The sequence below is a fragment of the Dromiciops gliroides genome, chromosome 2, assembly GCF_019393635.1.
Source record: "Dromiciops gliroides isolate mDroGli1 chromosome 2, mDroGli1.pri, whole genome shotgun sequence".
Taxonomy (NCBI): domain Eukaryota; kingdom Metazoa; phylum Chordata; class Mammalia; order Microbiotheria; family Microbiotheriidae; genus Dromiciops; species Dromiciops gliroides.
Window position 1 is genome coordinate 158,763,346 of NC_057862.1, and position 144,179 is coordinate 158,907,524.

Here is a 144,179-nt window from a genome sequence, read left to right on the forward strand (position 1 = left end):
GGAGTTGGGGGGAGGAACAATAAATGGTTATTTTGACCTGAATATTGTAAATTCTAACAGCTTTGAGAAATGGATGGTGGCTTGTGTAACCAGAAAGGCCCCCTCTCCTCTCCTTGGTATATCACTGAAGCTTCTAAATCTAAGTGAACTGATTGGAGAGATGGGAGAAAAAAATGCAACTATTCCCTTTCCACTCCATCCCTCACTTTTTCACTCCCTCTTTTTCATCCCATCTTGTACTCCTTAAAGTGTGTCATAGCAAATTTGCAAGTGTCCTACAGAAGGAAAAACTTTAAACAAAATGACTTTTCTTTGAATTTCAAAGATTTAGGGATAGATCTGTGAGGATATATCTGATCTCAGAGTCAATATTATTTTGCTGAAACACATTAACTCAGGGCCTGTGGAATTGGGTCATGTAGATGATTACAGAGTGATTACTTCATATATTAAAACTGAATTTGATAAACCAGTGGTTTAGACTGTGGAGTGTCCTTCACACATTAAGGACAGTCAGTCTTAAAATATATTCCATTAATTAGAACACTTAGAGGAAAATGCTCTAGCTACTGTGCCCCAAGACTAATTGCCTCTTTAAATTCTGTAGTTTAAAAAAACCCCAAACCAAAATGAAACAAAAACTTATAAAAGTTTTCTGCATTTACCTTTAAACACAAAAGGGAAAAAAAGAGCCCTTCAAGCCTAACTGGGATCAACTTTCAAAAAATATTTACCACATTTTCCTCTAACTTTAAGGTAAAGGCAGCATCCCTGATCAAAAAGCAGTGTTTTGGGGTTTTTTCAAGTAAAGATGAATATAAAGTTTGTTGCTAATTGAAAAAACTCCAAGATAGTTACAGAAACAGTATTGAGGTCCAACAGAAATGTTCACTATTAATTATGCTTCTGATTTATTTTGAGTAAAATGACACTATACTTTTTGTTCATGGTGAGTGGTTAAATGCTTAAACTTTTTACTCCTGCACTGGTATCTGAATTTCCTGCCTATAGCAGCAGGGTACCAAGCTCTTGTAGCTTTATATAAGGCAAGTAAGTGTAGATAATTTTCAGGATAATAGCAGAGATATCTGAGCCTGATTTTAAATTTGTAGTCCTGCAACTCTTCCCTTCTTTGTTTCTCAGTCTAATTTATGACGAGAAGGGGCACAGACTGCTTAGAAGTAAGAAGTTGAAAGAAAAGGTTCTTTTTAAGTCCAAATTCCTATCAATATCAATATTAACTAAATGATGCATTAATTTGAATCTCAATACCAGATTTAAACTAAAAAATTCTAATGTCCAACAATTTGGTACAGTGTTTTTTATCCTAGATCATTCAATCACCATAATATGTTCAGAAGTTTTGTTTTGATCAGATAGTCCCTAATTAAAAATTGAAAAAAATATTTTTATTAGTGCTACTTTATAGAAAGTCATCTGCTTTGGTCAACTGCTATCTAAACAAATATTACTATTATATTTCTCATTGTGGATAGAGCAGACTATATATTATCTATGTAGATATAGATATGTATTTTAAACACCTAATCCTCTTTATAATTTAAGTTTTTTCCACATGTCTAAGGATGCCAAACATTAAACTGGCATTAATAGTAGGAGTCACATTGGGATATCAAATTATAATTTTGTATAAGGGCTAAGGAAAATTACATTTTAGCTTAGAAATTCATTGAATGATGACTTATTTGGCTTAGTTAAAGGATTCAGCAAGAACTATCAGATTCCATTAAGTTGTTTTTTTTATCTGCAGTCACTTACAAAAAAACCCCAGGAATTTAACCACACTTTATTAAATAACATTGTACACCAATCATTAGACATACCAGTGAGAATGAGAACACTTGAAGAATATGGGGCAGACACATCCCCAAAGGATTCTAAGTGGAAAGAGATAGTTGTCTTTCCATTTATACAAAAATTCATATACACATACTTTCATCTTGATGACTTTATTTCACTGGACAGCAGGTTTACATAATTAAAAATTTGTTTTTAATCTACGAAAGAGATTTGAATAAAAAATAGGTTGCTAAAAGTTTTCCACCAGATACCCCTGTTTTGACAGGACCAATCTCTTACTGCACCCTTCACAGTATAAAAGCATTCTGAAAAATACTTTAGGGAGATGCCACATTTTAACAAGAGAAGATAGTACAACACATATGACTACACAGAAAAGCTGACCTGGAAACAAATCTTTTAGCAAGCAATTTTACTTCAAAATGACATGGTTGAATGGAAAATGGTTCTCAGAATGCATTTCAGTTAAAAGTGTACAATACATGTGACTACTATAAATAATACCTTGTGCTTATACTGTGCCATTTATTCATGGGTCCAAAAGACAAACAAGGATTGTTTCCATTTACAGATTAAAACTGAGGCACAGGAAGTTTATCTACTTGACCAAAGAAAGGTAGGAGGCTACCTTTTAGAACCAACACACCTCAGGACTCTAGATTTTCAGCTCTGTTAAAGACTAAGCTACTCCTTCTCTACTACAAAATTGTACAGATACCTTGTATGGTTTATTAAATTATATCAGATACTAGCAAGTTTTAACATCAGATCTTTAATTAAGCTACTATGTGGCTAACAGAGAACTCAGATATAAAGCATATAAGCCTTCCTTTTTGTGGGCTTTGAATCACCTGGCACATCAAACAGGAAAACATTAAAACAAAGCACTTGAAAGGCAGTACAAAATGTATTTTACTAAAAGTTATGACTGCTTAAGCATTGCTCTGGAAATTCTCCTATCACGAATTTTTTTCCTGCAGTTTTATGACATTTCTGTGTACTACCACTTTAATGAAATCCACTTGTCATTGTTTCCCCAGTCTATGTTCAACTTTCTGTACAGATTTTCTTAAACTTGCTTACACAATAAGGCCCTCTGTCCCTAGGTGAGTAGAGCCCTGATTCACAACTCAGAAACAAAATGCTTGGAAACAAAACAAACAATTCACGTAATCGTGTTATGGCTTTTAAGTCTGAAGTGACTAATGTTGATCAGCCAGCTAATCTAATATTAACAAATTTGAGCAAATTGGAACTAAAAGGGAAGAGTTCTGTCCATAAGACAGGACAAAAAGCGAAGGGCACAGAATATGCAACAGGGATAATGATACACTCCAAATTCTAGCCGTAAACTGAAGCTTCACTCTAACTATACTCATCTCTCACATAGAAATGCTCACTTCCCAAGCAGGGGGTGTAACTGACATAAATATTAGCCAGTGAATTATGATGTTTACTGCAGTTTGTACTTGAGCTTCTCTGGGTGTAGAGTAGCATGAGATGTATGCATGTACACACACATGTATGCACATATATACATAAACATGTAACGGATTCTTAAAGATAAAACTATAAAGTAAATTTAAATGCTTGCAACATACACATAAAACCTTGAAGCACTGCTGTCTGCATTGCATCACTCGGTGGGAGGAGCCAAGTGCAGGAAGTCTGCATGTAAGACAGTCCAGCTCCTGTGTCCATTCCCTGCCCTGCCTCTTTTGCCAGATGATAAAGATTTCCTGTATGCAGATTAGACTCTGTGAGTATCAGAAACTAAACGTGTTATTCTCTTAAGATGTAACCCACAGAGGATATTGAATTTCAGTCACTACAAGTTCAGGCTGTCAGGGAAATACTACAATATACAACTATCAAATGCAAAAGACACGCAAACCAGCAACTCAATGTCTGAATACTAATAATCTGTGGAGAAAAATACAAAATATTGAAAAGTAAGCTAGAGTTGCTCTGAAATTCTTGATAACCTCTTCATTGAAGGGAAATAAAAATATCTGAAAGGGTTTTTTTTTTAATGGCACAGGACATTATTTTTTCCCCTTTACTTTCTATAATAATCAAAAAGAACTTTTTTTAATCATTATTACCCTTAATACATCAAACTGAATTTCAGGAATGTAAGAAAGACCTGGAAATACTATATATAAAACTGTGGTATTAACAAATACATTAAAATTTTCAGTATTTTCTTATAATTATACATTGAGATTGCTCTGATATTAACAGTGCTGGTTTAAGTGAATAATTTTTCAGTGGGAATACAGGATGGCAGTATTATCTTTGGAAACAACTAGAAGATAATGATTAACTTTTACACATTTATTTTTTCAAAAGCAATAAATAAATTTAAGTACATGACTGTGGGACAATCTGCATTAGTTATGGATTGGATTTTCTTTAATTTCTTGTTTTTAATTTGTCACTCCAACTGGTATGATCTCTTTTGGGTAAAGAAAATAAATCACGGTGTTTGTTAGTCTATTATCAAGCATAAATTTGACAGCTTCAGTATTGGGATGGAAGTTAATTTGTTTGCTTCTACAAAGAATGATGTCATACATTTTATTAGGTCATCAATGTATGATTAATTGCCAACAATTATCAAGAGATCCAAAAAACAATGTATATCAAAGTTTTATGTCCAAAATGGGATCTTCAACTGTTCGTTAGTATAGCAAAGTTGAAGGTATGGTCAACTCTGTAATGTACAACAGATAAGCAATATAGAGGGATATAATGATTCAGCTTAACCCTGGACTTTGTCTAATTATTCCATCCATAAATAAAATTCTACTTTTTCTATAAGAAATTATATTACACTTGGTTTTTGATCATAGTAGTAGCTAAAGGAGTCATCATTAAAATTCTAGACTACTTTTAAGCAGTCTATCGTCATCCCAAACCAGAAAAGTTATTTTCCAGATGGATGCCTAGAACAATTTATGGTGTTCTTAAGTAAATGTACTTACCTAGGCTTAGATTGGGAATCACAACACTTTCTGGAGCAGCAACAATTTTTTCCAAAATGACTAAAATAAACTGCTACATAGAAAGCTTATCAAAAAGACTATTAAGATAATTATTTTCTTAATTGTATCTGGAAATACAGGAGAATTTATGGTTCCCTCATAATAAAGTTCAACAAATATTCTTTCTGAATCCTATAAAGATTATTAGATTTACATATTTATTTGGTTCCCATAAATTAGAAAATCTGATTGCTTCTACATAAGTTTCCCCAAATTCTAACCTATTGGCTGAAATAAGACAGTGATATTACAAATGAGTGCCTTTCCATCAGACTAAAAGAACATCTGGACCTCTTAAAATCCCATTCTGAAGTGTGCTTTTTGTTTATTCGTGATTTTAAAAAAATATTTATATTTAATTTACTTGCTTAAATGGGCAAGTGGACATAATCTTAGTGTTAAGGTTCAAGGTTTTTATGAAAAAAGGCAGATATTAGTTAATTCTGGATTCCTACATTTGCATTTTTACAACACTATTATTATACATTCTAGTTTCCTCCCACTAGTTGCTTATCACATGGTCACTAAGTAAGAATTGTGTGGTCCAATTTACCTATAATAACGAATGCTAAGCCAAACCAAAACAATAAACTTTCACATAACTATAAAATCATTTCTATCTATCCTGACAGAATAAGAGTATTAATATTATACCCACTTGTCTATTGTGGGAAAAAGGATTACAGATCTTTATTTTGACCACCCTCCCCCCCATTTTAATCAAATGAGGCTCCATTCTTAATCCTCAAAGAGATGGTAACTAAAATGAACATGTTCTTCAAGAAGAGGTAAAGGTATTTATGGGGTAATGGTGGTAAAGTCCTAATATATACATGTAGGTTTAAAAAAAATTCCAATATTTGAAGCAATGAGCACTTAAGTGAAAGGCCTAGCTTCTTACAGGCAACAATGTTTTTACATTGGTCATAAATAAATCCTTGAAATTAATTTTTAAAAATTATTCTGATATTTTGATTTCAGGAAGGAATCTAACAAAACCAATTATCTCCTTTCATTGTTAGAACAGAAGATGCTATAGCTTACTAACTGATGAGTAACAAAATGTCACTATGACACAAAACTTGCTGTGATTTGCATGTTCAACTACAAAGTGCGGTATTTTTCATGATGGATGATACAGACACTTCCAACTTGTAACAAGGAATTCCAGCTCATAACGAGTGCACTGTGCAACTCTGAGTCTGATTGTAACTAAGTAGCAACTTCTTCCTTTTAAAAGACGAACAAAATCCGCTGGGTAATCAGGCACAGACGGTATGGAACGGTTTTTCTTCCTTTCATCCCATGGTTTTGTTTCTCAGGGCAAGTACTTGGCTCCAACAGAATCCAACACCTGTTACAGAATGACACAACTATTTTTCTCCTTTTCCTTTTCTTTGTCTTTTTCCCGAGGTTCTTTGCGTTTCCGTTCATTACTCCCAGATTGTCTTCCACTTAATGGAGAGGCAGTTACTTGTGCTGGCTGGCCCTGCTTTAATTAAAAAACAAAAAGATTAAAAATAAAGCATGGAAGGATATATTAATTATGTTAAGTGATAATCTTGAAAAAAATCACAACAGTGAAAGAAGTCATTAAAGGAATCATAAGATATTGACAGATACTGTAGCAAAATTTGTATAATTACCTCTTCTTAGATAAAGCATGCCTCATTTTAAGTAAGTGAACAAAGTAAGAATTCCAAATTAAAGAACTAATAATAAGCATGAGACTAACTTGTTTTACACAATCCCAAACTATACATTTAAACAATTTTTTAGGCTGGAGTACTTCCAATGTTGGAAGGTGTTTATCTATCTATGTATACATGTGCACACATGCACACACACATATAAACATGCGTATAGATACATGTATGCATGTGTACAATGTATTTATATGTATGCATGTATATCTGGACATATGTGTATACATACACACACATACCCAAAAGCCATGCTAACCCAACTTTGCTTTATTGTAAATTCGTTTTTAAAAAGAGAAAAAGATACAAGAAAAGTTCTGGGAACTATAATTGCCTAGTAATCAAATCGCAAGGAAATCTAGAAATTTTTTTGATCTAGAAGGATGATAGGATGCTTGCAGGGGCAGAAATTTCTGAACTTGGAAAGTGTTACAAGGAAAAACGAACTACATGGGATTTGAGATGTATAGCAAGCAAGACTATTTATTTCAATGCCTAGCAAATGACACAACTTTTACCCTTCAATTTAAAAAGTTTTTAACTATATCTAGTAACTTTTTTTTGGGGGGGGGCAGGGCAATGGGGGTTAAGTGACTTGTCCAGGGTCACGCAGCTAGTAAGTGTCAAGTATCTGAGGCCACATTTGAACTCAGGTACTCCTGAATGCAGGGCCAGCACTTTAACCACTGTGCCACCTAGCTGCCCCCTCCAGTAACTTTTTCTAATAAAAATGTAGCTCTAATTTTATAATGGGAGCCACAGGACAAGAATGGTCCCTTTCTTGAGACTTTATTTAGAGTTAACTTTAGCTAGAACATATGTATTCTAGTTTAAATTTTGCCTTTTGGGTGTAAGTTATATCAGGATCCTCAAAGTAATATAATGAGATTATTATAATGTATAATATATTTAAATATAGTTATAATATATAATTAACATATTTTTAAAAAACAGTTATTTTGTGATAGCTTGCATTAATAAAATATATTTGAAATAATAAATAACAGAATTTAAATGAAGTTATCCAAATAATTATCTTTAATACTTAATTACCAGGATTGCTACTGAATTCAGGTGATGTGCCACAAAAACATTTCCTACACAAAAGTCCAAATTTAAGGAAATAATTATTGAACGTTAGTTCAATTCTTTTAGTATCACCTCAACCTTTTACAACAGTTATTTTATTGCCCCAGTAAAAGAATAAATAGGAGTCAGTTTTTTTTTCCACTTGCTAACATAAAACATTTCAAAAGGACACCCTCTAAATGAGGAGTTAACCCTTTTTGTGTCATGGATCTCTTTGGCAATATGATGAAACATATGGCCCCTATTCAGAATGTTTTTAAATGCTTAAAATAAAATGCACAGGATTATAAAGGAAACCAATTTCAGTGGAATGCAGTTATCAAAATGTAAAAACCAGAACAAAACAAAAGACAAATTCAGAGACCCCAGGCTAAGAACCCCTACTCTAAGTGCAAATAAAACACCCATTAGAATATTAAAGGCACTATAACTAGAAAAGAAGTGACATTTGTATGAAAGAAAAGGCTAATTAAGAGTAATAATCCAGTAGATTTTAACATTTAAATCTGTAGTTATAAAGAAAATATTGAAAAAAGTTTTACCAACTGAATTTTAAGAGGACTTCTAGATTTATAGTACAATTAGCTGACAAGATACACTTTCCAATGGAACTAGCCCCAAAGGCATAATTAACATCATTGCTTTTCTGAGAGATCATTTATGAAGCAGAATATAATCTGACAAATAATTTCAGGAAAGGAGGATTTTTTTTTCTTTTTTTTCAGGCAATGCAGGTTATGTGACTTGCCCAGGCTCACACAGCTAGCAAGTGTCAAGTGTCTGAGGCTGGATTTGAACTCAGGTCCTCCTGAATTCAGGGCCAGTACCTTATCCACTGTGCCACCTAGCTGCCCCCCTGAAAGGAGGATTTCTGATAATGATTTTAGTGTTCAGTATGGTATAGAATCAATAACCTGTGATGCTTAATTAGATGCTGACTAAATTGAAAACTAAAGCCTAAAACTTATTTTCTCAAGTGAGATATTTTCTCCCCCTCACTAAAAGTTCTAATCATACTTTTTAAAAAAACCCAGGAAACTTTTTTCTTTAATTATTTTTTTTTTACCTGGGCTTGTGTAGCAGCGGCTGCGGCTGCAGCTGTGGCTGTGGCTGCGGCTGCAGCTGCTGCTGCTTGCTCTTGTTCCTGATAATATTGAGAAGCCCGTCTATCTTCTTCCTCTTGGAGTTTCTTGGCTAGTTCCAGATCACTGATTCCTTCTGGGATTTGTTCCCAATTGATCTCTTGGCTCTGCTGTTCTTGTTGTAGAGACAAGGCCACATAATAGTCCTAATAGAAAAAATTATCATTTTTAGCTATGAAATTTTCCTGGGATTTAACTGTGTATTAATTGAAATATAGATCAGCCTATGAATAGGGTCATGTCCCCAAAATCTGATTCCTTGGAAAGAAAACCAGTTGGACATGAATAAATAACATGAATAACAGTTTTATATAAACTAAGTTTGGGGAATAAATTTTGTAATACGATAATATATTGTAAATGAAAAGTAAAATACAAAGCACTGGGCTAAGGTGCCAGAGAAGGTATTCGAAATTTAGATAAAACTTAGTCTATGACCTCCTTAAGTTTATAGTCTATTAGTAGGATATGATATATATATATATATATATATATATATATATATATATATATATATATAAAACTATAATACAGAAAAACAAGTTGTAAATGCAAAATAAAGCAGTCTGAAGCCTAATGGCAAGGTGTGAGTGGGAAATATTTCATGGAAGTGGTGGTACTAAGCTGGGATTTAAGAGATGAACAGCAATTCAATGAGAACAGGTAGAGGGAGAAAATTCTAGTCTCAAGGAATGGGTAAAATATAAAAACATAAAAGCAAACAATCTAAGGAATAGAGAACAGGCCAGTTTGGCTGATGCATAGATTAAATAAAGTATTCGGTGTGATATGTTAGAATAATAAGAGATAAAGACAGTAAAGAATAGGCACTGAAGTTATTTTCTTTTGTTTGTTTTGTTTTGTTTTTGGTGGGGCAATGAGCATTAAGTGACTTGCCCAGGGTCACACAGCTAGTAAGTGTCAAGTGTCTGAGACTGGATTTGAACTCAGGTACTCCTGAATCCAGGGCCAGTGCTTTATCTTCTGCTCCACCTAGCTGCCCCCTTCTTCTTCTTCTTTTTTTTTTAAAGCAGAAAAGTAATAAACAGAATTAATGCACATAGAATTTGGAAGATATTAGGGAAGATATGAGGAAATAAGTTCTTGGAGTCACCTGTAGAGAGGTCCTAAGTGAAATTTCAGGAATGAATGAGCTTGTCAAAGGAAAGAGCAAAGAGAGAAAAGAATAGCATCAAGGGTAGAACCTTGGGGAACGTGCACTTTCAGGGCTCAGGATGAGGAACCAATAAAGGAGAAAAGCAAGGAATGGTTAGTGAGGAAGCAGAACTAGAAGGGTGGTATCTTTGAACTCAAGGAAGTAAAGGGTGATCACCAGGGTCCAAAGTTGCAGGAAGATCAAGGAGGATGCATCTGAAACAAGTCTCTTTTAGCTTGGTAGGTTTGGCTCTCCTGAGAACTTAGAGAACTCTGTGTCCCATCCACAACATGCTGAGGTATTGGAGTGGGAGCTTCAATAGAAGTATGTATTAGTGAGGAGATGATATCCCAGATGTTGTATATATATCCAAAAGGTACTAAGTAGGCAAAAGAATATATTATGAAGCTCTTACAGTACAACATGTTTATAATGATGAAAATTGTAGTGGTAACATTTCTGTCTTGAATGACAGAAAATACAACTTCTTTTTTCTCTATATTTTTTCTCTGGTATATTTCTCAAAGCTATGTCCTTCCATCAAATACTACCTGAGCTCAACTGCAGTTACCCCACACCTAAAATACAATAGCTATTTAAGCCAAGCCAATCTTCCTGACTCCGAATTTCCTCTTCTAATTTAGCCTAAGGTGGGCAGGACCAGGAGAACACTTAACACAATAACAGCAACACTGCGCAATGATCAAATATGATATACTTAGCTCCTCTCAGCAATGCCATGATCTAAGACAATTCCAAAAGACTCATGATGGAAATGATCTCCACAGTCAGGAAAAGAACTATGAAGTCTGAATACAGATCATTTTCTTTTTCTTTTTTTTTAATAAACTTTTTTTTTTTTTTAGTGAGGCAATTGGGGTTAAGTGACTAGCCCAGAGTCACACAGCTAGTAAGTGTTAAGTGTCTGAGGCCGGATTTGAACTCAGGTACTCCTGAATCCAGGGCTGGTGCTCTATCCACTGCGCCACCTAGCTGCCCCAATACAGATCGTTTTCACTTATTTGTTTTTTCTTTCTTGTGGTTTTTCCCTTTTGTTCTGATTCTTCTTTCACAACATGACCAATGTAGAAATATTTAACATGATTATAATGTATATAACCTATATATGACATATGATATATAATCTGATATAACCTATATCAGATTGCTTGCTGTCTTAGGGAGGGAGGAAGAAAAATTTGGAACTCAAAATCTTACAAAAATGAATGTTGAAAGCTATATTTGCATGTAATTGGAAAAAATAAAATACTCTTAAGATGGATTCTGCCCCCCCCCAAAAAAAACCCAAACCAAAACTCACCAGTAATCTAGCAGAAGTAGCTGGCCGGTGCTTTATCCACTGAGTCACCTAACTGCCCCCGATTTTAAACTTCATTGAGTGGGCAGCTAGGTGGTGCAGTGGATAGAGCACCAGCCCTGGATTCAGGAGGACCTGAGTTCAAATCCATCCTCAGACACTTGACACTTACTAGCTGTGTGACCTTGGACAAGTCACTTAACTCTAATTGCCCCGCAAAAAAAAAAAGGAAAAAAGAGGAAGTTTAAAATCACACTTGCATAATGTAAATGAAATCGACAGTAAGAGATTCTCAAACTCATATTAATAGCTGAACTCAATTCAATTTTGGCTTCAGAAAAAAAATGCTGAAATACATTTTGCTTAATGAAGTAGAAAGGTAAGGTGTACTAACAATGTGGAATGTTGAATATGTGGTCAAAATTGGTCTTTTTGTTGTTGTTGTTGTTTTTTTCATTAACTGTTTTCTTTGTTAACAAGGAAGGATTCAATAGGGAAATGATGCTATTAAAAAAATGCTGAACAAAACATAAGAAATTGACATGGGACTTCCTGAGCTTATTTTAAGATAGTATTTGAAAGAATAAATTGATGTAGTTAATATTTGTCACAACTTAAGACTAATTAGGAAAGGTTAATTACCAAATTAATGTTGCTAAACTGTTGCTTAGCTTTCTTGTATGACATATTTGTACTGCTGACTCTCATGAACTTGCAGTCCAATAAGACTCTAAGAGTTCTTTTAGATGAACCATCAAACCATTCTTCCCTAATCTTGTTATTTGTGAAGTTGATTTTTTTTTTTTTTGGTGAGGCAATTAGGGTTAAGTGACTTGCCCAGGGTCACACAGCTAGTAAGTGTTAAGAGTCTGAGGCTGGATTTGTACTCAGGTACTCCTGACTCCAGGGCCGGTGCTTTATCCACTGCATCACCTAGCTGCCCCATGAAGTTGATTTTTAAAAACAAAAGTGTAAAACTACATTTATTCCTCTTAAATCACATTATCTTATTCATTTTGTTTCAATGTTCCAGCCTATCAAAATCATTTTGAATCCTGGCTCTTATCCCAGCTATATGTTATCTGCAAATTTGGTACACACATGATTTTTTGCCTTTATCTCTCTGTGGTAATGTACACTTTATCCAGCATCTATCTTGTCTGTACATAGCTGTTTGCAAGTTGTCTCATACATTGAACTGTGAGATCCTAGAGAACAGGGACTGTTTTTGCCATTCTCTACACTGCAGGTTATTAGTACAATGCCTGGCACAGAAAAGGTGTTTGATAAAAGCTTGCTGTCTTGACCTCTATTCATTTATAAAAATGATAAACAGTAAATAATCAGGCACGAATACCACTGCAAGGTTTAAATCCCAAAGACATCCCCCAAAAGGGAAAAAGACCTATTTGTACAAAAATGTTTATAGTAGTTCTTTTTGTAGAGGCTAAGAATTGGAAATCAAAGGAATGCCCAACAATTGGAGAATGGCTTAAGAAGCTGTGGTATATGATGGTAATGGAATATCATTGTGCTATAAGAAATGACAAGCAGGATGATTTCAGAAAAACCTAGAAAAACTTGCATGTACTCATGTACAGTGAAATGAGCAGAACCAAGAGAATGTTGTACATAGGGACAGTAATATTGTTTGATGAAGACTGTGAATGACTTAACTATTCTCAGCAATACAATGAATGGTCCAAGACAATTCTAAAGGGCTAATAATGAAGCATACTATCTACCTCCAAAGAAAGACATGACATTGATGAAACACAGACTGAAGCATGCTATTTTTCACTTTCTTTCATTGTTTTCTTTTATTCAAGTTTTCTTGTATAAAATGACCAATGTGGATTTTACATAATTGCGCATCTATAACCTATATCTGATTGCTTACTGCCTCGGGGAAGAGGAATAAAATTTGGAATGCAAAACTTTAAATAAAGGAATATTTACAAGAGAAAAAAAATAGTCAGGCGCACATCCCTGAGACATTCCACTGGAAATAGCCTTTTAAGCTGACATCAAAGAACTGATTATTACTCTGTAGTTCTAGCCATTTAATGTCAGTCAAGCAATAAACATTGATTAAGTGTCTATCATGAACCGGGCAATGTACTAAGTGTTGAGGATACAAAAAGAGGCAGTCAGTCCCAGCCATCAAGGAAGCTCACAATCTAATGGGGGAGACAACAAACAAATATATACAAATAAGCCACATACAGGATAAACAGGAAATAACTAAGAGAGAGAAGGTACTGTCTTTGAGAGAGGCAGGGAAAGACTTCCTATAGAAGATGAAATTTTATTTGGCACTTGAAGTCAGGGAAGGCAATAGTTGGAGTTGAAGCAGGAGAGCACTCCAGGCATGGGGGAATGAAAAGTGCCCAGTGCTAAGAGAGAGATGGAATGTCTCATTCAAGAACAGCATGAAAGCCAGTGTAACTGGATTGAAGAGTATGTGGCAAAGAGTAAGCTGTACATAGAAGGGGGCTAGATTATGAAGAGGAGTACTGAATGCCAAATAGAGGATTTTCTATTTGGTATGGAAGCCATAGAGAGTCAGTGGAATTCACTGAATGGGGAGTGGGGGCTGACCTGGCCAGACCTGTGCTTTAGAAAAATCACTTTGGTGGCTGAATGGAGGATGGACTGAAATGGGGAGAACTTGAGGTAGGCAGACCCACCAGAAGACTATTGCAATAGCCCAAGCATGAGATGATGAGGACCTACACCAGCGTGCTGGCCCTGCCAGAAGAGAAAAGGGACCTATTTGAGAGATGTTGCAAAGGTGAAATTGACAGCCCTTGGCAACAGCTTGCATGTACAGGGAGTGATAAGGGAGGGATAATGAGGAATTGAGGATGTCATCTAGGTTGCAAGGTTGAGGACATAGGAAAACGGCGTTACTCTTTATAGGAATAAGGAAGGCAGGAGAGGGGAAGGATTTGGGGGGAAAGATGATGAGTCCAGTTTTGGACATGTTGAATGTAAGATGTCTATTGGACATCCAGTTTGAGATATCTGAAAGGCATTTGGAGACGTGAGACTTGGAAAGTCAGCAGAGAAGGAATATCAGGATAGGTAGATTTGAGAATGATCAGCACTGAGATGGTAATTAGATTCATGGAAGCAGATGATATCACCAAAGGAAATAGTATAGAAGGAGGAAAAAAAGAGGACCCAGGACAGAATCCTGAGGTTCTAAGATAAAGAAATGATCTGGATGAAGATCCAGTAAAAGAGACTAAGAAGAAGTGGTTTGATAGGTAGTAGGAGAACCAGGGAAGGGTGGCATACTGAAAACCTATAGAAAAGAAAGTATCTAAGAAGAGAGAATGGTCAATAGTGTCAAAGGCCGCAAAGAGGTTGAAGAGATTGAGAATTGAGAAAAAGTCAAAAGATTTGGCAATTAAGAGATAACTGGGAGGGGGCGAGGGGGAGGTAGCTAGGTGGCACAGTGGATAAAGCACAGGCCCTGGATTCAGGAGGACCTGAGTTCAAATCTATCCTCAGACACTTGACACTTACTAGCTGTATGACCCTGGGCAAGTCACTCAACCCTCACTGCCCCGCAAAAATAAATAAATAAATAAATAAATAAATAAACAAACAAATAAATAAAAAGGACAAAAAAAGAGATAACTAGTAACTTTGGAAAGAGCAGTTTCTGTGGAATGATATTTGAAGCCAGATTGTAAGGGGTTAAGAAGAGAGAAAGTAGAAGCATCTGCTATAGATGACCTTTTCAAGGAATTTAGCTATAAAAGGTTAGAAAAAACAGATATATAACAATAGTAGCAGGGATGGAAGTTCTGAATCCACCTCACTATAATTAAATTGTAGCTAACATCCATCAGTAAGCATTAAGTATTTTTTCTGTGTCAGGTCCTGGGAATATAAAGACAAAAATGAAAAAGTTCTTGTCTTCAAAGACTCACATTCTATCAGGGGGGATAATATGTATACACCAAATAAATATGAGCTAATTTGTAAGAAAAAGGTGCTAGAAGCTACTGCTGGTGGGGTTATAAAAGGCCTTAGCAGACATGTGGATACTCAGAAGCTTAAGCAGAGATGTTAAAATAAATTTCTACTACTTCATGTTTCTTCCTCCCCTCAATCAAGTTTACTATTTCTAATTGCAATTCAGAAATAAGTTAGTAATCCAAGTGACAGGTAAGTAAATTAACTTCTCAGCACTATATTAATGAATTAAATCTTAGTTGAAAAGAAACACTTTAGAAACATGCTAATTTCTGAATGAAATGGGTATTTTTAAAAAGTTGACTTACCTGATCAATCTGGTCTTGTTGCCCTCTATATACAGTTTCTGGATCTGAGGGAGGCCTCAGACGGAATTCTGAGTCACAGAAATTTCCATCGCCATCTACATTATGTAGACTTTCCCAAACAACTTTTTCTTCGGTAAGAAAGCCCTGGTCAGTTACCAGCAAATATAGTTGACCCTTAATAAAAGCAAGGAAAGAATAAAAAGTTAAAGTGACAAACGTTATTTAGCATAGTATTTTGGAGGAATTTTGAGGTTTGGTTTGATGATTTGATGATTTGATATCTTCATAGCATTTAGTCAGAATGCCGGAAAAATCTGTTTGTATAATCTTCTGAATCCTGCTATACTAGTTTTAAACTAATACATTTCGGCATAAACAGAATTAGAAGCTCTTATTTGTTATATCCAATTAATATACATTTGGAGGAATATCACATCATCAATTACGAAAGTGCTGTAAAAGGGGCAGCTAGATGATGCAGTGGATAGAGCACTGGCCCTGGAGTCAGGAGTACCTGAGTTCAAATCTGGCCTCAGACACTTGACACTTACTAGCTGTGTGACCCTGGGCAAGTCACTTAACCCCAATTGCCTCACTAAAAAAAAACAAAAAACAAAAAAAACCCCGAAAGTGCTATAAAAAAATGCCAGGTAAAATGTGAGAAGCTGTCATAACAGAAACTGAAGAGCTAAGATAGTTATCAATAAAATTATACTCCTTTTTTAACTTTTTAGGAAGACTACCTCTGGTGATTCTCCTACCTTTCTAAACCCTCTCTCCTTAAGCTCCTGCCCCTTCATATTCCCTTAAATATGGATAATTCCCTAAGGTTTGATACCTTTATCTCCTTTCAACATATTCTCTCTAGGTTGATTTCATCTATTCCTACAACTTCAGTTATGATTTTTATGCAAATGCCTTACAAATTTCATGAATCCAGTGGAATTCCAGCATTCTGAGAACAGATAACACTTCACTTTTGTTTATCTCTGTATTTACCTAACAGTATCTGGCACAAAGGGTGTACTTAATAGAGACTGTTTTTCCCCATCTTTCTCTTTTTCCCCTCCAAATCTATATTTACACATGCTAAGAAACCATTCAGAGGAAAAAGGTGACTAGAATAAGGAAGGCCTCAAAATCACACTGTAGGAAGATCATTGGAAAGTTCTAGGGATCTTTAGTCTAAAGAAGAGAGGGCTTGGGGTAACATAACTGTAATTAGTATCTGAAAGGCTAACACCTGAAGGAGAGGTAAGAACTATTTTATTTAGTCTTAGAGGCAGACTTGTAGCAATAAGAACAATTGGTAGACAGGTGAATTTCAGTGTGATACAAGGAAACGTTTCTTAACAACTTATACAAAAACAGGGTGGGATGCCTCATAGGATATTTCGTCCTCCATTATTTTAAGGCTTCTATTTGGGTGGGTGGGGGAGCGGGGCAATGAGTGTTAAGTGACTTGCCCAGGGTCACACAGCTAATGTCAAGTGCCTGAGGTTGAATTTGAACTTATGTCCTCCTGAATCTAGGGCTGGTGCTTTATCCACTGTGTCATCTAGCTGCCCCTTGTCCTCCATTATTCTTTCTTTTTTTTTTTTTTTTTTCAGTGAGGCAATTGGGGTTAAGTGACTTGCCCCGGGTCACACAGCTAGTAAGTATTAAGTGTCTGAGGCCGGATTTGAACTCAGGTACTCCTGACTCCAGGGCCGGTGCTCTATCCACTGCGCCACCTAGCTGCCCCTCCTTGTCCTCCATTATTAAAAGACTTATGGCCACTTGCTTTTTATGTGAGGGGATTTTTATTCAGATACAGACTGAAGTAGATGGCGTTGGGGGATCTCTTCCAAATCTGAAATTTGATTCTCTATCTCCAATCTTTTCTAAAGCTCCAAAGGCATGTTTTCAAATGCCTATTTTCTGCTCTAAGTGAAATGTTCCAATGGAACCCCAAATTAAAGAATTCCAAAAGGGAATTCCTCAGGTTTCCTTAAAATCTGCATGTGCTTCTGATATGTATATTTTTGTTGATGGCACCATCATCTTCTCAGACACTCAGACTAAAAACTTCAGTCATCTTTGACTCTTCCCTCATCCTCTGTATCTGCTAAGTCTTATCAATTTTATAACTTCATAGTCCTATCACCGTGGAAAGCAATTTAGAATTATAACCCCCCAAATCACTAAACTTTGGACACCATTTGACTCAGCATTTCAACTCCAGAAGACTGATGATGCATGTTTCCCATCTTCTGGCAGAGAAGTGATGGACTAGAGGTACAGAATGAGACCTATGTTTTCACACACTGCCAATGTGTTAATCTGTTTGCTTGACTATTTTTTTTTACAAGTTAGGGTTTTTATATGGGGCGAGAATTGTAAGGGAGGAGAGTAGATAGGAACACAAGGAGGGCAGTGTTGATACTATCATGCTAATATATACTTTAAAAGCAAGTTGTACATAACAGAAAATTCATGGTTCTTTAAAAAACCCTCTTTTTCTATTCTTTATAGGTTGAAATGTTCAAGTTTGTTGTGCAGTGGTTTGTAGTCTGGGCTTGGAATCAGGAAGATTTGAGTTCAAATCCAGCCTCAGACATGTATTACCTGTGTGACCCTGGGCAAGTCATTTCCTACCACCTTCACTCCTTGGACTGGATTCCACCATGGCTTCTGGAAATCTCATTATCAGGAAACCAAGGATCCTTTGAGAATGCATCAACTTTGCTATTTAGACCTTATCAGTATCCTCTGTTCCTCTGACTAGAAGACAAAAAACTCCTGAAGCTCCTTTTCAAAGAGGGTTTTCAGCTGAGCTATCTCTTTGCTTCCTCAGCTTGCCATCCTTCGGACTGGACTCCATTTTGCCCCCATGCTGGGTACCTTTTACTGCCCCTCCTCCCCTTTCAGCTTCCTTTTATATGTTGTCTTCCCCCATTAAACTGGAATCTTCTGGAGGGCAGGGGCTATCTTTTCTTTTTCATATTTGTATCCCCAGAACTTAGCGCGATGCCTGGCACAAAGAGGTGCTTAATAAATGTCTATTGACTGACTAATCTGAATTCAAATTCTGATTCAGTCATATACTAGCTGTGTGACTCTGGGCAAGTCTTGTAAAATGGGGGTAATAATAGCACCTGTCACCCAGGGTTGTAGAGAATCAATGAACTAATATTTGTAAAGTATTTAGCACAGTCCCAGGGATATACAAGGTGCTTCCTTCAAGTTTATAATAACTATCTACATCCATATCTATATCTATTTTCTCTGTCTATCTATCTATCTACCAACCATATCCCTCTTAAGTCTAATTTTCTCTTCTTACCAACACAACTACTTCAAGTCCTCATCAGCTCTCTGGACTATAAAGGCCTAACTCTTTTCCCTGTCTCCGGTGTCACTGCCTCTTTTGACCAAGCTGTCCTTCATGTCAGTACATCTGTGTCAGAACTCCCCTTACCTACCTATCCATAGCTTAGTAGATACATCTTAGAGGGCTGCCTGAGGATGGAGAAGTTAAGTGACTTGTCCTCATAGTCGCTGCTACCAAGTGTCAAGTGCGAGATCTGAACCCAGGCTTTCCTGAATCCAAGTCCAGCACTCTACTGGTCATCCCTAATTAAGCTGCAGCAACAATCTTAATGAACAGATCTGGTCATGTCACTCACTTGTTCAAAAACTTCTGGCCCTATGTGCCAGACTATGTGACTATAGAAGGAAGAAATAGAAATCCCTTAGTGTGGTATTACAGTCCTCCACAATTTGTCTTCAATCTACCCCTCTCATTTTACACTGTTTCACATTCATTACTTGGAGTTCCAACCAAACTATACCAAATGTAATTTCCTCATCTTGTCCTGAATTAGCCCTGACTCTCTTGCTTTCATTCCCTCTGGAATTGAGCTTATATTTTCCACTTTAGCACCTAAGATCTCTGAGGTTTTATCTGTTTTATCTTTACATCCCGGCATGCCACCGAGAGTTGAGGAGCGAGTAAATAATGTTTTCTAACTTCATTACTTTCCCATTTCCCTTCTGCTATTTCAAATTTTAGCCATTTTGCAGCTATGTAGTACTTTCATGAATGGATACACTAGGACACAGAGAAGAGCAAACTTAAAGTTCAAAGGCAAAAGGGGGAAAAGTAGAAGCTCTTAGTTAAAAATCTGTAGAATAAAATACAAGAAACAAGTATTTCTGAGAACCTACGATATCTTCAGCATTATGTAAGAGATCCTGCCTTGGGGGAGCTTTTCTTATTCTTCCTATCATTCCCATAGAAAGATCAAGAATTAGCTATAATTAAGTTAAGCACTTACAACCTACATGAAAATCACAAGTCTGATATTTAGACTTTACAGGCTTATATGTTAACATTAGCTTTGGACAGGTTTAAATAAGAGGAATTAAGATAATTATCATTTCTTTTAAAAATCCAATTCACAGGGGCGCAGTGGGTAGAGCACCGGCCCTGGATTCAGGAGGACCCGAGTTCAAATCCAGCCTCAGCCACTTGACACTTACTTAGCTGTGTGACCCTGGGCAAGTCACTTAACCCCCACTGTCCCACCAAAAAAAAAATTGTCTAAAATTTATTAATGGGCAACAAGGCTTTTTATGCCACAATCTGAGTTAAGGATTAAAATATAAATACCCCAAATGAGATAATAAGCCAAAGACAAGTTTATAATAAGATATAAATGATTTAAATAGATCTTTTTCTTACAACATGCTCTGATAGGGAATGGTGATGGAAAGAAACTGAATCAAGGCACTGGAAAAATGAAAAGGGAAAGCAACATGTGGAAGAGTGAGAAAGGCACAAAAAGAGATGGGGAACTAACACACAATTTCAAATATTTCATAATTTTGCTTAGTATTGGCTTTAGGTAGCACTGTGCTGGGTATTGTCTTAAATACTAATAATATTTCAGGATATTAAACAAATATAAAACACAGCTCCCTTCTTAACCCAGTTTATAACCTATTTTGGCAAACAAAATAAATGAAACAGTTAATAGAAGATAATATCAGATTACATGGGGTGCAGTTAGGTGGCACAGTGGAGAAAACACTGGCCCTGGATTCAAGAGGACCTGAGTTTAAATCTGGCCTCAGACACTTGAAACTTACTAGTTGTGTGACCCTGGGCAAGTCACTTAACCCCAATTGCCTCAAAACAAACAAACAAAATGGGTAGAGGTTATGAGAAGGGAATTGCAGTAGAGGGCAACACAACGATTAAATGAAGGAAGGACTCAGAAAGGCATATTTGGTCTAGGGTTTTATATTGAGAGTGTGATTCAAAATGTGAGACTGCCATGGAAAATGCACCATGAGGATTTAATTTTAATGCTTCCAGGCACTCCTCTTTTTTCTCCTTAACTCTGAAGTATAGTTTCTGACCTCACCACTCAACTGACACTGCTCACATCTCCAACAACTGAGTAGACATTATAAACTGGATGTCTTATAGACACCTTAAACTCAATGTCCAAAATTGAACTCTTTTCTTTCCCCCTCAAACCTTTCCCTCTTCCTAACTTCCCAATTACTCAGGAGGGTACCATCTAATTCCCAGTCATCCAGGCTTGCAACCTCAGAGCTATCTTTTACTCACTACTTCTCACCTCCTCTTTCTACTCGGTTGCTAAGCTCTGGCATTTCTACCTGCATAACATCTCTCACATATTCTTTTTTTGGGGGGGAGCGGGCAATGAGGGTTAAGTGACTTGCCCAGGGCTACACAGCTAATAAGTGTCAAGTGTCTGAGGCCAAATTTGAACTCAGGTCCTTCTGAATGCAGGGCTGGTGCTTTATCCACTGTGCCACCTAGCTGCCTCCTCACATATTCTTTCTCTCCTCACTGTAACCACTTTGGTAGAGGCCCTTATCACTACATGTCTAGACTAAATCTTTTGTCAATCTAGTCCAGGCTCTACTCAGCTATCAAAATGATCTTCCTAAAATGCAGGACTGACCCTGTCACATCCCCTCCACCCCATTCAATCACCTCCACCGGCTGGCTCCCTCCTGCCTCCAGGATCAAATGTAAAACCCACTGGAGATTCTACCTCACAGCTCTGGGTATTTTCACTGGCTGCCTGGAACTTTCTCTATCCTCACCTCCACCTGTGAATTTTCCCTTTCTTCAACTCAGCTAACTTCCCAGTGCTAGTGTACTCCCTCCATTGATTATCTACAATTAATCCTGGTTTGTACATAGCTGCATGTTCTCTTCCTCATTAAACTGTAAGCTCTTGGAAAGCAGAGATGGCCTTTCCATTTTTTATCCCTGGTACTTAGCACAGTGCCAGGCATGCAGTAGATGTTTAACAAATACATGTTGGCTGATAACATTCAGTGTCTTCTGTTTACTCCTATCTCTAGTGTCAGTTTTTCATCTAAGGCTTTGTGCCAGAGCAGGTCCTGCAGTTCCTCTACTCTTATAGAGAATAATCAAGGCCTTGTGTTTGGTCCTGACCTCTATTACCTGGACGGCTTCCAACTTAGCAGGTGTGTCTGTACTGAATACTACTGCCAGGCCCCTGTAATCATCCTGGTTCAGAGGACTGGGATCTTTAGATTCTGCTGGAGCATTTTCAGTTGGACTGTTCTAGACATCACACCCTCGCATTTCTTTTTCTTTTCTTTTAGTTAGAATAAGGTGGTAGTTTATTTAGGAGCAAGGGAAGGGAAGGGTGGGGGGAGGGAAACCATGAAAGAAATCCTTGGACTTTTCATGGGGAGACAGGCACAAAGCACATGGCTCAGAGGTACCAAGTCTCCACCCTCCCATTTCTAACTGTCTTCACAGAGCAGAGCAGGAGAGGAAGGGTGGGGCGAGCTCTGGGCTTCCTTACTTCCTCTCCCCAACTCCCATACAGAATGCTATTAGAGGCTTTATATGCCTCTGGAGTGTCTTTGGTCATGTGCTGGCAAGTTTTTGCCATTACCTGCACTCAGATGATGTCAGAACTAATTTCCATATGCTTCAGCCTTCATGGGCTGGATGACAATGCCTACTCTAGTTTTTCTTTAGATTTGCTAAATATTCAGTCTGGTGCTAAATAAAGATCTTTATTGCTGTACATGTGGGAGAGCAATAGGTCTCTGGGATCATTCATATAGCTATACTAACCAGAAGAGCCAAAAGACCCTCAAACAGATCTAGTATGTTCCCCAGAGATATTGGCAGCAATTTGTTTGTAAATGGGTTCTTTTCTTAGTGGTGGATCTTAAAATGTGGATCTTTCCATCAAGGGCCTTGGGACAATAGGTTATAAGGAACTGAAAACACGGGAAGCACAAAGCCATGGGGCATGCAGAGCTACATATACTTTATTTAGTGAAAATATCTGAGACTATAGTAATCCATTAGTACCCTTAATGAAGATCAGAAAGCTTTTAGAGGGGCAGCTAGGTGGTGCAGTGGATAAAGCACTGGCCCTGGATTCAGGAGGACCTGAGTTCAAATCCGGCCTCAGACACTTGACACTTACTAGTTGTGTGACCCTGGGCAAGTCACTTAACCCCAATTACCTCACCAAAAAAAAGCTTTTAGAACTTGCCACCACTACTCAAACATAGCTCTGATGAAAGAAACTTCTAATTTTAAATATTCTTGTAGTCTTGGTTCAGTTTCATTGTGTTTAAACTAGATGGAGTCTTAGGTACAGGAATAAAATGAAGATCTTGGGTCTCAGAAATATTTTAAAATTATGTTTACATTTTTTTTTCATAATAGTATTTTATTATTTTCTGGTTACATGTAGAGATAGTTTTCAACATTTTGGGGGAGAGGGGCGGGGCAATGAGGGTTAAGTGACTTGCCCAGGGTCACACGGCTAGTGTCAAGTGTCTGAGGCCAGATTTGAACTCAGTTCCTCCTGAATCCAGGGCCAGTGCTTTATACACTGTGCCACCTAGCTGCCCACTCAACATTTGTTTTTATAAGATTTGTAGCTTCAAATTTTTTAAAAAGGAAATAGATCAGGAAATAAAGGCAACTGAAAAGTTAAAAAAAATTTTTTTTTTAAATCTTGTTGTCTTATAGAGTCACTGGCTTCCACTTGGTCCATTCTAATTTTCAGGGAGTTAGTTCTTTGGACCAAGGTTTTGTACCTTTTCTTCTAAGCTGTTAATTTTCTTTCCAATTTTTCCCCCATAGCTCTCATTTCTTTTCCAATTTTTTCCTACAATGCTCTTATTTCATTGACAAAAACATTTTAAAACTCTTGTTTCATGTCTTCCAGGAATTCTAGTTGAATTTGTATCTAAGCTTGGTTTTCTCTGAGGCTTTGCTTATAAATGTTTTGGACTTATTCTTGTCTTTTGAGTTTGAGCATCCCTGCCATCATAATACCTCTTTATGGTGGCTTTGGTTTCTTTTCTTCTAATTTTTCCAGTCTACTTCCTGACTTTAAACTTTATATTAAGGGAGACTCTGCATGCTTTTGGAGAGAAGGTCTGGGCTGGGCTATTTTCTTGGGGGTATTGAGTATTGTGTTAATTCAGGATCTCAGAAATAGGTAAAGTAGTCTGATTCAGGGTAAAGTTTGATTGATTGGTGGTTCCCCTGGTCTGAGCTCTGCAATTTCTTGACCTGGGTCTGGGTCTGGGCAAAAGTTGCTGAACTTGGGCTCCACCTGCCAGCTAGAAAGTTCTGCTGGTTCAGAATGACAAAATCATTTGTTTCCCTTTGGTCTGGGATTCTTGCCATGGTTATTTCTCTACAAGTTTAAGACTCGGTTAGAAGATGGAACTGAAGTCCTGCTCTGCTTCTGGATTCTGAGTCACACCACTGCTGTTTGCCTTTTTTTTGGTCGGGCAACTGGGGTTGTGACTTGCCCAGGGTCACACAGCTAGTAAGTGTTAAGTGTCTGAGGCCGGATTTGAACTCAGGTCCTCCTGACTCCAGGGCTGGTGCTCTATCCACTGTCCCCTGCTGTTTGCTTTTAAACTTGAACCTTTCTTGGTCCAAAGCAAAGGGTTCCTTGACCCAGCAATACCACTGCTAGGATTATATTCCAAAGACATCCAAAAAAAGAGGAAAAGGACCTATTTGTACAAAAATATTAGTAGCAGCTCTTTTTGTGGTAGCTAAGAATTGAAAATCAAAGGGATGCCCATCAGTTGGAGAATGGCTAAACAAGCTGTGGTATATGATGGTGATGGAATATTATTGTGCTATAAGAAATGACAAGCAGGATGATTTCAGAAAAACCTGGAAAGCCTTACATGAACTGATGCATGATGAAATGAACAGAACCAGGAGAACATTGTACATAGTAACAGCAATACTGTTTGATGGAGAACTATGAATGACAGTTATTCTCAGCAATACAATGATCCAAGACAATCCTAAAGCAAACTATCCATCTCTAGAGAAAGAACTGATATTGATTGAACACAGACTGAAGCTGTCCATTTTTCACTTTATTTCTTTCATTATTTTATTTGAGTCTTCTAACGGAAAAGACTAATATGGAAATGTTTTACATAATTGTACATGCATAATCTATATCTATCTGATTGCTTAACTCCTTAGGGAGGGGAGAGAGGGAGGGATAGAATTTGGAACTCAAAACTTTAAACTAAAATGTTTATTTAAAAAAAGTGCTGGGCTTTCCTAACCATTAACAACATTACATCAGGAAGCAGGTACCCTTTCCAGACAGCCTTGGATTTGTAACCTAGAACTGGGTAGTGGGTTCCAAAGCTGCCAGTTGGCAGCTGTTTCTGCACCCTGCAAGTAGTGTGCCAGTATGGGTCTGGGTTCTCCTTTTAACTTCTGGCAGGGGTGTGGCCAGATCTGTCCCTGGTGTTTGAAGCCTTCTCTGTCTATCTCCTTATACCAGCCTGGGCCAGACAAATTATTCACCAAGAATTTTTAGATTTCCTTATCAAGATTCAATCTGGTGCATGTTCTTTTCTAGATCTGTTTGGAGAAAGTTTTTGCAGGGCTCACTGCACTATTTCCTACTATTCTGCCATCTTGGCTTTGCCTCCTCCTATCTTTTTCAATCATGCCATGTTTCTACAATACACAGCAATCCACAGAAAGTAGAAACATTGGTTATTTAGTTCATTCCACTTGATGGTTTGGTATACAACCCTGTAGTATCAAGCCATAGAGCATCTTGTATAAAATAAGTGGTATATGTGCAATATGATAGCTTCATGAAGCTGCTGGTCAGGGTCTAAAGGATAAACCCAAGATATTAATATTAGAGGCCTAATGGCTCCTGGTAACAACATGTTGCTCTGTGTCCTCAGTCTCTTATTAGCACTGGAATTTCTGTTCCAGAGACCTTCTCTCTGGAGAGTGGCAAATAAATTCTAAATATGAATGCTATATAGCCTTGGCCTGTGATACTGTTCTCCACGCTATGATTCCATGAAGGTTAATAAAGGTGGGGGTAGCACAGGAAGCATTATAGCTGTCAGGGGTGTGAGCAAGCCTATCACTCCATAGACTTGAGACCAATGAAGGCAGCTACAACATAAGGTATTGATAGGTAACAGAGATTTGGGAGGATGGAGCCCAATAGCACATGGTTAGGCTTCAGTGCCATCTGTGTAAGCCTCCAAATACAACAAAACCAACCCATGCTCTTTGTCTGAGATCAATGCCTTGTCTACATTTTAGCACAAAATTTTTAGCTTAACTGTTGGATCTTTGACCTGTTTTTCTCTTGGACCTTATTTTGAATTTCTTTTTTTTATCCTGTTTCCCCCTCTAATTACTACTCCCTCCAGCCTCTTGCTCTCCTCAGCTCAATCTTTCTACCAGATTCTTGATGTTGTTATATTGTTCTGGGTCCTCAGCTTCAATGTATACTAGAATTCCTCTGTTTATCTTCTCTTTGGAGCAGGAGCAAGTTTAATCTACAACAAGGATGCTATTTAATCAGATCGAAGAGAGATCAGACAACAGAGACTAGGCGGTAAGTGCTAACTATAGTAAGGGGAAGAACAAACAACTCGGAAATAGGAAAACAAAGTAGAGGTTTAGAGAATGATGCATGAGTTATAAGGAACAAACCAAGAGTCTATGAATAACTCAAGGGTCTACGAACAAGGAAGTAAAAGCAGAATAAGCACACTGGCAGCAACTTAATTTCAGTGGCCAAGGTAGGCAAGACTCTAGACTCAAAAATTTGGGGTAAAGTAATGCACTAACATCAGCATGAGAATACTTGAATGAGTCTAATTTGGAAAGAAAGGTGGTCTGTTCTCTGGATTTTATAACATTCTTGCTGAAAATCAGAGGCTCTTTAAATCACATTATACATACCCGAAGAGGCATCTAGGCAGTGGATAGAGTAATAGACTTGCAGTTAGGAAGACTTCAACTCAAATCCTGCTTCATACTTAACTGTGGGACTGTAAACAAATCACTGAGCTTTCAGTTTCCTAATCTGTATAATGGGGATAACAGCATCTACCTCACATAGTAATTAGGATGATCAAATATAAAAACATATGTAAAGCACTTTGCAGGTCGTAAGGTACTATATAAATGCTATTATTGTTATTAATTTCAGCTAGTGAGAGTATAAGTAATATGACAGGTATATATGAAGTGAGTATGGCTTTAGAAGCTTTCATGTTCTTATACAAATCAACCATATACAAAGGAGTAGAAGATATGGTCCCTGCTTCTGAGGCATTTACAATCTATTTGGAAAGATGGAAGTATATAGTACATACATTAATATAATTATTACCATGTAGTAAATGATAAGTGGCAAATGAATAGAGAGGAAAATAAATGCCTAAGGAATTCACAGGAAGGAAGAAATCACTTCTAACTGGGGTTGGCAGGAAATGCTCCAAAAAGAAGTTGGAATTAAGCCATGCTTTGAAAGATGAGTATGACTTAAACAGGAAGGAAAAATGTGCGGAAGGCATTCCAGAGAGGGAGATGAGCCTAGGAAATAGGGAACAGTGTGTTAAAAGTACAGAACAGTAAAGTACAAAGATGTTGTGTAAGAAGTAGAGAAATTTGCACAAAATAGATAGTTCGTGCAATATAAGAATGGGAAATGTAACTAAAAATTGGTTGGAGTCAGAATGTTAAGAATCAGAAACGACTAGCCAAGGAATTTGAATTTTATTCTGTAGGCATTAAAGAACAAACAAATAAAAGTTTTTAAATGTGGAAAAAACAAGATAAAGGAAAAATCTGGGAAGATTAATCTAGCAGTAGTACAAAGCATGGATTGGAAAGGAAGCAAAATAAAGGTAAGGAGGTTGATTAATTATAATGATCAAGATGTTAAATTATAAATATTCAAACTAGACTGGTGGTAGAATAGAAAGGAATAGATATATCAAAGAGACATTGTAAAGGAAGAATTAATAGAACTTGGTAAAGACTATAAATTACTATAATGATTTCAAGTGATGTTAGTAATCATTTAGCAGCATACACTACCATAAACAAAGGAAAATATTGATCTGCCTTTCTCTTAGTACTATTTTAGTATTCAAATAGAAACAACCATCATTAGCTCTCTTTAGTTGTCTACTTCTTTAAGAAATAGTTAAATATTTCTTATTAATGCATTAAATCTATTTAACCATTAAGAATTTTAATTTTACTTTAAAAATCCCACTTATTTTAATAACCATTTAAGCTAGTTGCCCATACTACCTTAGAGTAATGTTTAAATTACCAACATAGTTATTCTGGCTAAGGGATTTCTGCTAAAAGCTAAAAATGCTAAGTTTATCATAAGGCATCTTTTAAATCAAGCAACTTTTATTGAGGAAAACAGAACAAAATAGCTATTTCTATATCATACCTTGTATTTGGTCATGGTGCTAAAATGATTGTTCCGAAAGAATACACAAAGTTCTCCTTCCTGAACTGCTGACGTAAGTTCACATAATCCATGATATGTCAGTTGAGTGGCTGTGTTATTTAGAAACTGCTCAGCTACAAAGCCTATGGAACCAATGCATAAGATTAGATAGAAGAATAATCTCAAGATTCATATAATAATCTTTTATTTTATTTACATTGTTCCAGGAACGGATCAAATGCAGTAATGGTTCTTCTTTAGACTGATTTGTGGATACAATGTTGGAGGGAGCTTTGCCTTCTCCTGCTGTGGGGACTCCCTATTTCTATATACACATTCCTATTCAAAAGAATATATGTGTGTGTACATATATGTATCTGTACACATATGTTTACATACATACACACATCTGTGTATAAACTGCCCAACAGAAACCTAAAAATCAACTGCTATCCAAAACAGGCAGGAAGGCTATAATCAGAAGTTCTTATTACAGATCACTGGTAGGCTTACCATAACTTTGGCATTTAACAAACTTTTGCAGGTTTTAAAATGTTCTATATGTCCCAAGAGACTATCGTTAGCAAAACTGATTAAGTAAAGTAGAAGCATAAAAATTCAAGCAGGAGCCTTGAGAATAATTACACTGCATGCCATTTCTTATTCTGTTCCCTCAGGGGATATGTTATGCATTGTAAAGGCTTGTCTTCTTGGGAAATAAGACATCAAATGATTTTCATTTCTGAAATATATAAAAAGGCAGCAAATAGCCTTACAAGATCTTATTTTAGCTAGTGAGTAATTTTTCAAAAATCCAAATAAAGGCAGTGATTTTTTGGTTTTAATTTAACAGTGGGAAATACTATACAATAGTGATTCTTCTGGGGTCTGTGAACATATTTTTTTAAAAACAGTTTGAGCTGTATTTTTAATATCACTGGTTTCCTTTGTAATCCTATGTATTTTATTTTATGCATTTAAAGACATTATTCTGAGAAGGGGTCTCTAGGCTTCACTAGACTACTAAAGGGCACCTGGACACAAAAAAGGTTAAGAAATAGAAGGAAGAGGAGAAAGGAATTGACCCCTGAAGTTTTTAACATGATAGGAACTGAGGATGTGCTGGGACAGATGGCACATCTGTGACTTGGGCTGAGGAGGTAGCATTATAGCAGAAAGAACAGAAAAGGTATGTCCTTAGGATGCTAAACGCCTGGGTATCTGAGGGAAGGGAAAAAGGATACAAAAAGTAGGTTAGGAAAAGAAGCTAGCCAGCAAAAGTGTTTTTCTCAATTTCTTTTTAAAGTAAAACTTATTTTTTCCATTATCAAGCATTTATTTTCACATAATCCTCTCCCCACACTGAAAACAAATAAAAAACAAATCCCATGTAACAAATAAACACATTCTCAATTTCTTTTCCTAAGTGAAAGGGCAGGTGGCTGTCAATAAAGTTTTGCATCTATTCAAGGGCTTCTATGAGTACTGGTGTGCTGATTGGGTAGATTACTGAGGGTGGAGGGAACAGAGATGGGGTGAGGAGAGACAGACAATTTAAGTAGGAAAGAATTAAAAGGAATTGAAAGTTTACAATCCAGAAATATACATATATGTATATTCATGTGTACATAAAATGTACATAAGAAGTCCTTTATTCCACCTGTAATGATTGGAATGACGCCACCTACTGGAGACTTGCTGTGGAGAGCTCCACCATGAGGAAAATGCCTCAGAGGCATTGTGGCTTTTCCTTGGCGTCAGGAAATGACGTTTGCTCATGGGTGCTGTCTATCAAGTCTACCAGCCAATCAACTGGAGGACCCTCCTATGGTCTGGGAGGAGACAGGAAGGAGGAAAGGGAGCCTGCGCAGAGAGTGCTGGCCCTTTTGGTTTCCGGACTTGATGGTGGTGGCGGCAGAGGACTTCACAGGAAATTTGAGGAAAGATAGGAATGCCAGGCTGTTAGAATTCTGTTCTCAATCTTTTTCTTTCTATTTTCCAATAAACCCTTAAAATCCTAAACTCGTTTTATCAGTGATTTTTAGTCAGTTTCCCCCAAACTGGGGGAACACATTAGAATCCACATTTAGAATCTTAAATTACACACACCAAAGATCAATTATTTTCTCTGAAAGATTAGGAAAAGTAGAAAAGGACTGCCTTGCTATTTAGCTGAAATTATGTAACTTAATTTTGTAGTGAATGGAATCAGCAGAATTTTATGATTTTCTTAGGCACTGGTCAGCAACATTTGACTAGGGGCAAATAAGGAGGAGGGTAGAGTTTTTCTAATGCATGATTGATTGGCATTAGGACAATTGGACAAGAGAAAGTAATACACATTTGTATATTTGCATGTACATACACATGCATAAAAAAACTTGGGGGATATCCAGGTGGTGCAGTGGATAAAGCACCGGCCCTGGATTCAGGAGAACCTGAGTTCAAATCAGGCCTGAGATACTTGACACTTACTAGCTGTGTGAACCTGGGCAAATCACTTAACCCCAATTGCCTCACCAAAAAACAAACAAAAAACACAAAACAAAACAAAAACAAGGGGGCAGCTAGGTGGTGCAGTGGATAGAGCACCAGACCTGGATTCAGGAGAACCTGGGTTCAAATCTGGCCTCAGACCCTTGACACTTATTAGCTGTGTGACCCTGGGCAAGTCACTTAACCCCAATTACCTCACAAAAAAAAACCCCCAAAACAAAAACAAAATAACAACAACAACAAAAAAACTAAAACAAACCCCAAAACAAAAAACTTGGGTCACACCTATGATTCCATGATATAGGGAATTGCCTCTTCTTCAATTCATATAGAAACTAATCTCAGATTTACAGCCTTATCACACTTCTTACACCATTGAGAGGTTAAATAACCTGCTCAAGGCCACAAAGCTTAGTAAGTATTGAAAGTAGAAAGTGAATTTGGGTCTTCCTGACTCCAAAGCCAGCTCTCTATTTGCTACCTTACAATGCCTCTCAAACCTACATCTTCTGTATTCCAAAGCTGCCTCATTCCACTAAGCCATGGTCCTTATTCTTCCCGCCTTCCCCTCAATTCTTTCCTAGGCCATCACCCCTGCACCAGCTATATTTTTGTCTCTGCCCTATCTCAATCTTTTGGTGAATTATTTATGATATATATATGTATATATATACATACACACACACACATACATATATATATATATATATATATATACACACACACACACACATATATATAATTATTTTTTTTTTCCGTTGGGCAATGAGGGTTAAGTGATTTGCTCAGGATCACAAAACTAGTAAGTGTCAAGTGTTTGAGACCAGATTTGAACTCAGGTCTCCTGACTCCAGGACTGGTGCTCTACTGCGCCACCTAGCTGCACCCTTATATATTACATCTTTTCCCTTATCTTTATTCTGTTGCTATTTTACCAAATCTCAACTCTGAATTATTATCATTGTCTGACTTCTTCACTCCCATTCACCTGCTATTGATGAGTGGGGGCGGGGGGGGAATCACAAAACTGCTTACTGGGTCCACTACATTATCTCAACTGTAGTAAGGCAATCCTTTTATATTTCTCTAATCAATCTGCTATCTCACCATAGGGGATAATACAACCTTTTTAGCCCTTTTCAAATCTTCCATTGTGCCACTTTCCCCGCTCAGAAAAGGACTGGACTTTATACTTTACTAAAAGAAAAATGAGATCACTCATTAAGAGATCCCTCTTCTCCACTCCTGTTCATTTTACATCAATTAAACATCTTCCCTCATTATCTTCTCTTTCATTCCTGTATCTGACAAAGATCCTACCTCTTCCACTGCATCCTCAACTTCTTTCACTCTTACTACTCCTGGCTTTGTCTCATTTCCTTCTGTTTTCTCTAGCTGACTGCCTCCATCACCATCTCATCTCTTTCTAATATTCAATCACTCCCTAAATATTAACTTCTTTTTTGCTTTTTATAAACACACTTATGTCTCCACTATCTTTAAAGAAACCCTAGCTTTATTTGACCATCTTTGCTAGCTGCTGTCTAATATTTATCCTCCTAGTATCCATTAAACTCCTTTTTAGAGAATGCTGTCTATACTAGGTTGCTTCAACTTCCTGTCTTCTCACATGCTTCTTTTTTATTTTTTTTATTTTTTAGTGGGGCAATGAGGGTTAAGTGACTTGCCCAGGGTCACACAGCTAGAAAGTGTCAAGGGTCTGAGGCCGGATTTGAACTCAGGTTCTCCTGCATTCAGGGCCTGTGCTTTATCCACTGTGCCATCCAGCTGCCCCCTCTCACATGCTTCTTAATTCTCTGCAATCTGGCTTCTAATCTCATCATTCAACTGAAATCATTCTCTCCAAAGTCACCAATGATCTCTTAACTGCCAAATCTAAGGGTCTTTTTTTATCTTCATTTTTGACCTCTCCATAACATGTGATACTACCAATCACCCTCTTCTCCTGGATACCTTCCTGTCTAGGTTTCATGACACTGCTCTATCTTCTTTCTCCTTCTGACAATTCCATCAACTAGGGACTGTGGTATATGACTGAATGAAATATTATTTTGCTATAAGAAATGAAAAGCAGGATGACTTCAGAAAAACCTGGGAAGTCTTGTATGAACTGATGGATAGTGAAGTGAGCAGAACCAGGAGAATGTTGTACACAGTGACAGCAATAGTGTCTGATGAAGAACTGTGAATGACTTAACTGTTCTCAGCAATACAATGATTTCAGACAATCCCAAAGGGCTAATGATGAAGCATACTATTCACCTCCAAAGAAAGAAATGATATTGATTGAATATAGACCAAAACATCCTTTTTTCACTTTCTTTCATTTTTTCTTTTATTCGAGTTTTCCTAGACAAAAAGCCTATAATATGGTAATGTCTTGCATAAGTTCACACATATAACCTATATCTGATTGCTTACCACCTCAGGGAAGGGGGGAGGGAAAGAAGAAGGGATAGAATTTGGAACTCAAAACATTAAATAAAAATGTTTACTAAAATTTTTAAAAAGCCTGTACACTAGATTTCAAGAAATCATAAACCCAAAAATAAACCAAAAATAAACAAAGAAACCATAAAACAAAATCTGCTTTATTAGAACCAGAGGATAATGTAAAGATAAAAAGAATTCAATGATCACCTCTCTTGGAAAAGTCCTAGGAATGTCATACCCAAAATCCAGTGCTTCCATATCAAAGAAAAAGTAATGCAAGCATCTGGAAAGAAACAGTTCTAGTACCAAGAAAACAGGATCACTCCCAAAGGGGAAAAAATGGGCAGGAGTGTGCTGGTAAATGTTTAACAACTGGCTCTCTGGGGGCACCTAGGTGGCGCAGTGGATAAAGCACTGGCCCTGGACTCAGGAAGGCCTGAGTTCAAATTCGGTCTTAGACACTTGATACTTGCTAGCTGTGTGACCCTGTGCAAGTCACTTAACCCTTGCTGCCCTGGAAAAAAAAAACAAAAACCCTGGCTCTTCAGGGAAAAAAAATTATGCATGGCAAGCTTTTTTTTTTTTTTTTTGTAGGCAATGGGGGTTAAGTGACTTGCCCAGGGTCACACAGCTAGTAAGTGTCAAGTGTCTGAGGCCGGATTTGAACTCAAGTACTCCTGAATCCAGGGCCGGCGCTTTAACCACTGCACCATCTAGCTGCCCCTGCATGGCAAGCTTTTAAATTTAATCTACATTATCATAACAGTCTTTATCATTTTCTTAATTATTTTTGCTAATAATACTAAGTTATTTAAATTTCTAAAATGGCAAATATCAATTGATATAGTCTACATAAACAAAAACTCTTTGAGGGAATCCTCTATAGATCTAGAAACTAATTAAACATGCTTTTTGGTCTGGACTTGTGACATCTGTGTAGGCAATACCTGATGGATGAGGTAATTCCTCCTACTAATGGAATTTAGCAACTGTTAGGCAACTTAGAATCTTAGAAAATTGCGTAGGGAAGTGAAAATTTAAGTGACTTGCTCAGGGTCCCAGAGGTTATATGTAAAACTTGAACCAGGTTTTCCTGACTCTTCCACAGAGCCTCTAAATTCAACCACATGCTACATGAAAACTGAATTTATAGGTATCCTCACCCTAGTTTTCTCCTTCTTCAGCTGCTAGTATCAAAATAGCAGTTCTGTCAAAATGCTGCCAGTTGCTCCTTTAGAGCCTACATTTAGAATAAGCTAGGTAGAAGCAGTAGGTGGTGGCAAAGCAAAGCTTGGCCTTTGGGTTATGTGGTTATTGGTGTGTCTGGCTCCCTCCTTGCCTCAGTTCATAAAAACGTTACTTGCAAGCTTCTCTGATATGGTCTCATTTTCTTTCTTTTTTTTTTTTTTTTTGGTAGGGCAATGAGGGTTAAGTAACTTGCCCAGGGTCACATAGCTAGTGAGTGTCAAGTGTCTGCAGCTGGATTTGAACTCAGGTCCTCCTGAATCCAAGGCCAGTGCTTTATCTACTGCGTCACCTAGCTGCCCCTGGTGTCATTTTCTTTTTTTTCTTTTTTTCTTTTGCAAGGCAATGGGGGTTAAATGACTTGCCCAGGGTCACACAGCTAGTAAGTGTCAAGTGTCTGAGGCTGGATTTGAACTCAGGTACTCCTGAATCCAGGGCTGGTGCTTTATCCACTGCGCCACCTAGCCACCCCCCTCCTGGTCTCATTTTCAAGAAAGGAACTGAGCCATTTTTCATTGGTGCATGAAAAAAATGCTCCAAATCACTAATAATGAGAAAAATGTAAATTAACTCTGCAATGTAATTTGAGGTTCTACCTCATACCAACCAGTTGGGAAAAAAAAAAGACAAATAATAGAGGGGCTGCAGGGAGTCAGCACTGTTGATGGAACTGTGGACTAGTCCAGCCATTCTGGGAAGCAATTTTGAACTACACCCCAAAAGTTACTAAACTATAAATACCCTCTGACCCAGTGATGCTGTTGTGAGACTAATACCCCAAAGAGATTAAAGAAAGAAGAAAAGGACCCATATGCATACAAATATTTCTAACAGCTTTTTGTGTGTGGGGGGCAAGAACTGAAAATGAAGAGAGCAACCATCAATTGGGGGAACTATTGAAAAATGGTATATGAGTATAATGGAATACTTCTGTGCTTTAAGAAATTATGAAGGGAATGGTATCAGAGAAATCTGTGAAGGCAAGTGAACTGAGAGAGTAAGGTTAAGTAGAACTAGGAGTACCGTTTATACATAATAATAACATTGTAAAGACAAACTCTGAAAGACATAAGAACTCTGAAAATTCAATGACAAATGCAGATAATCCATCATGAAACATAATGTCTACCTCTTGATAAAGAGGTGATGGACTCAGGGTATAGACTGAAACATATTAGAACTGGCCAATGTATGCATCAGATTTGCTTGAATATGCTTATTTATTATGAGAGTTTTCTTTTTCATTTTCCTTCTGGAAAAGGGGGAGAATAGGAGAGACAGAAACTAGATTTTTTTAATGGAAAAAAATTTTTTAAATGCTTCTTGGAGAAAGCTGTTCTGATATTGAGTCTGATAAGTTTTCACTGAAACTTGCTCACAAATATCACTTTCAATAACTTCCTTTAACATTATTCTTTCAGCCTCGCTATATCTAAAACTACTTTTCTTGGTTTGTCTCTATCGTTTTATAACAGAAGTCATTGTGAAGGAAGAATATGGTATTTGAACTTTCTCCTTACATTCAGGTTTCAGGAATATATCTGTGGTAATATTTTGTACTAACATAGTATATCACGAGAAATATTCTATTTGAGGAATAGGATCGTCTAATCAATAGATTTGCTGTGTTACTGAGAGAAAACCCATTTTTCTTCAGTCCTTGTTGAAGAATTTTTCTAAAATGTATACTATTCTGATTCTGTGAGTAGCGTATACTGAACATGAAATGCCTCAGGATCATCAATATGGAAATGAATGATCAGTTTATATTACTGGGTTAGTTACAGAATTCAAAGATCAGAGAAAATCTGTTCTGATAAACATAAATTTTTTGCTTTTTTGCATATTTATAGTAAGCTTTTAAAAATTAATTTGTTTCTCTCACAAAAATTAAATTCATCTTTTAAAATTTTATCTAGGGGGCAGCTAGGTGGCACAGTGGATAGAGCACTGGCCCTGGATTCAGGAGGACCTGAGTTCAAATCCAGCCTCAGACACTTGACACTTACTAGCTATGTGACCTTGGGCAAGTCACTTAACCCTCATTGCCCAACCAAAAAAAAAAAAACCACAACAAAAAAACCCCCAAAACAAATAAAATTTCATCTAACTGATGATTCTAGCTAGTCCAGGTTTTACTGTATTAAATATACTTCATTTCCTTGGGGGCAGGGGAGGTAGGGAAATACTTCTGATTCTCTAGACTTATTCTACTAGGCCATATAAAACTTTTGATATTTTGAAGATCACGCCACACACAAACTTCTCCCTTTAGAAGTGAGAAGAGTATGTCCCATGGCCTTTCCTTCTGTTTGGCTAGTTCTTCTGAGACCCTCCATTTTAAGGAGGCTGCTCAGTCAACCATGTCTTCATTCCTTTCCATTCTTGGCATTCTGCCCATAGATGAATACCTTCACCTCTCCTCAGTCCCCTTTTAAATTTCCTTTTATGTATTGTTCTAATGTATTCCCCAATTAGAATACAAGATCCTTGAGGTCAGAATCTTTCTGCCTGTATTTGTATTCCCAGCACTTAGTACAGTGCCTGCCACATATAACAAGCTTAAGAAATACTTTTTGAACTGACTCTGATCCTTGTATATGGTCCTCTTTCATGTTCATTGGAACAAAGAACCCAAACTGGAGAGGACATTAGAAGCTCTCTTATAGATGAGGATACTAAAGCCTTACCAGGGCAGTTTAGGGATTTGCCCAGCCTAGGAGCTGTTGTCTACAGATCTCTTCTTCCTTCCTCAAATGAAATTGGGACCTGGCTGTCAATTTTTTTCTCCTCCTCAACTCATGTCCTCATACTTAGCAACTTACATATTTAACTCCCTCAGATATCTTAACCACTCAGTTCTTCAACTTAACTCACTTTTCATCACCTACGCCATCATTTAACACTAGCCACATACCTTTGATCTTGCCATCATCCACAAACATACCACCTCCATGCTCAAGAAATCTGAAATCCCCTTATCTGACCATAATCTATTGGCTTTCTACCTCTCCTTCTGCCTCCCCAGACTAAACTCTACTCTTTGTCCATATAGTGACCAAGCCCTCAAGCCCTCAGTTCTCTCCCAGGCCATCTCCTTTGCACTTGCTACTTGTTCCATTTTCCCCTATTCTGACTCCTTGCTGAACCAGTTCAGCTCTGTACTGTCCTCTTTTCGAGTGCTTAGCCTTATCATATTGCTAATCAGTCAAACCTCAACCTTGGATCACTCCCACCACTCACTGCTTTTGCATCTACGTACATGTTGCTGAATGAAGGTAAAGAAAATCACACAACTGTTCTGACCGGGTCCACTACAATTTTATTTTACATAATTTCAACTGGGCCCTCATACTGCTAGGCGATCTTACTATACTTCTCTTACCAACTCACTACCCAACTCTGCACAACTGCTCTTCCCAACCTTTTCACCCCTTCTCCAAACTCCCTAACCCTCTCAGCTGACCTCCTTGCCTCATATTTCACAGGAAAAAATGAGTTCATTTGCTATGTGTCTCCTTCTCCTCTCTTCTTAATCTCATATCCCTCATATGCCTTCTACCATTTCCTCCTTCACCCCTGCCTCACATAAAGAGGTGGCCTTCCTTATTAGCAAAATTATCCTTTCTGATTCTTCCTACAGACTGCCCCCTCTGGCTCTTCTACTGCCTATATATGACAATGTCTCTCCCATTCTTGGAAAAAAAAAAAAAACATCAACCCAACAAAACTGACTTGATCCTTCCAACCCTGCTAATTAGTGTCTTAATTCTTTTCTGTTCTTTGTGGCTAAACTTGGAAAGTCTGTTTATAAAAGGGGCTTCGTCTTTCTTTCCTCTCACTCTCTTCTTAACCCCTTAAAATCTGGCTTCTGACCTTATTCCACCAAAAGTGCTCTAAGTTGCAAAATCCAATGGCCTTTTCACAATCTCCATTCTTTCTGACCTCGCTGTAAGTCTCTGACACTATTGATCACCCTCTCTTCCTTTATATTCTCTCACTAGATTTTTTTGGGGGGTGAGGCAATTGGGGCTAAGTGACTTGTCTAGGGTCACACAGCTAATAAGTGTTAAGTGTCTGAGGCCAGATTTGAACTCAGGCCCTCCTGACTCCAGGGCCAGTGCTCTATCCACTGAGCCACCTAGCTGCCCCTCTCATTAGATTTTTGGAACACCACTCTTGATTCTTCTTCCTGATCAGACCACTTCTTCTCAGTTGCCTTTGAGTGATCATCATCCAGATCACACACTCTAATCTTGGGTGTCCCACAGGGTTCTGTAATTTTCTCTCTTTATACTATTTCACTTGGTGATCTCATCAACTTTCATGGATTTAATTACCACCCTTTATGTTGATGATTCTCAAATCTACCTATCTTGCCCTAAACTCTCTGTTGATCTCCAACTGCCTTCCAGACATCTGGAACTGGATATCTAGTAGACATTTTACATTAAACAAGTTAGAAAATGAACTCATCTTTCCCCCTAAATCTTGCCCACCTCCTACCTTTTCTATTTCTGTAGAGGGTACATCATCCTCCTAGCTTCTCAAGATTGGGTGTCACCCTCGACTCTTCACTATCACCTTCTATATCCAATCTGTTACTAAGACCTATCAATTTCAACTTCAGGCCCTCATCACCTCACATCTTAATTATTACAATAGCCAGCCGGGGGAGTTCTGCCTGCCTTAAGTCTCTCCCCACTCTCCTCCATCCTCCATTCATGCATCAAAGTAATTTTTTAAAAAATAGGTCTATGTTACCCTCCCCCCCCCCAATAAATTTCAGTGGCTCTCTAGGACCACATGCAAAATCCTCTGCCATTCAAAGTCCTTCATAACCTAGTTCCTCTTAGCTTTTAACTGTTTTTATACCTTACTGTGAAACATGCATTCTTTGATCCAGTGCCACTGAAAGGCTTCCCACAGATGAGATTTTAGTTGGGATTTAAAGGAAGTCAGGGAAGACAGAAGGTGGAGATGATTAGGGAGAGTATTCCAGGGATGGGGGACAGTCAGAGAAAACACCCAGAGTGAGAGAGAGAGTGTACCCTGTTTGAGGAATTTTCTCAACTTTTCTCATATGATTTTGCTTTCCTTATTTTCTTTTAAAAATCAGACCAATTATTTGCTAGTAACTAATTTACTAGCAACTTACTAGTTTAAAAAACAAACCTGCTCCTAGTTTTATTTATCAATTCAATGTTTTTCTTGCATTCGATTTTGTTAATCTCTTCTTTTATTTCCAAAATTTTAACTTTAGTTTTTATTTGGAATTTTTTGACATTGTTTTTCTAGTTTAAAAAAAAGGTTAAATTAATTTATCTGTTCTTTCTCTATTTTGCTGATCAAAGGATTCTGAAATAAATTTTCTTCTAAGGACACTTTATCTCTTATGTTTTGCCATGTTGTCTCATTTGATGTTTCTTTGATGATATTTTCTAAGATTTGTTCTTTGACCCACCAATTATTTGGTCTCCAATTAATTTTTAGTCCATTTTCCAGAGTTCTTTTACTGAAAATAATCACTGGATTGTGGTTAGAAAAGTATGTGTTTAATATTTGTTTTTCTGTGTTTGTGAGGTTTTTCCCCCTCACTACATGTCCAATCTTTGTGAAATTGCCATGCATATAATTTTTAAAAATTTTTTATTTTATTATTATTATTTTGCGGGGCAAGGGGGTTAAGTGACTTGCCCAGGGTCACACAGCTAGTAAGTGTCAAGTGTCTGAGGTCAGATTTGAACTCAGGTACTCCTGAATCCAGGGCCAGTGCTTTATCCACTGCGCCACCTAGCCGCCCTCATGCATATAATTTTAAAAAATTTGTTTCTATTCTCATTCAGTAGTTGACAGAGACCTAACAATACTAACTTTTCTGAAATTCTATTTAGATTTTTAATTTCTTTTTTTAAATGTCCAGTATGAAAGTTACTTTGGGGGGGGCGGGGCAATGGAGGTTAAGTGACTTGCCCAGGGTCACACAGCTAGTAAGTGTCAATCAAGGGTCTCAGGCCGGATTTGAACTCAGATACTCCTGAATCCAGGGCCAGCGATTTATCCACTGCGCCACCTAGCCGCCCCCCCACTAAATTACCTTTTTTTTTTTTTTTTTAGTGAGGCAATTGGGGTTAAGTGACTTGCCGAGGGTCACACAGCTAGTAAGTGTTAAGTGTCTGAGGCCGGATTTGAACTCAGGTACTCCTGACTCCAGGGCCGGTGCTCTATCTACTGCACCACCTAGCTGCCCCCACTAAGTTACTTTTAAAATTTTACTATTTCTCCCTCCATTTTGCTTAACTTTTCCTTTAAATATGTATATTTTATGCTATTCAATGCATATATCTTAAATATTGATAATGATTTATCTAAGGTTCCTTAAAGCACTAAGTATTTTCTTTGCTTTTTTGATTCTGCCCTCTTTGCTTAAAAAAAAAAAAAGATGACTGTTTTGTACTAATGTTCTACAACTGAAATATACACTGTTCAATATGATTCCTCTTTTCCTCTTTCCCTGCCCCAATCACAGGTTTTTCCTCATTGCTTCTTTCCTTTTAATGTCCTTTTCATGCTTCACCCTCTGGGTGGTGGAGTTTGCTCTTTTATGAATGAATATTCCCTCTTCTATCCTTTTCCCTTCTCCCTGATCCCATCTATTGTTGTTTCATATATTTCTACACCAAGCTGTGTGGGTGTTTCAGTCTCTCTTTATCTGGTTCAAATGAAAATGAGGTTCATGGGATGTTTGTTCCGATCCTTCTAACATGTTTGACTATTTTTCATCTCGTGAACCCTTCTTTTATGAGAGTATGTTCCATCTCCTTCCTCCTACTCACTTCCCAGTGTATTCTGCTTTTCTTCTCATTTCCTTCTCCTAAGACCATCAAAACAGAATAAAACCACTTTTTGGCCTTCTCCTTATCTTCTCTGATATAACTTTCTCTATGATCCTTAAAGGGTTTTGTTTCTAATCCCCCTCTCATAATGTAAACAATTCATCATCATACAGTCACTTCCAACTGATCAAATGTGTACCTTTTTATATTTCTCTTGACTCTTGTGTTTGTATCTCAAAGTTTCTACTGAGTTCTGGCATTTTTATTGAGAATGCTTGAAAGTCTATTTCATTAAATATCCATTTTACCCCCTGAAGGATTATACTCAGTTTTGGGGTGTTCCCCCCGCCTGGGGGCAATGAGGGTTAAATGACTTGCCCAGGGTCACAGAGCTAGTGTCCAGTGTCTGAGGCCGAATTTGAACTCAGGTCCTCTTGAATCCAGGGTTGGTGCTTTATCCACAGGATTATACTCAGTTTTGCCAAAAAGGTTATTCAGGGTTGTAAACTTTTATTTCTTCCATGTTCTTCTTCAGAGTGGTAGCTGTCTTGTGTGATCCTGTGACTCCATGCTATCTGAATTATTTCTTTTTTACTACTTGTAGTATTTATACTTTGACCTGGAAGTCCTTGAATATGGTCATGATGTCCCTGGGAATTTTCATTTTGTTTTTTTTTTTTCCCAAGGGGTGCCCAGTAGATTCATTTTTTTCCTCTAGTTCTCTGGGCTTTTTTGGGAGGGTCATGGTTTTCTGTAATCCAATGATTTTTAGATTTCTTGTCTCATGGAGTCATTGCTTTCTGTTTGGTCTATTTTAATTTTCAGGATGTTCAATTCTGGGGTAAGGTTCTTATTACCTTCTAGTCTAAGCTATTACTTTTGTTTTCCTTTCCTAGCTCGCATTTCTTTTAAAATTACAGTGTAAAAAATTTTAATTTTTTTTTTGGGGGGGTGAGGCAATTGGGGTTAAGTGACTTGCCCAGGGTCACACAGCTAGTAAGTGTTAAGTGTCTGAGGCCGAATTTGAACTCAGGTCCTCCTGAATTCAGGGCTGGTGCTCTATCTACTGCGCCACCTAGCTGCCCCTCAGTGTAAAAAATTTTACATTGTATCAGTGCCGTTGACAGTTTGGGAGCTGCAGGGACTGGGAACCTGGCTGCCTGGGGCAGAAGTGTGAAGGGGAAATGCTGATGGCTCCCTTAGTACTTGCCACAATCTTGACATTGGGGGCAGCTCGATGGTTAGCCGCTCTCTCCTGCCTTACAAGTGGGAGCTGCCCTGGATTTATCCAGTAGAGGAAGGCCTCCATTTCCCATGAACAGTGGTGGAAATGGACACCGAGAATATGTTGCCACTGTACTAGTTCCAGTCTTCTTCACCATGGGACTTTTTGCAGTCTTTTCCTTCCATCTGCTTAAGAAGAAGGGCTATCAGTGGACAACAGAAGCGAAACAAGATACTGAGGAAAAGTTTGAAAAGAGAGATTTGAATGACAGTATATACAAGAAAGTGATACCGTTGAACAATTTGTCCATTACATCATGAAAAATGAAGCAAATGCTGATGTTTTAAAGGCCATGACAGATAGTATCTATGATCCTGAAAGTCCTTTGACTTCTAGTCCTTCAGGTAGTCCTCCAGTGAGCACTGGTCCTCTTGTCACCAGGAAGTACTCCAGGAAAGCTTGGATGTGGCTACAATCTACATACTGTTTGAGGGACGGCAGAAAGAGATGTATGCCAGTGTTGCAGACAAATGATGGCACATCACAAAACCAAGCAACAAATTTAAAGGAAGAAGTCAGCACCAAGAGAACTGACTGTTCTTTCTCTGGCAGGTTTAGAGTTACAAAAGTGGAACATAAAACCAATGTCAAAGAATGGAAAAGTCTGATGTCTGTGAGTGGCACAGAAAGTATCAACAGGAAGGTACCTGTTACCCCTTTGAAAAGGGAACAAAGTGGCACAGGATAGGATGTGAAGTTTTATTTGAAGAAGTTTTAAAGAGAATGAAAACTTAGGAGATGTGCAAAGCCAAATGCCCATGGAAATATTTTCTTATATCTTTTGTACCATTTTTACTATGAGTATTAAGACTCTAAAACGGAACACCATTGCTATGCTAGATGTCAGGGAACATGCATCAGCCCTATAATTGGTTTTATCTCTTATGCCTTATGAAAGCATATTAAATTTTTTAGAAAAGCAAGATTTAGTAGTATTTTAACTTAATAGTCTTTTCCTTTGCCCTTCTGTACATAATGCAGTTTTCTCATTTCAGTAACATGTATGTACAGTAAGAATATTAATGAATAGTTTGAGATTGTGCTTTTTCCCCCCCTCTGTGTGCCTTCTTTGCTAACCCCATCTTGTTTCTTCTCTTTATTTTTTTGTCTGAACGGAGAAGGGGTAGCAAGCATGATCAATTTCACTATCACAGAAGAAATAGGTAGTGATGGCAGCATGCCCCTCCTCCACCTTCACTATAATCACATTTCATCCCTAGACTACCAATGACTTCCTTTTAGGAAAGACTTAAAATTGTGACAACAATCCCATTTTAATGACTAAAAAATGACTTCAAGGCCCAAACAAGAAGTTTCACTGTAGGACAAGAGGTTTTAACTTCTTCCAGGCCTTTTTTTGGGTGTACTTGATGGCCTTTAGGTATTGATGAACATTCATATGATACTGTTTATAAAGCCTTCTGTAATGATTGGAATGATACCACCTACTGGAGACTTACTATAGGAAAGTTCTGCCATGAAGTGAAGGTCTTTGAGGGCAAGACCAGGAGTCTTTTCTTTGGCATCAGGAAGTGACGTTTGCTTGTGGGAGGAAGAAGGGGGGAGCCTGGTGCTCTGACTGGGTGCTTTTTCCTGAGGACTCTGGTGGAGAAGGGAGCTAGAAATGCACTCTCCCTTTAATAGATAGATGAATGTAGTTCTTTCTCTCTCTCTTTACCAAATTCTTATTCTCCTTAATAAATGTTTAAAAGTCTAACTCTTGCTAAAGCTTATAATTTATTGGCGACCACTCATTAGATATTTTAGACACTTTAGCTAGAATTTTAGCTTTAACACTTCCAAGTGTGTTCATGGCAGGCAAGAGCACAGTCTGGGAGAAGGAGTGATAAAAATAAGTTAGATAAAAACTGTTATTACTTTGGGTTTTGTTTTTTAGGCTCTTTCTAGATTTTCTGTCACTCTCTAAAATAATTTAAAAACAAACCTACCAACAGCTTCCCAAAAGAACATCCCTGTGTCAGTAGGTTTTTTAGTATTGCTATAAATATGATCTTTTTCTTTTCTAAATCTAGATATAAAGTTAACATTTTGCCAAACTTTCAGATGACTGGTAGATTTAATTTTGCCTTACCTCCCCCAACCCCTACCCTTCATATTTCAAGGTAGCATTGTGCTACCTTGATAGAGCTAGCTTTGGACTCAGGAAGACTTGGGTTAAGTCCCACTTCTTACTGATACAGGATGTGTGATCTGAAGCAAGCTACTTAATCTCTCAGGGCTCCCAACAACTCTCTTAAGACTATAAATGTCAGGAAAGGTGCAGATCTGCATTGATAGAAGGAATTTCCTCATTGGGAGTTCTCTATTTCAATGAAATCCTAGATCCAGTCCAACATTTGTCAATTTTCTAACATCTAGAAGTTAAGTATACATGTGAGCATATGTTGGCTATATAATCAAAAAGGATATAACTGTGAAAATAAACCTCCCTGAGGATCAGAAAATTATGATAGAGGGTTTTTTATATGTATGAGTATAAATATTTTTTTTTGGTGGGGCAATGAGGGTTAAGTGACTTGCCCAGGGTCACACAGCTAGTAAGTGTCAAGTGTCTGAGGCCAAATTTGAACCCAGGTCCTCCTGAATCCAGGGCCAGTGCTTTATCCACTGCGTCACCTAGCTGTCCCCTATAAACATTTTTATTATGCTAATATTTAAAAATCTTAGCTTTGTTAAGTTAAAAGGCATCAATAATTATTAATACTTTAAAAATTATATTATAATACAGGGAGAAATCGAAATATAAGGTATTTCAAAAGCTTTAATAATTTTTTTCAGGCCAGAACACTTTTTAGCAATATAGTGGAACAAGAAAATATACTGATACTGAGAATTATATTTAAGTGAAAAGCACATTTTTTAAGTATCTTTAAAATTTGAGCAGTTTTGATTTGGTTATCTTACAGTTAAGCCAAAAGGTATGCACCTCATGTATTAATCACATAAAAATTTTTGTTGGTTTCTAGTTCACAATTATAATTCTTAAGTGTTTCCACAGCAACAGATGTTTATAAGAGCTTATATTTCCCCTCCTCCTTTGGAATGGGAGGAATGTCTAACACAAGTTTATATGATATGACTATTATTTTCCTGTATAAAATCTATAAATGTAATTTTTCATGATTTTCATTAATTTATGTGTCAAATATATTTTTAACTGTATGGTTTGTACCTTAAGACTTTTGTACTACCAAAGCAGAGTTAAATATAAAAGGATAATTAAATAGTAAAAAAAAATATTATGTCTTGTTTCATTTTTTTTAGTTACCCTAATAGTCCTTGTTTTCTTTTCTCAGAGAAGTTTTCCTTCAATTAGCTGTGGAGGTATTCTTTTTCTTCTGGGTTTACCACCTGGGCTTCTCCCAGTCCATTGTATTTCTTTACATGCCTAGAATTTCTTCTTTTTACTTATATCTACAGTCTCAGTTTGTGTACTGGGGCTTTGCTCCTTTCTATACTCACAGAAGGTGGGGAAAGACTATGCTTGGTTTTGTATATGGTAGATAAGACTAGGCCCCATCTACTGCAGGAATTCCTGAGTTTTGGTTGAGTTTCCTGGTGGTTCAATTTAGGTTTGGTCTTGGCTCCTTCTCTTCTTGCACAGTTCTGAACTCATAAGTGGCCTTGTCCCTTGCTGTGAGTCTGATAGGGTGAGCTGTCTTGACTGCAGACTTTAAGAGCTTTGCTTTCCAGGTGCTGCTCTGGTCCTTTCTCCTGCTGTGGTTCCTGTTACGGCCCAGACATGTGCTGCCTAGGTTTAGGTCCTCGGCTTCCTTCAATGCACCCTGTGCTATAAGCTAGGCTCCTGCTCTATCTCCAAGTGTGGATGGAGGGAATTGCTGCCTAAGCACTGGTCTGGCTTTTTCTCACAGTTCGGTTTGGAGTGGCTAGCATGCTTTGCATTCTATCTCTCCTGCTTTGTCTCTGCTTAGAGAATCCAGGGTTCTGACGGCATTTTTGAAGGAATCCTGGACTAGATCAAGCTCTTTTTGGTTTGATCATTTCCCTGCCTACCCTATCATTGTTTCTTCTGGTACATTTGAAAAACCTTACTGGGGTATTTATAGAGAATCTGGGCTCTTCTAGATTCTAACATGCCACCATTTTCCAAAATTCCCTTTGTTTAGCTTTGAAAGCCTTTTAAAACCTGAACTCAATCTGTGTTTCTAGAACTACTGTACATTATACTTCTTCCCATACTATGCAATCCAACCAAACTGGTTTCTTTGTTCCTCACACAGGACACCATCTTCTGTCTCAGTATCTCAGCAAGAGGACAAATTCCCTCCTCGTTGCAACCTAAAAAAATCAGTCTTCCTTCAAGAAATAACTCAAGCAATATCTTCTATAGGAAGCATTTCATGATACCCTCAACTGCTAGTTTGTGTCCCTTTCAAATTACCCCATTTAAACTACTTTATATTTATTCTCTGCAGTTATATCTATGTTGTCTCCTTGATTAGAATGTAAACTTGTAAGTAGTGATTGCTTCATTCATTATATTTGTATCCTCAATGTTTAGCATCATACCTAGCATATATCAGGTAATTAATATCAACTGAGTAATAACTAATAGCTTACTACATATTGATTGATACAAGTTATACTGGTGTTCTGTCAACAAACATTAAGCACAGAAACAGCCCAAAATAATAAAAATAATTAAAAAGCAGTTTGAATAACCTCTGGAGAACCTTTACATACTGATGTTAGTTAATAAAAAAAAACTACATGAGAAAAGTGGTCTATAAACTTTATATAAAGCATCATATAAATCTTAACAATTAGTAAAATTTACTCCCTAAATTTCCATAAGTATCTGTAAGTATATTTATAAGAAGTCTTATTATTAAATATTTGTTGAAATAATTTAACAAATGCAAGGCAAATCGTGTTTTAAAAATAAGAGTAATAGCACTCACCCACCTTCACTAACCAGCTCGCTGTTGTCTGATTGCTTACAGGAAATGATCTTCTCCACCAACTGGTTGTAGCTGCAATTACCAACTGCTTTCACAATATCAGTAATCTGGAAGACAAATAATTAACTCATTTATCTTGTAGGAGATGAGAGGGAAAACCATTCTCTGTAATATTGTTACACTACATAAAAACTCGAGTTAATTTTGTATAAAGGGGCAGCTAGATGGCACAGTGGATAGAGCACCGGCCCTGGATTCAGGAGTACCCGAGTTCAAATCCGGCCTCAGACACTTAACACTTCCTAGCTGTGTGACCCTGGGCAAGTCACTTAACCCCAATTGCCCCCCCCCACAAAATTTTACTAGTGACAAGCAAAACACTAAAGTCAGTATCAAGTACCTTTTGCCATTTCCTTTCTAACTCACTATAAATGTATTCTTCATCAGTATTGATATAGAATGTCTAGGTTATACAAAATTTTCAAAAATAGAAAGAATGGCATACCTATATTTCAATTTGCTAATTAAGACCTAAATTTGCATTTAATTGAATGAAAGAAAAAGTAATATTTTGGGGAGCCTTATTCACAGGCTAGAATAAAATTTCAATTGAATTTTTATTTAATTTACCACAACAATGAAAGTTTTACATTCAAGAAAAGGCTTGTCTAAAGGTAATACTAATTTTTAGGCTAACCCTAATTTTTCTAACTAAAAGTAAAAAACTGAGCAAACATTTCATTTTAAATTCGTCAGTACATAATACTCTTTAAAGGTTTAATAGTTATTCTCCTTCATGTCACCCTATGTTTGAGCCAAACCAGACTATTAGGTGTTGCCCAGACGTGACATTCCCTATCTTATTTCCATGCCTTTGTACAAACTGTCCCTGAATACCTTGGACAGCATACCTCCTTACTTCTACTTCTTCAAATTCTTAGTTTTCTTTCTTTTCTTTTCTTTTTTGTAATAAACATCTTTATTTATAGTTTTGGATTCCAAATTTTATCTCTCTTTCCCTCCCTCCCCTATCCTCTCCCTGTGGCAGCAATCAGATATAGGTTATACATGTATGATTGTGTAAAACATTACCATATTTGTCATTTTAAACAAGAAAACTTGATTAAAAGAAAAAAAATGAGGGGCAGCTAGGTGGTGCAGTGGATAAAGCACTGGCCCTGGATTCAGGAGTACCTGGGTTCAAATCCGGCCTCAGACACTTGACACTTACTAGCTGTGTGACCCTGGGCAAGTCACTTAACCCCCATTGCCCCGCCAAAAAAAAAAAAGGTAAGTGAAAAATAGCATGCTTCAGTATGTTCGATCAATTTCAGGTTCTTTCTTTGGAGGTGGATAGTATATTTCATCAATAGTCCTTCGGAACTGTCTTGGATCATTGCATTGCTGAGAATAATCAAGTCATTCACAGTTCTTCATCAAACAATTTTGCTGTCTCTGCTCAATGTTCTCTTGGTTCTGCTCACTTTGCTATACATCATTTCATATATGTCTTTCCAGGTCTTTCCGAAGTCATCCTGCTTGTCATTTCTTACAGCCCAATAATACTCCATCACCATCATATTCCACAGTTTGTTTAGCCATTCCCTGATTGATGGACATTCATTCCTTTGATTTCCAATTTTTAGCCACCAGAAAAAGAGCTGCTATAAATATTTTTGTAAAAATTGGTCTTTTGGGGCAGCTAGGTGGCCCAGTAGATAAAGCATGGGCCCTGGATTCATGAGGACCTGAGTTCAGGTCTGGCCTCAGACACTTGACACTTAACTAGCTGTGTGACCCCGGGCAAGTCACTTAACCCTCATTGCCCCACCCCCCCCCATTGGTCTTTTTCTCTTTTGGGAGATGTCTTTGGGATATAAACCTAGCAGTGGTATTGCTGGATCAAAGGGTATGCACAATTCTATAGTCCTTTGGGCATAGTTCCAAATTGTTCTCTTAGTTTTCTTTCAAGGTTCAGCTGAGATACTGATTCCTTTTCCAAACCTTCCTGAATCTCTTAGTTGATAGTGGTCTCTAACTCATCAAATTATTTTGTATTTATTTAATCAGGTAATCTTGAATTGCTGTATTAAAAAGTAAGCTTGAGGGGGCAGCTAGGTGATGCAGTGGATAGAGCACTGACTGGCCCTGGAGTCAGGAGTACCCAAGTTCAAATCCAGCCTCAGACACTTAACACTTACTAGTTGTGTAACCCTGGGCAAGTCACTTAACCCCAAGTGCCTCACTTAAAAAAAAAGTAAGCTTGAGGGCAAGGACTGTTTGGTTGCTATATCACCAACACCTAGCACATAAATAAGTACTTAGTTATTTGTCAAACTGAAGTAGATAAGCATGATGTTTAAAAATTTTTTAAGCTCATTCCTTCTTAAATATATTAGTAATTTCCAAATATCTTCTCTTTGCCTCCCCAGTCCCCCAGGAATTTAACCTTTACTTGCAACAGTGAAAACTGTTAAGCAAATCTGATTAACAAAGTAACCATGTATCTCCTCTAAGAGAAGGAAAAGTATGTTTCATAAGAATTGTCCATGGTTGGTACTAGTGTTCTTTTCATTAATGTGATTACAGTCATTGTGCATATTATTTTGACTTTTTTTATGTGTGTGAGGCAATTGGGGTTAAGTGACTTGCCCAGGGTTACACAACTAGTAAGTGTTAAGTGTCTGAGGCTGGCTTTGAATTCAGGTCCTCCTGACTCCAGGGCCAGTCAGTGCTCTATCCACTGCGCCACCTAGCTGCCCCCATTGTTCATATTATAATATTTATTACATTTTTTGTTCCAATCTGGTTCAGTCAACTCCGATCAATGGGTACCCTGTTTCCAATGACTTTGTTTCAAGTTTTGGGGGGTTTGCTAACACAAAGAATGTGGCTAAAAGTATTGTTATATATGGAACTCCCACCTCCCTTTCTGTCATTGACCTCCATGGGAATATACACCCAGTGGTAGGATTGCTAGGACAAAAGACACAAATAGTTTAATGACTTTGATCCTCAATAATTGTAAACTTCTCCTGAATGGGAATAACTGAAAACTACACCAGTATACTAGTGGTGCCTCCCACAAAGAAAAGTAGATGAGTCCCCAAAACTAAGTTTTCCTGTTTCTTTTGTCATTAAAAAAATCAGCTCTGAAACATCTAAGTTGTTTTCATTTTATTTCCCTTTTTTAGTAGTAATTTAGTTTTTTTCATGCTTATTGATCATCTGCTTTTATTTTTTATTGCATCAAATTTTAAAGTGTGGAAAGCCACCCTTCAGAAAATTACACACAGTTTGATCAGACATTTGATTTAATTTTTTTCCACTTCCTATAAGCATAGGGGCAATGAGAGACAATTCCTATAAAACCCTATTCAAGCAAACCAATATATTCCGTGTTAAATTATAATTTGATAACTCATCACAGCATGGAAGAGACTGTGTTCTTGAGGGCTGTGCCAGTAAAGAATGAGCTCTACAGAGTCTAGAGAGGCTTCAACCATAGTTAATGAGAGACTCTTTGCTGTCCAAGCATCAGTATACATCAGTATGGATTCATTTATTACCTGTACATTTCTTTGGAACTCATATCTTATCAGTACCCTTTGCCCTGTCTGATTGAAGTATGAAGAGGCCCTTCAGAACCCTCATTTAAGGAGGGTGCCCTGGCCAGCCACCTCTTAATTTTCTATGCACTGCACTCCTCTTGACTTCACCCACCATGTCCCTGGGCCGGGTATCTTCTCTCTCCCCCATACCCTTTCCACTTCCTTTTGTATGTCATCTTACCCCATTAGACTGTAAAGCTGTCTGTATTCCTAGCATTTAGAACAGGACCTGGCACAAAGTAGGTGCTTAATAATGGCTTATTTATTAAAAGATGAGCTTAGGGGCAGTGAGGTGGCACAGTGGATAAAGATTCAGGAGGACCTGAGTTCAAATATGGCCTCAGATACTTGACACTTACTAGCTGTGTGATCCTGGGCAAGTCACTTAACCTTCGTTGCCCTGCCCCCCTCCCCCCCAAATAAAGATGAACTCTTTGATCCTGGAAATTCATAAAACAAAGAAAAACAAAAAATGTCTATCAGATCTGAGTGGCTCCCTTGTCTTTCTGCAGTGATGGTGGTAGATTGACATAAAAAGAGGCCTCAGAGAATACTAGGAATCACAGACTAATAAAGATTAATTTAACTGTTGGTACTATATCAATGAACACATATTTACTAAATATCTGCTATGTGCCAGACACTATAGGATAAAAATGAAACAACCCTTGAATTCCAGGAGCTTGTGTTCTGTTGGGGGAGGGAGTGGTGGCCAACATATATATGCAGACAAAATAAATACAAGGTCATAATGGGGTTTCCAGGGAAGTAATAACTCTGGGGAATAAGGAAAGTCTTTGAGTGGAAGGTGGCTGAAGAGGAGTTTTGAAGGAAATGAGATTTTAAGTAGCAGATGTGAGAAAGGAAAGGAATCCATGTATGAGAGAGAACCAACAGAAAGACATCAAGACCAGACCTCTAAACACAAGACCCTTGGACAACAACTACAGCCAACAAACGTCTAAGGAAATGAATACTACCAATGCAGATACTCTTGTTATAAAGAAGATTTAACGAACATATAGCTACATAAAATGATAGCTAACAGGTTTTCCTAGAAGAGATATGCAAAACAATTTAATTAATTATTCACCCAAAGGTAACCAGAAAGACAATTTCATGGAACACTGTTATTGTGATCCTCAGGGATCAAGAAGAAAGATAATTGCATGTTATATGCTACCATCTGTTACAGCAGATGAGGAAGTACAGAAATTCTACAGTGTGGGCCAAAAGTCACAAATATTTAATAATTCCTTTATTTTTTGTTTTTAATTTAAAATACCATAGCATTATATACAGTATATATAGGAAATGAATTTACATTACATGTGAAAAATCAAATAAAGAAAAAATAATTTTCAAAAAGTTATTAAAAAGTAAAACCTCTGCATGACTTTTGGCCCACCCTGTACAAAGACCTTGATAAACTCTTTTAGGTTAGGTCAACATATAAGGTAATACTTATCCATATATCAATGCAAATACGGAATAATATGGTTTAAGATTAAGAAACAGGAGGGGCAGCTAGGTGGCGCAGTGGAAAGAGCACCGGCCCCGCATTCAGGAGGACCTGAGTTCAAACCTGGCCTCAGACACTTGACACTTACTAGCTGTGTGACCCTGGGCAGGTCACTTAACCCTCATTGCCCCACCAAAAAAAAAAGAAAAAAGAAACAAATGCCCACCACCTTAAAGAGTACAGAGAAGCCCCAACCTTCTTTGTATCAGTTCATATAACTTTAATAAACACTTGTTTGAGATAAGTTCCTCATTGGATAAACAGCCAAAGGGAACAAACAGTTCTTAACAGAACTGAAAGCCATTAATAATCATATGAAAGACTGTTCCAAATCACTCATCAGAGAAATTTATATCAGGTTTTACCGCAAACTGATAATGTGACAAAAGGTGGAAAAGAATTAATATTCGAAGGATCGCAGAAAGGTAAGAATAATAACATACTGCTGATGGGAGCTATGATTTGGTCCATCCATTCTGGAAAACAATTTGAAATTATTCTAAATGAATGACTTAAATGACCATCCCCTTTGACAAAACAGATCTTAATACTAAGCAAACACTGAAAAAAGGTCAAAGACAGATATAAAAGTATTGCCATACACACCAAAATATTCATGGTGACACTTTTTATGGTAGTAGAACAATTATCTAACAACTGAGAAATGGGCTTACAAACTGTGGCATGTGTATTGGAATGGAATGTGATTGCACCATGACAAACAATGAATATGATTAGTACAAAGGAAGCATAGAAGATTTACATGAATTGATGCAGAGTGAAGTATGCAGAAACAGGAAAAAATTATACAGAATGGTCAAAACTGTGTTAACAGTGGAGGAAGGGATAAAAAGGAAGGAGGTGGTAAAGATGAGGAGAAAGAGAAGGAAGAAGGGGAGAAGGAGAAAGAATAAAAGGGTAAGCAGAAGAGAAGATGAGAAAATTCATCCTTCCATTACTACAGAAGTAAAGGTCTAGGGAGGTGGCTAGGTGGCACAGTGGATAAAGCACTGGCCCTGGATTCAGGAGTTCCTGAGTTCAAATTCGACCTCAGACACTTGACACTTACTGGCTGTGTGACCCTGGGCAAGTCACTTAACCCCCATTGCCCTGCAAAAAAAAAAAAGGTCTATAGTTGGCTATTTTGCTAACTGCATTTTTTTTCCCCTTTCTTTTTTATTCTCAATTACAAAAATATAGCTTGCTTGGCAGAGGAAAGATAAAGTTTTTTAATGATAAAAAAGATGCCAATTTAAAAAATTATTTGGCTTACCAAGCAATTAAAGCACTGACAGAAAGTTCCAAGCACCTGTAACCTTTAAATTCACAAAGGAGTTTTAAAAAATGACAATTACTTATTATAAGATAAGAATTTAAGGGTTTTTTTTTCTGAATTCAGAATACTAAACCATAATAAACACATATATATGTGTATATGCACATACACAAACTATAAAATTGTCGTTACTTGCATCATTAATGAATTCCAGCAAATCAAGTGGTAAAATAATCTGTTTAATTTTAGCAGTGAGACAAAGCCTGTCAAACTGAAAATGTTTATAGTTTACTTTGAGAAGCTGCAACTATTTAATTTGTACTTTCTACAGCTAATGTTAACTTCTATGATAGCTACTAGACTATATTTTTCCTACTTCATTTTCTTCAAGCAAAACAATGAGATCTTTTATTATATAATTTATTGTTTCTAAATTCTGTTATTCAGAGAAAAACACAAACACAACCTCACAAATTCCATCAAATGAAATATACAGTTCCAAATGCTATCATGATAGGTCATCATCTTTGTTTAAAAGAAGTCTCCTATAGAAATCTGAAAAATTAAGGAAAATTAAGAAAATGCAGGATAGTACTATTTTAGGATTTTAGATCCGGGAGTCATAATCCTATTTCTGTAACAATATCATCATTACAACACTCTCAAATAACTTAGTATTGAAAGCATTATGCACAAAAATCCTCGCAAAGTTTTAATTTGCAGATAAGATGAAACCTAAGGATCATAGGAAAAAGCTGACCATACAATTGTGAGAATGTGTTATTCTGTAGCAGCATTATCAATAACTGAATGTGCAAATTCATAGAAAATTTTTAAATTAATCAAACCATCATCTTGTTTATTCACCAGAAAGTCTGAACAAACTTCTTTTAGAATCCTATAATCAAGAAATGAAGTTTGTGGAGGCAGAGGGGCAGAGTGGATCAAAAACCAGCTTCATAGTCTGGAATACCTGGGTTCAGGTGCTCCTTTGGATAGATCCAGGCTTTTCATTTAAAGGCAAATTATAATAAGTAATTGTCATTTTTAAAAACTCCTTTGTGAATTTAAAGGTTACAGGTAGAAAAGGAGATTAAAAACAAAACCTTTCACTTTTAAATGAAATGTATTTGTACATTTAAGATACTAAACAAGATAATAAACAGTTTTATAAAATACTATACTTTGTATCCATTCTAAATCTCCTGTTGGCTGAAATGAATATTAAACTTTTCAGTTTCTCATTTGTTTTTGTCTTATGTCTCCTAATTAGAACGGGGTTTATTTTGCCACCTTATGTTATTTGTTACCTACATTTTGTGCATGGAAATCTCAAGCCAGGGTTTTACTGACTGTTTCTTTATTGTATTCTACCTTTTTTGAATTTCTGGGTGACTCTGTCATTCTTCCCCTGCTCTATGATATCTAACTTGTTAGGCAATTTTCTACCTCCTCTTTCCTTCTGATTAGATCTTGAAGACTGGAGACAATTACTTTCTTACACATATTTTGTCCATGGCCAGGAACCTGTTATTTCTATGTCTTATGCTGGGCTCCAGAAATCCAACAACTGTTCTGAGAAACCATTTTCTCTTTTAAAAGAAATATATGGGGGGCGGCTACGTGGTGCAGTGGATAGAGCATCGGCCCTGGATTCAGGAGTACCTGAGTTCAAATCTGGCCTCAGACACTTGACACTAGCTGTGTGACCCTGGGCAAGTCACTTAACCCTCACTGCCCCGCCCCCCCAAATATATATGTATGTATGTATGTATGTATGTATGTATGTATGTATGTATGTATATATGTATATGTATACACACACACATTTTTTTTAAAAGACAGTATCTTCCTGGCATTTGTTGATTTATCAAAAATGCTTTCTTCTTCTAAAGTCCTTGACTTTGATCAACAGCAGTGATTAAATAATGTGTGTTTAAGATCTTAAATTTCTTACATAAGATTTTAATCTTTAGCAAGGCTTTCTGGATTCCTTTTGGCAATATCATCTGGGCTCATGTGAATCCCCAGAAATTCCTAATAGTTATCTGTTTTTATAAATCTTGGGATGCTCAGTCATTTCTTTTCTTTTTTTTTGGTGAGGCAATTGGGGTTTAGTGACTTGCCTAGGGTCACACAGCTAGTAAGTGTAAAGTGTCTGAGGCCGGATTTGAACTCAGGTCCTCCTGAATCCAGGGCTGGTGCTCTATCCACTGCACCACCTAGCTGCCCCCATTTCTTTTATATATGGCCTGGAAGACAATAGATGCTTACATTGTTATTAGGACTCAGGAGGTGGTCACCAGACACAGTTACTTATTCCTTCTTCTGAGCATTCCTGAATGTTTTCTCATCTCATAATATCTACAGACCTATACCATCATTACAGTCTGGAAGAAAAGCACCTGCTTTCTCCTATTTAGGAAGTATCTCAAAATCAAGATTCTGCTTTAAGTATTCCATGATCCTTCTTCCTTTTTTTCTATATCACATTTAAAAAAAAATAAACATTTTTATTTAAAGTTTTGAGTTCCAAAATTTTATCCCTCCTTCCCTGAAGTGGTAAGCAATCAAATATAGGTAATATACATGCAATTATTTTGTATAAAAAAACTTGAATAAAAAAATGAAAGTGAAAAATAGCATGCTTCAGTCTGTGTTCCATCAATATCAGTTCTTTCTTTGGAAGTGGATGGTATACGCTTCACCATTAGTCCTTTGGGATTATCTTGGATCATTGTATTATTGAGAATGGTTAAGTCATTTACAATTTTTCACCAAACAATATTGCTGTCACAACATTCTCCTGGTTCTGCTCACTTCACTATACATCAGTTCATACATGTCTTTCCAGGCAGTTATGAAATCATTTTGCTTGTCATTTCTTATAGCACAATAATACTCCATCACCATCATATACCATAGCTTGTTTAGCAATTCCCCAATTGATAGACATTCCTTTGATTTCCAATTCTTAGCCACCACAAAAAGAGCTGCTATAAATATTTTTGTACAAATAGGTCTTTTTCTCTTTTTTTGGATCTATACCATATTCTTCCACATTCCAAACCTCCTGACATAAATCAAGGTTTACCAGTGCCCCTTCAGTTCCATTTTCTTCTTTGCCTTCATAATGGATGCTCTTTAGTTGCTGTTCCATGCACCGCGCCCCCACCCCCACCCTGTACCCCCGCCCCCAGTCCCCAACCCGAAAAGATCACTCCATTCTTGCTGATAATCTGGAAAATGGAGAGGTTGTCTTTGTGCCCCTTCACCTTATCTTCTAGAAGGAAGGATATTCTGTATTTTGATGGCATTTAACACTCATTTGGCTATGGGAGAAACACAAAGGTAGAAAATTCTCTGCAGGTAACTGAAAAACTGTTCAAGTTTTCTCTAATGGCTATACATACATATGGCAGTATACAAAAAGTCATAGAAACTTAGTACTTAGCATAGTGATTGGCTTTAGATTCTTAATAAATGTTATTGATAGACTGCCTGAAAATTTGGTGCCTTTTGGTCTAGTGTCTTCATTGCAAGGAATTCAGATAATCACCGAATTTAAGTGATTCACTTCACTCTAAAAGGAAAGACAATGTGTAAACAGGTATACACATAAGATATATATCTATATGTATACACACACACACATATAAAAATATAAAATTGAAGGTAATCCAGAAGAAAAGCACTGGCACTAATGGAAATAAAGAAATGTTCATTGCAGAAGGAAATATTTGGGCTGAGTCTTGAAGGTCCCCAAGGACGTTCACAGGTGGAGATGGGAAGGGAGACCATTCCAGACATGGCAGACTACAAATGAAAAGGCACAAGAGTTGAGAGGGGAAGTGTTGTATATAAGGAACTGCAAGGAGGCCAGTGTAATGAGCTCATGGAGGATAGTGAGGTGTAAGAAGTTCGGAAAGGTAGGAAGGATCAATTTGGGATGAGCTTTAAAAGCAAAACACAACATTTTATATTGATCCTAGAGGCAGGGAATCACTGGAGCTTATTAAATAATGGTCAAATCTGTCCTTTAGGAATATTACTTTGGCAGATGAGTGGAGGACGGAGTAGAACTGGGAGAGACTTGAGGCAGGGAGACACATTTTTAAATTGCAATAGTCCAGGGAAGAGGTGATACCTCTAACAGAGTATCAGTTCTGAGGGTAGAGAGAAAGGAACATACTTAAAAGATATGGTGAATTTAGAAATGACAAGATTTGACAACAGATAGAATATGTGGAATGAATCTGAGGATGACACTGAAATTGTGAGCCTCAGTTCACTAGAACAGGAAAGTTGAAAAGAGTGTAGAGTGTGGGGGAAAGATAATAAATTCTATTTTGGACTTGCTGAATCTTATCTGCATATGAACAAAAAGCAGAGAGAAATAACAAAAGACTATAGTAGAGGGCAGCTAGGTGGCCCAGTAGATAAAGCACTGGCCCTGGAGTTAGGAGGACCTGAGTTCAAATCCAGCCCCAGATACTTGATACTTACTGTGTGACCCTGGGCAAGTCACTTAACCCTGTGTGAATGGAATGAAAAAAAATACACACACACACACACACACACACACACACACACACACATCTGTTACATGTAAAGGTAGAAATGACAAAATATTGTAATAGATTGGATATGTAGAATGAATGTGATTCAAGTGTCAAAGGTGACATTAAGGTTGTGAGAGTCTGAGTGACCAAGAAAATGGTGGTGTTCTAGACAATAACAGGAAAGTTGCTGAAAGTAGAGGATTTGGAGGGGAAGATAATGAGTTTTGTTTACAACATTTTAAATTTGAGATGTTCAAAATGTGGAATTCTAATTCAGAGGAGAAACTAAGGCTATGTATACAGATATAGGAATTATCTGCATAATGATGATAACTGAACCCGGGGAGGAGATGAGATCACCAAGCAAAATAGAATGAATGGCCAGAATACACCATTGAGGGACGCCCAAAATTAGTGGTTATAACCTGGAGGAAGATCAAGCACAGGAGACTGAAAAGAAGTGGTATGGGGCAGCTAGGTGGTATAGTGGATAGAATACTGGCTCTGGAGTCAGGAGAACCTGAGTTCAAATCCAGTGTCAGACGCTTACTAGCTGTGCGACCCTGGGTAAATGATTTAACTATGACAGGAAAGAAAGAAAGAAAGAAAGAAAGAGAGAGAGAGAAAGAGAGAGAAGGGGGGAGGGGAGGAAGGAGGTGTGAAACTGGTAGAAGAACAAATAGACCAGAACAGTGTCATGAAAATTTAGAGATGACAGTATCCAGGAAAAAGGATGACTAGCAGTGCCAAATGGTACAGAGAATCATTTTAATGCCTTTTCCATATGAAAACCTAGCAAATACTTGAAGATGCTATCATTTCTCCAGAATAACTCTTCCTAGTTTCTTTCTTTCTTTCTTTTTGCAGGGCAGTGGGGGTTAAGTGACTTGTCCAAGGTCACACAGCTAGTATGTGTCAAGTGTCTGAAGCTGGATTTGAACTCAGGTTCTCCTGGATCCAGGGCCAGTGCTTTATCCACTGTGCCACCTAGCTGCTTCCTGCTTTCTTTTAATTAATTCTAATATGCCATGGATTTGAGGATGTCTTCCTCTAGATGCTCTCCAGATTCTATTACTTTCCATTATATAGTGGGTTTTTTTTGTTTTTGTAGGGAAATGAGGGTTAAGTGATTTGCCCAGGGTCACACAGCTAGTAAGTATCAACTGTCTGAGGTTGGATTTGAACTCAGGTCCTCCTGAATCCAGGGTCAGTGCTTTATCCACTGCACCACCTAGCTGCCCCCAATATATACTGTTTTAATGAAAATGGTGGAAATAGAAGTAGGTGGAGTTAAAGCAGGAAAGTATAGTGAGGAAATGAAGTTAATGAAAAGAGACTGCTGTTTGGAGAAGGTAGGCAAAGAAAAGAAGGGACAGCAAGATTTAACACAGATTTTTTTTTTCTAGATGGGGAGTTATGTATAAGAGTCTGTAAAGAGGAGGAAACTGAAGATTCCTTAAGTGTTTCATATTAGAAAAAGAAAAAATAGGTAAGAGTAAAATCTTTCAAATTGGCAAGGAAATCTGCAGAATAGATGGAAGCTTTAATTGATGCAGGAAGAGAAACAAAGTACTGGGGTGAAAGAGTTCAAGCTGAATGAACTAGATTTCCTTTAGAAAAGGCTCAATTGAAACTATCAGCTGAGAATAGAGCTTAATTTTGACTAATGAGTGCCTAAAGAAACTTTTAGACATATTCTAGGTATCTAGAGAATCTGAGAGTTCATCTGAAACATTAAGTTTAGCTTTGTATTTCTCTTATTTCTAACTAAATCATAGTTTCTGGAGGGGAAAAAAAGCCTTTACAACTCAACAATCCAGCAAAGCAAAATTACTATAATACAGAAGTCATCTGCTACATTTGGTCGCCATAAAATACTCTATTACATCAGTAAAACCTCTAAATTGACAGATACCAGTTCAAATTTCATGTTCAGCATCCAAACAAAATTTTAACAACTATAATGTTCAGAACACATAAGTGAATATGGTTTCTTTTCACTAGGTTATATAAGAAGTTATAAATAACAGAGTACATGTGTTCTACCCAACTTCTTTCTCTTCCTCATATGAAAATGTTGTATTGGTAGTATCACAGGCTATGCAGAAATGTCTATATAACCCAAGACAAATCCATCAACATTTATATACTCTAACATAACTACTTTTAAAATGAAGTCCCTCAGGGGGCAGGTAGGTGGCATAGTGGATAAAGCACGGGCCCTGGATTTAGGAGGACCTAAATTCAAATCTGGACTCAGACACTTGACACTAACTAGCTGTGGGCTAGTCACTTAACCCACATTGCCCCATCAAAAACAAAAAACCAAAAACCAAAGTACAAGCAGACCTTACTTAGACAGTGCTATAAATCTAGATGAAATAAAATGTAGTCCCTTGAATTGAAGGCCTCATCACCTCTCATGAGGACTATTTTAATAGTACCCTAACTGGTATTCCTCATCACATTTTTTTCCCCACCAATCCATTTTTCAGAGAATCAGAGTACCTCTGAGCTCTACTCTCTATTGCTGACCATAAACTCTTGTTATATATTGCACACATAATTCCTCTAGATCAGCATCCCCTCACATGCCCACTGTCTACCTCATAAAGAATAAGCTCCTTAATCTGCCATTCAAAGCCTTTTCCAACTGGGTTCCAAGATACCTTTCTAGATTTCTCCATGTACCTCATGTAACATGCTTGTGACTACTAAAATGAAATACTCTTGCCCTCTTCCATCCCTGGAACAACCATGTACCTTCTAACCACCATCTCTATTGGTTGAAAACCATTTCTTGCTTCATAGCTCAAGTTAGGTGCTAAATCCTCCATGAAGACTTCTCTAATCCTGCTTAGTTGAGAATGATTTTTCCTATTATCAAACTTCTCATTACATTTTGGATTCCCCTTCTTACCTGAGGGTCCACTAACCATCCATGGTACAATGGAATATCAAGAAGATCAAACACAATGCACTCGGGTGTATATTCAAATGTTCGGACACCAGTGAATTTCACATTTACATCCAGACCTGTCTGTAGTTTGTGCAGAATTGCCATAGCATCACTCATATTCTGAAATGAAAAGAAAAGACACATGAAACAAAAGCCTAGTAGCTGCTTAAATTTAAGCCTATTTCAAACTCTCTATAAAGCATACCTGCAAATAAAATATTTGGCTGAGTTAAGCAGTCATTCTTTATTTGTACCAATAATTCCAATATATGTTCAAATACTTTGCTGTGAGATTTCATGTCAAAAAGGTTTTGGTTTTTTTTCAAAATAACTGGATTATCCTAGGAAAATCTTTAAATTCTTATCAACAAAATTTGTGACACAGAAATGGTTTTATTGATATCTGAATTAGGGAAGGAAAAGAAATTTGAGGTTCTCTCCACATACACAAATTCTACCACTGAATAATCCCAAACCAAAATGCATCATTGCCTAACCCAATTCCCAGTAAAAGTAAGGAGACAAAACAAATATGTACGTACACAAGCTCTAAACAGTAGAATCTGTTGTGAACTGCTGCTCCATGGCCCTGCAGCTACCAACTAGAAACTAAGACAGGAGAATAAACCTTTGAGATGGAAGGGGGGAGAATGAGCATGCTTTCTTTTGGTGCTTTAAATTCTTTATTTAAAAGCACTTTGTAAACACTCAGAGCACTCAATAAGGTGGTTTCTCTTGTTTCTAAGCAGACCATTTCCCTTCCAGCCTTTCATTCTCACCTTGCCTTTCCTGCCTCTCCGCCCTCCTTGAAAGAATGAATTGGAGAATAGATTTAAAGTTTGAAGAGTATGGTCGGGCTTCAAAGGAGAATGGTCAAGGCTGGGGTGTGTGCCAGCAATTGGACTCTAGAAAGGATCTTGGAGAGCATTTATAGTCCCAGATATGGATTTTATATCTCCAAATCTTACTTCAGGCAACTACTGTTCCTTGTCAGTATTCTAGTTACTAAGAATCATGATGATAAGGAATGAGTTTCTCAGTCTATAAAAGTAGCCTTGGAATTACTCTGTGCTCATGCACAGATACCATTTGCTTGGCTTTTATAGGAAGATGGTTGACTGGCCAAGTCAGTCACTTCTGCTTGTTGGGTTGGGGCCTCTTCACATAGTTCTGTAAGCAAGGGAAGCAACAATGCCAGATATGTTCTGGACACAGAACATGGCTCTTTCCCACTTGATTAATCAGTTATACCTTTAAAGAACCCCCTAAAGCATTATAAGCTTAAGATCAGGTATGTAAGAGGCCATAGGCATTAAATTTTGAAGAAGTCCTTCTATAGAACTCCTTCACTTCTACATATAGTAGGAGCTCTTAACCTATGGTCCACTGACCCCTAGATTTTTTAGGGTCCATGAATTTGAATGAGGAAAAAAAATTATACCTTTATTTTCATTAAACTCTAACTGAAATATAGCATTTTTTGTAATTATGAGTGTAGGTAACAAATCATTATTCTGAGAAGGGATCCACAGATTTCACAAGACTGCAAAAGAGGTCTGTGACTGTCTCAAAAAAAAGTTAAGAAACCCTCACTTAGAGGATTAAGCCAGAGATGAAAAAAAGATTTCTTCTGGAACCATCTCCTTCATCTTTTCTTATAGCACAATAGTATCCCATCACATTCATATATCATAACTTGTTCAACCATTCCCCAATTGATGGGGAATTCCAATTCTTTGCTACCACTAAAGATCTGCTATAAATATTTTTATACAAATAGAGCCTTTCCTTTTGATGTCTTTGAGATACAGACCTAGTAGTAGTATTGCTGGGTCAAAGAGTAAACACAGTTTTAAAGTCCTTTGGGCATAGTTCCAAACTGTTCTCCAGAATGCTAGAGCACTTCACATTAGCGTACCTATTTTCCCCACATCCCCTCCAGCACTTGTCATTTTATTTTTCTGTCCTGTTAGCCACTCTGACAGGTGTGGGACATTATCTCACAGTTGTATAATTTGCATTTCTCTAAATATTAGTGACTTATAGCATTTTTCCATATGACTATTGATAGCTCTGATTTCTTCCTCTTAGAACTGCCTATTCATATCTGTTGACTATTTGTCAATTGGGAAATGGCTCTTCTTACAAAATTGGCTCAGTTCTCTATATATTTGAGAAATGAGGCCTTTTATCAGAGAAACTTGTTGCAAAATTTCCCCCCACAGTTTACTGCATTTCTTCTAATTTTAGCTGCATTTTAGCTGTTTCGTTTGCAAAAACTTAAAAATTTTTGTGTAGTCAAATTAATTATGTAATTAAATTAAATTTTGTGTAATTAAAGTTATTCATTTTACCTCCCACAAACCTCCCTACCTTATGTTTAGTTATAAATTCTTCCCCTAGCCATACATCTGACATGTAATTTCTTCCACACTTCCCTAATTTGCTAATGATATCACTCTATGCATGTTTTCTATTGCTTCTAGGACTTTCCTCAATTTGTCACTCCTTCTTGTAAGAGCAGATAACCAAACTCCAATAAGGGACTAACCAGAAGGTGATAAAACTAAAAGATTAATTCTCAGTTTTTATGTATTATAACCCTATTGGTGCACATTAGTAGATACACTGTTTGCTTTAAAAGAAAAAAGCAATAAATAATAAAATAGTTAAAAGTGGTAAAAAAAAAGTAGGGTTCTAATTAACGTTTTCTAATTGATATTTTGATCATTTCTACAATGCTGTTAATAAAGTTTAAACCACTATACAACAACTAACTGCTTCTAAAAGCAGTACTGAACTTAATAAAACAAATATTCAGAGGGTGCACTGGTAAACATTTTTAATAATATATAGTTACTGACCTAATTTGCCTTTTCTATTACATAGTCTATATTATGTCAGGCATCAAGGGTCCTGAATATATGCCTATACTTTCTCTCATCATGAATAATAAAAGAGGTACTATACTAGTACCTTGCCAATCACATTTCAATTGATACATGTATAATTTGATCCCAAGAGGTACTATTATTTCCTTAATTTATATGAAGTACTATAAACTGTATTCCTGTTTTCCTCAGTCAACTTGGGTTCATTATAAGTTTACTGAGCATGTTCTCAATTATATCAATACAGCTTAGATGATTATACAGACAAAAACTTGTGTTAATAAATAACATTATAACATTGTTTTTTGTGAATTGGCTGCCCACTTAGACCTGCTCTGACTTACTAATGTGCATTCAACAAATTTATATATCTATCAATTTAACAAAGAGGCCATTTTTGGTATACTCCTCAGTTGCTGTAACTATATGATGTTAAAACATTAGTAAAATGTAATTTTCAAAATTGTTGTGTTTGTATGACGGAGGTTTTTTTTTTAATACCTGATCTCCATGTAACTGGGATACAGGGTCATTGCCAATGGATGTGGGGTCAAAGTAGTTAGTGGAGAGAGAATATGAAAGGAGAGAGATTATCAATAACAAACATTTCTATAGCACTTATTACACTGGGATCAGTCCCAGGGTGCTGAAAAACCAGCATTCGTGAGCTTAAGCCACAAAAATTTTTAAATTTTTCAAAGATTTAGTGATCTTTGAAAGTTCATGTAGAGTGAGTGAAGTGTTATATGATTAGGATAGGGCAATTATCACAATTTCCAAAACAGGAAAGAAAGTAGACACTGCAAACTCTAGGCCTAAAAAACCTGACCTTATCCTGGCAAAATTCTAGAATGTATTTATTACTGAATGAAAGTGTTTTACAAACATTAAAGTGCCATATAACTACAGGATGGTTTGTGAAGATTCTTTTTTTAAAGTGAGGCAACTGGGGTTAAGTGACTTGCCCAGGGTCACACAGCTAGTGTTAAGTATCTAAGGCCGGATTTGAACCCAGGTACTCCTGACTCCAGGGCCAGTGCTCTATCTACTGCGCCACCTAGCTGCTCCCAGTTGTGAAGATTTTTAAAAGGAAATGCTATTAAGTAAGCCAGCAAGACTTTATCAGGAACAAATCATGCCACACAAACCTAACTTTCCTTTTTTTTTTTTGGACAATTACTTGATTGTTATATCAATGAAATGTTAATTATATGTAGGTTTCAACAAAGTAGCTGACAAGGTCTCTGATGTTATCCTTGTAGATAAGACAAGAGGGAATGATGACAACACAAATTAGGGGACTTAGAATTGGTTGCATGACTATGTCCCAAAAGTAGCTATTAATGGATTGATATCCACTTGCAGGGAGATTTGTGGAGCACTCCAAGGATCTGTCCTTGATTGTGCTGTTCACAACTGTTCTCTGCAACATGGATAGTACACAATTGGTCCAAACATTCTAGAAAACAATTTTTCTAAAAAAGAATTTGATTGTACATATTCTTTTTTTTTTTTTGCGGGGCAATGGGGTTAAGTGACTTGCCCAGCTAGCTAGACAGCTAGTAAGTGTCAAGTGTCTGAGGCCAGATTTGAACTCAGGTACTCCTAACTCCAGGGCCGGTGCTCTATCCACTGCGCCACCTAGCCACTCCAATTGTACATATCTTTTGATGGTGGGTAGTAATTCCACTACTAGGCCTATCTCACAAAGAGATCAAAGAAAAAAAAAAAGAAAAGAATGTGTATAACAGTTCTTTTTATTCTATCAAAAAAAAGTGGAAACTAAGAGCTTATCAAATGGTAAAGTGCTAAACAAACTGAAGCATATGAATGTACCAGAATATTATCGTGCCATAAAAAATGATGAAAGGGATTGTTTGGCAGAGAAACACAGGAAGACATAGTAAATTGATAACAAATGAAGTGAACAAAACCATGAAAACAATTTTTACAGTAACACTGTAAAGACAAAGAACTTTGAAAGATTTAAGAACTGTGTTCGGGAGAGCTAGGTGGCGCAGTGGATAGGGCACCAGCCCTGGAGTCAGGAGTACCTGAGTTCAAATCTGGCCTCAGACACTTAACACTTACTAGCTGTGTGACCCTGGGCAAGTCACTTAACCCCAATTGCCTCACTAAAACAAAACAAAACAAAAAAAAAGAACTGTGTTCAATGAAATGACCAGCCACTAATTCCAGAGAACGAATGATAAAGCAAGCTACCCATCTCCTGACAGAGAAGTGAAAAACACAAGGTGTGGAAGTGGACATATTTTTGGCCATGGTCAATGCAGGGATTAATTTTGTCTCACAATTTTTGTTATGAGTTTTGTTTTTCTTTGTTTCTTTTTTGTGTGTGGGAGTTTGGGAGAGAAGTATGACTACTGGTAGGGAAGGAAGGAAAGAAGGAAGGGGGAAAGGAGTGAAGAAGGAAGGAAAAAGAAGAGAGGAAGGGAGAAGGAAAAAGGAAAAAAGGGAGAGGGAGGAAGGAAAAGAGAAAAAACAAGAAAGAAAGAAAACTGGGAGAAGGGGAAGGAGGGAGAAGGAAAGAGAGATGAGGGGAGGAAGAGGAGTTATGTAGAAAAGGAGGTATACTTATTTTGGGGGGGGTTATGAAAAAGTGATAAAAGTTGCAAAGTAGTTTTAATGTACATAAAACATCCTAACAGTTAGATTTATTTGAACAAGAATATGACCACCCCTCACTGTATGTCTTCAAACAGAGGTTATGACCACTCATAAGAACAGTACAGAGCAGTGGTCTAACATGGGAACCACTAAATCAAGGGTTCCTGTGGGCACATACTGACTTAGAAAACCAAATATTACCATCATCTGTTTTGCTGTATTTTCATTTATTTGGTTAAATATTTCCCAATTATATTTTAGTCTGGTTTAGCTGCATTAGGGAATATTATGGGCTGCATGTTTGTAGATGCCATCCTTGATATGATAACCCTATGTTGTAGAAGACATCCTTGCTCAGGTATTGGTTGTATTAGATGACCTCTGAGATCTCTTTCAACTCTGATATTTGGTTTAAGATTCAAGAGAGGTTAAAGATCACATTTTGGCTAGAATATATGACTTCAAATTTAAGGTGGCCATATAATTAAAAAAAACTCAAATTTTGCAATTAAAAAATCAACTTCCTGCAAGATAGCATAGTGTGAAGTCATGAGAACTTAGACTTAATAAATTTCCCACAAGAAGACAAAATCTGCCCTGCCCCAAAATGCATGGAGAAGGGTAACCAAATTACTTCAAATAAGAATAGTCTTTCAGAAAAGGAAAAGCAGAAGAAATGAATCAAAAGAAACAAAGACCTCCACCCATAATGAATAAATATTATGAAGTTAAAGGTATCTGAAGAGAAAGAAATAAAATACAAAAATAATGAATTAAAAGCAAAAGTGGTGCCAGCAAAAAAACATATGAAACTGGATTCGAAAAACAAAAACCACTAAAGAAATTAAGGAAGAATTAGCATCAATGAAACAAAGAAAGATAAGGTTTTAGCGAAAGAAAATTACGAAGAAATTAAAACAGAATGGGAGTTACTTGTGGAAATACTAATACAGACTCAATGAAAGAAAGAAGTGTTTTACTAGACAATAAAAAGCAACAAGGAAACAAACAGCAAAGTGAGATCAAAGGACAACTCGACTAGAAAAAGGCTTGATAAATTTACAAGTTAAGGTGATGAATTAAGGGATAGAGAGTCTAGAGAGAGAAGTTAGGAGTCAATGAACTTTTCCCCAAAATATGAAGAACTATAATATCTATATTTCAGAGAACCAGACAAGACCGTACAATTCCTTTTTGTCTCTCTACAGTCTTCCCAGCTTTAATGGAGTTCAATCATCCCATGCTGATAAGTCTGCAAAATTAGTCCTCTTCTCCCCCCTGGGCTTTAATTTCATATCTTCAGAGGCTTGGTAAACATCAGCACCAGGCTCAATCTAAAACTGAATATGTCCAAAACAGACTCATTTATCTTCCCTGAAAGCCTCAACTTTCCTTTTAACTTGACTATGTCTATACAAACATTCTTCTGGTCACCCAGGTTTGCAACTTCAGAATCATGCTTGAATCTTTTGTCTTTAAATTGAATCTCACATTTTTCAAATGCCAAAAAGACAACTTTTCTTCCCTCTCCCCGCACCCTGCTCTGAAAAAAGAAAAAAAAAAAGGAAATTAAAACCCTTTCAAAAATTTCTTCATTTATTGTGAATTCTTTTCATTTGTGGATACTGGTAATTTGGTTGTTTTTGTTTTTAATCAGATTAACTAATGATTTATTTTCTTGGTTTTTTAAGCTGCTAGTTTTCTTAATGCAATTATCTTTTTGCTTTCATTTTTGTTAATCTTTTGATTTTCACTGTTCCAGTTCTATTTAAATAGGGCTTTTAAATTGGTGTTTTCTATTTAAAAAATTATAATACCCAATTCATTAAACTGTTCATTGGTTACATCCCCAAAATTTTGCCCTGTTTTTTTCCACTGTTGTCATTATCTTTTTTTTTTTTTTTTTTTAGTGAGGCAATTGGGGTTAAGTGACTTGTCCAGGGTCACACAGCTAGTAAGTGTTAAGTGTCTGAGGCCAGATTTGAACTCAGGTATTCCTGACTCCAGGGCCGGTGCTCTATCCACTGCGCCATCTAGCAGCCCCTGTTGTCATTATCTTTAATGAAATTATCTTGTCATTTTATGGTTCATTTGTTGATCCACCAGTTTTTTATGATTAAGTTATTTAGTTTCAAGATAATCTTTAGTCCTTTCTTTAATGGTCCTTCACTGAATATAATTTTTATTGCATTGTGGCCAGTAAAGGATGTGTTTAGTATTACTGCTTTATTACATTTGCTTGTGAGGTTTTTATGCTCTGATAGAAAGGTTGACAAACACTTTATTTACAAAAAACAGGTAGTATTCTAGATTTGGCTCAAAGACCATAGTTTCTTGATCCTGTATCTGGCTGATTTTTGTAAAGGTGCCATGTATAGCAGAGAAATACGTATACTCCTTTCTATTCCAAATGAATAATTTTCAGAAATCTTAATAGATTTCTAATACCAAACGTTTCTAAAGTTCCTGTTCAAATTCTTAACATCTTTATTTTTTTTTTTTAATTAGATCTATCTTGGGGCAGCTAGGTGGTGCAGTGGATAGAGCACCGGCCCTGGATTCAGGAGTACCTGAGTTCAAATCCGGTCTCAGACACTTAACACTTACTAGCTGTGTGACCCTGGGCAAGTCACTTAACCCTAATTGCCTCACTTAAAAAAAAAAAAATTTTTTTAAATTAGATCTATCTAGTTCTGAAAAGCATCCCACAACTAGAGTTTTTCTCTATCTAGGTTGTTTAGCATTTTTACAAAAACAATTTTTCACTTTCAGACTATACAAAAAAACAGATTTGGCTCAAAGACCATAGTTTCTTGATCCTGTATCTGGCTGATTTTTGTAAAGGTGCCATGTATAGTAGAGAAATATGTATACTCCTTTCTATTTCAAATGAATAGTTTTCAGAAATCTTAATAGATTTCTTTCTTTTCTTTTTTTTTTTGGTGAGGCAATTGGGGTTAAGTGACTTGCCCAGGGTCACACAGCTAGTAAGTGTTAATTGTCTAAGGCCAAATTTGAACTCAGATCCTCCTGACTCCAGGGCCAGTGCGCCACCTAGCTGCCCCTTAATAGATTTCTAATACCAAACTTTTCTAAAGTTCCTGTTCAGATTCTTAACATCTTTATTATTTTTTTAAAATTAGATCTATCTAGTTCTGAAAAGCACCCCACAACTAGAGTTTTTCTCTATCTAAGTTGTTTAGCGTTTCTTTAAATATTTAAATGCTATGACATTTGGTGCATAGAGCTAAGTATTAAAATCATCCATTATCTATGGTAACTTCCAAACAAAATTAGTTTCCTTATCTCTTTTAATCAAATCTATTATTTGTTGTCTTTTTTGATGATTTCTAATCCTGCTTTTCTAAGTTCAGATAAGGGATAACAGATTGTTTTTTCTCCGACCCTTTTAATTCTAACCGTATAAATCTTTATGTTCATAGAGTATTTTTTAAAAACGGTATATTGTTGGATTCTACTTTCTATTTCCTTCTGCCATCCTCTTCCATTTTATGGGTGTGTTCATCCCATTCACATTCACAATTATAATTGTTAAATGTGTATTTCCCTCTAATTGTGAAGAAGAAAAAATTAAGAAAGAAATTCTGTTTCCATATAACCTTACTTAATGTAATCATGATATGAAACAGACTATTGGGTATTCACCTGTGACCAGTGTGCAACTAGTGGGACTTGGAAAAAGCAGAACATACTTTTTCACTCACACTTCCTAAACACTGCTCTCCTGATTTTCTTGTCCAAGCCACATTTTCCATTTAAAAAATGTTAATGAGGGGGCAGCTAGGTGGCACAGTGGATAAAGCACTGGCCCTGGATTTAGGAGGACCTGAGTTCAAATCTGGCCTCAGACACTTGCTAGCTGTGTGACCCTGGGCAAGTCACTTAACGCTCATTGCATCATTTAAAAAAAAAAGTGAATGAGAAAATAGCACTTGAGATAAGTTTACAGGTAATTTTTTCAAGAGTACAGTATTACATATATCAAGGAATACTAAATTTACATTAAATTATATAAAATGATTTCCCTTTGTAACAAATATTCTTTTTTATTACCTGCTCATAGTTTAGACGTTGAATTTCTGAAATTTCTTTTGGTTTTGCATCAAGGATGTAATCTCCTATAAAAACAAAACAATAAAATTGCATTCAATATAAACTTAAAAATAGGCATATATTTTCAAATTTTGGCTCTGGAAACAAATAACATAAAAAGCATAATTCTTTTTTTTTAACATTTTTTTTGCGACAAACATTTATTTCATTTTTTCCAGTTACATGTAAGGGTAATTTTCAACATTCATTTTCATAAAATTTAGAATTCCAAATTTTTCCCTCCCTCCCTCCCTTTCCTCCCTCCTCCCCACCTGCAACCAGGTTTTATATATGTACAATCCACAAGTGCTCTTTTTATCAGTTCTTTCTATGGGGGTGGATAGTAAGTTTCGTCATTAGTCCCTTGGGGTTCTCTTGGATGATTGCATTGCTGAGAGTAGTTAAGTCATTCACAATTGCTCACTGAACAATACTGCTATCACTATGCACAATGTCCTCCCAGCCCTGCTCACTTAGTTATACATCAGTTCTATACATGAGTCTTTCCAGGTTTTTCTGGGATCATCCTGTTTGTCATTTCCTAATAGCACAATACCATTCCACCACAATCATATACCGCAACTTCTTCCATCATTCCTCAATTGATGGACATTCCCTTGATTCTCAATTCTTAGCAACTGCAAAGAGTTGTTATAAATATTTTTTGTACAATTTTCCCCCTTTTTTCTTTTTCATGATTACTATTGTTAACTGTTTCCCTTCCATACATAAGAGCATAATTCTTAAAGTCAATTGTTTTACATTGTAAAATGACATTTTAAATTATTTTTAACATAAAATATAATAAGCAATTAATTTATTTCAGTCAGATACAATTGTATTATGATTTATAAGAGTTAAATTGTATTCTATATATGATTTAAAAACAGTCTGTATCTTTAATCCTGTTTAACTTGGGGCAAATGATTTTTATTATTTACTATAACAACTGAGAATTGAAAAAATTTATGTGATGTACTATATTAACAGTTAATGGGTAAGAGAACAATCAAGGGTCAAAACAGAATAGGAAAAGAACAGGTTAGATCACATTCTGGAAACTATGGTTCCTTGCTCTGGAAACATAACTTTTTTTTTTTTTTTGGCGGGGCAATGGGGGTTAAGTGACTTGCCCAGGATCACACAGCTAGTAAGTGTCAAGTGTCTGAAGGTGGATTTGAACTCAGGTACTCCTCAATCCAGGGCCGGTGCTTTTAACCACTACGCCATTCTAGCTGCCCCTGAAACATAACTTTTTATTTTTTTTATTTTTAATGTATAAGGTATTTTATTTTTTCTGTTACATGTAAAGATAGTTCTCAACTTTTGTTTATACAAGCTTTACAATTTCAGATTTTTCTCCCTCCCTCCCCTCCCACCCCCCTCCCCTAGACAGCAGGTAATCTGATATAGGTTATATCTATATATCTCTATACATATAGATATAGATATATACACACACATATATATACACATAATAACATTAATCCTATTTCTGCATTAATCCTGTTATAAGAGAAAAAATCAGAGCAGTGATGCAAAACCTCAAAATAGAAAAAAATAACAACAGCACCCAAAACAAAAGAAATAATATGGTTCAATCAGCATCTATACTCCACAGTTCTTTCTTTCTTTTTTTTTCTTGGATTTGGAGATCCTCTTCTATCATGAGTTCCCTGGAACTCTTCTGTACCATTGCATTGGTGAGAAGAATATAGTCCATCACAGTAGGTCAACACTCAATGTTGATGATACTGTGTACAATGTTCTTCTGGTTCTGCTCATCTCACTCATCATCAGCTCACGCAAGACCCTCCAGGTTTCTCTGAACTCCTCCTGCTCATCATTTCTTACAGCACAATAGTATTCCATTGTATTCATATACCACAACTTGTCCAGCCATTCCCCAATTGATGGGCACCCCCTCAACTTCTAATTCCTTGCTACCACGTAAAGAGCAGCTATAAATATTTTTGTACATGTGGGTCCCTTTCCCCCTTCCATGATTTCTTTGGGCAAAAGACCTAAAAGTGGAAATGCTGGGTCAAAGGGTATGCACAGCTTTATTGCCCTTTGGGCATAATTCCAAATTGCTCTCCAGAATGGTTGGATCAGCTCACAGCTCCACCAACAATGCATTAGTGTTCCAATTTTCCCACAGCCTCTCCAACATTTATTATCTTCCTTTTTTGTCATTTTAGCCAATCTGATAGGTGTCAGGTGGTACCTCAGAGTTGTTTTAATTTGCATCTCTCTAATCATTAGAGATTTAGAGCATTTTTTCATATGGGAATAGATAGCTTTGGTTTCTGAAACATAACTTTTTAATAGCAATATTTTCCTGATTAGGCTACATGGCTATAAATCAAACACCACAATCTCAGAAAAATCAAAACTGAAAGTGACTCTAAGGGCAACAGAAAGATATATGGTGGATAGGTATACGCTAGAACAAACCACCAAAAATACCTCTATATGACAAGTGTCATCAAAGACATAAGGGATATCTATATGGCCAGAAAAGATGGCACTCGAGTCATGAAATGATACGGAGGACAGCAGCCATACAGCTCAAGCACTATACTGATATTCATGAAATACTAAAAGGCCCAAAGAAAGACCTCCACTATATTGGCTATAAAGGATTTATTGAAAGGTACCAATTAAATGCACAAGACAAAAACCCCCCACCATAGTCAGGTTACAAACTTCATTACTTAAGATCATACCCATACTATGATATTATGGATACTATGAAATAAATGAGCACAGTCACACTTCCTCTACACCTACTAGGTCCATATCTGACAGTAAACCATGATGTAGTGAAAATTGTAATGATTCAAAGTTTCTTAGTTATCCTTTTAGGAGAGTCAGAATAATGAATTTTGTATATTTCATATGAAATAATTATTTCTAAATATGTTAAGTATCATTTAACATATTTGGACATATGCTAATTATGTACATATGTATAAATATATTTATGCCTAACTTTTCTACAAAGCCCAATTCTGAAGCCTCACTGTGAAATGAAAGTGGTCCTGGGCTCTCAGAGATGATACAAGGAATGTGGAAATTATGGCACATTCTAAGATGTCCAGAAGAGCTGGTGAAAAAATGAAGAGTATTCATAATACAGAAAGGCTCTCCACTGGTATAAGACTCAAAAGAATTCCTCTCCTTTCAAGAGCATTCATTAATTAAAGTAGCAGGACAAAAAACTGATGGGAAAAGGAAAAGAATGGTAAATGCTTCTATAATGCTCCATTTTCAATATTAACAATAGTAGAAAATGACCACATCTGCACGTATTACTGAATCTTGAAGTGCTGTATAAGATTTTAGAAGAGTGGTTTTCCTATACAAAGTATACAACAAGGAAATCCATACTGTAATTGACACAATCTTTAAAAATGTTGTTGTTGTTGTTGTTAAGTCGTTTCAGTTGTATCAGACTTCTTGACCACATTTGGGGTTTTCTTGGCAAAGAAACTGGAGTAGTTCGCCATTTCCTTCTCCAGCTCATTTTCCAGATGAGGAAACTGAGGCAAAGAAGGCTAAGTGATATACCTAGGGTCACATAATGTCTGGGGTCAGATCTGAACTGAGGAAGATGAGTCCTCCCGACATCTAGGCTGGCACTCTATCTACTGTACCACCTTGCTGCTCCTAAAAATGTTGTGGGATCATCTAATAAGATCTCTCAGGGCTCAGAAGAACATACCAAAAGAATATGGGGGAGGGAGGGGCAGCTAGGTGGCGCAGTAGATAGAGCACTGGTCCTGGAGTCAGGAGGACCTGAATTCAAATCCAGCCTCAGACACTTAACACTTACTAGCTGTGGGGGCAGCTAGGTGGCGCAATGGGTAAGGCACTAGCCTTAGATTTAGGAGGACCTGAGTTCAAACCCAGCCTCAGACACTTACTAGCTGTGTGACCCTGAGCAAGTCACTTAAACCCCATTGTCCTGCAAAAAAACAAAAAACAAAAAAAAAAACCCACTTACTAGCTGTGTGACCCTGGGCAAGTCACCTAACCACAACTGCCTCACTAAAAAAAAAAAAAAGAATATGGGGGAGGGGGCAGCTAGGTAGCGCAGTAGATAAAGCACCGGCCCTGAATTCAGGAGGACTTGAGTTCAAATCTGGCCTCAGAACTTGACACTTACTAGCTATGTGACCCTGGACAAGTCACTTAGCCCTCATTGCCCCACCAAAAAAAAAAAAAAGAATATGGGGGAAAGTTTATATTACCCCCAAAGATAATCAGAGGACATAAATAACTACCCATATGCTTCTTTCTAATTAAAAAAAAAATCTTTTCAAGCATGATACATATATATACTAAGGCTATTCTTGATTAACGTATAAGAAACAGGCAAGCACTTATAACAATTTTATACAGCAAATCACATTATAGAAACACAACTGACTAAAATATCAAAATTAGCATCAAATTAGAATAAAGGCTAAAGAAGTCACTATCCATAATTATAACAATTAGAATTTTACTTTTTTAAACTATCTATTGATGCCCAAAATGAGGGTATAAGATTCTAATCACACCTTAACTCTGATTACCAAATAAGAAAAACAGCTTGCTACAGTATTTAAGAGATTTGTCTTGTTCAAAAATATTTTTATTTGGTATATACTTATTTATATGCATGATGTCTCCACATATAGAACATAAGCCCAGGAGGGCTGAACTTATTTAATTTTTATCTTTGTATCCCCACTGCCTAGTAGAGATTCTGGGATGTAGTAGATACTTAATATATGTTTAATTAATTGGAGAAGAGCCTAAAATTTTCCTGTATTGAGTCAATTTTTTGTAATGATCATAATAGATTATTTTTAAGATAATAAAGGATTCTTTCATAAATGAAATCAGAGATAACTATATTCAGTGATCTCAAGGAAGACAGAAAACAGGGAGATGTTTACTAGTCAATGGTTTCCTCTGCTTTTATGGAAGGTGCCCTACAAAGCATTCGATGGAAGAAGGATTCCTTACATCTATTTTTATGCTTCTTTAGGCATAATGTGCTAATTGTATCAAGCCACGGAGTACCTCTTTAGTGATTTCCATTATTACTTAAAAGGAAAAATTAAATTGTTACCACTTAAAAGTTGTGATTTGCATGGTTGTTGTAACTATATATTGTTCTTTCTAGTTCTGCATTGTTCACTATACATTACTTTAAACATGCTTTCTTATATTTCTTTGAATTTTTCCTTGTGGTAAGATACAATATTTTATCAAATATTATTATTATACTATAATTTGTTCAGCTATCCTCCAACCACCTATTGTGCAGCCTTGTTTCTAGACTTTTCCTATTAAAAGTAGTAATGTTTTTACTTTCATGTACACCATGGATAAAAAGTCACAAATATTTAATAACTCCTTTATTTTGTTCTTAATTTACAACACCATAGAATCATATATATTTACATTACATGTGAAAAATCAAATCTTGTAAATGCTGAAAAATAAAAAAAATCATTTTCAAAAAGTTATTAAAACATCAGACTCCTTCATGGCTTTTGGCCCAACCTGTAGATAGGACTTTTGTTGTTCTTCATGACAGCCTTTGGGTAATCATACCAGTGAGGTAGCTGTGTCAAAGAACAATTCTCTAACTTTTCTTGATCCTTTTCCAAGATGGCTAGAACCATTCATAGTTCCACCAGCAGTGAACCAGTAAGTCTACTTTACCACATTGTCCCCAATGAATTTTCCATTACCATCTATGCCAATTTGATAAGTATGGAAACCTAAGAATTGACTGAATTTGTACTTTTCTATGAGTAATTTTGAGTATTTTAAAGATGGCTATTGATCATCTGTGTTCCTTTTGAGAAATATTTGTTCTATCCTGCTAAATATGTATTTGTTTGTATAGGGGTGGCTTTTAGAGATTTCTGTCAATTCTCTTTAAATTTCAGATATACAGTTACAAGATTTTTCCCCACAGTCCACATCTCTCCTATTTATTTCATGTTTCTTTTGTTTTTATATAATTAATACAGTATCTCAACTTTTATCCTCCTGTTCCAGCAACCTCTGTGACATTTAACCTCTCTGAACCTGTATGCTCAACCATGAAGAGGCTTTGACTAGATGAATTCTAAAATCTCTTTAAGTTCTACATCTATGATCCATAATTTAGTTTATCCATTTTTCTCTCTTAATGGTATCTACTGCCTTACCTGAATTCATGATTAAGATACTAGGTTTTTGGGGCAGCTCGGTGGCGCAGTGGATAGAGCACCAGCCCTGGAGTCAGGAGGACCTGAGTTCAAATATGGCCTCAGACACTTACCAGCTGTGTAACCCTGGGCAAGTCACTTAACCCCAATTGCCTCACTAAAAAAAAAAGATACTAGGTTTTTTAAAAATTCAGTGGAATGACAGCTTTTATTGTGGCTTTTGCCTTTTAATCTTTATGAACTGACTTTTAACTTTTACTTTTTTTATTTTTAGTGAGGCAATTGGGTTTAAGTGACTTGCCCAGGGTCACACAGCTAGTAAGTGTTAAGTGTCTGAGGCTGGATTTGAACTCAGGTACTCCTGAATCCAGGGCCGGTGCTCTATCCACTGCGCCACCTAGCTGCCCCCGTGAACTGACTTTTGAAGAAATTTTTTTTTTTGCTAAGCAGCAAATTGTGTGTGTGTGTGTGTGTGTGTGTGTGTGTGTGTGTGTGTGTATACAGTCAGTACAGTACTTTGTTTTAAAAACCTGAGTCTGATCACCTGTACTAAAATATACCAGTTCTGTCCTCCCCATCTCCCTGCCCACACCTACAGAGATACAGAGTTCTTTCTTGGGAACTCCCTTTGCCAATTGCTTATGACTTAGTAGATAAATTCTAGGAAGTTGCTTAATCCCAATGAGGTTAAATGACTTGCCAAGGGACACAGTGTTACAGGCATGACCTGAATTGAGGCCTTCTCAACTCGAAACCCAGAAGTCTATTCATACTCTCTCTCTCTCTCTCTCTCTTTTCCCCCAGGGCAATGAAGGTTAAGGGACTTGCCCAGGGTCACACAGCTAGTTAAGTGTCAAGTGTCTGAGGCTGGATTTGAACTCAGGTCCTCCTGAATCCAAGGCCAATGCTTTATCTACTGTGCCACCTAGCTGCCCCCCATACTAACTCTCTTTTAAGAATAAAATCTTAAAAAAAAAAAAAGTATTTAGAGGCAGCTAGGTGGCGCAGTGGATAGAGTACTGGCCCTGAATTCAGGAGGACCAGAGTTCAAATTCAACCTCAGACACTTGACACTTACTAGCTGTGTGACCCTGGGCAAGTCACTTAATCCCAATTGCCTCATCAAAAAGAAATTATTTAAAGCTTTTATGTGCAATTATGTAAAATGTTTCCATATGAGTCATTTTGCATAAGACTTGAATAAAAGAAAAAAAATGGGGGCAGCTAGATGGCGCAGTGGATAAAGCACCGGCCCTGGATTCGGGAGTACCTGAGTTCAAATCCAGCCTCAGACACTTAACACTTACTAGCTGTGTGACCCTGGGCAAGTCACTTAACCCCAATTTGCCTCACCAAAAATAAATAAATAAATATTTGGGGAAAAAAAGAAAAAATGAAAGAAGCATGTTCTTTCACCTATTTGTTATTTAAAATTAGGTTATTTAATTTCCAATTAATTTTTAAATCTCTTTCCACTGTCTATTATCAGATATAATTTTTATTGCAATATGATCTAAAAATAATGTGTTTAACTACTTCTGCTTTCCTGCATTTGGTTGTGGGGTTTTTACGTCCTAATACATGGTCAATTTTTGTGTAGGTGTCATGTACTGCTGAGAAAAAGGTATGTTACTTTCTATTCCCATTCAATTTTTTCCAGAGATACATCATATCTAATTTTTCCAGAACTTTATTCACCTCCTTACACTCTTTCTTATTTATTTTTTGGTTAGATTTATCCAGTTCTGAGAGGGGAAAGCTAAGGTCCCCCATTAGTATAGTTTTATTATCTATATCTTTCTGTAACACATTCAACTTCTTGAAAAATTTAGATGATATACCATTTGGTGCATATATGTTAAGTACTGATATGACTTCATTGTCTATGTACCTTTCAGCAAGATATAATTTCCTTCTTTATCTCTTTTAATTAGATCTGTTTCTGTTTTTGCTTTGTCTGAAATTATGATTGCTACCCCTGCTTTCTTTGTTTCAGCTGAAGCATAATAGATTCTATTCCAGCCCTTTATTTTCACCCTGTGTATATCTCTCTGCTTTAAATGTGTTTCTTATAAACAACATATTGTAGGATTTTGGTTTTTAATCCATTCTGCTATCTGCTTTGGTTTTATGGGCAAGTTCATCCTATTCACATTTATAGTTATGATAACCGTGTATTTCCCTCCATGCTATTCTTTGAGATCACTGAATATAGTTACCTCTGATTTCACTTATGAAAGCATCCTTTATTATTTTAAAAATAATCTATTATGATCATTACCAAAAAAAATGACTCAGTACAGAAAAATGTTAGGCTCTTCTCCAATTAATTAACCCTACTTTATTTTAGAGAGGATATTATTGTTGAATTCTTGTCCTTTCCTTCTGAAGATTTCTCCTTGGGTTCTTTAATCCACAGTTTTTATTCATGGTCCTGGAGCACGTGAAGCAACAACACAAAACCATTATTTACTCATTTACTTCAAGTGAAAATTTTTCTTTTAAGCTTTTTCCATGGAGGTTTCTTTCCTCTATACCTATAGCTTTTTTAAAAACTGTGTGTTGCATTTATTGTTGTTTTAAGGTGGTGCGGGGGAGCCAGGTTGAGTCATAGCCACTCATTCCACTATCTTGTCAGAGATTCCTACTATATCATATTTCCAAAAATTACCTACATGTAAGATGTGGCACACAAATACCATCCAGGAAATAAATGCACAATTAGAAGAAGTAGCAAGTCAGTTGTGGTAAGAACACAGAGTAACAGGTAAATAGCCTCCATGCTTTAATAATACGCACAAAAAGTAACAAGACCAGGAAGGTGTGGTCTCTAGCAAGCTCCTGTGGAAGTTTAACAAGAGAACTTATGGACATGAATCATGAAGGATGAGAAGGCATGGATATTTTACAATCTCCACCCACATAAGTGAGGTTAAAGACTTGTTGATAAGTTGAAATAAAATGAAATATTACAACTGGGCTAATGACTAGAGTTTAGGTGCTAAGATAGAAAACAAAAGGTAAAACAATGAAAGAATAAGACATTATAATGTGGTCTCAGTGAAATCCCACAGGATTTATTGAAGGAAAGTAGTTCTGAAGCCTAGAATCTTCCACAAAAGCTTCAGGGAAGAGATGGAATCTGAATAGGCCTGAATAGTTTAAAATCTATATGGAAAGGAGGGAAGTGCTCCTTCCTTAAGTGGGGATGGAGAGGGTGGTGAGAAGTGAGGCAATGCCATGGGTGAAACCAGAAGTGACAGGAAACATGGTATATGGAAGACCATTAAGAAGACTAACTAGAATTGAGCAGAAAGTTCATGTCAGAAAGTAGAATACAAAATTAGATAGATGTTAGGTCAAATTATAAAATTCTATCTACAATGTCTTTAAATTCTATCTACAATGTGGATTTTGGACTTGATCCAATGACAAAGGGCAATTCTCATAGGCTTCTAAATAGGAGAATATGATATAATGAAATGGATATTTGGAGAAGATTAATTTGGCAGTGGTATACAGGGCAGACTGGAGTAGCCAAAAATGCTGCCAGGAATATCAGCTAGAAAGCTACCATCATAATTCAACAGTGAGGTGATAAGGCCCCAAATTAGTGAGGTGATAGTGAAAATAGAATATTAGGGATAATGGAAAGAGCATGGTGTAATGGAAAGAATAATGGATTTGGCACAGAAGATTTGAGTCCAAACCCTGGCTTTTCCATTTATATCACATAGGCACTTCTATATGATACTGGTCAAATCACTCTGCCTCTCCAGGACTCAGTTTCCTCATCTGTAAAATGAAGAGATTGAACCAAATTATCTCCAAAGTCCCTTCCAGTTCTAAATCCCATGACCTACAAAGATATATCTAAGGAACAATGACAACATGGTTACTAAATGGATCTGGGAACCTCATATTCAACATGTCAAAAGAGAACTCATCTTTCCCTCTAAAACTACCCTTCTTCTAAACTTTCCTATTAAAGTCAAGGGTACCATCATCCTTGTAAGTCACTTAGGTTTTGAATCTTGGTGTCATCCACAAATTGCCTGACTCTACATTGCCAATCTGTTGTCAGATCTTGACATGTCTACCTTCAAAAGCTCTTTGTAACCTATCTTCTAATTCATATACCTATCACACTATTTCAGGCCTCCCACATAGGTTACTGTGATAGCTTATTAATCGTTCTTATATCAAATCTCTCCCTACTACAATCCAATCCTCCCCACAGCTGCCAAACTGATATTTCTAAAGTACAAGTTTGACAATGTAAAAGTTTATCCCCCAAATCAATGCACTCTAGTGCTCCTTATCTTTAGACTCAAATAAAAACTCCTCTCTTTGGTATTTAAAGCTCTGCATAATCTGGTCCCCTCTTATTTTCCCAGTGTTCTTATATATTACTCCTAACACAGAGACTCACCATAATCCTGCAACATTGTCTACTTGTGGTTACAGACACATAATGCTCAACTTCTTATCTAAAGAAGCTATCTTTATACTAGGTATCCCTCCTACCTAGAATGTTTTCCTTCTTTGCTCCCAATTCCTAGAATCCCTAGCTTCCTTCAAGGTTCAGCTCAAATATCACTTGCAAGAAACCATTCCTGATCCCTCTACATGCGCTAGTATCTTTTTCCAGTTACTTTGTAACAATTTTATATATAACTATACATATAAATGTGTTGTCTCCTCTATAAGAAGGTAAGCATCTTAAGGGAATGCTCTGTTTTCATGTTTTCTTTGTATCTCTAGGCTCAACACAGTGCTTGGCACATATTAAGGATTTAATAAATGTTTGGTTACTGAATCATGGCACTAAAGAACAAAGTGAAAAGAGGAGTAAAAAATAACAGTTTCAAGCCTGAAGGAACAGAATAGTATTATCTACAGAAATGGTAAAGTTGGGAAGAGAAACTGGTTTTGGAGAAAAGGTGACAAGTCTGGTTTATAACATAAATCCTCAGAGCTAGAAGAGACTTCAGAGGTCATTCAATTTTTGTGTGTGTGCGCGGAGGGCAATGAGGGTTAAGTGACTTGCCCAGGGTCACAAAGTTAGTGAGTGTCAAGTGTCTGAGTTTGGATTTGAACTCAGGTCCTCCTGAATCAAGAGCCAGTGCTTTATCCACTGCGCCACTTAGCTGCCCCCAGGTCATTCAATTTTTTTGTTTTGTTTTGTTTTTGTTTTTTGGTAAGGCAATTGGGGTTAAGTGACTTGCTCAGGGTCACACAGCTAGTAAGTGTATAAAGTGTCTGCGGCCGGATTTGAACTCAGGTCCTCCTGAATCCAGGGCCGGTGCTCTATCCACTGCACCACCTAGCTGCCCCCCCAGGTAATTCAATTTTAACCAAACTTGATCTGAGAAATTTTCCCTACAGTTTCTCCAAAAAGTGCCTGCTTGAAGACTTTCAGTGACGGGGAACTCACTCCTGAAGCAACTCATTCCAGTTTTGGAGAGCTATATTTATGAAATTTCCATTTTTATATCATGCCTAAAACTGCTTCTCTGCAAATTTTCACCACTGTTCTTAAGTTTTGCCACCTAATGCCAAGCAGAACAAGTCTAATCAATCTCACTTTCTTTTTTTTTTTTTAAAGTGAGGCAATTGGGGTTAAGTGACTTGCCCAGGGTCACACAAATAGTAAGTGTTAAGTGTCTGAGGCTGGATTTGAACTCAGGTCCTCCTGACTCCGGGGCCAGTGCTCCATCCACTGTGCCACCTAACTTCCCCAACAATTTCTTAAATACTTAAAAGTTACCATATCTTTCTTAAATTTTCTCCAGGTTAAATATCATCAATTCTAGTAACTGATTATATGACACTCTTCACTTGTCCATATATGCCTTTCCAAATTTCACCAACTTTGCTATATTCATCATTTTTTATGACTCAGTAAAATTCCATTATGTTCCCTATGCCCCAATTTTCTCATCTACTCCCCAATGAATGGGTTCCTATTTTGTTTCTAAGTCTTTGCTATGACAAAAAGTGCTGCTATAAATATTTTTATACACAAGTCTTTTCCCTCAGTCCTTGACCTCTGCAGTATATGCCTAACAGTAGTACTACTGGGTCAAAGGATACCCACAATTAAGTGATATTCCAGTTTTCCTCCCAGAATAGTTGAACCAATCCACAGCATTAGTGTAGTAAGTATTTATAGAACATGTATTGAGGGTTGTGATGAAATAATGGGATTAATCTAGACTGATTGAATCAAGTGAGAGTGATTGACTGCTGATTAGCCTACTTCAAGTTAACTGGATTGTAATCACACCTGGCTAGCCCTTAAGAAGGTACTGTTGGGGGGGGGGAGGAGCAGCGGCAACTAGGTGGCACAGTGGATAAAGCACCAGCCCTGGAGTCAGGAGTACCTGAGTTCAAATCCGGCCTCAGACACTTTACACTTACTAGCTGTGTGACCCTGGGCAAGTCACTTAACTGCCATTGCCCCACAAAAAAAAAAAAACCAACAAAAAAAAAGTAGGTATTGTTCTCAGAATGAGAACACCTTCAAAACCAATGGATTTGGATGATGTCAACCAATCAGCTTGAAGCAGTGTGTAAGGACCACCTCTGTTCCAGACCTATAAAAAGCTTCCACAATCAGCTTGCTGGTGAGTTCCTTATTAAAGCAGGCTCATGGAGTAGGACTGGAGGAAGAACCCAATCAGGCTGGAACTCTAGGCTACAAAGACCTTTTCTTAACTTTCTGAACTCCATGTTAATACCTGTGTGCTTTAATAAATGTTTAATGCCCAAAGACTGGTGCTGATGCTTCTAATTTAAGGTGATCACACAATATAGATTTTAAACATCACAGGGTCAAAAGGTTTAGGGCTAGAAAAGACCACAGAGATTATCTCATTTAATGCTCTTATTTTACATATGATAAAAGAGGTCCAGAGAGGTTAAATGACTAACCAAATGTGAGCAAATAATCAAACATTAAGTATATGCTGTAAAGAATTAATTGTGATTTGAGGTTTCTATGACCCCATCTTTGGCTAAAATTAGAAGCCCCAGCCAGCCTCAGGCACCACTGCCTCTGTGCCAGCACGGTGCTCCATCCACTGACTGTGGCCGTCGCCATGGCATTGCAGCTCACGTCATCACCACACGCAGACACCTACATGGGCCTGGCCAAATTACCATGATTAGAAGCCTGGTGAGGGTAGTCAGTGACCTTCAGCATGCAGAAGGGAGGGAGGCTGGCAGTTCTACAGCTGCCTGTTAATTCTGTGAATTAGGGCTGCCAGCCAATTAGCTTGGGGCTATGTGAGTGTGTGTGGCCACCCTGTTTCCTGTGAGAGAGGGGGCTTCAGAGAAAGAGAAGGAATGAGGGATTCACTCTGGTGTGAGCAGTGGAGGGAGCAAGATGCTGGATTGCTGTGCAGTGGGTTCTCTTTGAAATTGCTCATTTCCAGGTGGTGGTGAATTGCAGATTGTATCTTTTTTCTTCCCCTATTCCCTTTTTCTTTATCCTTTGTTCTATTAAACTTATTTGTGTTTTAAATTTGTTCCCATTAATAAACCCTGTTTTGTTTTTTTATTTTGTTTGTTTTTTGCTTTTTCTGTGGGGCAATGAGGGTTAAGTGACTTGCCCAGGGTCACACAGCTAGTAAGTGTCAAGTGTCTGAGGTCAGATTTGAACTCAGGTCCTCCTGAATCCAGGGCCAGTGCTTTATCCACTGCACCACCTACCTGCCCCCCCCTTTTGTTTTTTTTTTAAAGAGGCTGTTAATTTCCTTTCTTACCCCAATATTACGGTGAACCACCTAATTAACACTCACCATATTAAATTTGGCCCTTACAATGCACTGTACATAAGTGAATCAAAATGCTCTTCATTAAAACTGTTTCTGTTGAGGACATCACTATCCTTCTAATTACCACAAGTTTTGGAACCTGAATGTCATCCTCAACTCTCTTCTCTTCTTTATCCTCATATCCAATCAATTGCCAGGTCTTGCTTATCTTATCTCCACAAAACATTTCCCATTAGTCTCTTTCCCTCTACTCACAGAGCTACTTTTCTAGGTTAGACCCAAATCACCTCATTTCCTACCTGGTTATAATACTTTGGGATCTCTCCTCCACATGTTCCCACACTGAAGACCTTTCCTTGCTTCCTCTTTCAGCTTCCTTTTACATGTTGTCTTCCCCTATTAGATTGTAAGCTCCTTAAGGGCAGGGACTATCTATTTTTTAAAAAATCTGTATCCCTAACACTTAGCACAATGCCTAGCAAATGGTCAGCGCTTCACAAGCATTTATTGATTACTGACCACAGCAATTATGACTATATGTAGTCATAACCAATAGGTCTGTACTCTCTGACTTATACTCTACATAGTGTAGCCAAGATAATCTTAAAGCACAACTCTAAGACCTTGAGTATCAAATTTATACTATTTCTCTTAGTATAAAATACAAGCTTCTCAACATGGCATCTGAAGCCTTCCACAATTTGGGTCCAATTCATCTTTCTAAACTCAATTCACAATTACTTCTCTTCATACACTCTGTATTACAGTCAAAGTGACCTATTCCCAAAATATAACATGCCAATTCTCTCTATGCCTCTATATAGCCTTGCTCATATTCCTGGAATGCATTTTCCAATGTAACTTCTACATCTTAGAATTTCGAGCTTCCCAATTTGGATTTATGCAATTAAACTGATTTATACAGATAAAAATATCCATACTATTTGACCCAGATAGTCCTCTGCTGGGCATATATGTATATACCCCAAAGTGGTCACTAGTAAAAATAATGGCTCCATATACATCAAAATATTTGTAGTACAAAATGGAAACAAAGATGTCCAAAAATTGGGGAATACTTAAACAAAATGTGATACATGAATATAATGGAATATAACTGTGTTATAAGGAAAAACCAATCAAAGATGCTGAATACAGAGAAGCATAAAGACTTCAATATATACAGACAGTGCAATGGACCCCCCCCCCCGACATTTAAAAAAAAAAATTAAAACTGAATGTCATGGAATTATAAAGTACAAATTTGACCCAAAAGAAGATGTCTGAGCAGAACCTCTTTTTCATCCTCATACCCATTCCTTTCCATACAAGGGGATCTACACATATGAAGCCCAGCAAATAAGGTCAGAGTTTTTCAACATGTTCATTGGTTTTGCTTATTTTTTTCTCTTCCTCTTAAAAAAAAAACTTCATTATAAAGAAAAAGAGAGGGTGAATATAAGAGAAAATGTAGTAGTGTAAAAACAAGAAATATTAATAAAATCCATTTTAAAAAGCAAACAAATAAAAGAATCCCTAGTTTCCTTCAAGACTCAGTGACGTATTACCTCCTTATGCATCTTTCCAGATCCTTCCAACATGTAGGTGCTCTCTCCCTCCCTTATGAAATTCCTTTTTTTCTTTTTTTGTGGGGCAATGATGGTTAAGCGACTTGCCCAAGGTCACACAGCTAGTTAAGTGTCAAGTGTCTGAGGCCACATTTGAACTCAGGTCCTCCTGAATCCAGGGCCAATGCTTTATCCACTGCGCCACCTAGCTGCCCCAATTCCTTTAAAAATTTTTTTTTTAAATTATAAATTTAATAATCATCAACAAACTCAAAAATTCTAATTATTAAGAAAAAAGATTGTATATGAAACCCACAAATCTTTGTTATGTATAGTTTCTTTTAAAAAAAGTATCAAACTGAACAAAGTAGTAACAAAACTATCCTGATGTGTACCTTTATGAATTTTTTTTGTTCTGAAATTACTTTTTATCTACAGCAAAATGTAAGCTACTTGAGAGCAGGAGCTATTGTTTCTGTTTGTGCACCCTGACTGCCTTGCACATAATAAGCAATTAATAAACGCTATCTAAATTGAAGTAAAAACATTACATGCTATTCTCCTTAATTCAGATTCTCAGGCAATAAACTTGGAAACAGGGAGAATTTGAGAATCTTTCCTAGGTGCCCCACTAACTTCACATATAACTTAACACTCAGATTTGGAGTTAGATACTTTGCCTCCTGGAAATTTAAAACTAACAAATACAGTCCCCACCAATGCCAAAAATAATAAGAAAATATCTAATGAGTAGAAGGGAAATAACTGACAGACATGAGTTTCTAGCATAAGATATTAGTCTTTTAAAAAGCCTCCATGTAAATTATAGGTATATAATCTTAATTATCTAGAAATATGATAACTATCAGATATAAATCAGACTTTAATCTACAGCTCATAAATATAATTGACATTTAAAGTGTTTTAAAGCAAAGCCTGTATTATCTCATGTGATCCTCACAATAACCCTTCAAGAATACTATATATTTTATTCCCTTTATATATGAGAAAACTGAAAGATGCTGAAAGAAGTTGTGACTTGCTCATGATCACACAACTGCTAAGTTTTAAGGGATCTGAACCTTGGTGTCTTCTAAGCTTATATCTCTTTTTACTATACTATTTTGCCTAGTCAATCTAAAATATACATTGTCAAACAATGTATTTCACCTTAAAGAAAAAAAGGGGGGGGGGGCAGCTAGGGGGCGCAGTGGATAGAGCACTGGTCCTGTATTCAGGAGGACCTGAGTTCAAATCTGGCCTCAGACACATGATACTTACTAGCTGTGTGACATTGGGCAAGTCACTTAACTCTCATTGCCCTGCAAAAAAAAAAAAAAAGAAAGAAAAAGAAAAAAGGAGAAAAAAAGAGGTAGTTTTTAAACTTGTTTTTATTTGATTTCCTCCCCTTCCCCACCTCCCCCTATGGAACAATAACCTTAGATCTTAACAAAAAATTTCTCTATCTAATTAGAAGTAATAGTTATATTAGAATCAGAATTTTGGAGCAGGATAGACCTTTAAGAGGTATAATCCAACCCCCTAATTTTATATTTGAGGAAATTTGGAGGAAAATTTATAGGAAGATATGGACAAAAGTCACCTGGTCTGGACAGGCATAGATAAAACAATATACATCACTGGAGGGATTGATGAAATCACAGATCCATCAAATGTCCATTTTTATTAGTCCCATTAACATGGAAATTGAGGCTTAGGGAGGTATGGAGACTTGCCCAAAGGCACAAAGCTCAATAGTGGTAAACCTGCATAAGAATGAATATTGCAGGACTCAGGATCCAGTATATTATCCAGAAGAAAAGCTGTAATATCATATTTTAGAGTTGATTTTATATCATACAGTAAAAACTTGATGACAAAATGAGAAAATGTGTAAATAAAATTATAAATCCTAATTCTGTTATTAAGTATTTAATTTATATTGTTTTGGAATTAACATGCATCATATAATTTTCTAAAATACTGCATTTTCGTTTTGCCACTACATAATTTTACTTTTAGCCAGAAAGGGAAATAATTTCTAAGAACAGTAATTTTAAAATAAATATAAACCAAATAACTTAATTTAATTACTTAAATTTATGCTTTTTAAAGTACCCCCAAACAAACCTTATAACAAGATAATTTTTAAAAGATGTTTTCCTTTGAAAGCGAAACAAATAATCTATTTTGTTCAACACTAACCTAAATATTCCATCAGCTGTTCAGCAGTTATGATTTCCATCATTGGTGGCAGTTTTACCTGAAAGATAAAGGATTACTTCAATAAAATCAAAACATTTCATAAAAATAAATTTTAATTTCTTAATATAACTAAGGATTTAAGTTGATATGTCTACATCTTTTTTTTTTTTTTTTTGCAGGCAATGGGGGTTAAGTGACTTGCCCAGGGTCACACAGCTAGTAAGTGTCAAGTGTCTGAGGCCGGATTTGAACTCAGGTACTCCTGAATCCAGGGCCGGTGCTTTAACCACTGCGCCATCTAGCTGCCCCCTCTACATCTTTTACAATACCTCAAGCACAAATATTTTAATAATTGTTTTTAGATGTCTTACATTTAATAAAATTTTGTAAATTTATCAAAATGTCTTATAATAAAACTAACTAGCTGAGAAGATGACATAGGTATCATGAAATTTTCAGAGCTTGAAATACAGGCTAGCAGGCATCTGCTATGATCATCAACTAGCCTGTCAGGCCTATAAAACCAATAACAGGTACCAAACCACCATTCAATTGGTGATTCTATTTCCTCCACAGAAACTTTTATGAACCACCCCCATCTGAAAGTGATCTCTTTCTCTACAAATTTCTCATAAAACAAATGTTTGGATCTCTTTCTTTTGCATTTGCTACATTTTGATTAGTAGAACTATTTGGGTTTTTTTTTTGTTGTTTGTTTGTTTGTTTGGTGAGGCAATTGGGGTTAAGTGACTTGCCCAGGGTCACACAGCTAGTAAGAGTTAAGTGTCTGAGGCCGCATTTGAACTCAGGTACTCCTGACTCCAGGGCCGGTGCTCTATCCACTGCGCCACCTAGCTGCCCAGAACTATTTGTTAATATATCTTGACTTTGTTTTCATAATCTATGTTCCTTCAGGAGAGAAACTATGTCTTCTTTCCCAAATATATTTTAACAGCTAAGTAAATCTTAAGTCTACAGGACATCGCCTTTACTGTCTTCTGTATAGTCAACCCCTTAAGTGAGAAGACCTTAGACCATGAGTGTGCTAGTACCCTGAGCCTTCCATCTCCTGCTCAGCACAGGCTGTTCCTTGAGGAAAGGCTGGCTGGAGCCATCTGCCTCTAAGCAAGCACTTTCATTTGTACCAGCACAAAGCTTCTTCCACCTCCTGCAGCCAGCCCAATTTCCCAACTGGGATGTAGAGAACCTCTGATTCAATGAAGAATGTCTCCCTTTGACTTCAGGCTTCCCATCTCCTGCTGTACCTGTCTTCGAAGGGTAGTAGAGTGGCACCCTGTACTCAATGATGAACATTCTCACACCTTCATACAGCTCACATTTCAGTAACTCTGAACTCCTGTATATCATCATTCAAATCCCACTCAAACCCATCACCCGATTCTTCATTCCCATCCCCCTCAACTCTCCCACCCCAAAGTTTCATCCTAATTCCACCCAGTCCTTCCACTGTGCCCTCTGGAATACCTGTTCCATAGGTAACAAATTTCCTTCCATCTTAAATCTATTCCTCTCCCACTCCTATCTCCTAGCTCTTACTGAAAACTGGCTTTCCTCTGATGACAGTATCCCTGGTCACCCCCTCCAGTACTGTCAACACCTTCACTCAGCACACTGGTAAAGGGGTGGGAGTTGGAATACTCCTTGCTCCCCACTGCTACTTCCAAGTACCCCCAACTCCTTCTTCATTGTGTAACCTCTCTTCTTTTGAGGCTCATGCTATTTATATCTACCACCCAATCAAAATCCTGTTAGTTGTCTACAGAACCCCAGGTCACTCTCCTTCCTTCCTCAATGAGCTCGATACTTGGCTTACAAGTTTTCTTGACTCCCCAACTCCTGCCTTCATACGAGGGGACTTCAACATACACATCAATTCTCCCTCAAATATACTAATCAGTCAGTAACTCAGCCTACTTCCCTCCTAAGAGCTATTCCTCCATCCCACCTCAGACACACAAATTTAGTCACACTCTCAATCTTGCTATCACCCCAAAAATGTACCACTTCCACGTTCAAGAATTCTGAAATCCCCTTATCCAACCATAATCTATTGGCTTTTCACATCTCCCTCTCCCTTCCCTTATATAACTCTACTCTTCATCCTCGATGTGACCTTCATCCCCCTGACCCATCAATTCTCTCTCAGGGTCATCTCTGTGGCAATAGCCACTCTCTCCTCTTCTCCCCACCTTGACTCCTGGGTGAAGCAATTCAACTCTATACTGTCCTCTCTTGAATTGCTAGCCCTCCCCCCATCATATTACAAATTATGCCTAGCCAGGTCTCAGCTTTGGCTCACTTCTACCATTCATATCTTCATGCTGCTGAACAAAGGTGGAGAAAAATCACACAATTGTTCTGACTGGGTCCAGTACAAATCTATGATTACAGAATCACAACTGGGCCCTCAATACTGCTAGGCAATCCTACTGTACCTCCTTTATCAACTCACTATCCCACTCTCCAAAGCAGCTCTTACAGACCTTTTAGCCCCTATTTAAACTTTTCATGGGTCCCCTCCTCTTCTCTGTGGAGAATCTTGCCTCATCTTTTACAGAAAGATGAGGTTATTTGCTGTGAACTCCATCTTCTCCTTTCTTCCTCATCTATCACCCAGGAACCTTCTGCCACTTTCTCCTCCTTTACCCATTTCATAAGATAAAATGGCCTTATTTCTTACCAAGGTTAAGTTGAAGTGATCCCATTTCATCTCATCTCCTCCAGTAAATTGCATCCTCTGTCATCCCCACTCTCACACTTATTTTCTATTTCTCTTTCTCTCTACTGGCTCATTTCCTATTGCTTACAAACATGTCCATATCTCTGGTCCTAAAAAACCCTTGACTCGATCCTTCCATCCTTGATAACTATTGTCCTAGTTCTCTTCTTCTGTCCTTTGTAGCAAAACTCTTCAAAAGGCCTTCTACAACAGGTGCTTCTACTTTCTCTCCTTTCAGTCTCTTCTTAACCCTTTACAGTCTAGCTTCTGAGTTATCATTCCTCCAAACTGCTCTCTCCAAAGTTATTAAGGAGCTTAGTTGTCAAATCCAATGGCCTCTTCTCAATCTTCATTGTCCTTAGCCTCTCTATCGTCTTTAACACTACTCCTCACTCTCTCTTCCTTAATATTCTCTTTTCTCTAGATTTCAGGACATCATTCTCTCCTAGTATTCCTCCCACCTATCTGACCTCTCCCCTTCTCTGGAGCCTCTTCTAGACTATATCCTCTATCCAAAGGTGTCCCTCAGGGTTCTATCCTGGGTCCTCTTCTCTTTTCCCTTTACATTCTTCACTTGGTGATCTCACTAGCCCCCATGGATTTAATTACCACCTTTATGCTGATGATTCTCGAATGTAATTTTCCTGCCCCAATCTCTCTGTTGATCTCTAATCTCACATCTCCAACTGCCTTTCAGACATTTCAAACAGGATGTCCAATAGACATTTTAAACTCAATATACCCAAAACTGAACTCACAATCTTTCCTCCTAAATCCTCCCCAACTCCTACCTTCTCTATTCCTGTAGGGGGCAACACCATCCTCCCAGTCCTTTAGGATCACAACCTAGGAGTCAGCCTAGTTTACTCACTATCTCTGACCCTTTCTACTCCCATAGCCAAGCTGTTGGCTGGCCAAGGCTATCAATTTCACCTTTGCAACATCTTTCAAATATGCCCTCTTCTCTGCTCTAACACTGTCACAACTCTAGTGCAGGCCCTCCTCATTTCATGTCTTGATTACTATGATAGCGTACTGGTGGGTGTGCCTATCTCAAGGCACTTCCCATTCCAAAGTGTTCTCCATTCAGCCACTGAAGTGATTTTCCTAAAATGTAGATCTGATCATGTCACACACATGTGCATGCACATGCAGATGGACACATACACACCACCCCCACCCCCCTCAATACACTTCAGTGGCTTCCTACTGCCTCCAGGAGCAGAGACTGAGTTTTGACTTTTTGTGCTTTGCACACAGTAGGAGCTTAAAAATGTTTATTGAATATTGAATAAGTTCTAGAATTCATTCATTGAGTTGCAATGTTATTTTCTTAGATACAGGTTCCAGCAAAATTTTTTCTAACTTCTTTTTTTCCCTTTTAAACGTTACAGACTACTGGACTGAGACATCTAATTCTTAATACAAATTTTGTATCATTTCCTTTAGGCATTAACTCATCTTTTGGCACTGGTAACACCTTGTCTCATGCATAATTTGCAGATATATTTTTAAAGCAATAAGTTTTTTATTTTGGTAAGTGAGCCATTCTGTTGAATAACAACACTGACAGAGGAAAAAGATTTCATCTTGCATCAAAAATGTCCTTGATCAGAACTTTGCACATTATAGACTGGGTAAACTGTGATTCAGTTCCTTCATATTTTTCCACCATGTCACTTAGAGCTTTTTCCATTTTTTATTTTTAAAAATATATGTATTTAATATTTTCCCCAATTACATGTAAAAACAATTTCTAACATTTTTTGTCCGTGTGTGAGGCAATTGGGGTTAAGTGACTTGCCTAGGGTCACACAACTAGTATGTGTTGTGTCTGAGGTTGGATTTGAACTCGGGTCCTCCTGATTCTAGGGCTGGTTCTCTATCCACTGCGCCACCTAGCTGCCCCTCTAACATTTGTTTTTGAAAATCCTGAGTTCCAAATTTTCTTCCTCCCTCTCTCCCCTCATTGAGAGGGCAAGCAATTTGATATAGGTTATACATGTTCAGTCATGCAAAACATATTTCCATATTAGTCACCTTGTGAAAGAAAGAAAACACAGACTGACCCCCCCCACCAATAATAAAAAAAATAGAGTTAAAAAAAAGTATACTTCAATCTGCAATCACACTCCATCAATTCTTTCTCTGGAGATGGATAGCATTTTTCATCATAAGGCCTTCTGAACTGTCTTGGATTGCTGAGAATAGCTAAGTCATTCACATCAACTGATCATCTTACAATACTGCTATAACCGTGTAGTGTTCTCCTGGTTCTGCTCATTTCACTTTGCATCAATTCATGTAAGTTTTTTCAGGTTTTTCTGAGAGTACCCTGCTCTTCATTTCTTATAGCACAATAGTATTCTATCACAATCATATGCCAAACTATGCCTAAAGGGCTATAAAACTGTGCATACCTTTTGATCCAACAATACTACTACTAGGTCTATATTTCAGAGAGATCATAAAAAAGGGAAAAGGAACCACACAAACAAAAATATTTATAGCAGCTCTTTTAGTGGTGGTAAAGAACTGGAAATTGAGGAGATGCCCATCATTTAGGGAATAGCTGAACAAGTTGGGTAAATAATGTAATGGAATACCACTGTCCTATAAGAAATGATGAGTGGGCAGATTTCAGAAAAACCTGGAAAGACTTATATAAACTTATGTTGAGTGAAGTAAGCAAAACCAGAACACTGTACAGAAGAACAGCAACATTGTGCAATGATCAAATATAATGGACTTAGCTCTTCTCAGCAATGCAATGATCCAAGACAATTCCAAAAGACTTATGATAGAAAATGCTCTCCACATTCAGGGAAAGAATTGTAGAATCCAAATGCAGGAATTTAATTATGGAGTCTTAATACAGTTTAAAGCATATTATTTTCTTTTTTTTTTCTTTTTCATGGTTTTCCCCTTCTGTTCTGATTCTTCTTTCACAACATGACTAATGTAGAAATATATTTAACATGATTGTACTGTATAACCTATATCAGATTGCTTTCTGTCTTAGGGAGAGGGAAGTAAGGAAGAAAAATCTGAATCTCAAAATCTTACAAAAATGAACATACAAAACTATATTTGCATATAATTGGAAAAATACAAATTTTTTTTAAAGTGAGGCAATTGGGGTTAAGTGACTTGCCTAAGGTCACACAGCTAGTAAGTGTTAAGTGTCTGAGGCTGGATTTGAACACAGGTCCTCCTGACTCCAGGGCCAGTGCTCTATCCACTGTGCCACCTAGCTGCCCCCGGAAAAATACTATTAAAAGACAATCATATACCACAACTTGTTCTGGCATTCCCAAATGGATAGGCATACTCTCAATTTCCAATTCTTTGCCACCACTAAAAAAACTGCTATAAATAAATTTGTGTACAAAAAAGTCCTTTTCCTTTTTGTTTTTATTTCTTTGGGATAAAGATCTAGTAGTGGTACTGCTGGATCAAAGGGTATCCATGGTTCTATAGCCCTTTGGGCATAGTTCCAAATTGCTTTCCAGAATGGTTGAATCAACTCTACCAACAGTGTATTAGTGTCTCAATTTCCCCACATCCCCTCCAATATCTGCCACCCTCCATTTCTGTCATACTAGTCAATCTGATAGGTATGGGGTAGCACCTCAGAACTATTTTAACCTGCATTTCTTTGACCAATAGTGATCTAGAGCATTTTTTCATATGACTATAAATAGCTCTGATTACTTCATCTGAATACTGCCTGTTCATACCCCTTAACCATTTGAGGAATGGCTCTTATTTTTATAAACTTGATTCAGTTCTCTATATATTTATCAGAGAAACTTGCCCTAAATCTTCTTCATAGTTATAATTACTGTGTATTTCTCTCCAAACTATTTTTTTTTTTTTTTAGTGAGGCAATTGGGGTTAAGTGACTTGCCCAGGGTCACACAGCTAGTAAGTGTTAAGTGTCTGAGGCCGGATTTGAACTCAGGTACTCCTCACTCCAGGGCCGGTGCTCTATCCACTGCGCCACCTAGCTGCCCCTCTCCAACCTATTTTTAAAAAAAAATTTCCAGGGAGATGGAATTCAACATTGATATGATCAAAAATCACTTCACAAGACCTCCTCTGGGACCTTCAAAATAACCATCCAGCCATGCAGAGAGATGTTTATATTTTCTGAAACATCAGTAATCTGGTTGCTGAAAATGGCCTTCATTGGCCCGAAGATGGTGTAATACAGGAAGATGTACAGCCAATCTCTACACTACAATTCCTATAGAGACCTATAAAATGTATTAAACTGATTTCCTTCTATGGTCCACATCTTTCTCTGTTTGCTCATCTTGCCTGTCTTTTACTTGTTTTTTTTTTTTTTTAGTGAGGCAATTGGGGTTAAGTGACTTGTCCAGAGTCACACAGCTAGTAAGTGTTAAGTGTCTGAGGCTGGATTTGAACTCAGGTCCTCCTCACTCCAGGGCCAATGCTCTATCCACTGCGCTACCTAGCTGCCCCCTTTACTTGACTTTTAACTCCTTCTTAAATTGGGGCACTGTTTCCAGGCTGCACTGTCCCAAGCTTCAGGGGGTCCCAGGTAGTATGATTTAAGGAGGGACAGGTTCTTCACTTGCCTGGACTGTTCTTTGGTCTCAAACTGAGTTCTGAATAAGAAATCCATGGGGGAAAAAAATCACAGTGAGTCATTTTTCTAGCCCCAGTCTGACTGGGGTGAGAGAGGTCTGTGGAGAACTGGAGACAAATTCTATACAAGAATGACTTAAAGAATGCAGGTGCAGGGAAAGGTTGTGTACCAGGGGAAGAAAAGGTATCAAATCCAGGAAAGAGAGGCCTAAATTTGAGTAGGTTGCAGGAATACCTGCACACTGGCAGCTCTGTTGTTCACTACCCAGTTTTGTCTCACAAATCTAGGACAGACCAAGGAGCTGACCTAAATCTATGAGCGGTGTTGCAGAGTGAGGAATGACTGCAGGTCTTAGGCAGCGTACCAAACGAGTAGCAAATTCAGAAGCCAAAAGCAGCTGCATGGCTGACCCCAGAAGCAGAGTTGGGTCTCAGTGCCAACTTCCAACCTAGTTTGAAGACTGAAGTGGAATAACTAGGGCAGGAATTCAAGACCAAAGAAGAACTTCCAGTTTTGTCCCTCTGAAACAGCAATACTTTCCCTGTGGCTGAAAGTGACTGGGTCTGGCAGCAGTCTACTGGAACTTCCAACCAAAACTTCCTTTCTTTTTTTGATAGGACAATGAGGGTTAAGTGACTTGCCCAGCTGGGGTCACACACCTAGTAAGTGTCAAGTGTCTAAGGCTGGATTTTGGCTCAGGTCCTCCTGGATCCAGGGTCTGGTGCTCTATCCACTGCGCCACCTAGCTGCCCCCCCTCGCAACCAAAACTTCCAACCGACACTTCATAGAGGGGCAGCTAGGTGGCGCAGTGGATAGAGCACCAGACCCTGGATCCAGGAGGACCTGAGTTAAAATCCAGCCTTAGACACTTGACACTTACTAGCTGTGTGACCCCTAGGCAAGTCACTTAACCCTCATCCTGCAAAAAACCCCCAAAACCAAAACAAAACAAAACAAAAAGGAGAGAAACTTCATAGAACTGTTGTTTAAACCCAAACCCAGGCCAAGAACATGCAGAACTGAGACCAGTAGGACAAAAATTAGACTTTGCACTGGATCAGATCACTTTGGAAACACTGAAGGCTTGCAGGTACTCAGTCTAACCTGTACTTAATACCTTCATGAACACAGCCAGTCCAGATCTTTCCTCCAGAAGTGTAAAAAGCCCTGCCTTAATATCAAGTCTAATGTCAGGAAGTAGGTTGAAAGAATGAGCAAACAAAGAAAAAATCCTATGATAAAAAACTATTATGGTTTGCACCTATATTTCATTGCTTACCACCTAATGGAGGAGGGAAGGATAGAATTTGGAACTCAAAATTAAGCAAGAATGTTAATTAAAAATTAAAAAAACTATTATGATGACATAAGACACAAACCTAGAAGAGAATGGCTCCAAATGTCTATGGGTAAAAAGGACAAAAGAAAAACAGCTTGAATATTAACTAAACTAGAATTACTGGAAGAGATGAAACAAGAGTTAAAAAAAGAGTTTTAAAGTGTTTCAAAAATGAGTGTGGAATACAATTACTTCAGAAGTCAAAAGATATAGCCTTACAACCAAGAATAAAAAAGCCAGAAAACATGGACTCACTGAAATAGAAGAATTTCAAGAATTCCTGGCAAAAAGTCAAGAGTGGAATAGAAACTCTGAAGAGCAAACATAGGAGATAAGAAAAACATAAACTCATCTTTATGCAATTCAAAAAAAACCTTTTTAATGAATGCTAAAAATAAATAATGTATAGTTTAAGAGAAGAGAAGAATACACAAGTGGGAGAGAGGAGGAGAGGAAAAATGGGGGAAATTATCTCATCTAATCAGTATTCAAGTAGTCTATACAAACATGGAGGAAGGGACAGAGGAAGCAAGTGACACAAGCATTATTCTCATCTGAACTTGTCAAAAGGGAAAAATAATATAGAGTTGGACAGAAAAATACATTTCATTCAACAGGGTAACAAGACAGAAAGGGGATAAGGGAAAATGAAAAAGGGAGAGACTACTTCTAAGCAAAACAAACTAACTAATGATGTACAAAAATATTTATTGGAAATTGAGGGAATGCCTACCAGAAGGAAAATGGATAAATAAGTTATGCTATAGAAAAGTGACTGAATATGGTGGTATAAGAAATGATGAAGGAAAAAGTTTCAGAAAAAAACTAGTTTTAATTTTTTTTTCCTTTGGTGAGGCAATTTGGGGTTAAGTGACTTGCCCAGGGTCACACAGCTAGTAAGTGTCAAGTGTCTGAGGCTGGATTTGAACTCTGGTACTCCTGAATCCAGGGCTGGTGATTTATCCACTGCGCCACCTAGCTGCCCCTTAACTGATTTTTTTTTTTGATTTTTTTTTTTTTTTAGTGAGGCAATTGGGGTTAAGTGACTTGCCCAGGGTCACACAGCTAGTAAGTGTTAAGTGTCTGAGGCCGGATTTGAACCCAGGTACTCCTGACTCCAGGGCCGGTGCTCTATCTACTGCGCCACCTAGCTGCACCCCCTTAACTGATTTTTAAAACTTGTTTTAATTGATGTAGAGTGAAGTGAGCAGAAAGGGAGAGAAAGAATGGGAAGTTTTATCTCACAATTGAGGTGTGCAAGTAGCATGAATAAAAATGAAGTGGGTAAGGAGGAATCAGTGACGCTTCTGTGACATACATATAAACACACAATTGGGTACAGAAATACATTTTACACAATAGATAAAGAGGTGAAAATCTTTGCAGTAAGTTTCTCTGATGAAGGTCTAAGATATATAAAGAATTTATTCAAATTTATAAAATAAGAGCCATGCCACAACTGATAAATGGTAAAAAGATATGAACAAGTTCTTTTCAAAGGAAGAAATCCAAGCCACCAATAGCCATATGAAAAAATGCTTAATTGGAGAAATGCAAATTAAAGTAACTTTGAGGTTTCAACTCACAACAACAGGAAAATGACAAACCCTGAAGGGACTATTGGAAAACAGGTACAGTAATGTATTTTTGATGGAATTGTGAACTGGACTACTATTCTGAAAAGCAATTAGGAACTATGCCCCAAAAGTCATTAAAGTGTGCATACCCTTTGATCCAGCAATATCACTAGGTCCACTGAGCATAGTAACCATTTGATAAATTATTACTAAATTAAATGATGTGAAATTTATCTGGCAATTTAAAATGCTTTTTATTTAAGAATATGGTTTTATGAATAAATCAAGGAGCCTAAATAAATGATCATCATGCCACTGAATTCTTCTTTCATGAAAAAAAGCTTTGATGTTTTATAGTAAGAATATTGTTAAATTGGTTGCTGAACTTTTTTTTACATTATTATTTTCCTACATTATATTCTCTCTATATCTAGATAGTGACCAATTCACTTAAACTATTTTATGTTCACAAATGTCCTTAATATTGAGCTTTTTAAATCTGAGCATGTACATCAAGAGAGACGTGTATAACCCATTCATTTGAATAGTGTAAAGAGCCACTGAAGTAGATATAAGGATCAATTTTTTAAAAAGGATTCATTTTATAGTCATATAACAGGGGGCAGCTAGGTGGCACAGTGGCTAGAGCATCAGCCCTGGAGTAAGGAGGGCCTGAGTTCCAATCTGACCTCAGACACTTAACACTTCCTAGTTGTGTGACCCTGGGCAAGTCACTTAACCCGAAATGCCTCACCAAAACCCCCACAATAGTCATATAACATCTTAGTATTATTCTGAAAATAGTTTTTTTGATCCCTCAGATACCTTGATAGGGTCTCAAGAACTACTAGGGGTTAATGATACAAAGGAGCAGAGATAATGTAAAATATAAGAGGAAAGAAAAAAATCCACGAAACATTAAAGAAATATATACAAGAAGAGAGTGAAAGGAAGCTCAGAGGGAAGACAAGAAAGACAATGTTAGTACTATCACCTATTATCCATTTTATTAACTTTAAAAAATACAAACTGGAGGCAGCTAGGTGGCACAGTGGATAGAGCACTGGACTCTGGAGTCACGAGTACCTGAGTTCAAATCCGGCCTCAGACATTTGACACTTATTAGCTGTATGATCCTAGGCAAGTCACTTAACCCCAATTGCCTCACCAAAAAAACCCCAAAACCAAAACCAAAACCAAAAAAATACAAGCTGTACCCAGTCACAGTTTTCTATAAAATCCTTTTTTCCTGTTCTTTGGATTCTAAAATGTTTATATTTAATTCATGATAAAAATGTTTTTTAAAGAAAAAAGTGAACTTCATTAATAATCAAAGAAATAATAACTAAGATAATTCCTTGGTACCACCTCACATTCACCAAACTGGCAAAAATAATTAAAAGTAATGAAAGAATGTTGATGGATTTTGGAAAAACAGGTGTGCTCACTGACTGCCAGAACTGCAAGATCATCATCATCATCAGATTTTTTAAAAAGATATATGACAGTACATAGTAAACAGAATATTCAAAGTGGATGGAACATTATAATCAAAAATACTGAAGAAGAAAGCTATGTTTAGACCAGTTTGATGGAAGCACAGAATTCACGTTAGGAAAATTGGTGAAACGTAGAATGAGGCCAGATTATGAAGAGAGGCCACCTAAAACAATACAAATTTTAAATCACATGATTGTATTTTAAAAGAAATGAAAATTGTTTTTTAGTTCCAAAACATAATGCTATTTGAAATAGGTAAATTAAATATCATTGGCTAGGTTCTTAAGAATCTTGCTTTCATCAGTATTAAAAAACCTATGAAGGCCCTATGCTATTTTTGAAATTAGATTTTTATAAAATTACTTGTAATTAATATATCACTTGATTATTATTAAACACATACTTCTTGAATATGATATCCTGAAATATTTTTTCCCTTTTTTTTTTTTTGGCAGAGCAATGAGGGTTAATTAAGTGACTTGCCCAAGGTCAAGTGTCTGAGGCCGAATTTGAACTCAGGCCCTCCTGAATCCAGGGCCGGTGCTTTATCCACTTTACCACCTAGCTGCCCCTCCTTAAGTATTTTCAATATGTAGTCCTTCCAATTTCTGTACAGTGCCTACCAAAATTACCATAAAACTTACTAAAATCCTAACTAATTTTCATTCTATGAACTGTGTCTGGGAGAGTACATGGTATTCTATTAAATGAGATTTTAATACCTAAATACTAAATTCACAAAGCAAACTAAAAGTATAAACAAAATTACAGAAGAAAATATTTAAATTATGTAAAGGGAATGAACTGGCATGGTAATAGTGACCAATGTGCCACAGGTAATCAATCCCAGATATTAAAGAATTTTAAGCATTTTACTAATGATTGTCAACTAATTAAGTTTTGTTTTCAAGAAATAATGATTTGATTTAAAATAAATATAAGATAATTATTGCTCTTCAGAAACTTACATTATGAAGAAGGGTCTGGGCCGGTTATCTCTCATTCCTCTTTTAGCTTTACTCCTTAATCTATAGAAGTTGCCATCTTGTCCCCTGTGGGCATCTCCCTCTTTGTCCACCCTATAATAGTTCCCTGTTCTGTGTTACCTATTAGAGTGTAAGCCTTTTGCAAAGGATGGAAATGGTTTTCTTTTTGCTTATATTTGTAACCCTTAGGTTATCATAGTGTCTGGCTATAGTAAGCACTAAAAATGGTTGTTCACTATCAATTGATTACAAACTTATTAGGGATAAAAAATCATTAAGAGATCAGAGAGGCCATTATAATTTGCTAAATTTTGTGGCAAAGACTGTAGGAGCTAGTTAAAGGGGGTTTTTTGGTTGTTTTTACAAGATCAACTTGTATTATTCTTTTTTTGTTTGTTTTTTGGGCGGGGCAATGGGGGTTAAGTGACTTGCCCAGGGTCACACAGCTAGTGAGGTTGGATTTGAACTCAGGTCCTCCTGAATCCAGGGCTGGTGCTTTAAGATTCACTGTGCCACCTAGCTGCCCCCAACTTGTATTATTCTTAAATGATAGTGGTTGGTACTAGTGGGAATATGAAGAAAGAAAAGATATTTTTACAGGAGAAACTGACAGAACCAAATAATTGTTTGGATAAATCAACTAGCATTTACTAGGTACCTACTACTTGCTACTTCCTATACATTATGCTAGGTGCCAATGAATGAAAGACAAAAATGAAACAGCAGCTTCCTTTAAGGCTCACATTCCACAGTATTAGGGGAAATACTATGGCTACATATTGGCAAAATATTCAAGATTTAAAGACAAGATAATTTCAGGTGAGGAGATCTTAGCAACTAAGGATCAAGATGCAGGGTGTACTAACTGATCCTTGAAATAAACCATGGATTCTAAGTGTTGGCAGTAAGATAGAAGTACATTCCTGGGAGTCAGTCTGCACAAAGTCACACAGGCCAGGGATGCAATGTTCTTTATAAGGAACAGCAAAGGAAGGAAAGTAATGTATAATAAACCCGGAAAGGCAGGTTGGAGATAAATTGTGAATGCCTTTAAATGCCAAATGAGAAATCTGAATTTGAACCTAGAAATAAGATAAGTAGTTGGTAATTTGGACCTGGACCTCTGGAAAGGGACTAGAGTTAGAAATATAGGTCTAGGAGTCATTTGTGTGAAGATGATAATTAAATACTTGGGAGCTAATGAGGCCACTAAGACTGTAAGCAAAGAGGAAAAAAGAAAAGAGGGCCCCCGGACAGAACCATGCAGTACACCCAGAGTTAGGTTGGTGATCCATCAAAGAAATATGAGAAAGAGTAGTTAGACGAACAATAAAACCAAGAGAGCAATGTTATAAAAACCCAGAAAGGAGAGAGTGATCAACAGTGTCAAATGCTATTGTGGTAAAAAGTTTTAACAGTTGGTTAGCGATAATGGAGAGACGCCAGTTTTTTTAAGGACCACCCTTTTGGGGAGGAGACCAACAGCATGAGCTATGCACTCGACTTCCGGGGTGCGAGCTTAAAAGGCAAGGAGAGAACGGAAGTGGGATCTTTTTCCTGCTCTGCTGGTCTCCTGACTGCGCTGGAAGACTACTACTAAAACTGCTCTTAAAGATCACCAATGTGTGGTAATGGGCTATGACCATAATCATCATCAATTCCATGGTGTACTTTTAGTCTTTAGATTACTTGACCTCTCTATAACATGGCACTTAGCCATCCCTCCTTTTCCTCTGCTCCCATCCCCATTTCTATATTTCTCAGCCAAACCCCGTGAAAGAGCTGACTACATTCATTGCTTATACTTCCTATCCTCTAACTTACTCCTCAATACTTTGTAATCTGGCTTCTTACCTCACCACTCAACTGAAATTGCTTTCCAAGGTTACCAATGATCTCTAAATTGCCAAATCTGAAGGTCTTTTCGCAGTTCTCCAATCTCCTGCATTTGATAATGTTAACTACCCTGTCCTTAGGAATACTCTTTCCTCTCAAGATACCCTCGATTTAACTCTTACCTAAACCTTTTCAGTCTCCTTTGATGGCTCATCATCTACATCACACTCCCTATCTGTGGGAGGCAGAAATAGCAAGATTTAGCAACTGAATGGATAGGTAGATTGAGGAAGAGTGAGAAGTAGAAAATAAGGTCAAGCTTATGAATCTAGGAGTCTGGAAAGATGATACTGTATTCAAATGAAATAGACCTACTGAGTTTGAGATATCTCTTGGACATCCATTTTGAAATATTCAATATGTAATAAGTGATGGAGAAAAGCTTAGGGGAAAGACTGAGGCTGGATGAATAGATTTGGGGGCCATCTGAATGGAAATGATAGTTAAACCTTTATGAAGTTATGAGGTTCCCAAAGGAGAAAGAGTATAAAAGAGACGAGCAGAGGACCTAGGCTAGAACCTTTACTTTTCTCCGTTCCTTACATCCACTCTGTCTCCTTTCACTGTGCCTTTACACTGGATTGTCTCATGTCTGGAATGTCCTCCCTTCTTGCCTCCACCTCAGTATCTCTTTTACTTTAAGATACAGTTCAGGGGCAGCTAGGTGGCACAGTGGATAAAGCACTGGCCCTGGATTCAGGAGTACCTGAGTTCAAATCCGACCTCAGACACTTAACACTTACCAGCTGTATGACCCTGGGCAAGTCACTTAACCCTCATTGCCCTAAAAAAAAAAAAAAGATACAGTTCAAGCAGCGTCTTCTGCACAAAGCCTTTTCTGATTCCTCCAACTGCTGGCTTCCTCCCTCCCAAATTACCTTTCATTGAAATTGTATTTTTAAAAAATAGTACCAAAATCCAAATCCAACACATTAATATCATTATTATGGTTATTTTATAGTATTTATGATATCTACATTTTTACATGAACTTGTTTCTCTGATTAGAATGTAAGCTTCTTTTTGTGGTTGCAAAGAACTTGAAACTGAGGAAATGCCCATCAATTGGAAAATGGATAAACAAAGTCATAGCATTTGAATGTGATGGGATACCAGTGTGAAAATGAGAAAGACGATGATTTCAAAGAAACATGAGAAGACTTGTATGAACTTATGTAAAGGGAAGTGAGCAAAACAATTTATACAATAAAAATAATATTGTCAAGACAAACCACCTTGAAAGACTTAAGAATTCTGATCAACACAATGACTAACCACAATTTCAGAATGCATGATGAAATATGCTACCCAACTTCATATAGAGAGGTGATGAACTCAAAGTGCATGCAAATTGAGAAATACCTTTAAAAAATATATATATATATATCCAATGGGGAAATCTGCTTTATTTGACTACACATGTCTATACAGGTTTTGTTTTTCTTGCTTTCTTAATGGGTGAAAGCAGTAAGCAGAGAATATGGACCTGAAAATAAAACAGAATTTTAAAAAATTTAAGCTTTCCTAACAGATAACTAGAAAAAACAAAAACTTTGCAGCAATTTTATCTGATAAAGGTCTCACTTCTAAGCCATATAAGGACCTGATTCAAATTTGTAAGATTAAGAGTCATTCTCCAATAGAAAAATAGTTAAAAGCTATAAACAGGAAGTTTTCAAAGGAAGAAATCCAAGCTAGCAACAATCATGAAAAAATGTTTAAAATTACTCCTTTAATTAGAGAAATGCAAATTAAAGCAACCTTGATGTTCTACCTCATATTTATGAGACTACCAAAGATGACAAAAGTGGAAAATGGCAAATACTGAAGGGACTGTGGAAAAAGAGGGACAGTAGTTGCACTTTTGCAATTGTGAACTGCTTCAGCCATTCTGGAAACTAGTTTGGAACTATGCGCCCCGCCTCCACCCAAAGTTACTAAATTGTGCATACTCTGATCTAGCAGTATCATTACTAGGACTTTACTTTCAAAGAAACCAGAAGAAAAGTAGAAGGAGGAGAAGAAAACTTATGTGTATAAAATATTAATAGTAGCTCTTTTCATGGGAGCTAAACTTTGGAAACTTAAGGAAGTGTTCCGCTGGGGAATGGTTAAACAAATATGGTCTAAAAAATGCAATGGAGCATTATTGTGACATAAGAAATAAGATAGGGGACAGCTAGGTGGCACAGTGGATAGAGCACCAGCCCTGGATTCAGGAGGACCTGAGTTCAAATGTGGCCTCAGACACTTGACACTCACTAGCTGTGTGACCCTGGACAAGTCACTTAACCCTCATTATCCTATCCCCCCCACACCCCAAAAAGATAGACAGTTTCAGAGGAAACTGTGAAGTCCCTAAGAACTGATATGGGAGTGAAATGAGCAAAATCAGGGAACAATCTATACAAAGATAACATTATAGAGTAAAACAACTTTGAAAGAAGAATTCTGAACAGCAAAAGAACAAGGGAATGAAAATGAAACATTCCATTCACCTCAAGAGAAGAGATGAACTTAAAATTCATAAAGATATACATTTTCTTTTTTTTTTTTTTTTTGGTGAGGCAATTGGGGTTAAGTGACTTGCCCAGGGTCACACAGCTAGTAAGTGTTAAGTGTCTGAGGCCGGAATTGAACTCAGGTACTCCTGACTCCAGGGCCGGTGCTCTATCCACTGCGCCACCTAGCTGCCCCAAGATATACACTTTCAACAATGCCCAATGTAGGAATTTATTTGCCAGACTGCATGTATGCACCTGGGGCTTTATTTTTAGTCTTCAGGTTTTTTAAAGTGCTTAATGGGGTGGGATGTTAGGATAGTAGGAGGGATAGATTAATAAAGGGGGAAAATCTAGGTAGTTTAAAAAAAATTATGAGTAGCATTGTCTTCAAAGACACCTTTTTTTTAAAAGAGTACCAAAATACGAGTCCAATCAACACATTAATTTTATTATTATGGTTGTTTTATAAATTATAAGTATCCATGTAGATTACATTATTTTTATTTTATGTTTTAAATTGTGTGCTAATAAAAAATAATGTAAGCTCTTTGTGAGAAGGATTTGGTACTTGTACCCCCAATGCCAAGCAGTGCTTGTCACATATTAGGGGCTTAATAAATACTTAGTGATTGATAGGTTGTTCTTCCTATTTCTTTGAATGAATCCTCTCTGTCCCTTCCTCTGATTCTATCTCCCTCCTCCACTCTAAATGTGAACATTTACCAATTCTCTCAATCCTCTTCTCTGTCTATACTCTTTCCTTTGGTCATGTCTATTACTCCCATGATCAACATAATTCTTACATCTCTATCTCCAAATGAATACTTTCTTCTCAGTTTTAATTTCCAAATGCTTATTGGATGTTGCCACCTAATTGTCTTTCCAGCACCCCAAACCAACATGCCCTACTCTTTATTTCTTCTAAGACCTGCTCTTCCTCCAGAAAACTGAAAAAAATCATTATCTTTGTTAATGGGGCAATTATTCTCAATCACCTTTGGCTCAAAAACTTGAGGGTTAGTGTTGATTTTTCCTCCTTTATCCCTATCATCCAGGCACCAACTCTAGTTAATTCTATTCCCATAAAGTCTCTCATAACTGCTTCCACTCCCACTCCCAGATTGAAATTTCTTTTATCTCCAGCAAATCAATCAACAAGCATGTGTTAAGTGCCTATTATACCAGCCACTGTGTCAAGTATTGATAGTACAGAAACATTAAATAATCCCAACTCTCAAAGAGATTAGTCCCTTTGCACCAATACCCAACATTCCTAAACACACTTAGAGATCTTTCAATGGTTCCCTATCATCAACTGAATAGTTTTAACTCCTTATTATGGCATAAGGGTCCCCTACAATTTGTAAGCACTTACTTTTTTAAAATCTTGTGTTACACTACTCTCTTCAAATAATTAATGTCTCAAACTGGATTTAGTGGTCAATTCTTAGAAGATTTCCATTTTTTCTTGCTTTGGTGCCTTTGGTTATGCTACTCCCTATGCCTGTAATACATTTTATCCTTTCTACTCATCATCCAGGACCCAGCTCAAATGTTCTCTTTTTCATGAAACGTTTCCAATTCCCCCAGCACGAAGTGACCTCCTTTTTTCTGCATTCTCTCAGCACTTTGTACCTCTCTTATCCACTTGCTATAATTGTAATTTGCATTAGAGTTACATGCATTTTATTTTCCACATTAGATTGCAGAGTAGCATCTTTTTAAAAATTTTATTTGTATCTCTTTTCTAGGCAGTGCTTTGCATATTAGCAAGACCTCAAGAAATGTTTGCTGAAATTATCTGATTTGTCGATCTTAGTAACACGAGATGAATTTAGTAGTTTTTAAAGCAAAGACATATACACACACATAGACACTTTATATGGGTTCAAAACACCCTAAAATTGTTTTCTTTCTTAAAAAAGAAATTGAGAACATGAGATAAACATGAAGATAAAACATCAGATGTACTTTAAATTATTGCCAAAATATCCCAGAAAATACAACCTATTAATATGTGAGTTGACCTGGTGCCAGTTAAAGTAGCAATTTAATTTAGATTTCAATTTTGCAGTGTTGCTTGAGTACAGTACAATTATCAGTAAGAGACTGCATGGCCTCAAATCATAAGAATTATATGCTGGACCTTTTAATCTCAAGATACTGTTTCACTGCCCAAATTTCCAGCTCAATATTCAGAATCTCTGATCATAAGCAATCTTACCTATTATATTTCACCTTGACCCACATACCACTTTCTTTCTTTTGGGGTGGGGGTGCAATGAGGGTTAAGTAACTTGCCTAGGGTCATATAGCTAATAAGTATCAAGTGTCTGAGGCCACATTTGAACTCAGGTCCTCCTGAATCCAGGAGCCTTTATCCACTGAGCCACCTAGCTGCCCTCCATGTACCACTTTCAGTACTCAAATTCTTTCGTTTTTTTTCAGACTGTTTCTTTTCTCATGGTTACATCCAACTTCTCCTGTACCCTAGGTCCCAATGGTCATGCTTTAGCAGTAATAAAACTTAGTACATATTTACATGTTATTTAATTACATATCTTTGGTTTTTAGCAAAAAAATTTATTTTAGTTTGTTCTTGTGTCTTGATTTATATCACTGTAGATGCTTTAAATAATATGAGTAAAGTTTAGGCTAGAGCTCTCATGCTTCCCCTATGGTTTTAACTCCTACATCCACTACTGCCCAAAGCAGAAAGCTTCTGCTTGGTCTTCTTTTCCTTAGATATCATCCGCTATCTTAGACACTATCCTTAGATATTATCAGCACAACATCATATTCTAAGAATATTATAACAAATGGCACTTCCTTTTTTAAAAAGTTGCTGACCACTGCCACAGATGGACTCCCTTGCCTAACTGATTTTCCATTTCTGCCCATTTCCAAACTTATATTTTATTTAATTCTCATGTCTAGCTTCCCTGCTCATGTTTCTAGATCCCAAATAACTGCTGGGGAAGGCCTCAAAACCATGCAGACCTGATTCACTGTACTTGTATTTTAAAACTGATTACTGCTGAGCATTTTAACACATCCTTCACAGAATCCTTGGTGTATAATCTGTGAAGTTGTGCCAGACTTTTTTCTTTAAACTTCTCTCTCCAGAACAAAAATATTCAGTTTCTGATGAGTTAAAATTTTAGTGTGTCAAAACATACTATGCAGCATAAATTTCCCCTGCTTCCTCTATTACCTCCCCATAACCATATCTTTCTCTATTAATCCTCTCATTCTTTTTTATGTAGGCTAAGAGGAAGATAGGCCTTTGTAGGCTCTGGATCCTAGCTTTTCTTGACTCTTAAAGGGTCCTGTTTACACTTCTCTTAAGAAATTTTAATCTTAGGGCAGCTAGGTGGTGCAGTGGATAGAGCACCGGCCCTGGATTCAGTAGGACCTGAGCTCAAATCCAGCCTCAGACCCTTGACAGACCCTCAGACCCTGTGTGACCCTGGGCAAGTCACTTCCAATTGCCTCACGAAAGAAAGGAAAGAAAGGAAAAAAGGAAGAAAGAAAGGAAGAAAGAATTTTAATCTTTCAGACTGTCCAGGTTCCATTTTTGTTACAATTGTTACACTCCTTCCTTGAAACTCTCTTGTTTATTTCTGTGATTTCTTCACTATTTCAGCTTTCCATATGCCTCTCTGAGAGTTTTTATTGGTTTCTTTCCAACTCTTGGAATTTTCCTCAAATCTCAGTCCTTGGTCCCTTCTTTCTCTCCCCTGGAAAACTAACCTCTTCTCACACAACCTACACAGATGACTTCTAAACCTTTTTCTTTCCAGTTCTGCCTTACTTGTGTTTGAATCTGTATTACCTCTACCACCCAGATATTTTCATCTGCATGGCCCAATTTTGCCCAACCTCAACATTTCCCAAACCAGTTTCATCATCATTCCTCATTACAATGTCACTCTCTTGATCAAGGCACCATCCACTATTCTTGTCATCCAGGCTTCACAACTCAACTCACCCTTTCTGGTTCCTTATATTCTTTTAATTCATTTATGTCAGTTTGTCCTTCAAAATGTTTCTCACAGTAGTGAGAATACAGAGAGCATGTCTGACAGTATATACGATATCTACTAGACATGTTCTCTGTAACTGGATTCTTTGCTTAACTACATTTGCTGTTCCAAAGAGGAGAGTTCAAGAAGGTTGGGGGGAATGACTATGATGTCAAGACAAAAGGCATCAGATTAAAATGTATTTTTTAAACTAAAAAATGTTTCTCATATTCCTCTCCCATATGGTTTCCAATATTGATTCAGGCTCTCTCCTGTTTCAGTGGTCACATAGTTTTGGAGCTAGGAGACATCTTGTAGAACACATCTGGTTCAGCTACCTCATTTTCAAGATGAGGATTTTTCCTAAAGTCATACAAATATTAAGTGGCAGAGCAACAGCTCAAGTTCAGGTCCTCTGATTCCAAATCCAGTACTTTTTACACCACAACACAGGTTTCCCTTACTATGTTTTCTTCCCTTTAGTCTGTCATATATACTGCTGCAAATTGTTTTCTGAAATACCTCATATCATAAATTTAGAATGATTCCTTATTAGTGACTGACCTCTCAACTCTCCTAGCTTTCACATGTCTCAATAACCTAACCCCAATTCTCTTTTTTGCTTTATCTCCCACTATTCTACAATGAAAACATATTTTTCACCTTGTTCTACTCAATGTTCCCCAAAATATGCCATGCTCATTCCCAGCTCCAAGGCTTTGCAAATCACATTTCCATACCTAGAATGCCTTCTCCTCTTCTTTTTAAATCTCACTTTTCCTTCAAGACCTAGCTAAGTCCTACCACCTCTGTGGGGGTTTTCCCAGTTGTACCATAGCTCTTGGTAATCTCTAGCTCTTCTGAATCCAGATACCATTAATCATCTAGAAGCAGCAGAGCAGATAAAGTCCCAGATTTGGGAGTCATAAAGACCTACCTGAAATAAGTCCTGTCTCAGACACATATCAGGTATACGACCGGACAAAACACTTTATTTAAATTTAGCTTCTTCATCTGTAAAATGGGGATAACAATAACAACTACCTCCCATGGATCAAAAGAGACAAGGTGAGTAAAGTGCTTCACAAAGTTTAAGATATTGACACTAGTTGTGTGACCCTGGGCAAGTCACTTAACCCTCATTGCTCTGCAAAAAAAAAAAAAAAAAGATATTGTATAAAATGAAACTGTTTAAAATATGAATACCTCTGGATTAGCACTACTGACACTGGAATGTTTAGCTCCTTGGGATCTTATTCAATTTTATATGATGTTATAGCCCCACACCTAAGAGTAACTTGGGCAGAAGAGACACTAAGTATTTATAGAGGGTGGCCATCAACTCCAGTGATTTACCACTTCTATCCTGATGACCCCCAAAGTAGATCATCACATAACCCCCAAATCTACATTTACATGTGAAAAAAATCTGCAATCTCTTTAAAATTTAACATGGCAAAAATGGAATTCATTTTTCCCTCCCTTCTCCATCGCTTTAAAAAGATTTTTTAATTGATTTCACTTGTTTTTATGTCATCTTCATTTCAAAATATTTCCTTCTCCCTCCCTACAAAAAGAGGTACAAAGTAAAAAAGGGAAAAAAATATTCAAGCTTCTCTATTGCTGTTGTATCTTTTTTTGTTGTTGTTTTTTGCGTGGGGCAATGAGGGTTAAGTGACTTGCCCAGGGTCACACAACTAGTGTCAAGTGTCTGAAGGCAGATTTGAACTCAGGTCCTCCTGAATCCAGGGCTGGTGCTTTATCCACTTCGCCACCTAACTGCCCCTTGCTGTTGTATCTTAATAATACTGTTTTACAAGTTTTGAAGTCCTGAAGACAAAGTAATTATTTCTTCTCCTTCCTCTTCTCTACCCACACTAAGTTCTATTTGTTGAACTGTATCCCAGACTGGGACCTTCTTTTCTTTCAAAACTGAGTCTCCCTATTTTGCCCAGGCAGGAACTGCAGCTTCTACTCACCTGCTGGATCCTACTGCTGATTGGCACTGAAGCTTTGATCAGCTCTATTTCCAACCTGCTCCTCATTAGGAAAGTTAGTCACCTGCTCCGCACCCATCCCATTTTGGGGCTCACTATACAATATTGGTAGCAGACTTAGTGTGGACAATGATCAGCTTCAGTCCTAGTGATACTCAGAACTCCTGAACTCAAGTGACAGACCAGCCTTCAAGGACTCTGGAGGACAGAGTGAGGATTTTTTGCAGTTCTGCCTCACTTCAATTTATGAGCATGTAAAGATCTAACTCTGATGTCGTTGTTCCTCTTAAAAAATGAAGGATGAACAACAACAACAACCTTGGTATGTAATACCAGATACTACAGGTCCCTAGTTTTTTGTTCTATGAGTCACTCACTACCCTAGCATAAACTACAGACTGCTAATTTAGGGCCTCTATACCTCTCACCTGGATTCTAAAAATAGCTTCTTAATTGGCCTCTGGGTCTTCTGTCTCTCCCCAGATTCACCCATTTTTCATACAAATGCCAAACTGATATTCCTAAAATATAAATATAATCATGTCACCTTCCTACTCAAATATTTCCAACAATTCCCAATAAATCAAGGAGTAAATCAAGGATGCTCATTCCCCTCACTATTCTTTTAAGCAACTGTAAAACACTAGCAATAGCAATAAGACAGTAGAAAGAAATTAAAGTTGTAAAGATAGGTAAAAAGGAGAAGAATCTATCCCTATTTGCTGATATGGTTTACTTTTTAAAATCCCAGGGAATCAGCGAAGATAATGACAATTGTTTCAGTAAAATTGCAGGATATTTAAAAAAACAAAAGCCACAAGGTAATGACTAAAAGTGAAATCTCATTCCAAATAGCTATAAAATATATAAAATAGCTTGGGATCAAGATATCAAAACACAAAATATTTATATATATTAATTATGAAATGCTCCTTAAAAAAATAACTCAAATAGGCAAAGGAATATTTAGTGCTCAAGTGGGCTATACCAATAAAATAAAAACGACAATACTATCAAGTTAATTTACACTTTAATGCAATGCCAAGCAAGTTATCAAAGGAATACTTGATAGAAAGATAAAATAATTCATTTGGATAAATAAGAGATCTAGAACAGCAAAGAAAATGATGAAATGAGGTAGAGATGAAGGAGGAACACTTATTGACCTCAAACCATATTTTAAAGCAGCAGTAGTTATCCAAATCATTTGGTATTGCTTAAAAAGTAGAGAAGTAGCTCAATGGATTAGACTAGAGAATCAGAAACAAAAGAACTCAATTAACTTGGGGTTCAGTAAAGTGGAAAACATACATCACTTAGGAAAGAACGCCCTCTGATTAAAAAAAAAACACCTGCTAGGAAAACTGTAAAGTAGTCTGAATTTTAAGATTACTCCAATACTTCAATCTAATATTCCATGATACAGTATAAATTGATAAATGACTTTAATGTTAAAGATCATAATACAAAAACCAGAAGAGTAACAGATTATATACCTTTCACAGTTATGGGCAGATGCAGTCTTGACCTCATAAGGGATGAAAGCAATTACAGAAGATAAAATAAGTAACTTTGACTACATGAAATTGAAAAGCTTCTGCACAAAAGCATTGCATCTAGAATAAGAAAGGAATCAGGGAAAATGGGAAAAAACAAGGAAAATATTTGTATTAAATTTCTCTAATTTGTTATTTATTCGTTTTTCAGTGACAACCAACTCTTCATGACCCCTTTTGGGATTTTCTTGGAAAAGATACTGGAATGATTTGCAATTTTCTTCTCTAGCTCATTTTATAGATGAGGAAACTGAGGCAAATGGGGTTAAGTGACTTGCCCAGGGTCACATGGGTAGTGTCTGGATATGAAGAGAAGTTTTCCTCACTCTATCCACTTTGGAGGTGGTTGTGGACACAAAAAAGTGACAATTCTCAAAGTCTTTGACATGAAAGTCTATGAAAGTTCTCAAAAGAATTGTAAGCTATTGAAAGAATGTTCCCAATCAAGAAGAAATTCAAATCACAACTCAGAGGTTTCACCTCACACATAGCAAATCAGCAAAGATTACAAATAAGTTAATAGTCGATGCTGGAAAGGATTGTGAGGAGATAGGCAAAGTAATGCATGGTTGGTACAACCATTCTGGAAAGCAATCTGAAATTCTGCAAACAAAGTAACTAAAATATCATTACCCTGAGACTCAGAGATTCCACTTTTGAGCTTATACCCCCAAAAAGTCATTGATAAGAAGAAAGTCCTCATAGAAACCAAAATATACATAGCAGACCTTTTTGTGATAGAGATAACTTAGAAACAAAGTACATTCCCCTCAATTAGGGAATGGCTAAACAAAATGTGGTACATAAATGAATGGAATATTACTATGCTCTAAAGAACTGATGAATGTGAGGAATACAGAAAAGCATGGAAAAATCTACATGAAATGATGCAGAGTCAAGAAAACAATATACACAATAACTACAACAGTATAAATATAAAGAATTACCTAAAAAGGTGAATGTTGCAAAATTAAAAAGAATAAACATTGCTAGAATGAATAGATATAAGAAAACACTGCCATTCCACCCCTTGGCAAAGGTGGGAGGTCCCAAAGTGTTGTCCAACTGCACATATTTTCACTTTTTTTGACCAGTTATACTGATTTTTTCCTTTTTATTTTTTCTCTTAAAAATAATATTTGGGAGCAGCTAGGTGGTGCAGTGGATAAAGCACCAGCCCTGGACTCAGGAGGACCTGAGTTTAAATCTGACCTCAGACACTTGACACTTACTAGCTGTGTGATCCTGGGCAAGTCACTTAACCCTCACTGCCCCACAAAAAAAACCAAAAACCAAAAATAATATTTGTTATATAGGATGGCTCTCTGGGAGAGGTGGAGGTAGGTGTACTGGAAGAAATAATGGGAAATAACATCAATAAGAACTTAAAAAAAATTTAAACGTCTCCTATTGCTTGTATGATAAATACCCATGCTTGTATGATAAGCAATTAAAGCTGTTTGGCAATTAAAGCTCTCCACAATCTGACTCCCATTTACCATTTCTAGTCTTATTTCATTTTCACATGATCTATGCTCCAGTCACACTAGCCTACTAACCCTTCTCTATAAATTACATTCCATTTCTTGGCTACCGTTTCCTTCATTTCTGTAATGTATTCTCTCCTACTTCCAAGTGATAGCCTTTGAAATTCTTGAAGAGAACAATATTATGTTGAATCCTCCTCTCTGCTGATCCTCCACCTCCACCCAGTCTTCTCACCTTTCTCATAAAATCCCTAGCTTCCTTCAAAGGACATCCCTTACATGAGGGCTTTTTTCTGACCCCCTTACCCCCACAGCCCATTTGTTAACACTGTCCCTCTTGAAATTACTTCCTATTTGCTTATGTTTTGTATTATGTTTTATCACCCGGCAGAACATGTTCCTTGTTCATTTTTGTCTTCGTATCCCCAGTCTTGCACATAGTGAGAACTTAATAAACATTGCTGAACTAATCTAACATTCTCTGATATTTGGAATACTGCAACAGTCTCCTCCTAATTGATTTGGCCTGCTTTGAAACTTTGCACCCTCCAATCCAATTTGTACATAACCATCAGATTAATATTTCTAAAACAGTTTCCAGGTTCCATCCCAACTCTAGAATCTACAATGACCTTCCTTTTACAAAAAGTAAGTAACTCCTCAAAAGACTCCTGGATTAAAAACTCCTTAGCTTTGTTATATCCAAGGTCTCCATCAACTGTGTCCATTTTACTTCTTCAACCTTTTACTGTTGACAAACATGAACCTTCTACTCTAAAACTGGTATTGACTCCTCTAATTCTACCAAAAATTATATATGTACATATATATGCATACATACATATATATACAAGTAAAACCCCACCCCCTCCAAGTCATTTTGGCTTTTAAACTTTTATTTATGCTGTTCCTTCCACCTGAAGTTTTCCCATCCCAGACAACTCAAATTCTATGCTTCCATTCAGGACACAACTCAAACCCAGTTGTTCTGCCAAGCAGTCCCGGTCTACTCTAATCCACAATGACCTTTCACTTCTCAGAATTCATCTGGCATTTGTAGCCTGTACCACAGAATCTAGCACTATTTCCTGTCCTGTCCTGTTTTCTCTAGTTGTTCTAATAAAATAAATTGTGTGTGTGTTCAAATTGATGATAAGTTCATCAAGGGCAGGCACTGTTTGCTACTTCTTCTGTATCATCCCTAAAGAAGTAACCATAGGGTTGATTTTTACACGATCTACAACCTAAGTTGGCCCAGGTTAGTGAGGTTTTACTGTACTGTAAACATCTCATACATGCTTACATTAATATGATCTACTTAAAACAGTTAAATTATTTTGACTTCTTGCAAAACTACAAGCTATTATGGTATTTATATTGCAGTCTCCTATCATATCTTAATATTTTTCTCTCTCCGTTCTGGATTTTTTTGGCCTCACTATATAACCCCTTGGGCATTGGAATATATCACTGCTGATAATAATGTGTAATGTATAAATAGCAATACATAGTAGTACATATGGCAACGTATAAAATAGTAAATATATAGCAAAATTATAATAAAAAAACATGCAAAGTCAATGGGGCAAGAAATAAGGCTAGTAAAAAGCAACAAGAACGCAGGCTTTGCATAGAGAAATGAAAGAAACTACAGTACTCTTTGTGTTCAAGACCAATACTTTTCCTTAAATGGAAAAATGTGCGAGGGTCTTCTCTATCCCATAGTCAAGGATCTTTAGAATGACCAGAGGTTTAAAACTTGGTCAAAAACAATAGCAAAGATTGATAGTGGTACCTATAGCTTACTTTTCTCAATGGTACTACACTTAAAAAAAATTACATATAAGGTTCATAAACAGGCATGGAGTAGGAAGATGTAAATTTTTTGCTTTTTTGGGGGGGTGAAGGGGAGAGGTAAGTTTAAGATACTTAGCTACTAGGTAACAGCTGCACCAAAAACATGGACCAAAAAAAACCTGAACTAATATTAAAATATTACGAGACGGAGTCAGGAGGACAACACTTGATATTCATCTGAGAATATTCCTTCAACAGAAGAGTCCCCGAGTAGGTTTCATGTAATATGAAAAGGGGAAAAGTGAGTAGGGGAAAAAAAAAGAAGGAAGGTATCTGCTGACCCTGGGGCTCCTTTCTTCCTCCCCACCTTTCCTTCCTTAAAAGCTGCTGGGAATAGAAAGGCTGCGGGATGTACCTTCCACGCCAGGAACAATACATTGAGGATGGCCAGCAAAGGGCAGGGTCCGTTTTCGTTCTGGGTGATAATGGGCGTGTTCTCTTCCTTCCACTGGATCCACTTGATGTGATATACAGATTGTCCCGGGAAGCGCTCTTTGGAGGCCGCCAACACCTGAGCGGCCTCTCCCTCCTCCTTACAGAGAGGGGCAGCTCCGCCCGATGCGATCTCCTCCGGGCCCTTGGGCTCGGGCCCATCCTCACTGCAGAATTCCGAGCTGCTGGGACAAGAATGTAGATTAGAGAACGACTCCAGGGAATCCAGGCTCGGAGATTCCCCCGGAGGGCTCGGGACGCTGCTGCTGCTGGGGCTGCTGCTGCTGCTGCTGGGGCTGCTACTGCTGCTCAGGCCGCCGCCGGCATCCCTGGCCGCCGGCGGACACGTCCCCGCGGGAGCCGCTCCTCCTCCGGCCTCGGTTTTCTCGGAGGCAGCGGTCACCTTGTGCTGCCCTCTCGGAGCCTCCGAGGCCGTGGAGCTCTCTCGGGTGTGCTTCTGCTCCGAGCCCGGGTGGGAAACACCGGGGCCGGGGTCCGCAACGGTGACCCCGGGAGAATGCGCTTGCGGGCGGCTCCCGGGGCCGGCCGCTGCCCCCTGCCCATCGCGGGCGCTGCTCGGTTCTGCAGACGGCTTCGCTTCAGGGTTGTACCCGGTGCCGATCTTGTTTTCATCTGCCCCTCCCTCGAGAAAAGCCGTCCCTGCTGCCGGCGCAGCGACCGCCTCCGCCCCCTGTCCTAGCGGCTGTCGGCTCTCGGGGTTGTTCTCCATGCCGAGCCGCCAGCCCCTGACTCTATCTAGAGCTTGCCCGCTTCTCTTCAGAGAGAGGCGTAGACGCCATGACAGCGGTACAGACAGCTATAGCGCCTCAGCTCGGGACGTCACGGGGGAGTAGAGGCGGGAGCGCGCGCGCGGGGGAGGGGGAGGAGGGGAGGGGGGGGGTCCCTCGGTACCCTCCCTTCCAGTCCGGTTCTGCCCTCGTGCCGGCTGGTTCCGGCGCGCCTCTTCGTGGCAGCGCGCCCGGTGATAGGGCAGCGGGCTAGGGGGCGGGTTCAAAAAGTGTGAGAAGAGAGGGAGAAGAAGATACAACCCCAAAAGCACCGCCCTGAGCTCTTACGGGCGCGCCCCCGCGTCCCTTACGAAGGAATTAGGCAAGTATCGCTCCACCCTCTACTGAGAGTGGAGGGGGCGGGCTGTGGGCGCGCCCGTCAGTGCCCTGGGGGTTAGCGTCGTCGCTGGGAGTCCTGCGGGTGCGGGAGTAGGAAAACATCTTCTGCAGGAAGTTGAACCAGAGGACGGCCGGGCTTGCGCAGAGAGGACGCGGCTGCTCGTCCCCTCACACCCCGTTGCTTCTTTTTTTTCTTTTTGTGGAGCTAAGTTACTGACACGGGGCAGACCAGGCGGCGTTTGGCTCGAGCCGGCGTTTTGGTGGCGCACGGCTGGCAAGGAGGAGGTTCTGGGGCTGGAGAAGAGAACACGGTCGCCCGTTGTAGGCTGTCCACGCCACTGATGCTGGGGAAGGGACTTGGGAGAGATGGATCCGCAGCCCAACCCGCCAGCATCACCGCTACTACCCTCGGTTCTTCCTCTCTTTCGCACGTGAAGAAGACTTGGGCTCAGTGCTGACCCACCGCGTAAAGGACCTCTCCGGTGAAGCGTCAGAGTTCCGAGAGGCTGCTGGTCCCCAAGAATTCGGGTTCATTCAGGCCCCAAATTAAAAAAAAAAAGCATTCCCCGTAATTCCTCTAGTCACTGCGGTTTGGCGAGTTCGGCTCTTCTTTGCCACTCGGCCTGCCAAGAGGAGATTGTTTCTCATCAGCTTTGGCCACTCTTTTAAAGCCATTAAGTTCATGAACTTGCCTGGGGAGACTGAAGCAAAAAACAAAACAAAACCGGAACCTCTTTCTTCCAAATGCCTGCGGAAGGTTCCAGGACCTTTCTACCTCAGTTGGCCTTAGAAAGTAGTCGGAATTGTGCGTATCCCGGGCTCTTTTTCCCATCAGCTACTGAAACTTCAAAACAAAAACTGCTCAGGAGTGAAGTATTTATCAAGCGCTTTGCTAGGTGCATTTTCCTGCGAATAAGCAAGATAAGTTATTTTTCTCTTCAAAAATGTCAACACTTGGATATTATGCAACTCTCCAGGTAAAAGGCAGTAGGGAAGCTTTTTCTTCCAGGAGGCAGACTCTATAAGGTTTTATTTTTTGCTATTTTGCCCTGCCTTAAGTCTCTCCTCACTCCAGTCAATCCTCTCAGCTGTCAAATTGATCTTCCACATTACCCGTCGTTCAATAAGCTCCAGTGACTCCCTCTTACTTCCACGACCAAATTAAAAAAAAAAAATCTCACGTTTTTCAAAGGTCTGCATAATCTGGTCTCCTACGTTTCCATTCTAGCTGGAAGGGTGGATTCGTAATCAGGAGACCTCCGTTTCAATCCAGACCTTGACTGTTAACGTCAACATTTATAAAATGGGGATAATATTTACACTGTCTACTCCAAAGGATTGTTGTGAAGAGAGTGCTGTGTAATAAGTACATTTACTAGCTGTGTGACCCTGGGTGATTTACTTAACCTTTGTTTTTTGGCCCTAGTTTCCTAAACTGTAAAATGAGGATAATGACAGCAATTACTTGGAAGGACTGAAGTTGAAGTTAGATCAAATGATCTGTTTGTAAAATGCTTAGCACAGAACCGGACAGTAGTAGGCGCTATATAAATGCTTATTCCCTTCCCTTCCCCCATACAATCTAGTATGACAAAACAGATCAGTAGCAAACTTCAGTATTATTCCTTGAAAGACAATATGGCATGACAGACAGATTGCTGGACTGGGAATCAGGAGAATTGGGTTTTAATCCTTACTTTGTTAACTTCAAAATTTATAAAATAGGGATAATATTGGCACTGTCTACTCCCAAGATTGTGAAGAAAGGGCTGTGTAAACCATAAAGCACTTTATGAATCTGTTTTGGATATTGATGTCAAGTGTTAATAAAACTCATGTAATAAATATGTGCTCAGTTTAATATAACCTTAACACATACATTAAGAGACTCTGTGAAAGGCTCTTTCCAAAAGAAAGTCTACCATGGCTATTAAAATAGTATTTTTCTACTTTTGAAACAGCAATAAAGTTGGCTCTGATACTGTATGTAAGACATATTGCAATCCTCAAAGCACTATATCAATGCTAGCGGCTATTATTATTGCTAAAACTATTGATCAAGAATGTATATAGAAGCCTAGAATGTGCAAGGTGATGGGAATGCAAAGAAGAAAATGAAATAACACCTGCTCCCAAAGACTTTACATTCTACTGGACTTCTGCAGCATCAAGAGTGATAGAGGGTCGGCTAGGTGGAAGTGGATAAAGCACTGGCCCTGGATTCAGGAGTACCTGAGTTCAAATCCGGCCTCAGACACTTGACACTTACTAGCTGTGTGACCCTGGGCAAGTCCCTTAACTCCAATTGCCTCACCAAAAAAAAAAAAGTGATAGAGAAAGAGGAGAAAAGGCTCTGAAGGAGTTAAATCATTTTGAAAAAGCTTAATACAATAATAAAAGACATCAAGCGACATTTTGTTAGATTCAGTCTACCATCCTTACAATGGAAACCAGTAAGAATATTCACTTAGCCATATGACATTTTAATGGATTTTTCATAAATTTTTATATACGATTTAAGGATACATACTGCGTTTGGTGTTTTTTTGGTTCAGTATGCTATGAAAAAAAATCTGCATTTGAGCAGAACATCTTTTTTTGGCAACCAAACATGTCTGGGAAGAAGCTATTAAGTGTAAGTGAAAGAAATACAGGGAAGTGCAATTATTGTGGATAAATAAGCATTTTTAAGGTATCATGAAGTAGGGAAGATAGGAAAATGATGAAGCCATTAGGATTTCATGTCCCTACTTTCCAAGAAATCAACTGATACTTCAACTATCATTTTCTGATTTCCATTTTTTTCATAATGAAATTGTGTATAGTCTTTAAAATTTCTTTTACAAGCTTGTTGCATTCTTTTTTTTTTTTTTTTTAGGCAATTGGTGTTAAGTGACTTGCCCAGGGTCACACAGCTAGTAAGTGTTAAGTGAGGCTGGATTTGAACTCAGGTCCTCCTGAATCCAGGGCTGGTGCTCTATCTCCTGTGCCACCTAGCTGCCCCTAGCTTGTTGCATTCTTTTTTTTATGTTTGTTTGGGGTTTTTTTTGGCAGGGCAATGGGGGTTAAGTGACTTGCCCAGGGTCACACAGCTAGTAAGTGTCAAGTGTCTGAGGCCGGACTTGAACTCAAGTATTCCTGAATCCAGGGCCTGTGCTTTATCCACTGCGCCATCTAGCTGCCCCGAGAAATACATTTCTAATTTAATAATAGGAGTCATGCTAAACTGGGTCTTGTATCATAGTATCATAGATTTAGTGTTAAGAAGGACTTTAGAGGTCATCCAAAATTTCACTTTACACCTGACTTTCCAGGAAAGGCATAATCCATATTCAAAGAAGAGCTCTACTAAATGCTTCAACTTAACTATTTCTTGATCACTACCATGTACCAGGTAACACCACCTTACTAGGTATTAAGAGATATGAGATGGTTTTCTTTAATGTACTTAGAATCTAGTATATAATCAAAGAAGATAACTAAATTTAAAGCAAGTGATATAGACACAGGAGTGTACTGGTAAATGTTTAACAACAGCCTCTCCAGAAAAAAAAAAGAAATTGAACACATTTTAAACTCTTAAATTTAATCTACCTTATTAACATTTTCTACATTGCTTTCTTAAGTCAATCAACAAAGCAATACATAAAGCCCTGATTTGTAGCAAGGTTTTGAAATCTAAATGCTTGCACTAAAAATTTAACAATAAGCTGTCCTAAGCTAGCAGAGGCTGGCTTTATCGCACCATTGTACAGACATATCAAAGGCTAGCAATTTTAGTATTTACTGCTTCTTCCATGTTTGGCACTACTAGTGAATCAGGAAAGTGGGGTTTGAAAGAGGCTTGAATAATGATTGGAATTTCCAAAGACGGGGAAGAAATTATTTCCAGGATTTATATATTAACCCTCTAAGAATTTGTGATCTCTCAAAATTAAGTTCTCCAGGGGCAGCTAGATGGTGCAGTGGTTAAAACACTGGCCCTGGATTCAGGAGTACCTGAGTTCAAATCCAGCCTCAGACACTTAACACTTACTAGCTGTGTGGCTCTGGGCAAGTCACTTAACCCCCATTGCCCCACAAAAAAAAAAAAAGAAAAGAAAAGAAAAAGAAAATTAAGTTCTCCAGTAACTTTATTTTACCTAAGTCAAATGTCTTTTCCCTCCTTCTACTTTGACTTGAATATCTCCTTTCCTTTGGCTTCCATAACACTATTCCATCTTGGGGCCATCTCAAGTCTTCCTCATCTATATCTTGCCACTGGACCCAGATGGCTCACAGCAGTGCCTCACTTAAATCCAATTCACAGCAAGTCATGATATCACCTTCCTGATGTCATTGGTCCTCTTCGGGAACAAAGGACAAACAATAAACAACAATGAAAACTTCTACCACCTCTACCCAAAGACTCCCAAATCTGTACCTTTGATCTTATTTTCTACCACTGCCTTCAGGCTATGAACTCTAGCTCAAGATATAAATGTAAAACTTTGTCCTCAAATTCTTTAATAGTTTAGTCCCACTAAGTAAACATTTAGGCTCTTCCTCCATTCCCCACACTTGAGGGCTCTCTGTTTACCTGGCCTTTTGCAATCCTCAGCTCCCTTCAAGATTCAAGTCAACTTAAGTTTTAAATGCTCATTTTCCATATCCCTCTGGTTATTAGTGTGGTAAAAATTATTTGTGATCAAGATTAATATTCCCATTTTTAGCTAACTCATTTGGAAGGGGCCACACCTGGCCCACCCCAAGGTTACCCCAAGGTTACATATGCTACTGAGCTCAGAAAGGCAGCTTTTGAAGGACCTCCCCTTTTGGGGGAGGAGAGATTGAATGCTCCCTGAAGGGAGGTTGGAGGGCACTTCCAGAACGCTAGTTTGTTCTAAGTGTGGTGACTGCTGTTCTGGTAGCTCGCAAGCAACCTTAGACTGGCAGGCTGTTCAGCTGTTTGGTGAGTTTAATTACAGAAAACCCTCAATTCCTTTGAACTAGCTTAATAGGAAACGGCCTGGGATTGCATAGGCTAAGTTTAGAGTTAAGAATATCTATCTGTATTTGTATTTTCCTATTTCCTTATCTTTGATTTTTATTAGTTTCACCTTTGTTGTTTAATTCCCAAGTAATAAAACCTGATCCTTTTGTGAACTAAAGCTTAAAGGCTCCTTTCCTATTGGCCTGGGAGAAATATTTAAAAGGGTCCCTCATATTTCCGGGACCCCAATATTAAGGCGAGTAACCCAAATGACCCTCTGTATATCAAATTTTGGCCCTCACATTAGTGTTCTCCCCAACTCCACTTGGTGTTATTTTGTATTTTATTATCTCTTTATTCATTGTTGCCAGATATTGCTCTGTCTTTTGTATTTACTTATCTGCGTACACTTGTTTCCAGATGCTTACTTTGTATTCCTCTGTAATTATGTGTTGCTGTAGATGTTTCCAGTATAATATAAACTCCTAGAGGACAAAGACTTTATTTCCTCATGCCTACCATGGTGGAATAATTAGTACCATGATTCAGTCACTCAGGATAGAAACCTTGGAGGGGAAATTTACATCTATATTCCTACAATTACCATCCTCACCTTAGCCTTCATTACCCTTGGATTATTGTAATGTCCTCCTCACTGGTATTACTGCCACCTTTCTCTCTTTCCCCACCCCCACATTCTAGAGGAATATTTTGAAAACATCCCTTTCACCAACCTCACTTCCCCTATTAGAGAAACTATGATAGTTTGTTATTGCTTATTGAGTAGACTTAATTCTGTGGCCTGGTATTTACTAGTCTCCATAATTGGGCCAAGCAATACTAACCTTGTTTCCCATTATTCTTATCCCCTAATTGTATGCATTTCCCAAGATTGTGGCCTTCTCTTTATTATATATTTTCTTCCTCAGAGAGCTCATCTATTCTCACAGCTTACAAAATCATCTTTATATAGATAATTACCAATATTATATATTCAGCTCTGACTTTCTTAAAATTCAGTGTTTGTCTAGCTAAGTATTGGATATATGGCTTTAAATGGACCATCATATGAAGCTTACATATAAACAATGATAAAACTGTACTAATGATATAATTCTCCCTAGTCAGTTCTGATTTTAGGCTCTCTATTTAGGTGAATGGTGCCAGCAATGTCACCCAAGTTAAAAATAACCTTCTCACTGGTCATTTTGTCTCTAGTCTCTTCTTCCTATCCATCCTGTACACTGTGAGATTAATTATCTTAAATTTACTTTTCATTATGTCTCTTTCAAATTCAACTATTTGTAATGGTCCCTTGTTGCCTGTATGATAAAACTCTTTAGGCTAGCATTCAAGATTCTTCACAATCTCAAAATGGTCAAAGGATATGGACAGGCAGTTTTCTGATGAAGAAATCAAAGCTATCTATTACAAAATTAAAAAATGCTCTAAATCACTATTGACTAGAGAAATGCAAATTAAAACAATTCTGAGGTACCACCTGACACCTATCAGATTGGCTAATATGACAAAAAGGGAAAATAATAAATGTTGCAGAAGGTGTGGAAAAATTAGAACACATGCATCGTTGGTGGAGTTGTGAACTGATCCAACCATTCTGGAGAGTAATTTGGAACTATGAAAGGGCCATAAAGCTTTGCATACCCTTTGACCCATCAATACCACTTTTAGGTCTTTTTCCTAAAGAGATCATAAAAAAGGGAAAAGGACCCACATGTACAAAAATATCTGCTGTTCTTTTTGTGGTGGTAAGGAATTAGAAATTGAGGGGATGCCCATCAATTGGGGAATAACTGAACAAGTTGTGGTATATGAATGTAATGGAATACTATTGTGCTGTAAGAAACAATGAGATAGACTTAGCCAATCACTCCCAATTTATGCCATAAAAAAAAGCCCCAGAGCAGTCTAACGTACATAAGAATAGAGTGAAACTATTTTCCAGCAAAAGAGGGCAATTGTGATCACCTGCTGATCGGGCTGAGCAGCTTGGTGTGGGTGTGTGGTACAGACCCAGCCAAGAACAGACACTGCTTCCAGCATGCCTCAGAGTCTTCAGCACCAGCGGCTTCTTCTGAGGCTTGGCTTGCAGACCAGTGAGGGGGTTTGGTGGTAGGCTGGGATAAAGTGGCTGCAGTATCTGCTGGAGTTGGGACAAAGTACCCTGGTTCTGAACCAGTGGACTAACTCGAGTTGTGGTGGCACAGTGGGGAGGGGAACAGACACACCAAGTTTCTGACCATAGAGAATCAGATTTCAATCAGACTTCTGTTTCCCAGTCAACGAGAAAGCCGACCTGGTTACTCACAGGCCAGGCAGGCTGAGAAGAAGCCCAATCACCCCCTGGGCCACAGGACAGTGTGTTCTGGAAGCAGTGCTACACTTTAAGAAGGAGTTAAAAGCCAAGAAATAGGCAGCCAAGATGAGTAGGCAGAGAAAGCAGAAGACCATCAAAAACTTCTTTGGGGGAAAGGTAGAACAGAATACACCCTCAGAAGAAGATAATAACAAAGTCAAAGATCCAACATCCAAAGCTTCCACGAAAAATATGAATTGGTCTCAGGCCATGGAAGCACTGAAAAGGGACTTTGAAGAGAAAGTAGGAGAGATAGAAGGAAGATTTAGAGAGATGGAAGTAAGAATGGAAAGAGAAATGAGAGCAATGCAGGAAACTCATGAGAAAAAAGTCAACAGTTTAAAAGGCCAGATGGGAAAGGAAATAGAAAAGCGCTCTCAAGAAAATAATTGCCTAAGAATTAGGATTGGGGCAGCTAGGTGGCGCAGTGGATAGAGCACCAGCCCTGGAGTCAGGAGGACCTGAGTTCAAATCCGGCCTCAGACACTTAACACTTACTAGCTGTGTGACCCTGGGCAAGTCACTTAACCCCAATTGCCTCACTAAAAAAACAAAACAAAAAACAACAACAGAATTAGGATTAAACAAATGGAAGCTAGTGTCTTTATGAGAAACCAAGACACAGTAAAGCAAATCCAAACAAATAAAAAAATGGAGGGCAATATGAAATATCTCCTTGGAAAAACAGCTGACCTGGAAAATAGATCCAGGAGAGATAATTTGAAAATCATTGGACTACCTGAAAGCCATGATAAAAAAAAAGAGCCTAGACATCATCTTCTAAGAAATTATCAGGGAAAATTGCCCTGATATTCTAGAAGCAGAAGCTAAAATAGAAATTGAAAGAATCTACCGATCAACTCCTGAAAGAGATCCCAAAAGGAAAACCTCCAGGAATATTATAGCCAAATTCCAGAGATTCCCAAGTCAAGGAGAAGATATTGCAAGCAGCTAGGAATATGGAATTCAAATACTGTGGAGCTACAGTAAGGATAAAGCAAGATTTAGCAGCATTTACATTAAAGGACCAGAGGGCATGGACTATGATATTCCAGAGATCAAAGTAACTGGGACTACAGCCAAGAATCATGTACCCAGCAAAACTGATTATAATCTTTCAGGGGAAAAATAGGACTTCAATAAAAAAGAGGACTTTTAGGCATTTGAGATGAAAAGATCTGAAGTGAATAGAAAAATTGACTTTCAAATACAATACCCTAGAGAAGCATAAAAAGGTAAACAGGAAAAAGAAATCATGAGGGATATTAAAAGATTAAACTGTTTACGTTCTAACATGGGAAGATAATACTCCTAACTCATAGGATCTTTCTCAGTATTAGGGCACCTGAAAGGAATATACTTAGAAGGCACAGGTGTGAATTGAACATGAAGGGATGATATCTGTAAAGCATTTATTTTTTGTTTATCCTTTTTTTTTTTTTGTGGAACAGGCAGGGTGGGGTGGCTTATGTCTCCGGCTGGATATGGGCTCAGTGCCTCCTGGGTCCAGGGCAGGTGCTTTTTCCACTGTGCAACCTCGGTCACCCATGATGACATCTTCAAAATAAAGTTAAGGGGTAAGAGTAATGTACTGGAAGAAAGGGAAAGGGAGAGGCAGATTGGGGAAAAGTAGCTCACATAAAAGAAATAAGAAATAAGAAAAAGCTTATGGAGTAGAGGGGAAGATGGGAAAGGAGTGGGAGAGTGAGTGAGTCTAACTCTCACCAGAATTGGCTCTAAGAGGGAATTGAATACACATTCAAGAGGGGATAGTAATATATCTTGCCCTGTAGGAAAGTGGGAGGGGAAGGGGATAAGAGGGGGGAGAGGCAGTGGAAGGAATAACAGATTGGGGGAGGGGGCAGTAAAAAGCAAAACACCTTTGAGGAGGGATAGGGTGAAGGAAGATAGATAATAGAGTAAATATCAAGGGGAGGGATTAAGATGGAGGGTAATACAGTTAACAACAGTAATTGTGAAAGAAATGATGAGCAGGATGCTATTAGAAGGATGTATGAAAGATGCAAACCATTAACAAAGATAGAACTGATGGTATCTGAGTATAGATTGGAGTATAATTTTATTTGTTAGTTCCTCTTTTTTTTTTTTTTTTTAGTGAGGCAATTGGGGTTAAGTGACTTGCCCGGGGTCACACAGCTAGTAAGTGTTAAGTGTCTGAGGCCGGATTTGAACTCAGGTACTCCTGACTCCAGGGCCGGTGCTCTATTCACTGCACCACCTAGCTGCCCCATGTTAGCTCCTCTTTCTAAAGGTATTTTGTCTATTTTCTTTCACATGAGATGTTTTACATAACTGCACATGTATGACTTATATTGGATTGCTGGATTTCATAGGGAGGGATGAGTAGGGAAGGGAGAAGAAAATTTAGAACAAAAAGTTTTTAAAAAGCAATGTGAAAAGTAATGATGAACAGGAAGAGTTCAGAGAAACCTGGAAGGACTTACATGAACTGATGCTGACTGAGAGGAGCAGAACCAGGAGAACATTGTATACAGTAACAGCAACATTGTGTGATGAACAGTGGTGATAGACTTGGCTCTTTTTTGCAATGCAGTGGTCCAAAACAATTTCAAAGAACTTCATGATAGAAAATGTTCTCAACATCCAGAAAAAAGAACCGTGGTTTATGAATACAGATTGAACCATACTGTTTCTACTTTGGAGCTGTTTTTTCCTTTCTTTTTTGAAGTTTATCCCTTGTGCTCTGACTCTTCTTTCACAATGCAGAAATATGTTTAATGTGATGGCACATATATAACCTATATTAGATTGCTTTCTTTCTTGAGAAGGAGGGAGGGAAGGGAGAGTGGGAGACAAATTTGGAACTGAAAATCCTATGAAAACAAATGTTGAATACTATCCTTATATGTAACTGGAAAATAATACAATATTGAACAATACAAAAATTAATTCAAAATTAAAAAAAAAGAAACAATGAGCAGGAAGATTTCAGAGAAACCTGGAAGGACTTACATGAACTGATGTTGAGTGAGATGAACAGAACAAGGAGAACATTGTACACAGTATCAACAGCATTGTGTGTTGATCAACTGTGATAGACTTGACTCTTCTCAGCAATACAATGGTCCAAGATAGTTGGATAGATGGAAAATGCTCTCCTAATCTGGAAAAAAAGAACTATGGAATCTAGATGCAAATTGAACCATACTATTTCTATTTTTTTTGGTTTTTCTTTTTTGAGGTTTTTCCTTTTTGCTCTGATTCTTCTTTCACAGCATGACTAATGCAGAAATATGCTTAATGTGATTGTACATATATAACCTATATCAGATTGCTTGCTGTCTTGGGGAGGGGAGAGGAAGGGGAAGAGGGAGAAAAATTTGAAACCAGAAATCTTATAAAAACAAATGTTGAAAACTATCTCTACATGTAACTGGAAAATAATAAAATACTTGTATGAAAAAAATTATTCATAATCTCCAACAATTATTGAAATTTACCTCCTTACTATCTCCAACAAGAACCCTTACTTTGTCTAAAATAGTCTACTTACTACCCCTGAGACATTCCTCCCTTAGTCTTCCTACCCTTGTATCTTTGTTCATACTATGCCTCTAGCCTAGAATATTCTTCCTTTTCTCTTCTGCCTATCTAAAGTAGATTCATCATTCAAAGCAGAACTCAGGTTTCATCTCCTTCATGAAGTATACTTTATGAAGAGTAGGTGCTACAGTTCTAGCGCTGGAGTTAGGAAGACCTGCGTTCAAATTCAAACTCAGATACTAGCTGTGTCTCCCTGGGCAAGTTACTTAACCTCTGACTGTTTCAGTTTCCTCAATTTAAAAATGTACATGTCCCAGGGCACCAGAGAGGGAGTTCCTTTGAAGCACAGGGAAATCGGCTCGCTGATGAGGTAGCAAAGGAGGCCAGGTTGGAAGAACAAATTCTGACTGAATTTGAAAGACTGCTTCCCCTGATTCCCACTATACCCCCTGTACAGCCTAAATTGACCCCAAAGGAGGAAGAAGCTGCAAAACAATTAGGTGCCACTCCAAATCAAGAAGGAAGGTGGATGTTACCAGATGGCAGGGAGGTAATATCAAAGGGAATGGCCCGGGAAATTATAATCCGTCTCCACCAAGGAAGTCACTGGGGGGTACAGAATTTATGTGACTTGATTCTCCGCAAGTACATTTGCCCTGGACTGTATACTTTGGTCCGGCAAATGGTGGAAGGGTGTTTGGTGTGCAAGAAGGTAAATAAGCAGACCCTCAGGAGTTCTCCTGTAGGAGGGAGGGCACCAGGCTACAGACCCTTTCAGAGCATCCAGGTTGATTTCACCGAGTTGCCCCCCATAGCTGGGCTGAAATATCTTTTGGTCATAGTTGACCACCTCACATCCTGGGTGGAGGCATATCCACTCAGAAAGGCTACAGCTGCCGGGGTGGTTAAAATCTTACTGGAAAATATAATTCCCAGATATGGACTAGTAGAGAGAATTGACTCTGATAACGGAACCCATTTCACAGCCCGTATTTTACAGGAGTTGGCCAGAGTTTTAGCCATCCAATGGGATTTTCATACCCCCTAGCATCCATAATCCTCGGGAAAAGTGGAACGAATGAATTTAAAGATCAAGAAACAACTCACCAAATTGGGAATAGAAACTGGGCTCCCTTGGACCAAGTGTTTGCCTCTAGCTTTGCTGAGAATCCACACCAAGCCCCAGCGGGACATTGGACTATCACCCTTTGAGCTGCTCTTCGGACATCCCTACCTGGCTGTTCCAGAGGACAACTCCAAACCTATAGATTGGAGCTCCAGGGATAAGTTTATCAGAGAATATGTAGGCTCCTTACAATCTTGTCTTCTATCCTTACAGAATAAAGGATTGGTGGCTCAGGCCCCACCTCTGGGGTTCCCGGTGCATAAGATCCAGATCGGAGATTAGGTTCTGGTCAAGTCTTGGAGAGGAGAGAAGTTGGCCCCCATTTGGGAAGGACCCTTCCAGGTCTTACTGACTAGTGATACTGCAATCCGCACCCAAGAATGAGGGTGGACCCACCATACTCGGGTAAAAAGGTCATTTCCCCCCGAAGCAGACTGGGAGGTGGAGCCTGGCCCGAGTCCTCTCAAGATCCGGTTCAGAAAAACCAATGGATAATGAACTAAGATTGATTTTCTTTGCCTTAATACTTCTTACTATCTGTTGTATTTTTATAATTCTTGTCATCTGTTGCTTGCGCACTAACCAACCGCAATACCAGAACCTGGACCTGGTTCATTACAGGAGGACCCCCTTTGGATACCTTCCCAGACCAGGACGAGAAGAAGCCGACATCTGAAGTAGACTGCAATTCCCAAGATCCTCGGAACAAGAACCAACATGAAGTGGACTCTATACTTGTTAATAGCCTTTTGGGGGATCAAAGAGACAGTTGCAGTTGCGGGAGAGTGTGATGATTGCCAGGAGCGATATACGGGAGGCGTGGCTTTTGTGGCCTGCTCCTCTATGCCCAAAGCGTGCTACCAACAGAGTTCTACTTGTAAACATGGGAATAGGAGATATCACAGGGTAAAAAGGGTCAGAGGGATAGGTTGTTTTCATCCTGCTAGGACCAGTGGCCAGAGGAGTCTCGGTATGGTTAAAAACAGGGGGCAATATGACCTGTATCTTTTCAAACACTACCGGGACACTATCGTTGGGGTCAGTATCCTCTGACACTTGTAAGTCCTCCTCTAATTTGGAAGGCAAGCCAGCTTGTGCCCAAAAGGGGGTATTCTTTCTTTGTGGCAGTTCAATCTATCGCTGCTTAGAGGAGAATTGGACAGGGCAATGTTCCTTCGTCTTCCTTCTCCCTGATTTAACCATGTACCGAGATTCAAGCCTAATGGAACTTTACTTCCGTCAGGAAGAATCATCCCATCGACGAAAGAGGGCAGTTTGGGCCCCGATCCTGGCAGGTTTGGGGGTGGTAACTGCCCTAGGTACAGGGGTCGGGGGTTTATCAAGTTCAGTACACTTCTTTCATAAGATATCCCAAGAGCTCAATGATGACATGGAGCAGGTTGCAGACTCTCTAGTAGCCATACAAAATCAAATTAACTCATTAGCTGGAATGGTCCTACAAAATAGAAGAGCCTTGGACTTACTGACTTCAGAGAAGGGAGGGACCTGCCTTTTTCTTGGGGAAGAGTGTTGTTATTATGTAAACCAAACTGGAATCGTAGAGAGCAAGGTCAGGGAGTTTCGGGACCGGGTAAAACAAAGAAGAGAAGCATATGCCGGTCAGGGAATCCCATGGAATTTAGGGAACCTGACCCCCTGGCTTCTTCCTTTAGCTGGACCACTTCTAGCTATAATACTCCTGGTTCTCCTGGGTCCCTGTTTTATTAGACTATTAACTTCCCTCATACAACGAACAGTCTCCGAGATGCAATTGGTTATGACTACAGATTGGAACCACAAAGGGGAGAAAATTATGTTTCTTAGAAAAACGCCAGTCAGTTGAGATCAGATTCAGGATGGACCAGAAATTTGGTCTTTAGAAAAGGGAGGAATGAGAGAGACATATGGATATGACCCTCCACTGAGATGGAAAGTGCCCCCCCCTTCAGCCTAGTGATCTGATCTCAAAGTCTTAAAGCCCTTTACAGCCCCCTATTTCTCTCCCTCTATTTTTTTTCTAGAGAGAGGCAATAATGGGAAGCTACTATCCCCCCTTTCTAAATATAGGCATATCAACTTAAAAATTGCTTCATAGGGTCTGCACCGAGACATTATGTAGATATGATAAATTGTTGCTGAAACATGAAATTTTGCAAAATAACCTATGACTGAACCCCTGAGGTTGGGGCACTCTGACCCAGGAGAGAGGGACTTATCACTGAACATCCCAGGAGAAAGATTTATTGCTGAACCCAATTACCACATTTTTGCTCAAATCAGATGTCTGTAAAAAGTGATTTATTGCTGAACCCAATTACCGCATTTTTTTGCTCAAATTAGATATCTGTAAAAAGTATAAAAACTGCTTGATTCCTAATCCCGGTGTGTCACACCTCCTGGTTGTCCCAGTGAGTGTGGTACACCTTTCTTTCGAAAGAAATAAAATCAATGCTTCGGCCTCCTTTCTCCTCGAGTCTCTATTACAGGGGTCAGTGGGTGTACTCCCATCCCACTCAATGGGAATAATAATAGCACCTACCTGCCAGGGTTGTTGTGAGGATCAAATGAGATAATGCTTGTAAAGTGCTTAGCACAATGCCTGACAAATACTAGGCACCTAATAAATGCTTGTTTTCCCATCTGTCCCTTTCTGTTGACCATTTACATCTTTTTTTCCCATATAGAAAACACATGATCATTAGCATGCAATTTGGTAATCAACTATATTCTTTTTTAAAAAATTGTTGGTTTTCCTTTCTTTTTGAAGAGGACCATGACATTTGGGTGATATGACTTTCAGTGAATTGGATTTAAGTGAGGGAGGGCTGTGCAAGGTCGCCAACATTACTCTTTTCTTCAGAGCCATCTGGGTCCAGTGGCAAGATATACATCAAGATGACTGGAGATGGGCCTGGATGTTTAAGGCAATTGGGATTAAGTGACTTGTTTAGGGTCACATAGTAAGTGACTGGGGTGAGATTTGAATTTAGGTCCTCTTGACTTCAGGGTGACTTCAGGGTGAGTGCTCTATCCACTGCATCACCTAGCTGCTTTATTCTTTTTTCTTTTTAAATTTTGTAATTGTTTCATGTACATTACTATTCTCCCTCCAAAATGAATTTATCTGACAAGATCCTCAAGGGTGGTTTTACACTCATCATGTTCTCTACTCTGTCAAATACAGTATCAAACACAAGGAACTCAGAATAGACTAATAGATTAACTTTGATTATTATACTAATTGATTGGAAATAAATTAGTGGTATTATTCACTACAAACAGGTATCAAAATTTTGCCCACAATCAACAAATATTTATTATCTACTATATACATAAATCAGTGTATATGTAATGACATAAATTGGACAATGATCTGTTGAGTAAGTTATATATGTTGAACTGACTCTGCAGATGAAAAATGAGCTAGACCTAGAATTAAAGAGGAGAAAAGTGGTTTGGATTGCATTTGGGATATTAAACATTTCTTTTGGTGGTCCCAAGATACTCTTTCTCACACACAGTATTTTTTTAAAAACCCATTAATAGGGGCAGCTAGGTGGCGCAGTGGATAGAGCACCGGCCCTGGAGTCAGGAGTACCTGAGTTCAAATCTGGCCTCAGACACTTAACACTTACTAGAGGTGTGACCTTAGGCAAGTCACTTGACCCCAATTGCCTCACTAAAAAAAAAACACCACCCCAAAAAAAACCCCATTAATATTCTCCTGGTTATGTGACATATGAACACCATGGTCTCTGAAGATTCAAAATTGCAGGTAATGAGGTTTGGTAATGAAGAGCTCTTTGGTGGATATAAATAGGCATTAGCATATTACTATCTTGTGATCTTGGACATATCACTTTACTACCTTGGGTCTCAGGTTTTTTTTTTGTGTGTGTGTGTGTGGGGGGGCAATGGGGGTTAAGTGACTTGCCCAGGGTCATACAGCTAGTAAGTGTTAAGTGTCTGAGGCCGGATTTGAACTCAGGTACTCCTGAATCCAGGGCCGGTGCTTTATCCACTGCGCCACCTAGCTGCTCCGGGTCTCAGTTTCTTCATCCAAAAAATAAGGGAGTTGGACTACATGGTCACTATGGTCCTTTATAGCTCCAAATTTATGATCCTATCCTTGTTTTTTCTTTCTCCCTTTCTTTCTTTTCTTTATTTAAAGAAGTGATATAGAAGAAACCATAATAATTTATTATTGGAAGAGGGGCACCAGGGGCAATAATAGTAAACAGGACAGTTGGAATGCTGAACTGGTACCTAGGGAAATTTTTTAAAGTTCTACAGCACACTGAGTAAATCATTTGTAGAGAATTTATGGGAAGCTATGGACTCCACCCTTCTTCCAAATTTCTCTATTTCTGCCCAAGGCACTATAATTTTTCTATTCTCTCAGGTTTGTGACCTCACCCTATAAATTTAATCAGTTGCCAAATCTTGCGATCTCTGCCATCACAGTATCTCTTGCAACATTATTCTCTACATAGAGCTATCACCTTTGTTCAGGTCCTCATTACTTCTCACCTAGATTATTGTCATAGCCTCCTACCTACATGGTCTCCCTGTCTCAAGTCTCTCCTTATTTTATTTTAAGCTCTACATTGCTGCCAAAGTGATTTTCCTTTCCTTTTCTCTACTCCATCAAGTCCTATGACTCTCTTGCCTCAAGGATAAAATATAAATTCTTCTGTTTAACTCTTAAAGTCCTTCACAACTTGTCTCCACCCTTTCTTCTTAGGCTCATTGAAAGTAATTTGTCTCTCACACTTTACAATTAACCAAATTGGTCTTTCATTTCTGGACTTTTGCAGTAGTGGTCCCTCCTGCAACTCCCAGCTCTTCTCCATTTCAGAGTCCCACTCTTTCTTTAAGACACAATTCAAGGGGCGGAGCCAAGATGGTGGAGGAGAGGCTGTGACTCCCACAAGCTCCAGATAAACCTGTCCATTCACGCCCAAATAATGCGGTAAAAATCAAAACCCAGAACAGCCTAATGCACATAAGAACAGAGTGAGACTGTTTCTCCGCAAAAGACGGCAATTCTGGGGGCAGCTAGGTGGCGCAGTGGATAGAGCACCGGCCCTGGATTCAGGAGTACCTGAGTTTAAATCCTGCCTCAGACACTTAATACTTACTAGCTGTGTGACCCTGGGCAAGTCACTTAACCCCAACTGCCTCACTAAAAAAAAAAAAAAAAAAAAAAAAAAAAAGAGGGCAATTCTGATCAGGCTGAACAGCTCAGCGCGCGGTCCGGACCCAGCCAGGGACAGTGCTTCCAGCACATGTCAGAGTCTTCAGCACCAGCAGCTTCTGAGGCTCCGATCACGGACTGGTGAGGGGGTTCGGAGGTAGACCGGGGTGAAGTGGAGGCAGTATCTACTGGAGTTGGGGCAAAGCGCCCTGGGTCTGAACCAATGGGCTGAATCGAGTGGTGGTGGCCCAGTGGGGGAGGGGTAAAAGCTCGCCAAGCTTCCGACCATAGAGAATCAGAGCTCAATCAGACTTCTGTTTCCGGGTCAAGGAGAAAATGGCTGTGATTACTCACAAGCCAGGCAGGCTGAGAAGAAGCCCAATCACCCCCTGGGCCACGCTGTAGCACGAATGGTGTGTCCGGGAAGCAGCGCTACACTTTAAGGAGTAAAAAGCCAAGAAACAGTAAGCTAGCAGAGAAAGCAGAAGACCATCGAAAACTTCTTTGGGGGAAAGGTAGACCACAATACATCCTCAGAAGAAGAAGATAATAATAATAGGGTCAAAGCTCCAACATCCAAAGCTTCCAAGAAAAATATGAACTGGTCTCAGGCCATGGAAGCTCTCAAAAGGGACTTTGAAGAGAAAGTAGGAGAGATAGAACGAAGATGTAGAGAAAGAGAGGAAGGAATGGAAAGAGAAATGAGAGCAATGCAGGAGAGTCATGAGAAAAAAGTCAACAGTTTGAAAAGCCAAATGGAAAAGGAGATTAAAAAACTGTCTGCTGAAAATAATTGCCTAAGAATTAGGATTGAACAAATGGAAGCTAGTGACCTTTTGAGAAACCAAGACACAGTGTAACGATTGGAATAACGCCACCTGCTGGATACTAACTGTAGAAGAGTTCTGCCCATGAAGCGAAGGTCTTTGAGGGCAAGACCAGGAGTCTTTTCTTCAGGAGTCAGGAAGTGACGCGGACTAGTGGGAGGAGGAAGGAAGAGACTGGCGCTCAGTCTCGCGCTCTTGCCTTTGGACTCTGGTGGAGAGCGGAGCTAGAAATGTGCTCTCCCTTTAATAGATAGGAATCTAGGCCTTTCTCTCTCTCTTTACCAAATTCTTCTTTTCCTTAATAAATGCTTAAAAGTCTAACTCTTGCTAAAGCTTATAATTTATTGGCGACCACTCATTAGATATTTTAGACAGACTAGCTAGAATTTTAGCCCTTAACAGATGGCTGACCACGAAGAGGAAAGCTAACCCTCAGTCTTCTTCTGATCTTCTGGTTGGGTAAGAAATTTCCCCTCCCTCTCCCTTTAACTGCTAAGTACTGGCGTACTGGCTGTGTTTTCCCTTTAAATTTTTTCAAATGGACCTTTTAAACTCCCTAATTACCCTATTTTTGATTTTGATTTTAGTCTGTTTAACCAGACAAATGGGAGATAAGATCATGTTAATGCTTTGTTTTTCTGGATTTTCTATTTTTCTTTTTATTTTTGTTAGAAGAGCCAGCAACTTACTCACACAAGGAAATATCTCTCCCTCTCCCAACCATGCTTTTTCAGAGAAACCTGAAGAGATTCCTGCAGCTTTTCCCAGTTCTAACACTAATTGTTGCTTTAATTTTGCATGCCTGGAGGCAATGACCCACCCTCTAGAAGCTTTTAATCCCCTAGCACCTGGAGGCAAAGTGGGGGAAGAGGAATCCAGGCCTGAGTTCAAAATCAAGTCTGATTCAAATTGCTCTGGTCCCTCCCCTCCTCTCCAGACCCCACCCTCTACTCCTCCTATGGCCAAGCCCATTGCTTCCCCTGCCTGGGAAGTCCAGAGATCTGATGCACATGCTCAACTTTTTCTACCTGCATTTGCAGCTTCAGGCTCAGCCCTTCCCCAGCCTGGCTGTGCTTCTGAGACAACCTTAGAAAACCCTTTAAATTCCAGATATACTCGTTTTGTTCATAATTTTGCTAACCTGCTTTTGTCTTTAATTAGTAATCTTATAAAGCATTTGTATGGTGAAAAGACTGACAGACAATATAGAGGTGTTAAAGAAGAAAAACTTAAGCTGAATGAGAATGACAATCATCACCATAGTTCAAGACTCCGCTTCTTTTGCCATGGAAGGGTATATATTTTACAGAAATGTAGAAGTAAGCAGCAAGGTATTGATATGAGTATTGGGGATTTTAGATATCGGAATCAAAAGTGTTCTGAATTCACTCAGAGTAATAGTATCAGTTCAGAGGTTACATAGGATTTCTGTGCTATTATATATACATTTTGAAATTAATGGTATGGGTTTATTTTCATAGAGATTTTCATGCTTTTGAGATTGTGTTTTATATTTAGTTTTTAAAACAAGGAGAATATTTGTAAAAGCTTTTTATAGTCATGTGATCAAGTTTATATTTTATAATACTCTTATTAATATTAAGTTCACATTCATTTAGACTTCCTTAGTTTGAATTTCATTGTCTTTTATTGTTCCATGTGTATTTTCTTCTATTCATTTGTCTATCTAATTTTGAAACATTGCAAGATGGTTTTGATTTATTATACAATGTTAATTCTAGGAGTATTGTGCTCCCATATTCTGAGTTGTTTGTTTTTGTTATTTTTTCTCAACTGATTATTTGGTCAAACTCTTTAAAGCATTTCCGTGGCAAATTGGTTGCCATGGCAAGTGTAAATTGATTCTAGAAGTATTATTTTTGATAAGCATATTCCCCAAAAAAAAAAAAAAAAAGAGGGGAACATTTGTAAAAGTTTTCTATTTTCAAAAAAAAAAAGTTCTTTGAGATTCTGTTGTGCTTTAACTTGTATTTAAGTATGTTCTGATTTTTCACAAAAGTAATTGTATACTAAGTAAAAAAAAGGGTATTATTTGAAATTGTTGCATAATTATATATTATATTTTGAGTCAAGATGTATTCACATTTTTTGCAATCATTTATTATCCTCAATTTTAAATCCATATGAGACTTGGATTATGGGAACTTATCATTCAAGACATTAATTGCCTTTATTCTGAGTTATCAGATGCCAGTTGGCCAAGGTGCCATCCAATCACAAGAGGAATACATGCAAGAGCAGACACTGAACTGTCACATGAGGGGAGACATGCATGAAGTCAAGGTATGGCTGAGAGAACGGCTTTTGACAAATGTTGAGGTTGGATTCTCTTGGTTTAATATTTTATTCTCTTTTTCCCCACAATATTGTACAGATGGCTGGAAGTATTCATCCCACCCATCTCACTTCTACACCTGGCTTCTATGCTCCCTCCTATATGCCTGATGCCATGGACCATCTCAATCCCATGCATCTGATTAAGTCTGACTCAGTTTCTTCCAATATGTTCGGTGGCATGGACATATATTCCATCCACCTATTTTAAGCCTGGCATACTGTATGGGCAGTACATATTGCTCAAGTGTGGGAATGCTCATATCCCATCATTTCTCTGTTCTTTTATGGTAACCCCCATAATTATCTCAGGTGCCATGATAAATAACAGTGTTGAATTTGGCCTTGACACCTGTTACCAATTATATTAGATTTTCTAATTTCTCATAATGGCATGAGGATAATTAGGCAGATGATGCAAAAAGTGATGAAACAAAGATAAAAATTATTTTTAAAAATTAATATCGCAGCAATTGTCTTTTCAATTACTCTCCATAAAGGGGGACTATAATAATAATATAATTTTAAAGAATGGTTCAATTTTTGTTTTATTATATGTTTCATGTGTAACAACTAAGATTCTGAATTCCCTTAGACATGTTTTTGAGAACTTTCATTGTTTGATTTGATTATTGACAAAGCTATTTTAAAGTTGTGTTAAGCTCAATTTTGTAGGAAATTTTTCTGGCTGATTACCAGCATCCACACATCAACCCCTGAAAAGACTTCCATTCCACGACTACACCTAGAGGACATCTAAGAAAAGACTTTCAGAGACTTTAAATGAACAGTTTTGATTTGTTGTTTTTGTTGTTTTTTTTCTCTTTCTGTTATAATATACACCATCTGTAACATGTACTCTCTGCAGAGGCCCTCCCTTTGCAAGACTAATGTCAAAGCGTCGGTTCATGAGGACAAAAAAAAAATCGCCCCTCTGGACAAAACTTTCCTCTCTTCCTTTTCTATATTGTTGTTCACATATTATTAGCTAGCAATAGTTATTATATTCTTTTTACTGTTCCGTCAAGGAAACATTTTGTTTCTTGAGGAACAACAGGGGGGACTGTAACGATTGGAATAACGCCACCTGCTGGATACTAACTGTAGAAGAGTTCTGCCCATGAAGCGAAGGTCTTTGAGGGCAAGACCAGGAGTCTTTTCTTCAGGAGTCAGGAAGTGACGCGGACTAGTGGGAGGAGGAAGGAAGAGACTGGCGCTCAGTCTCGCGCTCTTGCCTTTGGACTCTGGTGGAGAGCGGAGCTAGAAATGTGCTCTCCCTTTAATAGATAGGAATCTAGGCCTTTCTCTCTCTCTTTACCAAATTCTTCTTTTCCTTAATAAATGCTTAAAAGTCTAACTCTTGCTAAAGCTTATAATTTATTGGCGACCACTCATTAGATATTTTAGACAGACTAGCTAGAATTTTAGCCCTTAACAACAGTAAAGCAAATCCAATTGAATGAAAAAATAGAGGGCAATGTGAAATATCTCCTTGGAAAAACAGCTGACCTAGAAAACAAATCTAGGAGAGATAATTTGAAAATCATTGGACTACCTGAAAACCATGACCAAAACAAGAGTTTAGACACCATCCTCCAAGAGATTGTGAGGGAAAATTGCCCTAATATTCTAGAAGCAGAAGCTAAAATAGAAATTGAAAGAATCCACCGATCACCTCCTGAAAGAGATCCCAAAAGGAAAACCTCCAGGAATATTATAGCCAAATTCCAGAACTCCCAGGTCAAGGAGAAAATATTGCAAGCAGCTAGAAAAAAGGAATTTAAATACTGTGGAGCTCCAATAAGGATAAAGCAAGATCTAGCAGCTTCTACATTAAAGGACTGGAGGGCATGGAATATGATATTCCAGAGGGCAAAGGAACTGGGACTACAGCCAAAAATCACGTACCCAGCAAAACTAAGCATCATCTTTCAGAGGCAAACATGGAACTTCAAGGAGAAAGAAGACTTTCAGGCATTTGTTATGAAAAGACCTGAACTGAATAGAAAATTTGACTTTCAAATACAAGACCCTGGAGAAGCATAAAAAGATAAACAGGAAAAAGACTTCATGAGGGATATTAAAAGATCAAACTGTTAACATTCCTATATGGGAAGATAATACAGAGGACACAGGTCTGAACTGAATACGAAGGGATGTTATGTTTTGTTCTTTGTGGGGTGTCTTATGTATGGGGCCGGATTTGGGCTTGGGGCCTCCTGGGTCCAGGGCTGGTGCACTGTCCACTGTGCCACCTAACTAACCCATAATGACATCCTTAAAATAGGGTTGAGGGGTAGGAGAAATAGACTGGGGGAGGGGGAAGGGGAGAGATGGTCTGGGGAGAGGTTGTTCACATGAAGGAAACAAGAAAAAAGCTTATGGAGGGGAGGGGAAGAGGGGGAAGGAATTGGGGAGTGATTGAACCTTAATATCATCAGAATTGACTCAAAGAAGGACTAACATACATACTCAAGTGGGTATAGTAATATATTTTGCCCTGAGGGAGGGGAGGGAGATAAGGGGGGGGCGGGGAAGAGGGGAAGGAGGGAAGGGCAGATTCTGGGAGAGAGTAGTAAAAAGCAAAATACTTTCAAGGAAGGTGAAGATGTTTTGCATAACGGCACAAGTATGAAATATTGAATTGCTTGATTTCATAGGGAGGGTTGAGGAGAGAGGGAGGAAGAAAATTTGGAACATAGAATTAGCTCAGAGACCTTAAACTCATCAGAGTTGGCTCCTGGAGGGAATAACATTCACACCCAGTTGGGAGGAGTAATCTATTTAACCTTATAGGAAAGTATGAGGGGAAGAGGATAAGGAAGGAAGGGTGAAAAAAAAGGGAGTGCAGAGTAGAGGAGGGGACAGTCAGAAGTAAAATACTTTTGAGGAGGAATAGTTTAAAAGAAGATAGAAAATAGAGTAAATATCATGGGAAGGGAATAGGATGGAGGGAAATAGTTATGATGACTTTGCTGGGCTAATATGAAGAAAATTCTTTGTCAAGTTTAAGGTACATTATTTAGGTTATGATGAACAGGTTACTATTAGAAAAACCTGGAAAGACCTACATGAACTGAAGCAGAGTGAAATGCACTGTATACAAAATAACAGCAATAGTGTAAAATGATCTGCTGGGAAGCATGTGGTTATTTTCAGCAAGGCAATGGTCCAATATAACCCTGAAGGACTTATGAAAATGGCAACCCATCTACAGAGAAAGAAGTGATAGTATCTGAAAATAGATGGAAACACATTTTTTCTTTTCTTTTTTTTTCTTTTTTGGTGAGGCAATTGGGGTTGGGTGGCTTGCCCGGGGTCATGCGGCTGGTGGGTGTTGGGTGTCTGGGGCCAGATTTGGGCTCGGGTGCTCCTGGTTCCAGGGCCAGTGCTCTGTCCGCTGGCCACCTAGCTGCCCCTGGAAACACATTTTTTAAAAAAATGTTTTTTTTCCCTTTGACAATTCCTTAGTCTGAAGTTTTGGGAGTTTTTTGACTGTTTTTTTCTCACAACCTAGCTAATGTGGGAATGTTTTCCATGACTACTCATGTATAATTTATTTTGAAATGGTTGAGTTCTAATGGGTGGGGGTGGGAAGAGAAGTTGGAACAATTTAAAAAAAAATTGATGTTAAAATTTGTTTTTACATATATTTTAGAAAATAAAATTCTATTAAAAAAAAGACACAATTAATTCTCTCTCTGGGGCAATGAGGGTTAAGTGACTTGCCCAAGGTCACACAGCTAGTGTCAAGTCTGAAGTCGAATTCGAACTCAGGTCCTCCTGAATCCAGAGCTGGTGCTTTATTCACTGTGCCACCTAGCTGTCCCCCACAGCTCATTCTCTATCTTCTTCCTGAAACCTTTCCTTATTCTTCCCAACTGATAGTTTCTTCCATCTCAAACTATATTGTAATTAACTCCTTTGTATTTATATTTTATATATACTTCGTAATCATATTTTGTATACACGTTATAGTTCTTGTTTCCCCCTCTAGAATGTAAGCTTCTTGTGAATAGGGATTATTTTATTTGTTGCCTTTGTTGTTGGTGAGTTTTCATTGAAGAGATAACACATTTCTTTTTTTTTCTTTTTTTAATAGTGAGGCAACGGGGTTAAGTGACTTGCTCAGGGTCACACAGCTAATAAGTGTTAAGTGTCTGAGGCTGGATTTGAACTCAGGTACTCCTGACTCCAGGGCCGGTGCTCTATCCACTGCACCACCTAGCTGCCCGATAACACATTTCTTGTACAAAACTACTAGTCAGAAAAAGATATTGGTAAATTTTACCTAAGAAATGACTGTTGTAGCTACACGTTTAAATCATTGTGGGTCCAGATGTTTTCTCTCCATTTTTATTGTTCAGTCATTTCAGTCTTGTTTGACTCTTTGTGACCCTACTTGGGTTTTTTTTTGGGGGGGGGGCAAAGATATTAGAGTGGATTTCCTTCTCCATCTTATTTTATAGATGAGGAAACTGAGACAAGCTATTTTAACGACTTCCCCAGGGTCACAGAGTTAGGAAGTGTCTGAGGGCCAATTTGAGCTCTTTCTGACTCCAGCTGATAGTAATGAATACTTGTTGAGAGGTTTGGGTCTTCACCACTTAAGGAATATCAAGACATTAAGATCACCAATTGATTACAATTTTTAAAAGGCATTTTATGGGAGTTACAAAAAGTAAGTTATATATAACACCCCTACCCTTTAGGTATTTATAATCTAGATCAGGGATTTTTTAACCTTTTTTTCTAATGTCACAGAGGCCTTTCTTTGATTATCTGGTGAAGTCTATAGACCCCATCTGAGAATAATTTTTAAAAAACTTTACAAGTGAAGGAAAACATATATTTCAGTTAGATATTAGTGAAAATATAAATGTAATTTTTATTCCATTAAAGTTATCAGATACCTCCTTAAAGCTGTCCAATTGATCCCTCAGGTCAAAAAACCCCCGGTTTAGATAGACTCAGAGAATAGAATAGGGAATTATAAAAGGCCTTTGCAGGTCATCTCAAGCAAACCCTTTACAATTAAGAAATCTGAGAATGGTGTACTCTGGGAGTTTGTTCCTTTCCCAAGCAATCATGACTGCTGGTAGTGAAAACATGTGATGAACATGTTACAAAATGCCTTTTTAAAAAAATACTATCGGATGAAAATAATGACTAAGAAAGAACTC

At 37.8% G+C, this 144,179-nt stretch overlaps 1 protein-coding gene and 1 pseudogene across 2 annotated transcripts; one reads left to right on the forward strand and one right to left on the reverse strand.

The window, feature by feature from the left end:
* Nucleotides 1-1,961: 1,961 nt before the first annotated feature.
* On the reverse strand, nucleotides 1,962-118,338 carry MINDY2 (MINDY lysine 48 deubiquitinase 2). 2 transcript variants are annotated; one of them, XM_043982821.1, is made up of 9 exons: nucleotides 117,414-118,338; nucleotides 88,980-89,037; nucleotides 71,169-71,233; nucleotides 61,537-61,695; nucleotides 47,650-47,752; nucleotides 28,387-28,529; nucleotides 15,575-15,748; nucleotides 8,727-8,948; nucleotides 1,962-6,357 (listed from the first exon to the last, which is right to left on the reverse strand). In XM_043982821.1, the coding sequence occupies exons 1-9, from the start codon at nucleotides 118,218-118,220 to the stop codon at nucleotides 6,226-6,228; spliced, it is 1,863 nt and encodes a 620-aa protein (XP_043838756.1). In that variant the 5' UTR covers nucleotides 118,221-118,338; the 3' UTR covers nucleotides 1,962-6,225. The 2 variants fall into 2 exon arrangements, with proteins under 2 accessions (XP_043838756.1, XP_043838755.1); XM_043982820.1 differs by having other exon boundaries at nucleotides 1,962-6,360.
* LOC122741580 lies at nucleotides 42,732-43,390 on the forward strand (annotated as a pseudogene).
* Nucleotides 118,339-144,179: the final 25,841 nt, after the last annotated feature.

Coding starts and splice junctions, on each gene's coding strand:
- MINDY2 (XM_043982820.1), bottom strand. CDS start 118,220: ATGGAGAACAACCCCGAGAGCCGACAGCCGCTAGGACAGGGGGCGGAG. Junction 28,530..47,649: donor CAGCGAGCTGGTTAGTGAAG/GTGGGTGAGTGC, acceptor TTGGTTCCATAG/GCTTTGTAGCTGAGCAGTTT. Junction 8,949..15,574: donor AACAAGACCAGATTGATCAG/GTAAGTCAACTT, acceptor TTTTTCTATTAG/GACTATTATGTGGCCTTGTC.